The sequence below is a fragment of the Monodelphis domestica genome, chromosome 4, assembly GCF_027887165.1.
Source record: "Monodelphis domestica isolate mMonDom1 chromosome 4, mMonDom1.pri, whole genome shotgun sequence".
In the NCBI taxonomy this organism is placed as follows: Eukaryota; Metazoa; Chordata; class Mammalia; order Didelphimorphia; family Didelphidae; genus Monodelphis; species Monodelphis domestica.
Genome location: NC_077230.1, coordinates 447662768 through 447800076, shown reverse-complemented (window position 1 = coordinate 447800076; position 137309 = coordinate 447662768). Strand labels below are relative to the sequence as shown.

Genomic DNA, 137309 nt, shown 5'->3' with positions numbered 1-137309 from the left:
GAAGAAAACTGGGACAAAAAGGGAGGAAAAGTGAGCAACCCTACTATCTGAAAACTTGCAGATTAACTTTAATTGCTTCTAATGTTTGAAGCAGATTAGACTGCAGACAGACTTTATTGAACCACCCAAATCAATGAGCTACTGATATGTTTTGGAATACAGAGATCAATTGAGTCATTGGGTAGAGGCTTTCTCAGATCCTGTTGGCCAATCATACTCCCACCAAGGTTGCCAAATGGACTCTCTGGATACCTCCTGCCCATGTGAAGCTTGAGAAGTGATTTGACCCCTACCATATTTTAGTAGACCCGTAGCCATTTCAAATCAATATTTTAATTTTATTTATGTTCTGGTCAGCATTATTTGGCTTGATGTGATATCATAGGGATAGTAATTAGTTACTTATTAACAAAGAGTAATAAAAAGTTGTTATAGTTCATGGCTTAATGATTATCAGCATAACTTGAAGGGGCCTCAGTGGAAAGCAGGCTGAACTATGTAAACAAGAGACTTGAATAATTGGGGTTGAGGGGGAACAGAAGGGGTGACCAATGAGATCACTCATTGATGCCTGGGACACATAAGGACAGGGCCAGGTGCTGAAGGGAATAAAAGCAGTACTTTGGAGAAGGTAAGAGTCCCAGACCATGAAAAAGGCCTGGAAACCTATTTCTTTCAGGGGGCCAAGCCCCTCTAATGAACAGTCATTGGTGCAGAGCTCTGACTCAGTTGTTTTATTTGTATGTAGGTGAGTAGGACTTTTTTTTTTGGTAATTTTTGAGGCTTTTCCTAACTCTTCTTGTTGGTAATGGTCACTCTCATCACTGAAATTATTATGTATTGTCTGTTTATCTTTTGTTATTAATTTAACCATGCTTATATTGCCCTCTCCTCCAAACAGAATTCTTTTATGTTTGTTTTGTAAGTTTGCTGAGATCAGATTCTCTACTCAGCTCTTGTCTTTGTATTTTCGGTTCTAAGCACATAGAAAGCACTTAATAAATGCTTGTTGAAATGAAATAAAATAAAATAAATTTAAAATGATGTCCTTCTCTGACAATGTTCAGATATATCAAGGTTGAAAGACTTACTGATTTCTCTAAAACAGCCATCAACAATCCTAGATTTGGTTCAATTGATTGAGTTTTTATTGAGGACGGATTATGTACAAGGCATCACAGCAGAGGCTAGCAAAATAAAGACAAAACTAACCTATGTTCAGGAACTTGGAATGCAGAGCTATAAAATCATAGAATTTGTGAGCTGGATCCCAATGACTATCTTTCCCAACCTAAACACCAATGGAATCTTCATGCCAACAAGTCAGTCTCTTTGAGGATATACGTTGAGGTAGAATTTCCTGAGGTGACCCATTCCACTCATGCTAGCTCTAACTGTTAGGAAGATTTTTCCCTAAATCAGGAAAGACTTACATGAACTGATATGGAGTGAAATGAGCAGAACCAGAGGAACATTGTACACAGTGAAACAATACAACTGTGAATGACCTAGTTATTCTCGGTAGCACAGTGATTCAAAACCATACCAGACATTCATGGAAAAACACCTTCTGCCTACTGAGAAAGAAGTTATGGAGACTGAAGGCAAACTGAAATAAACTTTCTAATTTTCTTACTTTTTCTTCTTTTTTTCTTTGGAGATCTCTTCCACAAAAATCATTAATATGGAAAGAAGTTTTCCATAATTTTTGCATGTAAAATCTATACTAGGTTGCCTACCATTTCAGGGAGGAGGGCAGGCAGGGAGGGATTGAGGAAGAAGGGAGAAAATTTGGAACACAAAACTTTTTTCCCCACTGTTTTCTAATGTTTTTTATTTTTATTTTTAAATTTTTATTTATTTATTTAATTTAGAATATTTTCCCATGGTTATATGATTCATGTTCTTTCCCTCCCCTCCTACCTCCCCCCTCCAGTAGACAATGAGCAATTCCACTGGGTTTTACATGTGTCATTGATCAAGACATATTTCCATATTACTGATATTTGCATTAGAGTGATCATGTAGAGTCTACATCCCCAATCATATCCCCATCAACCCATGTGATCAAGCACTTGTTTTTCTTCTGTGTTTCTGCTCCCACAGTTCTTTCTCTGGATGTGGACAGCATTCTTTCTCATAAGTCCCTCTGAATTGTCCTGGATCACTGCATTGCCACTAATAGAGAAGTCCATTACATTTGATTGTGCCACAGTGTATCAATCTCTGTGTACAATGTTCTCCTGGTTCTGCTCCTTTCACACTACATCAATTCCTGGAGGTCGTTCCAGTTCATATGGCATTCCTCCACTTTATTATTCCTTTTAGCACAATAGTATTTCATCACCAACATATACCCCAATTTGTTTAGCCATTCCCCAATTGATGGACACCCCCTCATTTTTCAGTTTTTTTGCCAACACAAAGAGTGCGGCTATGAATATTTTTGTAAAAATCTTTTTCCTTATTATCTCTTTGGGGTACAAACCCAGCAGTGGTATGACTGAATCAAAGGACAGGAAGTCTTTTAAAGCCCTTTCGACATAATTCCAAATTGCCTTCCAAAATGGTTGGATTAATTCACAATTCTACCAGCAATGCATTAGTGTCCCAATCTTGCCACATCCCCTCCAACATTTATTACCTTCCTTTGCTGTCATATTAGTCAACCTACTAGGTGGAACATAAAACTTTTCAAAAGTGATGGTTAAAAAATTATTTTTGCATGTAATAGGGGGAAAATAAAATAATATATTTTTTAAAAGATTCCCCCCCACCCCCAACATTGGGCCTAGATTCATGTCTTTGGAATGTCTAAGAATTGCTTCTAGTTCTACCTTCTGTGGCCAAATTGAACATGTTGCTTAGATATCATAGGATCATAGATCTAGAGCAGGAGGGGTCCTTATTAGAGGTTATATAATTCAACTACCTAATTTTAGAGATGAGGAAACTGAGGTTCATAGAAGTCAATGATTTGTCTAGAGTCACAGATATAGAAACCATAAGAATTAGAATTTGAACTTAGCTTCTCTGAATCAAGAGCCTGAGAGCCTGTTTCTTTCCACTGTTACCACACAATCTAATCCCTCTTCTGCAAGTCAACTTTTCAAATACTCAGACTATTTTCATGCCTCTATGAGTTTTCTCTTGCTTATAGCACTCCAGTTTCTTGAGTTGTTTCTTATATGAGATGAATTCAAAGCCTGGTTGACCTTATCAGGCAGTATCTATCCTATTAATGTCTTTTAAAACAGTGAGACATGGAACTGTAAGTAATTTTCCTGTTGAGGTTCCATGAAGGTAGAGGACAGTGGGACATCACCTTATTCCTGGAAGTTGTGCTTCCATGTGTGTTCATTTGGGTCAAAACTACTCCCTTCCTCCCCCCCTTTTTTTTTTCAAGTCAAAAAAAAGGACACCGTGACCTTTATTATATGTAACATATACTAGGATAGTAAAACGAGCTTTAGAATAGATGACTTTTAAAGTTTTTCCAACAACAATGTTCTATGGTTCTATGACTTGAACTCAGCTGCTTCTTCTTCTCCTTTCTTTCTTTCTTTCTTTCTTTCTTTCTTTCTTTCTTTCTTTCTTTCTTTCTTTCTTTCTTTCTTTCTTTCTTTCTTTCTTTCTTTCTTTCTTTCTTTCTTTCTTTCTTTCTTTCTTTCTTTCTTTCTTTCTTTTCTTTCTTTCTTTTTCTTTCTTTCTTTCTTTTTCTTTCTTTCTTTCTTTCTTTCTTTCTTTCTTTCTTTCTTTCTTTCTTTCTTTCTTTCTTTCTTTCTTTCTTTCTTTCTTTCTTTCTTTCTTTCTTTCTTTCTTTCTTTCTTTCTTTCTTTCTTTCTTTCTTTCTTCTTCTCCTCCTCCTCCTCCTTCTTCTTTTTTTTATTTTATTTGATCATTCCTCCCCTTTTTTTTGGCCATCACATCACTCTACTAATATTTAGTGTCAGCTAGGAATGGCAATACTTTATGCATTCTATATATGATTATTTCAAAAACTAGCATATGCCATCTGATATGGGAAGGGAACATAAGAGTTTTATGATAAATATAACTTGAAAGTTTCCCAAAAAATCACTGCCAATTAAAAAATGGCAGATGTATTTCAACTTGCATAAATGAGGGCTTCCCTGTGAACAGACATCCAGTAGACAAGTACCATAACACCAATAGAAAATTTGCTTCTTTTCAAGGACGGATGCCACATCCGTGGCCTTCCCAATGGCCACCTTTTTCAAATACTTCATTTAAACATAGGGATAATACATGTGAAGAGGAGGAAAGTAGGGTCACATGTACATAATACTACAAGGAATATTTGTGGATGATGATGTTTAGATGGAAAGACATTAAGCTGAAATAAAAAGGCTGGGCTTGACTTGTCCAAGTTTGGGAGACAGAACTGAATTTTCCATTCAAGTCTTTCTTTGCCAACTCATACAAGAATTTATGGTGACTCACTCACTGACTCCCACAAAGGATCTAGACAAAACTGTTTAGTGGTTGACGCTTTTTCCATCATTTCCTTCTAAGATCCTTCTGTCTCCTCACTCTTCTTCAGCCTCTTTTCTAGCAACATTAACAGCAGCCACAAATTCTTTATGTTACCTTTTTTTTTATGAGTATGGTTGACTGCCAGAAAGTTCAATGAATTTATGGCCTCAGGTTGACTTGAAGTCCATTATCTCCCCCACCCATCAGACTGATCACTCCCCAGTAACCCCTCCTTCATGCATATGCCAAGTATCACAATTCCTTAAGTACTTGGGTAGGTGCCAAAATGATTAGAATAATAACTAGAAATGCGACCAACTTCCAGGAATTGTTGAATCATTAACAATTAAAAAAGAGGACACAATCTATGAGAAATTTGGAGATTTTATCTTGGAAATGTAAACTTAAAGATGTTTTGGAGCAATTCATTTTTGGAGCAAGAATCCAGATACAAGCTGACTCCCTCACCATCTTTCATCCCCTAATGCAATTTCATTGTTTTACTTATTCTCTCAAGGAGAGAATCATTTAAGAAGATCAAACCTGCAATGAACAGAGATTACAGGAAAAGGGAAAATGTACCCCATTGTTTTCTAATCATTGTTATAGCTAGTTCCACAATGGCAATTTTATTCTAAGTAATTTTAAGGTAAACCTTAAGGAGGCAGAAATAATTTATTTCCTCACTGATGAACCACAGAATCCTAGAGTTGGAAAGAACCATAGGCCATCCATTTCCACTCAGCAAAGTTGAATCCCTTCAAAGGATCACTAGCTAGGAAACTTTCCCCATCTGACAGGATTCCAAAGGTGAATCCATAGTCATTTGACTCCTCTGATTTTATTAGATACAGTTGGTCTGACCTTTAATATTGAAACTTATCACTTTACTTTTCATTTAATTATTTACTGAACTCTATTAGCCTCCCCCTACATGCACCATTGGGTTACTGGACTGGACTGGACTTTATCTTTTTTTTTTTTTAAGCCCTGACTTTCCATCTTGGAATCAATACTGTGTATTGGCTCCAAGGCAGAAGAGTGGTAAGGGCTAGGCAATGGGGGTCAAGTGACTTGCCCAGGGTCACACAGCTAGGAAGTGGCTGAGGTCAGATTTGAACCTAGGACCTCCTATCTCTAGACCTGGCTCTCAATCCACTGAGCTACCCAGCTTCCCCCTGGACTTTATCTTTTTAAAAAGTTTTATGATTTTAATTACATCTTGAAGTCTGTTAGTATAATTCAAGACTCACAACTGCAGCTCTGGGTCTACACAGACTAGTTATAACTCTGGAGGGGGGTCTCTCTAATAATCAATCAATCATTGAGACATAGTGGAAAATATTCTTATTTGGAATTCTCTGACTTATAAAAACCTATACATTTCATTACTCTTTGTTTGAAATTGGTTTCCTGCTACAGCTGCCAGAACAACAAAAAGATGATCTTGATAAATAATTGACAAAGCATTTTGGGTAGGAGGGCCATCAAACACTATGTTTTCAGAAACTTGGCATCCCAACACAAGCCCACCCAACACATTTAATGCTATTATGATAGTCATTTTCATGTTATAAATACCTCTGCATGTTATATACATTTGTTTAATTGGTCTGTATGGTATTACAATTAAACTAAGAAATTTTAAATTTTATTTGAGTAAAATGAGTGAAGAATATTATTTCCACAGATCATTTTGAAAAATATGGGGAAAGATTATCTTTTTTTAAACTCTTACCTTTTGTCAGAATTAATACTAAGCATTGGTTCCAAGGCAGAAGAATGGCAAAGGCTAGGCAATTGGCAGTAAGTGACTTACCCAGGGTCACACAGCTAGGAAGTATCTCATGTCAGATGGATGAGCCCAGAACCTTCCATCTGCAGGCCTGGTACTCTATCTACTTAGTCACTTAGCCATAATAATCTTTTTTTTTTAATTAAAAAAGAGGTAAAAAAATAGTGGTATTAGTTTTGAAAACACTAACTTTAGGCTAAGGCTGAAAGAGTTTATAGTAGGAAGAGAATAAGATTTGGAGCTGGATGAACTACAATCATATCTTGGCTATGCCACTCATCACATCTGCTATTGTTATGTTGGGCTTTTTTTTTTTTAAACCCTCACCTTCCATCTTGGAGTCAATACTGTGTATTGGCTCCAAGGCAGAAGAGTGGTAAGGGCTAGGCAATGGGGGTCAAGTGACTTGCCCAGGGTCACACAGCTAGGAAGTGGCTGAGGTCAGATTTGAACCTAGGACCTCCAGTCTCTAGGTATGGTTCTCAATCCACTGATCTACCCAGCTGCCCCCTGGGGGTTTTTTCTTAAAAATCCTTTACCTTTTGTCTTAGAATGAATACTCTGTATTGTTGTTGTTGTTTTTTAAACCCTTACCTTCTATCTTGGAGTCAATACTGTGTATTGGCTCCAAGGCAGAAGAGTGTTAAGGGCTAGGCAATGGGGGTCAAGTGACTTGCCCAGGGTCACACAGCTGGGAAGTGTCTGAGGCCAGATTTGAACCTAGGACCTCCCATCTCTAGGACTGGCTCTCAATCCACTGAACTACCCATCTGCCCCCTCTCTGTATTGGTTTTAAGGCAGAAGAGCAGTAAAGGGTAGGCAATTGGGGGTTAAGTGACTTGCGTAGGGTCACACAGCTAGAAAGTGTCTGAGGCCAGATTGCCCTGAGATGATATATAATCTCCATGAGCCACACAGAACTGACTTACTGGGTTTCCCTCCAGACTCCAGAAAGAGAGGCACTTAAATAATCTTTTGAAAACGGGGAAGGAAAAAAGTCAGATTACATGAATTTACTGAAATTGGGAAATATGCTATTACCAGAGTCACAAATACAATAGTCATTGGCTAGAGTGATTGGAAAGATATTTAAGGTTTGATAGTCTTTTTTTTTTTTACGCAGTACTGGGAAAGAGGCAAAACCAATTTACAATTGATTCCAATTTTGTCTTTTGAATTCTTTATTTGAACACTAAAGGAAAAAGTCAATCTGTATATTCCTTGGAGACAATGTTCTCAGATAGAAAAATGACTCACTGGTTTTTTTCTTGGATTTCCTTTTCAGGATTCAACCTGCTGCATTTTCTAGATCGATTTAGTAGAGTCCTGGGTAGACTTCAGCTGTATTTTTTCCTGCTGTTCCACTATCTTGTTTCTGCCTCGTTGGCATTTGTTTTTCCATTTTAGTTGGAAGAGATTGCACACAGATATCCAGGAGCCTGATCAAGGTTTACTTGCCAGTCCTATCTTGAGGTCTTTCTAGATCTAGACTGCCAATGGCTGAGACAAGGGGGCATTCGTTAATTCGTTATCAGTGTGTCATCTGAATATGAACTTGTTGGGTATCAATACCATGTAGAAACTGTTCAGTCTGCGTCCATTCTCCTCAGAGGTGATGTAGAGAAAAGTGAGCCCCTGAAGTGTTGCGGGGGAAAGAGAATGTCTATACTCTTGTCCTTGTTCTTACTTTGAAGAAGCTATCTATAATTGATTTTAATTGGTTAAATGGAACTGGCGTGTTCATCTCTTGTGTTTAACAGTGGATAGAGCCATACCAGAATGGAGGCTTGAGCTAATGGCATTAGAGATAAGGCCCTCCAATCCCTTAATGATGCCCTTAGGAGCAGGTGGACACTGTAGCTGACCCACAGATCTCTCTGTCTGTTTATCTGTCTCAGACCCAAGACAGCAATATTTTCCCCTCGGGGAGCTAAGGCTACTGGCCCACTATAGTACTATAATGAACACTCTCTCTCTTTACACACACACATATGTATGTGTATAAATAATGTCCTTATCTCTGTAAAAATTGTACATCCCCATCAGAAGAATATTAGCTCCTTCATGGTATAGTCCATTTTCTCTTTTTGCTATGAATTCCCCAAAGCTTTTTTTTTTTTTACAAAATAAGTGTTTGATAAATTTTTGTTGTGTTTAATAGAGAAAGGAAGTTACATCATTCTCAAAATCCATGAAAAAGAAACAAAAGAATCCTTATGGATAACCAATTTCTCATTATAATTTGCTAATTTCTCACTAAGTCTATGCTGGGTATTGTGCTTAGTGCTATGGATAAAAAGTCAAACAGAAACAGAACCCCCAAAATGAAACAAAAACCAAATTATTCATTCCCACTAGTTGCTTACATACTGTCAGTAACTGGAAGAATACAAAGAGATTTTCATGGAAGACTGTTCTGCCAGAAGAGGAATTGGAAGATCATAAAGCTGCAATGGAGAAATGACTCAGAAATGATGGAACACTTCTAATATTTGTAATAGCTAAAATTAAATTATGAGATTGCTAGTAGTTTTGGCACATCGAAGTAGTGATAGTAAAGAGAGGGAAATGTAGGGAAGAGGTAGAGTGTTGCTTAGAAATATTAGGATGATATTAGAAATTGGGTCTTGTTATATTAGTTTAAAGATAAGAAGTAGAGAAGCTGACTTGAGAAAGAATTGGAGTTTCAAACAGAACTTGAGTCAGAGTGTCAATTTCAAGTCTAACAGTTTTTCTGTGACAATTGCTCTCTAGGCGCTGTTGTTGGGCTCTGGCAGTTGGCAGGGTCAGACTCTCTCTCTCTGAGGGTTTGGAGGGGAGAGAGAGGTTAACCCTAACCCTAACCCTAACCCTAATCCAGTTCCTTGCAAATATGACCTCATCGCTGTCTTGAACCACTACGGGGACCTGCGAGATGGAAATTATACAACATTTACTTGGAACAAGGACAGTGGTTAGTGGCATTACTTTGATGACAGCAGCGTCTCCCCTGTGTCTGAGAGCCAGATTGAGCCCAAGGTGGCCTATGTTCTATCAGTGGCAGGACAGGGTGCAGCGGTCCCCAACCTGTCCTGGACTGGCCAGCACGGTCTCCATATTCCCTAGTGATGGCCCAGGCCCTTGTTCTCAGGTGTTGCCCATGGACATGAACTGAAGGGGGGTGGAATCTGGGGATGAGGGGGGTAACCCATCCTGTCCCCCCCATTCCCACAGACCACCAGCACCTACTGCCCTGGACCATCTCAGGTACTGCTCCCCAGGGCTTCCCCCCAGCCCTCCTTCCTTGGCCCCAGTGACCCCTAGCCATGGCCGCTGCCCCATCCTGTCCCTGGGCTCACCCCTTCCTCCATGGGCAGCCATTCAAGTGCCTGCCCTACTCCTTGTCAGAGCACTAAGTCTTGGCCTCCCTCTACTGTCCTCTCCCCCCCACTCCCCTTTGAGGTGTTTCTCTTTTTTGTAATTTATGGTTCACTGCCCACTGGGGGCAGTCAGGGCTGGGACTTTGGGGTGGGGGAGAAGGTCTAAGCCAGTTTATACAGATTGTATTTAATTATTGAAACCCTCCCCCTGCTGTCTGGTACCCGTTGTACATAAAAGCCCATGTTTCACCTGGGGGGGAAAAAGGTTGAAGGAAAGGAGGAAAAGATCTGAAGGAGCTTAGTGTTTTCTTTTTCAAACTTGGGAAACACTGTTGACTATCTTTTTTTTTTTTTGAAAATTTTATTTAGTCAGTTTATAACATTATTCCTTGATTACAAGAATCATATTATTTCCCTCCCTCCCCTTTTCCCACCCCTTCCTGTAGCCAATCCACAATTCCATTGGGTTTTACATGTGTCCTTGATCAGAACCTATTTCCATGTTGTTGATGTTGGCACTAGGGTGATCATTTAGTGTCTAAATCCCCAATAATATCCCCCTTGACCCATATAATCAAGCACTTGTTTTTCTTCTGTGTTTCTACTCCCATAGTTTTTCCTCTGAATGTAGATAGTGTTCTTTCTCGTAAATCCCTCTGAGTTGTTCAGGATCACTGCTGCATTGCCACTAATGGAGAAGTCCATTACATTCGATTGTAACACAGTGTATCAGCCTCTGTGTGTAATGTTCTCCTTTCTTTTCCTCTCTTTTCACTTTGCATCAATTCCTAGAGGTCATTCCAGTTCACATGGAATTCCTCCAGTTTATTATTCCTTTGAGCACAATAGTATTCCATCACCAACATATGCCACAATTTGTTCATCCATTCCCCAATTGAAGGACATCCCCTCATTTTCCAATTTTTTGCCACTACAAAGCACAGCTATGAATATCTTGTACAGGTCTTTTTCCTTATTATCTCTTTGGGGTATAAACTTAGGAGTGCTATGACTGTATCAAAGAGCAGACAATCTTTTAGAGCCCTTTGGGCATGTTGACTATCTATTATTGCTTTTATAGATTGTTTTAACTCTGAGAAGACCAAAGAAAACCCTGGTCTTTGGTTTGGACTCTAAATCTACTAAGGACTCTGACTCAGAGTCCTAACTTGGTTCTTGCTGAGACTCAGCCATCTAGCCTTTGTTATTTTTATAATTTGGAGACAAAGTTAAAAATTATCAGGATAATAGTGTTAGTTTATTTGGAATAGTAAAAATTTGGGTTAGTCAGTTCAGGAAGGATCAGTGTAGCCTGTGGAAACAGGAGAAGCAGTTCTTTGCAGAACCAGGGAGTTTTATTTGGGTGGAATTAGAATTCCTTAGAGTTAGAAATCCTTTTTTATTCTTATATTTTCAATAAATATTCTATTTTTTATAACAAGAGTTTTTTTTAGCATCCTTGTGCCTAGCTCTGTTGAGAAATTTACTTGTGACCTTCACTTCACTTATAGAAACTGAATATACTGTGATAAGGAAATCACCTTAAAATACTGATATATATTAATTTAAGGTCGCCAAGGAATTCAGCTATGTAATTCCTTAATGAAAACTCAAGTCAGCAGTCAGCCTTTTATGGAGTTTAATTACAAACAGGAGGAAGAAAGGTATGAGAGAGAGAGAGAGAGAGAGAGAGAGAGAGAGAGAGAGAGAGAGAGAGAGAGAGAGAGAGAGAGAAGGGAATAGGGCTTAAATATCCCCTCTGTTTAGGCTGGGCCAAAAGGCCCAAGCCCTTAGATAGCTGAGGCAAAGAAAAGAGATCAGTCCCTATCACTCACGTGCCCAAAATGGAGAAACAGTCTCAGGGGCCTCCACCTCCAGCTTCCTTCAGAGCAAGCTTCTCTGAGCACCACCTCTCAGAGCAAAACCTCTCCAACCTCCTCAGTCCTCAGACCCCGCTATCTTTAAGGAAACCATCCAAGTTCCCTCCCCTCAGTTCTCACATCTACCAATCACTGTCCATGTCTTCCCTGTGCCAATGGTGGCTCTAGCTTAACCCAGGACCGCCCAGAGGTCTGTGGCTTTGCACATGTCTGTTGAAGGTCATATTCTCAAATAATTAAATCTTGATCCTTTGCTGCAGCCCTTCCTAAATCCTGTTACCCTGAGTAGGGTGGAGATTGGAAGTTCCAAGACCTGGTTCTGTCATTCCAAGTATCTCTATTGTATCAATTCTAAATCAATCATGACTCAAAGAAATTCCTGTTCTATGCTTAAGCATAGGTCAAAGCCTTTTCCATTGTTTAGCAAAAGGTTTCTGTCCTAAAGTAGTCTTAGGTAGGGAGGAGAAGGACCCTTCCTACCTAATGTTGGAAATGGGGAAATTTCCAACATTCATAAGTCTAAGAAATTTTAAGGTTTACAATACTTTGTAAGCACAGCAAAAAGAGTATCTAAAGCCATTTATAATCAATAATCGATTCATTACTTATTATTTTTACAGTTCACCTATTATTTTTACAGCTAAATATCCTAGTTGCTGTTTGATGGACTGAAGCTCAGCACTGACATGAAGGGAACTCTTCCCCCCATTCTGTTGCTTTGTTTTGCTGTAATCAATCAGCAACCTTTGATTTCATCAATCAGTGTTTACCATTGAGATGTGCAGGGATAGACAGGCTCTCAGAGAAAGGAAGTTGAAACCAACAAGATGAGAAACTGATCCCATAGGCACTACCCTTCCTAGGCAGTGCCAGGCAAATTAAGAAACTATGATTGGTTCCTGAGATGTGATGTGAAAGAGCTAGTGGGTGGAGAAAACTGCTTATAAAGGTAAGACTGAGGCTCTGGAGGCTCTCTTGCTCTCTTCTGGCTGGAGTTTGGGACCTGTATAAACCTCTGTTGGTGGTGAGCTTCAATCCATCAAAAGGCAACTAGGGTATTTAGCTAAGCAACTCTTTACCTCTTTCCTACATTTCCCTCGCTTTACTATCACTACTTTGATATAGTAAAGCTACTAGCAGCCTCATAATTTAATTTTAACTATTACATATTCATGGATGGGGAAGGGTCTCAGATTGATTCCATTTGAGGATCCCCAAGGAATTGCCCTGGAGAAAAGCAGACTCTGTAAGAGTGGCCCACTGGGTTCCCTATTCTAAGTTCTCTCTTTTTCCCTTTTCAATTCAATTTGGTAAATATTTATTAAATACCTGCTATGTGTCAGGCACTGTGACAAGCACTGGGGATACTCTTAGAAAAAGGAAGACTAACCTTGCCCTCGAGGAACTTATAATTTAATGGAGGAAGACAACCCACAAAAGGGACCTAGAAAGGGAGTGACACCAGGGTGTACCTAGTGAAGGGGTATCTCATTCCATTAAAGTGAAATAGCAGAGCTGCAGATAGAGAGTGGAATGAGTTGGGAAGACCAGGGTCTACCTTCTATAAGGGAAAGTTTTGGGTGGAATTTAATATTCTACCCTCCAAGCCATTAATTGTAGGGGAGAGAAGGCTGTGGGAGGTGGAAAGGTATTGAATATCCAAGGCTGAATTATTGGTATGGTGAGGAAATGATCAGTTTATTCTGGGAGGGGTATCTTGTTCTCTGAAGTTGAAACCCAGCACAGAGAATGGAGAGAGCTAGTGGACTGGGCCAGGAGGGATGGTATTTTTCTCTGCATTGCTCTTTTGAAGGAATGTTTTCTTGAAAGATTCTGAGAACTCATTTTATCTCTCTCAAAAGGTACTGTATGGGGGGCAGCTGGGTAGCTCAGTGGATTGAGAGCCAGGCCTAGAGATCGGAGGTCCTAGATTCAAATCTGGCCTCAGCCACTTCCTAGTTGTGTGACCCTGGGCAAGTCACTTGACCCCCATTGCCTAGCCCTTACCACTCTTCTGCCTTGGAGCCAATACACAGTATTGACTCCAAGATGGAAGGTAAGGGTTTAAAAAAAAAGGTACTGTATTCCTTGAGAGTAGAGGAAATTCCATGAGAGTAGAGGAAAGAGCAATGACTTACAGTTAGAAGACCTGAAGGCTCTGCCTCTTCTTACTAACTTTTTGATCTTGGGCAAATCATAGTCAAGAGTTTAAAGGGGCCTCAGAGGCCATCTGATTGAACACATAGCTGCCCAAGAATCTCCCTTTAAAAAACCCAACGCCAGAACTGACCGATTAATCCTTGGTTAAAGACTGAAAGCAACTAAAGAGGCCCAACTGCTTTTAGACAGCTCAATCTTTGGAAGTTTTTCTTGGATTTGGCTTGCAAATTCTATTGCTTCTTCCTTTGTACTCATGGGGCAAACAGATTAAATTCAATCTCATTTCCATATGACAGTTGTGTAACTAGAATTTTGTACCCTTGGACTTCATCTCCCAGAATCCCTTTCCTTTTGTCCCTACATTACATCCTTACATGTACATAAAAATTTCTGTAACTCTGCCTTCTGCCCTTTCTTCTCCCACGAACAAAGAACAGGTAAACTACTCTTTATTCAGGCTATCAAGTTCCTCTACTTCGAGTGATTATTAATAATTCTTATAAAAAACAATACTCGGAATATTGGATATTAATTTTTAATCTTACACAAATATGAAATATTTCAAGTATGGAAAAAATGCTGTTTTTCTCTCCAAAATCTTTTTTTTGCATGCTAAATACCCAGAACTCCTTCAATCAATTCTTCTAGGGAATTGTTCCCAATCCTCTCACCATCCAACTCCTATGCCAGCTCATCTCTGTCCTCTGAAAATTGACTTCAGCTATGACTGTCAGGAAATAGTGTTGGGGCAATATTAAGCAATCTTGGCATTCGAAGGGAGATGATGAAGCCAGTGGTCAGAGCCCATAAAATCCACTTCAAACTCGAACAGGAATTTTCTCTACCATATTCCTAGCAAGTGGAAATGTAGTCTTTGTTTAAAGTGACAAGAAGCGGGGGCAGCTGGGTAGCTTAGTGGATTGAGAGCTAGCCCTAGAGATGGGAGGTCCTAGGTTCAAATCTGGCCTCAGACACTTCCCAGCTGTGTGACCCTGGGCAAGTCACTTGACCCCCATTGCTTAGCCCTTACCACTCTTCTGCCTTGGAGCCAATACACAGTACTGACTCCAAGACGGAAGGTAAGGGTTTAAAAAAAAAATAAAGTGACAAGAAGCCCATTATTTCTTAAAATGGCTCTAAATTTTTTGAACTACTCATTGTTTTTATTTTCTCTTGTATAAAGTCTAAATATACAACTTACAGGCATCTGAAATCCTGGGTTTTATTACTGGCCCTCTTTTTATTTTATTTTATTTTATTTTATTTTATTTTATTTTATTTTTTTAAACCCTTACCTTCCATCTTGGAGTCAATACTGTGTATTGGCTCCAAGTCAGAAGAGTAGTAAGGGCTAGGCAATGGGGGTCAAGTGACTTGCCCAGGGTCACACAGCTGGGAAGTGGCTGAGGCCGGATTTTGAACCTAGGACCTCCCGTCTCTAGGCCTGGCTCTCAATCCACTGAGCTACCCAGCTGCCCCCTACTGGCCCTCTTTTTAAAGAAATATTCTTTCCCATAATTAATTAGACGTCTCTTTTGTTATTCCATTTTCCTATGTTGGGCCCAGTATTCTTGACATACCTGTCATGTCTTTGTGATCATTTTTCTCTCCTCTCCTCTCTTTTTCTTTTAATGATTCTTGAATTATAGAATTCGCATTCCTTGAGAGCAGGCACATTTTTTTTTAACTTTTATCCCCTTTTTCATATACCTAGTACTTAGCACAATATATGACTCATAGAAAATGCCTGAGAAATTAATTGAATGAAACTTGCTAGGTTTAAGCACACCTGTTTTTATTGATCTTCATGTAGTATATCTTACCTCTGGGCAAAGGTCCATATTTTTTTTCTTTTTTTTTTAACCCTTACCTTCCGTCTTGGAATCAATACTGTGTATTGGCTCCAAGGCAGAAGAGTGGTAAGGGCTAGGCAATGGGGGTGAAGTGACTTGCCCAGGGTCACACAGCTGGGAAGTGTCTAAGGCCAGATTTGAACCCAGGACCTCCCATCTCTAGGTCTGGCTCTCAATCCACTGAGCTAACCCAGCTGCCCCCAAGGGACCATATTTTTAACCATGTTCCAGAAACAAGAATCCCATGCTCAGATACCATCTTCTCGGCAAGCCAATTACCTCCCAAATGAGTCTTTCTTTCCTAAACCCCTTACCTTCAATTGGTATTAGTAACAAAGATACAAGCCATGTCCTTAAAGCCTTCATTTGTTGTTGTCAAGGCGCCATAATTCTTGGGAAGACTTCTCAGATTCCTTTAGGTGATAGAGCTGTCTCTCCTTGAGTCAACAGAAGTAGTCAGTTACCCTCATTTGATAAACCTTGGAAGATTCTCTACTAGGTCCCAGATCCAAAGCCCAGAAATTTCTTCTTTATACTGGGCCAGCACAGCTTCCTTAGTAACCCTGGGCAGACTCATTAACACTCCATATTGATTTTGTCTTGGTCTAGCCATGGTGGTATGGCCTCCACATCTGATGAACCAACCCTGTGGTTCTATATCTTTGCTTTGGTACAAAAGCTGCTTCTTCCAGAGATGATCTCCCACCCCACCCTTTTTTTTTTTGCAAGAATACAGTAAATAGGGGGCAGCTGGGTGACTCAGTGGATGAAGAGCCAGGCCTAGAGATAGGAAGTTTTCTGGGTTCAAATCTGGCCTCAGACACTTCCCAGCTGTGTGACCCTGGGCAAGTCACTTGACCCCCATTGCCTAGCCCTTACCACTTTTCTGCCTTGGAGCCAATACACAGTATTGACTCCAAGATGGAAGGTAAGGGTTTAAGAAAAAAAAAAACATAGCACAGTACTTGGTACATTATTTTTTAAAAATTACCTTCTGTATTAGAATTGATACAAGTTTCAGTTCCAAGATAGAAGAGAGGCAACTGGGATTAAGTGATTTGCCCAGGGTCACATAGCTAACATAGCTACGAAGTATCAGAGGTTCAAATTTAAGCCCAGGGCCTCTGCCTCCAGGCTTAGCTCTCACTCCATTGAGCCACCTAGCTGCTCCTTACCTGGTACATTGTAGTCTTTATGTCATTTCAGTCATGTCTGACTCTTTTCCACCCTATTTGGGGTTTTCTTGGCAAAGATACTAGAGTGGGTCACCATTTCTTTTTCCACCTCATTTTACAGATGAAGAACTGAGGCAACAGAGGTAAATGACTTGTCCAGGGTAACATAGCTAGTATCTGAGGCCAGATTTGAACTCCTGAAGACATCTTTCTGACTTCGGACCCAGAATTCTATCCACTGCCCGATCTGGTACACAGGAGATGGTTAATAAATGTTTTTTTCATTAATCCATACAATTAACCAATGAGATTTAGCCACCTTGTTTCACTTTGCAGTGGATATCCAGTTACCTTCCCTATATTCCTAGCCACTAGGTTCTCTTAAGGTGTCCTCAGTGTCCTCCTCATCAGAACGATTGGATTGTTCTATATGGTCTCACAATTCCTTCTAACTTGTTTACATTTCCAGCTTGTCCTCGGTATCCTCTAATTATTATTTATCAGTATGATGCCGTAGACCTGACATGATGCATTCCTGATGGAGCTATCCCAGGAGTGGCCGTCTCCACACTACCCATAGGCATGTGGTCAGCATTTCTAACAAAAAGAGCAAAAATACACTCACAGATTTCTTCTATGACACACGAGTAATTGCAATCAACTTGGTCAAGAAGAAATTGAACCTATGATAAAAGACACCAATGCAGAAGTTACCAAGGCTTCCCAATGAGTAATTTTCATGATCTGGGTATAGAGAGCTATATCTTAGGGACAAATTCAGTGCTTTTAAGGAAATAGCAATTCTTCCATCAGTTGCTGTAAGATTGCCTCCTTCCTAGATCAATGAACTCTCCCAAGGCATTCGTATAGCTCTGCCTTACAGAAGAGGCACCCAAAGTTCAGTCAAGCACTTAGGACATCTGGAGAGACTGTCTATAAAACCCAAATTAGCAGTCGGACAGCAGAGAAATTCTTTAGAAAGCTTGTTTAGCAGACACAGTTTGCATCTCAGAATAATATCTGAGAAGAGAGGTAAAAAGCAATCCAGAAACCAAACGAGCAGTTCAAGTGACTGAAAAAACAAAATGGCAGAGAATGAAAATACTTTAGCAATGTCTAGATAAGTTTTGACTTCGGTTCTCCACTCGTGACCACTCAGAAGCGAGTGAGCGTTTTCTCCTTAGCCCAGTCCTGGATGTCCGCACGGCCAAAGATTACATAGATGATCATCCCTACGAGATTTATGGCAGCCGACAGCAAGAAGACGTTCTTCCAGCCCGATATAGAGTCCTGTGGATAGAAAACGTAGACAGGTATCATTCCAAAACTTTTCTAAGTCCCAAAATTCATCCTTCAGTTAAAATGTAGAGGAGTCCCAAAGTAAAGAACCTACTATGGGCTTTTAATTTTGCATCATGGTGAAAGGGACTTTTAGTGAATGGTTGGTCACAAGAAAAAGCTTTAAAATGTGGATGGGGCAGAAGGCATCTACACTGGAATTATGGCTTGTTCTGTTTGATTTAGGTGTTTACACATTAGCTCTTGGTTATTGATGGGGAATGTAAATTATGGCTTAAATAAAAGTTGTTTATAAAAAAAATAAGTTCTGATGTGATTGCTGTTTAAAAAATCTCTAGCACTTGAGAATTGCCTTTTGGGTCATTAAATCCATTCTTAGATGAATATCTAAAAATATGCCTATGATGCCCGTGGATGCTATGATTAGAGCAGAATTCATTACAGTTTGGACCTAGCCAAAGAAATCATTATATGTACTGGTCCTAGAGCTATTTGGTTGCACAGTGGGCAGAGCTGTGGGCCTGGAATCAGGAAGGTCAGGTTCAAATTCAGCCACAGGCATGTATTAGCTGTGTGACCTTAGAAAAACCATTTAAGGCATAATTTCTCAAATACATGGAGAAATGAGTCAATTATATAAGAATACAAGTCATTCCCCACTTGATAAATGGTCAAAGGATATGAATAGGCATTCTCAAACAAAGTAATTAAAGCTCTCTATAGTCATGTGGGAAAAATGTCATTTAACTTCTATTTGCCTCAGTTTCCTTAACTGTAATTTTTTTAAACCCTTACCTTCTGTCTTGGAATCAACACAGTGTATTGGTTCCAAGGCAGAAGAGTGGTAAGGGCTAGGCAATGGGGGTTAAGTGACTTGCCCAGGATCACACAGCTGGGAAGTGTCTGAGGCCAGATTTGAACCTAGGACCTCCCATCTCTAGGCTTGGCCCTCAATCCACTGAGCCACCCAGCTACCCCACTGTATTTCTCTTTTAAAAAGATATTTGGCTAATGAAGAGTCTGAATGATTTTTTTTTAATAGATGAGATTCTGTTTTACCTTATTTATGAGGTATCCAGTAACAATGGGTGAAATGATTCCTGGTAATATAGTAAAAACTCCTCCAAGTCCCATGAGAAAGCTAGTATATCTGGAAGAAGAAAAATTTCCCATATTAAACTCATTTTTCATTTAGTCAGCCATTTAGCCATGACTCCATTATTTGAACAGCAACACATATCCCACATATTTTTAGAGAACATGGGCATTTGGCCTTTACAAAAATCTTACTCTGATGCCTCATTGTAGTATGGAGGTGACTGTGGGTCCTTCGGGGCTATGTCAACATCTGATAGGCTTTGGTAGGTTTCTACCATCTTGGGAAAACTTTTAGGACAACCATGGCAAGAACCAGCTCTGCTAAGTATGGGAAAACTCTTCATCAAGACTTGGCCATTTGGTGAAATAATTTTAGCTATGGCGACCCATGAAACAAAGAAAAAAAAAATGTATCTCAAGCTCTGTGTGACCACTTCTGTGGTAATAGAGTGACAGAAAGAGATAAGAAAAAATGCAAGAATCAAACTAGTTTGGGAACACGTATAAACTTGAATTTGAATGTTGGTACTCTAAATGTTTGACCAATGAACGACAAAGCGGCATATTGCAAGAGGAACTAAATCCCATGAATCTTGACATTTTTCTGATAAATGAAATCCAAAGAAAGAAGGGGCTGTGCAGCTAAATGGAAGGATGCCACAAGTACTCCATGGAAAGGCAAAGAAAGAACTTGGTAGAGTAAATTTAGTGTAGATCAAATAGGCATAAGAAAGTCATCTCAGTCCAATCATCTCAAATCACAGTACTCATTAATGTTTGCCAAAAGACCATCCTGTAAATAACTACAGCTTATGGATCATCACGGGTTCCTGAGAATGAAGAGGGAAGGAAATTCTATGAAGGACCCGGTAAGACCCTTTCAATTAAATCAGCCCATATTTTGATACTATGTGGCTCCAGGACAAAAAATAGAAAAAGATGAGGATGATGAAAAATATATGAGAAATCATGGTTCACAAAGGAGGAATGAGAAAGGTTAAAAGTTGCAGAATTCATAGAAATGGCATCTCTCATAAAAATCATGAGCACTATTTTTTACAAAAAAAACAACTGGGAAACCAAGTCCTCTATCCTGAATAAGGCACATGATGTTCAAACAGCAGGCAACTAAGCTGTAAGATCTCCTATTTCTATAGATGGTTGCCCTTTGGGTCTTTGGCCCTCAAAGGCAATAGATATGGAACTTCAATCTGGGATCAATTCAATTAAACAAATATTTATCAAGTACCTACTCCAGGCTGTGAGTGGAAAATCCCCTACTCATTTGTATGAGGATTAGGTTTTAATGTTCACTATAATTTTGAGTTAATCATAATTGTAATTCCAGAGTAGTTAAATAATGTTAGCACAAGTGATGATTTTAGTAGGCCTTTTGTGATTATTTTAATGTAAGTGTTAAGGTTTTGAATTAAATAAATAACTGCTTTAGCATAGGTAATCATTGTTAGTACAGACCTCAGTTCTGAGCCTCACCCTTCAAAATGGCTATATCATGCTCCTCCAGCAATTATGGTCTTAAACTTGTGATCCAGTCTATGTCACCTGGCCTGACCCTGGGTTCAAAGCCTGGTACCACCCAACACCACCCACTCTTATCATTTGTAGGCTACCTCACTCCTCCCTTGTCTATCAAGTGACTTTTGAGTCATCATCAAGTAACTTCTTCTACCAATGAAAAATACGTCCTGCTCTATTTTTACATGATCTTGGATTGTTTTTAACTTGTTATATAAGTTGGGATATTCCTTGGGGTATGTAGGAAGGCCTCTCACAGTGGTCGGGGTCTTTCAGTCTTGACCAGAAGTCCGACTTTATGGTGGGACCAGACCTCTTTCAATAAGCCTATTTCTTTATGACTTGGAGACTTTGTATGTCTTATCTGCATTCCAGGACTTAGAAATTATGCAACGAGGCAAAGCATTGTGCTACATCCTAGGCAAACAAGGAAAAAAAATGCAAAATAATTTCTTCCCTCAAAGAGCTTATATTCTATTAGAGGGATATACAGGCATTCATATATACATGTATATGTAATACATACATAACCCTTACAAACTCTTTAGATACATATAAATTAGATAGGTACACATGTACATATACACATATTTACTATATGCTATATACACATATCCAAAGGCATCAGCTGTTCCTTTAGTCCTTATTCAAGTGGTTGGTGTTTTGTTAAAGCAGCAGCTACAAGGTATTTAGCATCTTCCAAGGACATCAACAATATCATTCCTTTTATTGAAATCCTCATCTCCAATTAATTATAGCTTATCAGTAAAGGAATCTTGAATCTTTGTCAATGATTTCTGCCCCTTTATCATATCTGTGGAGATTGATACTGGTTGGTTGCACAGCATTGGCAAGAACCAATGCCAATATACCAATTAACCTTGGCAAATTGTGGGTGGTGACAGATGCCATCTACTGGTTCAATTGATCCATTTCTGGAAAAGGTTGAGTAGACACCCGCCATTTAGACTCAACTGAAAGACAGTTGGCAGTTCTGTCTTCATATCTCTTATCCCTTTAAATTTCAACTTGTTGGGTGGTCTGCTCCTAATCACAGTGAAGTGATTGACAGAGCACTCACTCAAAGAGTAGTAGCTGATCATCCAGGCACCTACCTCAGGGTATATGATACATATAGCACAGAATTATTATAATATGGGGCAGTGTTTGGTTTCATGAGTTTTGAGGAGCTTGCTAATTTATGACTTTAAACACTTGGTATTCATTCTCTCCACATGTGTAGCTCCTATAGCTCTTTAGATCATCTTTGAGAATAGCTATAGCCAAAAAAAAAAAAAGAAGAAGAAGAATCGTTGCCCCTTTATGTACTGGGTGACAAACTCTGCATTTGACAAGGCTGGTCCTTGAGTAATGGACACAGGCTTCATCACCAGTCCTGCACTTAAAGGGTTTCTAAATTGGTAGAAAGAGTTAGAAGGTCAAGCATGTTCTGCTTCCATTATAGATGAGAACTATATGTCACCTCCACCTGACTATGTAGCATCAGAACACGACTTTAGTGGGAGATTCCTTTAGAAAAAGGATAGTAGTAACAGTAAGCCATATTTACTTATCAATTTCCAGTTTACAACAGAGGTGTCAAACACAGCCCTCAACACTCCCAAGTATGGTAGAAACCGGATTAAAAGGCAATTGGGAAATATTGAACAAAATAAATAAAATGTAATGAAACAAAAAGTGAATGTGATTTTCTGAGTCACTATGCAGTCCACAGGAGTCCTTAAGTACAGTTCAGTGGCCCCTGTTTCTTTTTGAGCTTGACACCACTGTTTTACAAAGTCTTTTCTTTATAACAATTCTGTGATCTGGGTACCATTTGCCCCATTCCACAGATTTGGAAACTAAAACTTAAAGAAATTTGGACTTTTTCAAGGTTATATGCCTAATGTAGTAGCTTGGACTTGACCCAAGCTTTCTAGCTCCAAGGCCAGTGCTCTTTCCACTATCCCACATAGCATAAGGAAGAGGGGAAGAGGCTGGGAGCCCTACCTGGGAGCGATATCTAGGGAATTAATCATGAATCCAGAGTAACACAGGCAGCTTATTCCCATAGAGAGCATCAGTAAGGTAACAGCAGTGATGGAACTGACGTATGGCACAGCTGTGATGAATACTGATGGGAGAAGCATTCCTGGGGAGCAAGGACACAAAAAACCATGCACATGTTGTTGGGCAAATTTTGAGGTGTACTGTGAGAAATGCACTAGGATTAACAGCTTAGACAGAAATGTCCTCACCCAGAACTGTGAAGAGTTTCCGGACCACCACTAGACTCAGAATCTTCTTGGACAAGAGGAAATCTGCCATTTGACTTCCTAGGGTAATACAGATCCATGCAGCTATAGAAGGCAGTGCACTGAGAATCCCATTCTGTGAGACAAAAAAATGTGCCAAAGACAACATGGGTCCCAGAAATAAGATGCTCAACCACCTAGACCAGTGATAGTGAACCTTTTAGAGACCATGTGCCCAAATGGCAACTCTCATGCCACATATGAGCTACCCCCTCCCCTTAACCCAGACAGGGGAGGGAAGAAGTGCTCCCATTGGGCTGATGGGCAGAAGGGTGGATGATGTGAAAATTTGTTTTTAAGCACAGTGAAGAGGGGGACGGGACAGTTCCCTCTGGCACACATTCCATAGGTTTGCCAACACAGGTCTAGACTAATCTCAAGGACTGTCTTGGGTGAAGTTGACAAGTCTTATATTTGACTCACCCAGTCTCATCTTTCTGTACCCATCTTTATCTTTTTGATTAAATACCCCAATATCTCACAAGCTTCCATATCACCTATGCTTAGCTGCCTCAATTTCCTCATATTTCAAATGGGAGTGCTGGATTATATGATGTCTAAGGTCCCTTCACATTCTGTAATTCTAGGGTTATGATGTCGGCTTCAGAGAAGGTGCCTGAAAATTGACTAAAAAGGCATTCAGAAAGATAAAAGAAATCAGAGATTATGTACTCACGTTTCTGATGTCAAAATCAAACATAATGTTTATCAATAGTGGCAGTGATATCGTCAGATTGGTGACTAACCAGAATCGACAGAAGCCAGTGATGATAATGGCCCAAAGTGGGAGGGATCTGATCATGGCCTTGATGGGCAAGGACCAACTGGGATTGCTGTTCTAAAAGGAAATACAGTAGTCAGCATGGAGAACAAAGCCTGATGGGGGAAGTTTTGTTTGAAACAAGGTACCGGTACTCATGCCACCCCTCACCACTTCTGACCAGAACTGTGACTAAGAATATTTGTATCAAGGGAAAATGCAATGAGAGATGAGAAGAGAAAGGTATTGGGAAAGTCCCATTGAAGTGTAGTTATATAGGAAAAGGTGCAGCCTGTCTTTCACAGAGGCTAACTCTCACACTAAGGAGCTAAGTGCTATAATAGGGTTTGAAGTGGGCAAGCCCACGGCCAGTTGTGCCAAGGGTGCGGAGGACTCTAAGGCAAAGTACATGGATAGTAGTCACTGCTAGAAGGAAGAATTCCCTCTTCCCTTTCCCACCCATTTTGGCATCCTAGGTTAAAGCTCCATTTGCTCTCTTTTATTTAGTGCCCTGCTTCTGAGAAATCAAAACCCAGATGCAAGGTAAAAGCAACAATCTGGAAAATTAGTGGCATCCTCTTTTGAAAAGGCTCTAAGCCAAGAAATAGCATGTCTACTCTTGAGTCTCAACTCTACCATTTATTTATTTATTTTTAAACCCTTACCTTCCATCTTGGAATCAATACTGGGTATTGGTTCCAAGACAGAAGAGCGGTAAGGGCTAGGCAATGGGGGTTAAGTGACTAGTCCAGGGTCACACAGCTGGGAAGTGTCTGAGGTCATATTTGAACCTACCATTTCTAGGTCTGGCTCTCAATCCACTGAGCCACCCAGCTGTCCCCTCAACTCTACCATTTATTAACTTTGTGACCTGGAGTGAGTCTATTTCTGGGTCGAAGTGCTTTGGTTTTTTGTTCTGGTATGATAGTGGGGATAACAATGACTATACTCTCTAAGTCACAGGTTAAGGAATCAAGTGAGATCATTTCTATTTTAGGACGGTTATATCTCTGGCATCAGCTGATGAGCATGGCACCATATTTGAGGTTAGAAATACATAAAGCTGAGATCCAAAAGAAAGCGTTTTATGGCCAAGGAGGAGAGGTTGGAATGTTGAGAAAGACACTCTGTGCTGGCAGTTCTGAAGTGACAGCTGAGATGATGGTTTTCAACATTCCACTTGGCTCTTCAAGGCATGGCCATAGTTTCTTTTTTTTTTTTTTAAACCCTTACCTTCCGTCTTGGAGTCAATACTGTGTATTGGCTCCAAGGCAGAAGAGTGGTAAGGGTAGGCAATGGGGGTCAAGTGACTTGCCCAGGGTCACACAGCTGGGAAGTGTCTGAGGCCAGATTTGAACCTAGGACCTCCCGTCTGTAGGGCTAGCTCTCAATTCACTGAGCTACCCAGCTGCCCCCCATGGCCATAGTTTCTGAGAGAGAACCAACAGAAATTACATAAGATTTGAAAAAAGAGGGAGAGAGAAGAGTTTAAGGACCGAGAAATCAATATTATGTTAGGGACAGAGATAGACTGCTTTGGCTCAGCCAGCAAGATTTCCCTAAGAGGACTACAGTGCTGCTGGACAAGGCTCAGCTGATGAGATGAGCTGTAAAGCAGAAGAGCTAGAAGACATGGCCCCAGTGGAGCATGTTGGCAGGAACAAAAGAGACAGAAGCAGATTCTTTCTGCACCAGGGTCTTTCCTGGGTGTACGCCAAAGGTCCTAGGTAGGCAACGAGTCATTTAAACCTGAGATCTGTCAACTGACTGTGGCCCTCTTGGGGATCATGAGCATTTGGAAGATCTGGTTCATTGCATGATCCAGTTTTGTCACTTTGGCTTTGGATGAGGACAGCGAATCAGGCTTAACCCTTTGCTTTAGGAATCCTGGTTTGTGCCATGTCTGTAGACTGAATCTGGGAAAAATTGTGCCTGAGTAGCCTATACATTAGTAGTGTGAGTGTACTTGGGATTCTATTCCTTTTGTTGACACTATACTTATGAGTAAATATGCGGTATACTGTATAAGTATGGTGGACTTTATTTTACGTTCCTAGGAATGAGAGTTGAGATGTAGGAGATTTAAGGAGGAAAAAAAGAAGTTTTCCTGATAGAATCAGAAGACTCAATAGTGGTTCTGATTGGGTAAATCCACACTGGAAACACCTGTTGATGGAAGGCAGAACTAGAGAGTGGAATTCTGCTTCCACATAGAGAATCAGAGTGATCTTGGCACTGGCACAGCACTTGAATGGAGTTCACCATCACTAGGTGAACCTGGAATTACTCAAGTTTTCAGGCTTCTCATGGTGAAGGAGAGCGGATTAAGACTAGCCATGCCACCTGGTGGTTTACTATCTAAAGCACTTTGTAAACAATTAAACACAGTATAAATGTTAGCTGCTTTTATTCACATACCTCTCCAGCCAATGAAAAAGTGATGTATTCCTTTTCACTCTCACTTATATAGGGGTGGTTTATGGGGTCATCATAAACCAGAGAAAACCAGATAACACAGCACACACAGCCAATTCCTCCTAAGAAAAACAGTACCAAATTCATGTCAATGGACTTCTCCCTTTGGTAGGATTTTGTCCTATGTTGGCATCTCTCTCTCCCCCCGTCTCTCCTCTCTGTCTCTCTCCATCTTCTTCTCCCTTTCTAGCTTTATAAATATGTATATTCCAAATATATATCCATATATAATCCATATCAACATATTTGTCTCTATATGTATATCTAGATCCATATTTATATGTGTAATATCCATATCTGCATTTTTGTTATATTCATATTTATAAACATCATCCCTCTCACCAATATCTGCCTCTATATTTTATGTATAGCCCTAATGTTCAGAACTCGCTCCCCTCCTCATGGGTCCATCTCAAAGTCTTTCACTATTCATTTCTCTTCCAAACCCACTCTGTCATCTCAACTCTGTAACCAAAACATTTCTTCCTTCTCTGAATCTAGTTTTGCTTCTTTAAGATTGGGACTTGTGGAATCCCATAGAACCAGAGGTGGAGAATTTCTGAGTCTGAAGGGACCTCAGGGTCAAGGTGGTCCAACTCATATCTGAAAAAGAATTCTATCTACAACATGCTGGATCTCCCATTTGCTAGAAGAACTGTAGTGCTTGGGACCCCACTACTATATGAGTTAGTCCATTTGGTTTTCTACAGTGATGCACATTAAAAAGTCACTGTCAAATGCATACAAAATAATTCCAAGAGGGGACACTAACAACTGATGGAATCAGAAATGATCTTGTCTAGAAAGAGTCACATGAACTGAAGAAAGTGAAGGATTAGAAGAAACTGATGTGAGGAAGAAGTTCATTGTAGGGGGATAAACCACACTTGGAGAACAAAAAGTTGGCCAGTTTGGCTACAATATTGAATTATGAGGGTCAATAATATGTAAAATCTGGTTCTTTGCCTTCTAGTCCAATCACCAACAATATCTACTGCCATTGATGGACAGGTAAGTCCCAAAACTCTTGGAATAGCAAAGTCCCCCAAACTACCAGCTCTGCTACCAGCTGTCCCCTTCAGACATTATCCAAGAAAGCAAAATGGATCTCTAATTCCAGTTACTGTCACTGTCAATGCTAACCCAAAGCTACCAGTGGGGCAGGCAATCCTAATTGGTTGCCTGCAGTGCTAGGCAGTGCAGACACCAATAAGATCCCCTGAAGGAGAAAAAGAGAGGGGCATATGTTAAACAATTCAACTTTGACTACTACCTCCCATCAGACCTAAGTTTTTCTGGGATGGGAGGCAGAAGTTAGCCTGGAAGCCCATCCTCAAGAGCTCTGGAAATAGCAATCACTTGGACTACTGATAGCTATCATCAAAGGAGAAATCATTGCAGAGAAGTGGCCAGCATCCTAGCTCCCAGCACCACTGCTTGCTGGCCAACTGACAAATGAAGGTCAATAAACTCGAAAGCTCTAGGAATAGCAGCACCTCCTTCCCTTGGTCTTGTTCCAGACCACCAGCTCTTCTTCCAATCCATTCTCTGCAGACATCATCCAAGGGAACCATCCTTGTGAACTCTCAGTAACCTCTGCAGGTGCTATAGTCCCAGTCCCAGTCACCATACTATCCACAGCTACTGGAGACCCAAAGAAGAAAGTTCTCACCTTAAGAACATCCCTGGCACTGTCAAATGGCTCAAGGTCAGAAAAAATATATAGTTCCATTAGTGGAAATGATACTAAAGAAGATATGTTGTCTGGTATTTATCATATGCCTTGTATAAGACCAACTCTTCTACAAGGGAACTTGATTCTAATCCTTCCCATCTTTTCCAGTAGATTCCTCTCTCTCATGACTTCTTCCTTCCCTGATACCTTCAAATTTGCCCATCTCTCCTATCTTTAAGAAACTTTTACTAAAGCCTACTATTTGCTCAAGCCATAATCTCCTCCCTTTCTCAGTCAAATGCCTTGAAAACATTCTCTATACTCATTTGTATTATCATCCTCCTCCTCCAAATGATACTATCCTCTAAAGTGTGAATCTTGAAATTTCTCAGACTTATGAATGTTAAAAAAAATTCCCCATTGGGGAATTCTCCATTGGGACAATTCCCTACTTCATAAGGTTGGGTCAAGACCATTCCCCATTTTAAACAGTGAAGCTACTTAGATCTAAAATGTGAGAACTCTACTTAGATCAGAAATGTGAAGACCTCTACTCCACCCATACTTAAGCCATGCCTATTTTTAGAATTAATACAATGGGATGCTAAGTACCTATAAAGGTCAGGCAACTTGTGAACTTACAAGGAGCAAAGAGGAAAAAACTTACTCAGAGATTCTAGCCTACTCAGGTGTGGATTACTAAAAGGATTAGTCTATTCAGGTGTGAATTCAGAATGGGCTGTCCTTTGGAAAGTGTCTACTGTGATTAGTAGATGGAAGAACTTCGGGGAGGTTACATAGGAGAAAACCCCCTATATAAGAAAAGGACAGGCTGTTGAGATAAAGAAAGGCTCTAAAACAGTCTCTAAGGAGGCTGTTAGAAGGAGAGTGCTCTAAGGATACACAGGCTCTTGACAAAGAGTCTCTAAGGAGGTTGTTGAGAGAAGGACAATCTCTAAGGAGGTCTCTCAAGGGAGGTTGACTCTGGCTGGAACTCCCTCTGGGGAGACTCTGTCCCCCTGAATCCTTGCTTGAACAGATCTTATGGTGAGTGATTAAGGACTGACTGATCTTTTCTTTTAGGGCTTAGGCCTGGGTTGGCCAGGACTGCCTGGGCCGCCTGGGCCGGCCTATTCTTTTCTCATTTATTTCCTTTCTCTCTCTCTCTCTCTCTCTCTCTCTCTCTCTCTCTCTCTCTCTCTCTCTCTCTCTCTCTCTCTCTCTCTCTCTCTCTTTCTTTGATTCCTCATTGTATTATTAATTAAATTCTCTATAAAACCCAGTTGACTTGGGTATATTCATAATTGGGAATATTTCCCTGGCGACCACCTTATATTTGATTTAAAACAAGACACTGTAATGAAAACATATTTTCTGCGGTCACAATTTACTCACCCACTCTTATATCTACTACAATTTATATCTGCCACTATTTTAACTCTTACAGTTTATGACCTCAACCATTTTAATTATTACAAAAGTTACCAATGATCCTTGGAAAAAATCCACAAACATTTTACTTGCCAAATCTGTTGGTCTTTTATTATTCCTCATTCTTGTGTCTATCTGCTGAGTTTGACACTATTGCTTACCCTCTCCCTGTGGATACTCTCTCTGGGTTTTTGTGACACAATTTTCTCCTGTTTCTCTTTCAACCTATCTTACTGCTTTTTCTTGGTCATCTTTGATGATTCAAATAACTCCAGTGGCTTACCATGGTGTAATGGAATCATGTGGCTAGATCAGCACTCAAGAAACTACTTCAGCAAATGGTCTCCCTCTACACAGTTTCACTTGCTAATCATATCAGTTCCCATTATTTTAACTATCATCTCAATAGTTGATTATAGTCCCAGTTCCAGTCTCTTTTTAGGACTTAGTACCCTGTCATCAACTACATTTTGGACATTTCAAATTGGATGCCCAAGAGGGTAACATTTACAAAATGTAATTATTATCTCCTCCTTCCTGAACTTTTCTGCTTTGTAGAAACTATCACCGTTCTTCCAATCTCTCATGGCATTCTCCTGAGCTCCTCATTCTCTCTCTCCACACATACAGTTGTCAAATTTTGAGATTTTTACCTTCAAAACATTTCTTTTATCTGACCCCTTTCTCCACTCAAAAAGATGCCACTTGAGTTTAGGCTTTCATAATCTCTATTATTGCAATAATCTCCTATGTAGTCTTCCTTCTGTGAGTCTTTCATTGCTCCAGGCCACCCTACACACTGCGACCTAAATAATTTTCTTTAAGTTCAGATCTCATCACATGAACCCGCATACTCAGTCCATTACATTGGCTTCTGATTGCCTCTAGAACCAAATATGAATTATTTTGTTTAGCACTCAATGTCCTATACAACCTGTCCTTTGACATTACTCCCCTTTCTCCACTCTGTGATCCAGCCAGCTTGGCCTTCTTTCTCTTCCTCACACAAAGCAATGTTCCTCATAGAGTTCCTATTTTCCTTAGCATACAACTCAAGTGCAATAAATACTCTGCATAAAATCTCTCCTCATCCCCCAACTAGTGTTTTCCTTTCAATACAATCTTACATTTATCTATTTTGTGTAGATTTCTATTTATTCACTTTGTACTGATGCTTCTAGCTCTTTCTCCATTAGAATGAAAGATCACTGTGAAATTATTTCTCCTTATATTTGCAGCATTTAGAATGCTGGCACTTAATAAATAATTGGTTAACAATAAACAAAATTCAAATGCTTTTTTTATTCACTCATTCAAGCCTGGATGCTTTCTTTCATTTAATCTGGAAAGACAAGTGGGAGGAAACAATGGAAATAAATCCAGAAACCTGACCAATAAGTAAGACAAATGATCAGAAAAATAATAAAGATAAATTTTGTGATTATTTCAGTAGATTCAGAAAAATCCTGTGATGAAATGCAACACTGTTGTGTTAAAAAAAAAAAAAACCGAATATGTAGGTGTGGTCAAGCCCCTTTTTAATAAAATTTTAAAATATATTAAAAACCAAGAGCTAGCACTGTGTAATAGTTAAAATTAAACCATGAGGCTGCTAGGAGCTTTAGTAGCTTTACATCAAAGTAGTAATAGTAAAGAGAGGGAAATGTAGGAAAGTGGTAGAGTTGATTAACTGACTACCCTATTTACCATTTGGTGGATTGAAGCTCACCACCAACAGGGGTTCCTTCAGGTTCCAAGCTCCAGCCAGAAGAGAGTGAGAGAGAATGAGCAGCACCTTGGTCTCCCCTTATAAGCAATTTTCTCCACCCACTAGCTCTCCCCCCATCACATCTAAGGAACCAATCATAGTTCCTCAGTTTGCCTGGCAATTTGCCCAGGGGGGAAAGTGCCTGTGGGATCAGTTTCCCATCTCAGTTGGTTTCAACTTCCTTTCTCTGAGGACCTCTCTATACCTGCACATCTCAATGGTAAAGGATCTTCAGGTACCTGGTTGATGACATCAAACAAAGTGACATAATGGGGAGGGAAAATCCCTTCCCACAACTGTTTGTAGTGAAGAAACTTTATAAACTTTCTGAGTACAACCAGAGAGTAGAGTAAAGATACCCCTTTTCCCACTCATATTTTATATAATTCTAGAAATGTTTTATTAGGTCTCTTTTTCATCTCTAGTGATATATAGACTTTTTATGTATGATTATTCTGGATGTTAGCTAGGTGGCACAGTGACTAGAGTGCCAGGCTTGGAGTCAGGAAGACTGGAAATCAAATCTGGTCTGATTTATTATAATTATATATAACATATAAATATAATACATAAAATAAACTATCATGATATTATATTATGTGTTACATAAAATATGATAGTATAATATATATTATAATATTTAGGTAAATTAATTATATAATTTTATCATTATAAAATATAAACATAGCAATTATATTAAATTAAGTATATCCTATTAAATGTATTAAATTAAATAATTACATTAAATTAAAGAATGGATAAATATTAAATATATTTTTTATTTAAAAATTAAATTGATAAAAATTAAATGTAAAATAAATTAAATAATAAAATAAATGAATTAATAATATTTATATATTAATGAATTAATAATATAAATATACATAAATTATATATAAATATATACATGTAAATATATATAAATGAATTGTTAATATTTATATATTAATGAATTAATAATATAAATATACATAAATTATATATAAATATATACATGTAAATATATATAAATGAATTACTAATATTTATTAATTAGTGTGTTTACTAGTTATATCACCATGGGAAAGTCACTTAACCTTTGTTTGCCTCAGTTTCCTTATATATATAAAATGGAGATAATAATAGCACCTACCTCTCAGGGTTATTGTGCAGATCAAATAAGATACTACTTGTAGGGGGCAGCTGGGTGGTTCAGTGGATTGAGAGGCAGGCCTAGAGATGGGAGGTCCTAGGTTCAAATCTGGCCTCAGACACTTCCCAGCTATGTGACCCTGGCCAAGTCACTTGACCCCCATATCAAATACAAAGTGGTGATTCTAAGATGGAAGGTAAGGGTTTAAAAAAAAAAGATACTAATTGCAAAGTGCTTAACACAGTGCCTGGCACATAGTAAGTGCTATTAGGGTTTTATTTTTTCAATCACTAAGGGCATCAGATATCCAGGTATACTTCCTTTGAAAATAGAAGCATTGTGAGAGAAAATCACTTACCAAAGATATAGAAGATGTATGGCCAACCTAGGGATTGACAGATGAATCCACCCACCAGGAGGACAATGAAGCCTCCCAAAATTGCACCTGAGTAGAAGATAGCAAGTAAGTTCTGAGTATTGGACGCCAAAGATTATTAAGATGACAATAAGGCCATTGGACAGAAGGAAAGTGAATAATGGGCAAATTGAGGGAAAAGAACACAAATAACAGTTTCCAGAATTCTCCTTCCATTTATATTCCTATTTTTAAGAGTATCTTTTTCAGCAAATAAAACCCAGAAGAGATAGTGATAAAGAGGCACGGGAATGCCACAATTTTAACTTCTTACCAGATGATGTAATGCTACTTATTCGACTCCGTTCCAGTGGTGGAGCCCATTTCACCCAGAAAGATGGCGAAGTTCCAAGTTCCATTCCCTGAAAAGAAGAAAATAAGATTGTTTATTTATTTATTTGCTTTTTTTAATCTCCAAAGAAAGTTGAGGCAAGCTACTCAAATTTAGCACATCTCTTAGTACCTGAGCCATGCCCTGGGCTGTCCTTGTGAGAATGATGTAAACCACTCCTTGAGCGGCTGCTAATGGTAGTAAGAGGCTGAGAACTGAGGAGATGAACAATCCAATCATGAATATTTTCCTTGCTCCAAGCACTCCAGCGAAATACCCACTGGGGGTTAATGTGATGATTTGACCATAGGTGATAGAACTGAGTATTATTCCCTGAATTTCTGGGCTCCAGTCATATGTAGGGACCTGTAAGGCAGGGAGATATAATTTCCAAATGGCCCACGTAGAATAAATAACCATTTTTATCAGTGCTCGAGTCTTCCTACTAGAACTATAATTGTGGAATGCGAAGCATCTTTGCATAGTGGAAAGAATGCTTGAGTTAGAGAAGTTGGGTTTGCTAGTCCCCACCAATGTAATCTTCCTATTCTTCCACTTCACATTTCTTTTTTTTTTTTTAATTAAAACCCTTACCTTCCGTCTTGGAGTCAATACTGTGTATTGGCTCCAAGGCAGAAGAGTGGTAAGGGCTAGGCAATGGGGGTCAAGTGACTTGCCCAGGGTCACACAGCTGGGAAGTGGCTGAGGCCGGATTTGAACCTAGGACCTCCCGTCTCTAGGCCTGGTTCTCAATCCACTGAGCTACCCAGCTGCCCCCCCACTTCACATTTCTTGACCTCTGTTTCCACATTTGTGAAATATGGAGTTGCATTTGATCATATCTAAGGCCACTGTTGGCTTTAAATTCTATATTCCCTCCCACTTCCATCCAACAAGGGAACTCTATTTTTATTTTCCACTCTTAATAAGTAATTTTTTAAAATGTAATTTCATTAATTTAATAAAATAATTTAATTTTTAAATTATTTTAATTTATTAATTCATTAATTATATATTATTTTATATATTATATACATAATATAAATTAAATTAATTTAAAATTAATTAATTAGTGAATTAATTATAGATAAATAAAAATAATTTCTACAGGAAGATGAAGTGAGTTGTATAGAGGAAATAGGAAAGAAGACGAGGTTAGAGGAAGAGAGGGAGAGAAAGTGGAATTATAAAGAGTACTCTGGAAAATCTGGCACACTTGGGGAAAAGAAGGACATTTTAAGGAAAAAGGTCAGTCTCCTCAGTTATCCCATCCCACTTAGAGCCAGTGACAAGATGTTACCTTCCAATATCATAACCAGGTAAGAACACTTCTCCATTGAATCAAAAGAATTGCTGGCTCTCGATTAGATTAAAAAAATAAAAGCCCTATTGACCCAGATGCCGTTGAAAGCCATTGGGTAACCTGAGGTAATGCTGAATGGAATATATGTTCGGATTACTTGAGACAACTTTGTCATGTCCTGTAGATGACCATAAAATAGCAGAATACTTTGGGAGCCACAAGTGTCTAGCAGCTTAGTGGCTAAGTTACCGTGAAGGAATTGTTGGGTAGAAGAGAGCTCCCCTGCCCCAATCCTCTTGGCCAGAATACTACTTCATGAACTTTAGAGAATTTGAAGTTTTGGAGTTTTTCAGCAGGGTCTGCATTAGAAGCTAAGAATCAATCATTAATAAACATTTAATAAGCATCTACTAAGCAACAGGCACCATGCTAAGTGCTGGGGATACAAAAAAAGGCAAAAGGCAGTCCCTGCCTTCAAAGAGCTTCCAATCAATGGGGGAGATAACATGTAAATAAATATATAAAAAGCAAGCTATAGGTAGGATAAATAGAAATAATTAATAGAGCAAGGGCACTGGAAATAAGAGGAGTTGGAGAAGGCTTTCTTTAGAAGATAGGATTTTAATTGGTATTTAAAGGAAGCCAAGGAGATCAGTCATTGTAGCTGAGGAGGAAGAATATTCCAGCCCTGGGAGACAGCCAGAGAGAATGTGAGGAGCTGAGAAATGGAGTATGTTGTTTGTGGAGCATTCAGGAGGCCAGTATTGCTGGATCAAATAATATGTATTGGGGAGTATGGTGAAAGAAGGCCAAAGAAAGTAGAGGGGGGGGGGTCTAGGTTATGAAGGGCTTTGAATGCCACCATGCGTTTTGTATTTGCTCCTGAAGACAAGAAGCCCCCGGAGTTTATTGAGTAGGAGGACAACGTGATGAAACCTTAGTGGCTGAATGGAGAATGGATTGGAGTTGGAAGAGACCTAAGGCAGATAGTCTCATCAGCAGGCTATTTGTAGTCATCAAGACATGAGGTGATGAGAGTCTTCACTATGGTGGTGGCAATGTCAGAGGAGAGAAAGGAGCATATATAAGCAATGATGATAAGGTGAAATAGACAGTCTGTGGCAATAGCTGGGGTATGGGGAGTGAGAGATGGGGAGGGATCTATGGCTCCTAAGTTATAAGTTTGAAAGCCTGGGAGGATGGAAAGGAGGTTGGAGGCTTAAGGAGGAAAGATAAGGAGTTCAAACTAGCCAGGGAAGAGCAGATTTGAAGCTCTATGAAAAGCTTGAGAGTTAAGCTACACCATGTTTAAGGGGAATAGAGGACTCCAGTAAAAGGAATCCTAGCAGTCTTGAGTTCTTCCTTTGCTTTCCCTTGGAGTCTCTATGCTGATGAGAGAATATGTCACAGTCTTTTGGGGGCGGGGTAAAGATAAAGTAGTAGTGGAAAGTTTCTTACCAATTATTTTTAATTAATTAATTAGAATATTTTTCCGTGGTTACATGATTCATGATCTTTCCCACCCCTCTTCCCTCCCTGATCCCAGAGCTGACAAGCAATTCCACTGGGTTATACATGTATCATTGTTCAAAACCTATTTAGATATTATTCATATTTGCAGTAGAGTAAACATTTAATGCCAAACCCCCAATCATCTACCCATAGAACCACATGATCAAGCAGTTGTTTTTCTTCTGCGTTTCTACTCCCACAGTTCTTTCTCTGGATGTGGATGGCGTTCTTTCTCATAAGTCCCTCAGAATTGTCTTAGATCACTGCTTTGCTGCTATAGAGGACTCCATTATGTTTGATTGTTCCATAGTGTATCCATCTCTGTGTACAATGTTCTCCAGGTTCTGCTCCTCTCACTCTGCATCACTTCCTGGAGGTTGTTCCAGTTCACATGGAATTCCTCCAGTTTATTATTCCATCACCATCAGATACCACAATTTGTTCAGCCATTCCCCAATCCAAAGGCATCCCCTCATTTTCCACCACAAAGAATGCAGCTATGAATATTCTTGTACAAGTCTTTTTCCTTATTATCTCTTTGGGGTACAAACCCAGCAATGCTATGGCTGGATCAAAGGGCAGACAGTCTTTTAGTGCCCTTTAGGCATAGTTCCAAATTGCCTGCCAGAATGGTTGGATTAATTCACAACTCTACCGGCAATGCATTAGTGTCCCAATTTTGCCACATCCCTTCTAACATTTATCACTGTCCTTTGCTGCCATATTGGTCAATCTGCTAGGTGTGAGGTGGTACCTCAGAGTTGTTTCTATTGCCTATCTCAAGGCTCTCTATCTACTGAGCCACCAAATTGCTTCCAACAATCCATAGTGCTTAAATTTCTTCACTTTGTCTCAATGTCTGAGAAAAGTCACAATGTTCTACAGAACTTTAATGTATACCAAGCACTATAGCTATATATGAGTTGTTTCTATTTACATTTCTCTAACCAGGAGGGATTTAGACCACTTTTTCACCTGATTATTGATCACATGATGGTCTAGTACAAGACCAAGGGAAGGAGGTGCTGCTATTCCTAGAGCTTTCGAGTTTATTGACCTTCATTTGTCAGTTGGCCAGCAAGCAGTGGTGCTGGGAGCTAGGATGCTGGCCACTTCTCTGCAATGATTTCTCCTTTGATGATAGCTATCAGTAGTCCAAGTGATTGCTATTTCCAGAGCTCTTGAGGATAGGCTTCCAGGCTAACTTCTGCCTCCCATCTCTATAGCTATATAATTTCATTCGATACTCAAAACTACTTTGTCATGTAGGTGCTGTAATCATCACCATCTTATAGGCCAGGAACTTGAGTATGAGAGTAATTAAATAATTAGTCCACAGTCATAAAGTGAACAAGTAGATGAGAAAGGGTTTGCACTCTGGGCTTCCTGACTCTTAAGTCTAGTGCTTGCTTTATCATCTCAAATCACCTGTGACTCCGAATTACCTAAGCCGATAACCTTATTTGCTCTCAATTCAATTTTGTTTCATTTTCAGTCCAGAATTCTCTTCCTCCTTATTCCCCATTCTCCATCCACTGAGAAGGCAAGAAAAAATTACACTGTGTATAGTCGTGCAAAACAAATTCCTGCATTAGCGATGTCCACGAAAACCAGAAAGAAAGGGAAGAAAATATGCTTCAGTCTGTTCACTGCAGTTGGTTAGCTCTGAATCCGAAGGTAGATAACTGGAGGTTTCATCATGAGCCTCCTGGAATTGTGGTTGGTATTTGTGATGATCAGAGTTACTATCTTTCAAAGTTGATTATCTTTACCATATTGTTATTATTATATACATTGTTCTCCTGGTTTGGCTTATTTCACTTTGCATCAGTTCATACAAGTCTTTACAGGCTTTTCTGAAATCACTCCCTTCCACATTTCTGACAATCTAACAGTATCCCCTTGTATTGGTATACCAGAAATTGTTCAGGCACTGCCCAGTTGATGGGCATCCCCTCAAGTTTCTAATTCTTTGCTACAGAAAAAGAGCTGCTATAAATATTTTTGTACATATGGGTCATTTTCCCATTTCTCTGATGTCTTTGGGGTAGAGAGCTAGCCTCAGTCTCACTGAATCACTGGGCATACACAGTTTAACAGCTCTGGGGGCACAATTCTGAATTTCTGTCCAGAATGACTGGACTAGTTCACAGCCCTACAACAGTGCATTAAAGTACCTGTTCCCCCATATTCTCTCATCATTTATCATTACTTTTTTGTCATCTTAGCAAATCTGGTAGCTATGAAGTGATCCCTTAGAGTTTTAATTTTTATTTCTCTAATTATTAGTGGTTTAGAGCATTTGTCATATAGAAATTGATAGTTTTAATTTCTTCCTTTGAAAACTGCCTATTTACATCATTTAACTATTTTTCAATTGGAGAGTAGATATTATTCTTGTAAATTTGATTCAGCTCCCTATACATCTTAGAAAGAAGACCTTTATCAGAGAAACTTATACCAAGATGCCCCCTGCCAAGTTTCTTGATTCATGCATTAGTTTTGTTTGTGCCAAAAAAAATTAGTTCTATGTAACCCAAAGTATCTATTTTACCTTCTAGGAATCTCTTATCTCATTTGTCATGAATTCTTCCCTTTTCCATAGGTCTGACAGGTAATTTCTTCCATATTCCACCAATTTCCTTGAGGTGGGAACCCTTTTCTCCAAATCACAGACTTGTTTTGAGCTAATCTTGGGATATGGTGTGTACATTGGTCTATATCTAGTTTTTGCAAGACTCTTTTCCAGTTGAAAGTTTTTGTTAAATAGTGAGTTTTTACACAAATATCTAGGATTTGGTGGTTTGTCTAAATGTGGGTGCTCATTTGCTTCTGCATATTGTGTATCTAATCTGTTCCACTGATCAGCCTCTACATTTCTTGCTCACCATCAAATAATTTTGACAATTTAGTTTTGTAGTATAGTTTGAGATCTGGTACTGCTAGTCCTATTTCCTTCTCTTTTTACATTGGTACCCTTGATAGTCTTGTGCTTTTGTTCCCCTACTTGATTTTTTTCCCTAGCCCTATAAAGTGGTAGATTGATTAAATGAGTAAATTACCAAAAATTTACTGGATAAGTAAATTAATTAAAGTAGTATTATCATTTTTATTTTAGGGGCATGGCCCACTCATCAGCCATCAATATTTTCCCAATCTTTAGATCTGTCTTTATTTGTGTAGTGTATTTTTAAATTACATTTACATAGATTCTATGTATATGTTGGAAGTTAGACTAAAATATTTTATACTGTAAATAATTTTTTTTCATTTTTTTAAAAATGAATTTATTTATTTGCAGGTTACATCAAATTCCCAGGCATCTCCCTCCCCAGGCCAACAAGAGAAGGCTTCATTTGACAAAAACAAACACATATATATAAAACTATGCCTTGCATATTTCTATTTATCAGTTCTTTCTTTAGAAGTGGACATTCGCAAGTTAATCTTCAAACATTATTTCTGTTACTGTATGTTTTGTTTATTTTATTTTTCATAATTTCATATATTTTCTCATGTTTTAAAAAATGAACCTGTTTATCGTTTCTTACAATACAACAGAATTCCATCACATTTATATACAGCCTGTTCACCCATTTCAAACTTGATGGGCATCCTCTCAATTTCCAGTTTTGCCACCACAAAGGGAGCTGCTAAAAATATTTTAAAACATGGGTTCTGAGGCAATTAGGTTCTGCCAGAGTGGAAGAGTGCCAGGCCTTGAATCAGGAGAACCAGGGGTCAAAACTGGCCTCAGAAACGTCCTATATGTGTGACCCTGAGCAAGTCACTTAATTCCAATTTCTAAGAGAGAAAGTAAGAGTTTATATATATATACATACATATATATATATATATATATATATATATATATATGCTTTTTCCTTTTTCCCTGATCACCTTGGGAAACAGACCTAAAGTGGTATTGCTGGGTCAAAAAGAATAGTTTTATTACTCTTTGTTCACAATTCCAGATTGTTCTTCATAATAGTTAAATCAGTTCACAGCTCCACCAAAATGTTCAATAGTTATTCAAAAACAAAATTTCTCTTCATAATTCTTCCTACTGGATTTTGTTGGCAACATACAAAAATGCTGATTTGTTAGAGTTTATTTTTATTTTGAAAAAAGTTTTTAATTATTTCAATGACTTTTTGTTTACTCCTTAAAGTTTTCTAAATAAACCATCATATTGTTTGCAAAAAAAGTAATAGTTCTATTTCCTCTTTACCTACACTTATTCATTCAATTTCTTTTTATTTTCTTATTCCTCTTTGTCTTGTCTTGCTATATCTAGCATTTTTAATACAATATTAAATAGCAATGATGATAATATATATCCATGGTTCACCAATGACCTTATTGGGAAGACTTCTAAATTATCTCCATTTCATCTAATGCTTTCTCTCAGTTTTAGATAGATACTACTCATTATTTCAAGGAAATTTCCATTTATTCTTATGCTTTCCAGTGATTTTTAGCAGAAGTGGGTGTTAGCAAATAGATTTTTCTGCATCTATTCACATATATAAATATATATGTATTTGTTTTGTTATTTATATGATTAATTATGTTTATAGTTTTCTTTATATTGAACCACTCTGCATTCTTGGTGTAAATTCAGCTTGGTTATAGTGTATGATCTTCGTGATTTATTCATGTAGTCTCCTTGATAATATTTAATTCTCTTTCATCAACATGTCTTAGGGAATTGATCTATAATTTTCTTTCTCAGTTTTCACTCTGATTTATCCACTGAGATCATATTTGAGGCATACAATGAATTTGGTAGGACCCTTTCTTTAACTATTAAAAAAAAACACTTTGTAGAATATCAGAGGTAATTGTTCTTCAAATGTTTGGTAGAATTCACTTGCAAATCCATCTGGACCAGGGTTATTTTCTATTGGGAACTAATTTGTAGTTTATTCAATTTCTTTTTCTAAGGTAAAGTTATTTAAGGCCCTATTTCTGGTTGTGTTGTTCTGTATCATTTATATTTTTTAAAATATTGATACATTGCATTTAGTTTGTTAGTTTCATTTTATTTAGTTGGGCAAAATATCTCCAGATAATTGTTTTTATTTCTTTGTGATTGGTTGTGAATTCACCTTTTTTACTTTTGATACTGACAAGTTTGTTTTCTTCTTTTTAATTGGAAAACGAGGGGATGCCCTTCAATTGGGAAATGCCTGAATAAACTGTGGCATATGTTGGTGATGGAATACTATTGTGCTCAAAGGAATAATGAACTGGAGTGATTCCATGTGAACTGGAAAGACCTCCAGGAATTGATGCAGAGTGAAAGGAGCAGAGCCAGGAGAACCTTATACACAGAGATGGATACACTGTGGTATAATCTAATGTAATGGACTTCTCTACTAGCAGCAATGCAATGATCCAAGACAATTCTGAGAGACTTATGAGAAAGAAGCTATCCACACCCAGAGAAAGAACTGTGGGAGCGGAAATACAGAAGAAAAACATCAGCTTGATCACATGGATTGATGGGGATATGATTGGGGATGTAGACTCTAAATGATCACCCTAGTGCAAATATCAATAATATAGAAATAGGTCTTGATCAGTGACAAATGTAAAACCCAGTGAAATTGCTTGTTAGCTATAGAAAGGGGGTAGGAGGAGGGGAGGGAAAGAACATGAATCACATAACTATGGAAATTTTTTCTTAATCCATAAAATAAAATTAATATTGAAAAAAATTTAATTTTTTTAAAAAGAAGATATTTACAACACAATACTTTGCATAGATGGGAGGTTCATAAGTGTGATACATTGCACATACTGGATATACTGATCAATTATGCTGTTTCCCCTACCTTTTGTTTTAAAAAATACTGTAAATTTTATATTATAAACATATATTATATTACATATATGAAATGTATATATTGCATACATAATGTATATAATATAATGTATGTTATTTGTGTTGGATGTCTCTCTGAGAGAAGAGGGGAATTGGAATGATGTAAAAATAAAAAAAAATTTTCTTAAAAAAGCAAAAAAATAAAATAAAAATGTCTTAATTTTATTTCTTAATTCAATTTTTTACTATACTTTAAATTTTGTTCATCTTCTTGATTTTCAGGATTTCCATTTTGGCATTTAATTAAGAGTTTTAAATTATTTTTTTTTCTTTTAGTTGCATACACAGTTTTTTGACCTGCCCTTTTTCTCTTTTATGGATGATGACTGGGTAATCTATACCCAAGAAACAGATATTTCCTTTTTATTCCTAATCATTATAATATCCCAATAACATTCTCTAGAAGTTTATTATACCTAATTTTTCTAAAGTTCTATTCAGATCCTCAATTTCTGAAGTTTTGATTTGCTTACTCCAACAAGGGTAAATTGAGGTTATCCCAATATTATAGTTTTAGTCTGTTTCTTCTTATAAACTCATTTAGCTATTTAAGAATTTAGACACTATGCCATTTAGTGCATATGTATTTAATGCCAATATTAATTCATTGAGTATGGTGCATTCTAACAAAACATAGTTTCCTCACCTATCTCTTTTTTTATTTTTAACCCTTACCTTCCATCTTGGAATCAATACTGTTTATTGGTTCCAAGGCAGAAGAGTGGTAAGGGCTAGGAAATGGGGGTTAAGTGACCTGCCCAGGGTCACACAGCTGAGAAGTGTCTGAGACTAGATTTGAACCCAGAACCTCCCATTTCTGGGCTTGGCTCTCAATCCACTGAGCCACCCAGCTGCCCCTCCCTCACCTACCTCTTAATTAGATCTATTTTTGCTTTTGGTTTGTCTGAGAGCACAATTGCTCCCTCTGCTTTTTTACTTCAGTTGAAGCCTAATACATTCTGCTCCATCCGATTATTTTAACTCTTTTCTTTTTTAAGTATGTTTATTCTAAACAAGATATTGTTGAATTCTGGTTTCTAATTCATTCTACTCTCCTATTGTGTTTTATTTTTTATTCCAATCACATTCAAAGTTATGATGATTAACTACCTTTTTTCCCTCCATTCTATTCTCTTATATTTATGACCCCTCTTTAACAATCAATTTTAGGTAACTAGATAGTGGATAGAGTGGCCGACCCAGAGTCAGAAGGACCTGGATTTAAATCTGGCCTCAGACACTACCTTGCTGTGTGACCCTGGGCAGGTCACTTAATCTCAATTGCCTAGCTCCTATTGGCTTCTGTCTTAGAATTGATATTAAGAACAAGGTAAAGGTTTTGTTTTCTTTTGTTTTATTTAAAAAGGCTATTTTGCTTCTAATGCCTCCCTTAACACACTCTTGCTTTTATTTTTATTTTTATTCATCTTCCCCCATTTGCCTTTACCCTTTCTTTCTCATTTTCTTGGTGGAAAAGATATATGTGTATTCTTCCCTCCTTTGATCAATTCAGATGAGAATGCGGTTCATCATTCATTTCCTGCCCACATCCCCTTTTTTTGCTATATAAACTCTTCTTTGCTCACCCTTTTAATGTGAAATGATTTTTCCAATTCTTTCTCTCTTTTCCCCCTCCTCATGCCTTTCTTTCCCTGCCCTGAGGTCTACCAAACACAATAAAATTATACCTAGACTCTCTGTTTAATTAGACTCTTTCTATGACCCTGGTGATGATAAAGTTCCTAGAAGCTTCATGTGTCATCTCCCTAATCCAATCCAATAAACATCTCTTTTATAGTACAATAAACATACCACTTACTATGTTCCAGGAATTATGCAAAGTGCTGGGGCTACAAATAGGAAAAAGGAAAACAAACTGTTTTGAAGGAGTTTGTACTCTAATGGGGATAAGATAACACACAAAGGGAGCTGAAAAGTATGGGTGGAGACAGAGTATTCATCATTGGGCAGAATGATAATGCAGTTGAAATCAATCAGGGCATCTGGTAAGAACTTGAGGCTTTGTTGAGCTTCTGGGCACCATTAATGGGAGACTAGGAAGAGATTTTTGCTTCTCTCTTTAGCCCTCCAATTAGAAGGACAGAGAAAATTGAGGGTTCTGATGAGTGTGAGTACCAAAGTTTAAGCAATTAGATGGTGATGAAAATGAGGATGATGGTGGAGCTGAAACCAAGCAATGAAGTTGGAGGGGAATGAAATCTTGCCTGAGCTTCTGGACCCTCATTAAAGAGAGGCTTTGGGAGAAGTTTTTTTGCTTTGCTCTTCATCCTTCTAATGAGAGGGACAAGGGGTGCTAATAAGGTGTAAGTGTCCATATAAAAATATAACCAGTTTAACTTTGTTTAGTCCCTTATGATATCTCACTTATTATAGATTATAGATTATATTATATATTATATTATAATATTATATATATATATTATAATATTATAGATTATAGATCACATTAGCCAATAGGATAGTTATTCGTTTTGAGAATAAGATTTAGAAATTTCCCTTCTCCTTGTTACCCTCATCCTATCCCATTTCCCCATTAATAAGCTCAAAATATTTAGATGCTTACCTCTTTTTTCTTCCACTTAAACATCCCTTAATAACATCACTCATGTTTAATTTGTTATGCTTCTCTTTGCTCCTGGATCTGTATGGTCTATTTCCTCCTTATTTTTAGTGTTTTTATCAGGAATGCTTAGAAGTCCTCTATTTCATTAAAAATCCATTTTTCCTCCTGTAGAATTACACTCAATTTTACTAGTAAGTAAATCTTAGTTGATTAACTGTTGCCTTCTGGACTATCATATTCCAAGTTTTTCACTCCTTTATAGTGGTGGCAACTAAACTGTCAGTTTATTGACTGTTACCCCTTGGTATTTAAAATCTTTTTTCCCCCCTAGCTACTGGCATCAATTCCCTTGACCTCAGAGCTCTGGGTTTTGGTTACAAAATTCCTGGGAGTTTTCATTTTAGAGTTTCTTTCAGGAAGTGACCAGTAGATTCTTTTAATTTCTCCTTTTCTCCTTGATCTAAGGCATCTGGATAGTTTTATGATTTCTTGAAATATGGGTAGGCTTTTTTTTTGAGGTTACTTTCATGTAGCCCCAATAATTACCAAATTATTTCTTACTAAACTGTTTTGACTTTGTTTTGCTATTTCTCTGTATTTCAGGGATTCTTTTGCTTCCATTTGACCAATTCTATTTTTTGAGGAGTTTCCTTCAGTAAAGTTTTTTCCTCTTTATCCAAGCTATTAGTTCTCTTTTTATATTTTTCTTCCCTCATTCTCATCTCTTTTTCCATCATCTCCTCTTTTGCTCTTATTTGGTTTTTAAAATATTTTTAGCTCCCTCTTTAACTCTTGATTTTAACTCCTTTAGGAATTTTTGTTAGCCTTGGGTTCAAGCTACAGTTTTATTTGAGACTTTGCTTGTAGAGTTTTTCCAAGTAATTCTCTTCTTATGGGTTTGTTTTGAACTCCTCTGCCACTATAAAAGCTTGTTATGGTGGAATTCTTTTTTGTTCACCCATTCTTCCAGCATGCTTCTTGACTTTGGACCTTATGTTGGTTCTGAATTCTGCATACTGTAGGAACTTCTGGACTGAATTTTGTTTATGAGTCCATTTATGTTCTGATGTTTCTTTGACAGCTCTGGTTTTGAACCTGCAAGCTTTCAGTGCCTTCTAGGGTGATATGATGAATGTTCTATTGCTTTTAGTTGTGCAAGTTCTTGATCCAGATTTGGATGTATTGGTGTTTGTTTTTTTTCCTGGTTGAGAGTTTCAGAAGATTGCTATTTGCTTCAACCACTAATGACCCAATGGAAAGTTTTGTAGGTTCAGAGCTCCCCTTTGACCTGTGATTCTGTGCTCTGCTCTTGGGATAAGTGCCAGATATCCATTGTTTGTTTCTCAGAACTTGATCCATGCTCAATACATAGATGGTGCCCAATATTTACAGTTGCACCTCTGCTCTGGATCCATGACCCAGAAATGGTTGAGTGACAGAGCTACCAAATGACTCCTACTCCTACTCCTGTAACCAGTGCTTGCTCAGGGATATCCTGGGATATCTTTTCCCCCATTTGCTTCCTGTTCTTGTCTTCTGCTTTAGCCTTCTTTTCATCTCTGGCTCCCTGATGACACCATTAGCCCAATCCTGTCCTGATCTCTGCCCAGCATTCACAAATTTTTGTCTCCCAGAACCACCTTGGGCTGGAAAGAATGACTTACTGAGACTTCTCCTTAGCTTTTCCCATCACAATTCAGTTTGGTGGCTTCTCTACATCTTTGTTGAGGAGGTATAGGCGGTGAGCTGGGATATGATTCTTCCTCCCACTCCACCATATTGGCTCTCCCTCCAAATGACCTTTTATCAATTCTTCTCTTCTAATTTATACTTCATGTATTCACTGTAGCAATATACATTGTGTTCCCCAAAATTATGCCTAGAGTCCTCTTTTCTCTCAACTTTCTCCTCTAATGATCTCATCTCAGCATGAATCCAGCTGTCATTGTTACTCCCAAATCTACATGCCCAACATCAACATCTTTCCTAAGCATCAATAGAACTCATTATATCTCATCCCTGCAAAGTAACTCCTCTTCCTCCCTATTAATGTTGAATGAACTGCCCTTCTCCTATTAGCCTAAGTTCATACAGTTGGAGTCTTTATTGATTCTTCTCTTTCCTTTACTCCTAACATCAAGTCAGTTTGTCAGCATTATGGATTCTATGTCCAAATTATCTCTCAAATCCATCAATTTCTTCCTGGTATTCTCTCCAAATCCTTGTTTATTTTTCAAGGCTTAGATCAGAATTAATAGAATCCTGTTGATATTTTAATTTTAAATAATCAAATGTAATATTTAATATCATAATTAATATAATAATAATAACAACAAACAGCATATCATAGCATTTACTGAGTGCCAGGCACTGTGTTAATCACTTTACATGTGCAATCTCATTTGATCCTTAAACAACATTGACAGGTATAGCTAACCACTATGATTCCAAGAAGCTGTAGCATGTACAGCAGTCACACTCTGGTAAACCACCTTAGAAGGAGGGCTAAGCCAAGTTGATGATAACCAACATGCCTCAGATCTGTCAATGAGCTGGGGGGAGGGGGTCTCCCCTAGGGGTGTCAAAATGGCCCTCGTGAAAGAAGGGGCAGATGAGAATAATTTGTTCCAATAGCCTTGAAGGTGGTGGAAGTAGATGTTGTGGAGTGCTTAGAGCATTGTTTGACATCAAAGAAGCCAAGGCCAATCAGTACATCCCAAGCTGTCATCAGTTATCTTGACTTTTGTCTTGCCCCTGGATTTCAATGACTCTGGAAGAGAGAACGAGGCTCACGATTTTGCACAATTCTGCCTCACTTAAATGCAATTTATGTATGAGTCAAAAGATAGCACTAGTGATGTCATTTTGGTTCTCTTTGAGTATGAAGAACAACTGACCAATTATTATCCTTGTCTTAAAGATGAGGCAACTGAGGCAAATGAAGATTAAGTGACTTTCCCAGAATCACACAACACCCTTTCTGTGAACCTTACCTGTTGTTGTACCTTCTCCTTATTCAAATTACCTCGAAAAACTTCAATTTCTTATTACCAATATAAATAAAATATATTTTATTTTAATATACACTTCTACAAAGTATCAGATTATTCTTAGAGGTAAATGGAAGATATAAGAATTATAGATCCATCCAACAGTTGGATGGCTGTAGAACTGGTTGGATGACTGGGCTCAAAGAATGATTCAGTATCAACATGCCAGGAGATTTCCACTGGAGCAATCCAGGGTTCTGTGCTTGGCCATGTGCTGCCCCAAATCCTTGCCCATAAAGGCACATCGATGTGGGGAGCATAGCTAACACACTGGGAGTGGCCTGAGTCAGGATCTCAAGGAAGTGGGCAGTTTAGAACATTATGCTGAATCTAATGAGATGTCTGTCATACAATAGGGATACATGTAGAGTTTTGCCCAGGTATAAAAATCATCTCTTCAATGACAAGCTAGGGAGTCATTGTTTCAAAGAGGATTTGCTTTTGGTAGACTGCAAGCTCAAAAGGAATCAGAAGTGTGATATGGAGGCCAAAAAAGTTCATGAAAGAAGAGAAGGGATTAAGCATTTCTCTAGTGCCTACCACGTTCCAGATATATTACTAAGCACTTTTTTACAAACAGTATCTCATTTGATCCTCATAACAACCCTGAAATATAGATGCTATAACTGAGGCGAACAATAGTTAAGTGATTTCCTCATAGTCACACATCAAGGCTGGATTTGAACTCAGATCTTCCTGACTCCAGACCTTTAAGAAGATTAAGAGAAAGTTCACTTCCAGGGAAAAGGGGGTGATAATCTCATTGTATTTTTCCATTGTGCTCCATTTAAGGACACTGATATGCTGGAGAGAGACTAGAGCAGGGCAAACAGGACAGTGAAGGGTCTTAAATTCAAGATATATGAGTCTGTGTAGTGGGGTTCATCCTTCCACTCCATCTCTATGACTGCCAGGGTTCATCACAGTTTATTACATCTGGTAGACAAAATACATATTTTGGGAGTGAATCAATGAATGAAAGAAGTTGGATCTGCCATCAACTTACCCCTGCTTCTGGGGTGACATCAGGCTGCCCCTTCGTGGAGACATTGGTCTGATTAGACTGGCCTGTACTGTTCACCATGGCAACAATGGCAATGCTCAGACTCAAATTTTGTGAGGTAGTTACAAATAGACAGAAGTGTATGATGATAGCCAGGCCATATCTTACTGACCAGAACCCTGGAACTGAGAACAAATAAACAGTCATTATGCTCATTCTATTGGACTAAAATATGTCAGTGAGTCCTACACGGGATCATTGCCTTTCTACTGAAGTTATCGTTTGTCAAAGGCTTTTAGACAGAATAGTGCAAAAGGAATAAAAATGGTCCTGGTTGGAAGGTCAAGCATTGGACTGAAATTCACCCTAAGGTAGGACTCTCAACAACCTCACACAACCCAACCAACCCAACCCTGCTGGTTCTTCCTCTATATACTTTTTCACCTTGTAGCTATGAATCTCATTCCTTTTCACTCTCTTTTATTCCCAGACTATTCTGTTTTCTGTCTGGGAAACTGTGTCCACTCTCCTCCCAGAGCTGTTCACCGATCATTATTCCCATAACTCCTACCAAAATACCTTCCTATACACTAGCTCTGGAGTTGGCACACATATACACACACCATAAAGAGAGACAATGCATAGATGCCTCATCTGAAAGTGAATTTGAGTCTGGATACAAAACAGACATCCCTCACCTTCCCCTCATACTCACAAAATTCTTTTCTTGGTTGCCAGTCCTAGAAGTGTTCCAAGTTTTCTCCCATTACATTTATGGTTATATATTTAGAGCACCTGGAGCATCTTCCTCCACTTCCCAGGGAGTAAATATCTTAGGGAATGGTTACTCCAATTTTAGAGAACCCCATGTATGCTGTGAGTCCACAACCCTAAAACTATAGCTTATTAGTCCTTACTAATGTACATTTTCTTTAAGAGTCAGACAGAGTACACAATTCACGTAAAACCAAAGGAATTGGTGGAATGGCATGGTAGAATTAGAAAAGTAGCGACAAAATATTCTCCCATAAACATGGAGTTTGATGTCCCTAAAATAAACACAAGAAAAATAATGGACACGTATAGATAAAACAATGGAGAGGCATACAAATGGGGGGGATATTTGACTAGCATGTACACATGAAGGAATGTACATATGCCTAAAATATGTGGTCAAAAACATGTGTGTCCAGGGCATACACATAGAACACCAACTCATATATCCAATGAGATACTAATGTCTTTTTTAAAAAAAAACCTTTACTGTCCATCTTAGATTCAATATTGTGTATTGGTTCCAAGGCAGAAGAGTGATAAGGGATAGTCAATGGGGGTTAATTGACTTGCCCAGGATAACACAACTAGGGAATATCTGAGGCCAGATTTGAACCCCAAACCTTCAGTCTCTGAGCCTGGCTTGCAATCCACCAAGCCACCTAGCTTCCCCCAACAATATCTTTTCACATTGGTGTGCAGCTCCTACTGACACTAGTTTCACCATCTTTGTTCTTTTAGTCACTGCTGGACACATCCTGATGTTCTTGTAGTCTCCAAGGGACACTGTTGCCCTCTCTCAAGAGGATATTGTTTTTTTGTTTGTTTGTTTGTTTTGTTTTGTTTTGTTTTTTTAAACCCTTACCTTCCATCTTGGAGTCAATACTGTGTATTGGCTCCAAGGCAGAAGAGTGGTAAGGGCTAGGCAATGGGGGTCAAGTGACTTGCCCAGGGTCACACAGCTAGGAAGTGGCTGAGGCCAGACTTGAACCTAGGACCTCCTGTCTCTAGGCCTGACTCTCAATCCACTGAGCCACCCAGCTGCTCCCTTCAACAGGATATTGTTTTGCCAAATGTTATTCTATTATTGGATTCTGGCTGCTCTCTATTGGACATTTAGTCTATACTACCTACAGCTTCTGGATCAGCTGAAATCCTTGCCAGAGATGCTGCCATGCTCTTTATCTAGATCACGTAGGGGGGGGAAACCTACCATGAAATGCTTTGCCTTGAGACTGTCAGAAATTTCCATTGTCTTACCCTTTAGAGTCTAGATTTGGAGCCTTCTCTTTTCTCAAGCAAGAGATGCTTCAACACCAACATAATGGCCTTTTCTTTAGAAAACTCTTCCTGGTAACACCTCTGGTCCTCCTAGGTTAGAGACTTTATCTTAGCTTATGGTGATTGTCCAAAACACTTCTAGTGAATAAATGACTGGATTTGGAAACAAGAAGATCTTAATTTCAACCCTAACTTAGACACCTGCTAGCTCTGAGATTGGGGCAGTTACTCAATATCTCATATTTGTACAGTGCTTTGGGATTTGCAAAGTACTTTCTATTTGCTTCCATCATCATCATCATCATCATCATCATCATCATCATCATCATCATCATCATCATCATCGCATTCACTGTTACTGTGAATGGCCCAAGAGCTCAGGAGATTTAGAAATCTCGAGTTCTGAAACTGGAAATCGTTCCCTTTCACACATACAGATGAGTGAGTGGGTATCAAAAATGTGTAGGAGTGTAGCCTTTAAGATTAATAATCAATAGCTAAATATTATATTTTATAAAGTTGCATTAATAATAATTAACACACAAGAACTGTCTGACTTCAGTCCAGTCGCAGGTCCAAGAGAGGACAAGGAAGGAGTTACAGCCACTTAAATGCAATCACACAAAATGCAGGGATGCAGGAAAAGGGAATTTTGGGAAATACTAAGGGACTTCTGGGGGACGAAGTCCAAAGGCTCAAAATCTCCATTTATACAGGATCAAGCTTCTTCGATGACTGAAGGGAGAGGAAGATTCTGGAAAGGAGCCATCATGTAGAGAAGCGGACATTTCCTTCCTATTCTTATCCTCAACCTATTACATTAGATTCTTCAGGAAACTTCCACTTGGATGAGATCTGGAACTCTCTCTTGGCTGGGCTGGGTTATCTCATTTGCTCTATGCATTGTCTCATACATATTCTCATATATATACTTCCTCTGATTGCTGTTTTACTATCAATGTGGATAATTTTTTCCCTAATTGCTGTGTATGTTCATTATAGTCTTGGAATTTGTGGGAACGAGGTCAGACTTTGAATATAAAGCTTGGGATTGTTCTTCTCCATTAAGAAATGACAAAGAATTTAGCTTGAACCTGAAAATTGTGTGACTAGCAAAATAGCTTGAGTATTTGGGTATTTCGTATCTCTTTATCTTTGCCTTTAGAATCACTTTTTTAGTTTACTTTCTCCTAATGTCTTGTTAGATTATATAATAATAATAATTAGCATTAACCCATATTTTAAAGATGAAGAAACTGAGGCTAAGGTTAAATGACTTGGCCAGGATCACTTAGCCAGTGAGTGTCTGAGGTGAAATAAGTGGATAGAATAATAAGCACATAGATAAATAAATATAATTAACCAATTGTTTATTTAAGCTAAGGGAAGGAAGGGAAGGGAATTGGGAAAGTCTAATTTTAAACCCCAAAGTCAGAGTACTAAACCCCACTACTTACTATAGCTATTCTAATTAACTCCTTAATTACCACTTGAGATTGGGGAGGGCTTGTAGGTACAGGAACAAGGGCCAAAGGAAGTCTCGCAAACTGATGTCCTCTTGAGTCAGGCAGAAGCCCCGGTAGAGATGAGCAGCACACAGGACCACACAGGATCAGAAGGGGAGGAATGGTTTAACACACACTGTCCACCCTGGTGTAATGTTAGCCACTTCCTTTTTTTTTTTTAAACCCTTACCTTCCATCTTGGAGTCAATACTGTGTATTGGCTCCAAGGCAGAAGAGTGGTAAGGGCTAGGCAATGGGGGTCAAGTGACTTGCCCAGGGTCACACAGCTAGGAAGTGGCTGAGGCCAGATTTGAACCTAGGACCTCCCGTCTCTAGGACTGGCTCTTAATCCACTGAGCTACCCAGCTGCCCCCTAGCCACTTCCTTAAGATGAATTGATTGAAGGAAGATCTCAGTCTCCAAAGATCAACTCCACCAACTGCCTGTCTCCTCCAGAGAAGAAAAATTGCCTGTCTCTTTTCAGAGTTCTGGAATCTTTCTGCTTTGAAGGATTTCCTGCTTTTAGCAAAAGGCTAATCCTATATTCCTACAACAGAGTCATGATTTGAACTCAGCTCTTCTTGACTCTAAGTCCAGCATTATATTCATTGTGCCACCAAGTTGCCATATTCATGGCTCCTAACTTTACCCAGAATGTATTTCAAGGACTATGTCTTACTGTCCTTTATGCTGCCCCACAGTGCCCATTCTTTTTTCTTTGCCTTAATAGGCATTCTATTAAAAATTACTTTTTTTTAAACCCTTATCTTCCATCTTGAAGTCAATACTGTGTATTGGCTCCAAGGCAGAAGGCAAGGGCTAGGCAATGGGGGTCAAGTGACTTGACCAGGGTCACACAGCTGGGAAGTGTCTGAGATCAGATTTGAACCTAGAACCTCCCGTCTCTAGGCTTGGCTCTCAATCCACTGAGCTACCCAGCTGCCCCCCAAAATTACTTTTTTTGAGAATGAGGAACATAGATTCAAACAATTTCAGAAATTAAAGGCATTTTTGGACTTGGCGGTCTATGGACTTTAGTCAAGCATGTAGCTTGACCAGGAACTCCTTGGACAATACCCAGGACCAGTGATCATCCAAGTGTTTCTTGAACATTTCAAATGATAAGGGACCCATTTTCTTCAGCAAATATATAGAATTTTAGATTTAGAGATGGAAGAGACTGTGAAGTTCAGCACCCTCATTTTATATGAGAAAACTGAAGATTAGAGAGTAGATGTGGATTGCCCAGTTACCCAGCTAGTAAATGTCTGAAGTGGTATTTGAACCCAGATCTTCCTGATCCTAGATGTGCACTACCTGATGGTTTATCTCCTATAATCCTTTATCCTCCACTAATTTAATTCTTTCTTTCCTTGTGATATGATCAAGTTGCCTGAAAAACTCTAGTACCTGAGGAAGGTGCTTGTATTTAGAGAGTACACAGGACTGTGAGATTTATTCACTCATCCTACCAAAACAAGGTGAAAAACAATAGTTCAACAGTCTGTAACTTGGAAAAGGGCATTTTGAAATAGTGAAACAGGAATTCAAACACAGAAAAGATCAAATTTCAAAAGGGACAAAGAATTACAGTAATAGTAGTTCACACTTATATAGTATATTCGAGTTTATCCTGTACTATCTTCACATTAACCTTGTGGGATAGGTAGGTCAATATTTGCCCATGATCACACAGTAAGTAAGTGGTCGCCTGGACCTTGAACTCGGGTCTTCTGATGCCAAGTGGAGTGCGGTGTCCATGCTACCCTACCGACTCACAAAAATAGAGCATATTCTCATGAATCACTTAATTTTAGGATTGCAACAGACTTTAGGGAACAAATAAAGCATGGAGGAGAATCCCCTCACATCTCCATCAGGTTATCCTGGTTCAGAGAACTTCAAAGGGGAGGATACCTCTAACGCACACTGTCCCTCAGTTTGCTAGCTCAAATAGTATAAAAGTTTTCATTATTACTGTAATGGAGAAGGAGTGAGGAATCTTTTCTAGTTTGTTCAATAAAATTTTTATGTTCCTGAGGCATTAAAAGTTTAGTTAAAAGAATTTCAACATCCTCAAAATCTGATTTATAGAGGCAAAATGCTCTTTTCAGATCTTTGATCACAAGATGAGGCTCTGTTAGGAATTTAGGCATACGTTTGCGTAAAGAATCCAAGTCATGAGTGGTAAATGACTTATGTACCTTTGCATATAAGATGCCAAAGTTATCAGTGACCTTGGCTATATCACACAAAGACATGATCTTTTGAGCCCTTGATGCATTTGCAAGATTGTTAGCAGATGCATTAGTCAGTGCCTTGTTGCTTTGTGCTGTTGTATCATTAGCAATGTCATTTCCCCCTACTGCCCCTAATGGTATCCAATATTACTGCTAGCAGTCCCAGAGACCTGGTTAGTATTTCCAGTCACATCTTTTGTGGTCACTTCCCCAGTCACCATGTCCTTCCCCTTTCCCCTGTTTTCTTGTTTATTACTCATATACTCTGGACAAATTTCAGTCAAAATGGGTATTTGTTCAAATAAGACTTCTAATCCATGATCAATCACCAAAGTGTGCACAGGTCTTTTCTGGAAAATCAGGTTGGCTCCAGCTTTAATGAGCTTTAGGATATTAGTCATTACCACAAACACAACATGGAATTGGGGTATGATTTTCCAGAGGTAATTCATATCTAGGTAATTCATTGGTATCTGTGTTATTGGTTAATGTCCCCAGAACATTATCCAGCATCCCTGCCACTGTATTATATATTATACAGTAACTCTAATAAATGGAAATTACTCCCACCACAGCAGACCACAGTATTAATTGGAACATGCTTCCCATTAGATCTTTCCCCCTTTCTATAGCTCTTTTGATTATGTGGATCTTATTTCTAGAAGTCTAATCTTTCCTAGGCTCTAACTGCCAGGAGATAACCGTTAGAAATAGTTGTTGTCCCCACAAGCTTTGCTTCTAAACAGGATCCAAGATGGCTAGATCCTATACTTTGACAGCCCTGATATAGCCTCCCTTTTACAATGGTCTCACTTCCTCAGTATTCCAACTGACCAGAGTGGCAATTGGTGAAACTCTTCTACTTCTCTCCACCAGGAAATTAATTCCTGGTGGAGAGAAGTAGAAGAGTGGAAACCCCTGTGTGGAAACCCCTAGGCAGAGTCAATGACAATGGCTGCTAGCATGAGTCAGTTGGTAACAGTTGGTAACTAGGAACTGTCAGTTGGTAACACTTGATCACTAAAGCTTTTCTTAAAATGGGGGTTCTTTTAAATCCTGGGGTGCCAGATGTAATGGAGAAGGTTTGTAGGTGGTAAAAGAAACAGGATCTAGGAGAGACAGCTGATGTTTAGGTTGGCTCGGAGAGAGAAGAAGGGGTTTGATTAGTTTCCCTCTTCAGCCTTCCCTCCTCAAGTATGGTTGCTCTCACAGATTAGCTCTTGTCCCTCTTGTCCTCCACTGCTACTAGAGTCAAAATGTTTCCCTCCCTCTTTAAGCTGTTCCACTCCTTTGATTCAAATTTGGGAAAAGATAACCACTTTAATGTAAATTAATTCAATTAGGATAATACAAAGGAATGGCTGGCAGGGAAAAGAATGGAAAGGAAAATGGGGGAAAAGGGATCCCTTTCTCTAACTAACCCCTTTTCCCTCCCTCATCAAGTTTGGAGAGGAACTCAGGCTATGGCAGCCTGAACCCCCTGAGAGATAGTCAAGTTGACTGACCCTGGGTTTGGCCCCTTAGTCACTCAGACCCAGGGCAACAGGAGCTGAGGTAAAGACTGACAGAAACACAAAATGTCTTTTCTCAGGTTTCTCTTCAGTAGTCTTTTCAATTGGGAAATGTTAGGGGGAAGGATTTCCAGGCACTAGTGGGAAAAAGGTGGGTAACCCTCAGGACAAAGTCTTAACCAGCTCTCTCTCTTCAGCTTCTCAAAACTGAGAGACCAACTGCTCTTCAGAAGGAACCTTCTGGCTTCTCAAGATTCCAGCCTCCTGGGGTCCCACCCCCAATGAGGATAAAGAGTCAGTCTGGCACTTTTTCTTATGTGTAAACCTTCTGTCACATTACCCTGAGCCAAAATTAATCTCTCTGCAATCTCTACCTAGGCTAATAATTCTCTTCTCTGGGGCAAAATGGAATTCAGCTAATCCTTTCAAATATATGGGGGCATCTATCACACACCCAAAATGCAGATTCTCTTATTTAGCATGAGATCCTTTTTTCTTTGACTGAATTCCATATGGAATGGTCCCTAGCCCTTTTATTATATTGGTTGCCTTCCTCTTCATGTTCTTAGGTTCATTAAGGTAATTCCTAAAATGGCATTCCCATAACTGAACCCAACACTCAAATTTTACTAGGGCAGAGTAAATCAAGACTATAAGCTGCTGGGAGCCATCAGACCACGACGCCTTGACAGAGTTACGTGTGGTAGCTGGGGAGACCACAGAGTGGTCCTTGGCGAGATATGACTGCCCACCCAACCCCCTTTTACATGACCTCTTTCATCGATGCCCCTCACCTATTAATTGACATGATTATTATTCCCCCTAGTCTCAAAAGGAATAATGCAAGAGCAAAGCACCTGTACCCTAATTCTCCTAAACACCACCAAAAGAGCAGACCCTCAAACCCAATCCCAAAAGACTATCATGGGTTAACTTTAACTTAGGTACATAATTCCCAGCAAAATTGCAGCTACAGGCAAAGCCAAAAACTTTCCCACATACAGAAGCCTTTTCTCATGAAGGCAGCACACAAATCAGTCATAGAGGTCCAAGCGATAAGTAGAAGTACAACAAGCTTCAATATGCCTCAGTGACTCGATCATACAAATCAGTAACTCCCTAGAGGCCACCAGTCTAAATTTGAATTGTGTTCCCAGACCCCTCAGCCTCCATGATATGATTGTTGAATTGTCTTCTAAGAACTGCTGATTAATGATTCCATTTTATTAAAAGCAGTACGTCATTTTCCTTGATTGTTTGTAAGCTCAAAACTTCTCACAAGGTAATGAGAAAATTAAGCCACCTGTGACAAAATCATTGATCTTGTGCGCAACCTTTATTCTGTCTGTAATCACAATACAACAATATAGAATGTTAATCAAGTGATTTGTTAAAAGTTGGTGTATCACTTTTCCAATTATCTCTATTTGATTTTGTGTATTTGCATGCCAAGAGAATGGGTACTAAAATAAAGACCAGACATCGGGAAAGCGGAGCAGCTGTCAGATGCAAAGCAATCCCATTGCTGTTATGATTAAGCTGTCTTCTGTTTGTTATTTTTGTTGACTGATCATTCGCCACCAGTTGGGATACCCTGGAGTCTCGGGCAAGGGTGGACTTTGCCCGTGACAATAAGCCTCCCAGATGCTTGACTGCTCATTGCTAATAGCCAACAGGGTTGGCAATTATATATATATATATATATATATATATATATATATGAAAGCAACAGAGCTTTGGCCCAGGATCCTGCAAACACCTTCAGCCCACATCCAGTTAGGTCATTGTCCTAGAAGTGATTCAACAAATTCTGGCAGGTAGGATTTGTTTTCTCTGTAGAAAAAAACAAACAAACAACCAGGCTGGGCTGCCCCAGAGTGAATAGGACCAATGAACAAAATGTAAGCATCTGTCCTGTTCTGGTTAATTTTTTTATGTCTAAAAGCCCTTAGAAAATATTGTTGTAAGGGGCAGCTATGTGACTCAGTGAATAGAGAGCCGGACCTGGACATGAGGGATCCTGGGTTCAAATTTGACCTCAGACACTCCCTAGCAGTGTGACCCTGGGCAAATCACTTAACTCCAAATGTCTAGCTTTTTCAGCTTTTCTGCCTTAGAATTGATTCTAAACAGAAAGTAAGAGTTTATTTAAAAAAGAAAAGAAAACATTGTTGTAAGCCAACCCTCGATTTTTTCAGAAATGAATGGGCAAATTTATATAAGGACTTCATATAATCTTACTCAAAAAGAGAATACTGAAAGTTAAAAATTTGTTTAAATGTCAAACACTCTCTAGGATCACAGAGTAGGGAGGGACTTAGATAGAGGTATCATCTGTCCTGTGCCCCACTTTGAGAAAAGATTATATATTCTCTGAGGCTATAGCAAATCTCTGTCCCACACTGCTAAGTTAAGAAAGACCCATAAATTAAGAAACCCAAAAAGGGTTGGTCAACAAAAAGAAGAAAAATGTAAAAGATCTGCAAAGATATCTATAGCAAAGTGCTTTCAGCCTCTCCCACTAAATATAGTAATCATTCTGGATGTTCTTATAGGAGAAGTAGGAATAGTACTAAAGAGAAAATGAGGCTAAAAAGCAACTGAATTAGACAAAGTATGTATAGAAAAAAATATATGCTAGAGGACAGTTATGAGAGCACTGAGGGATCACTAAAAAGGAAGAGAAGATACCAAAGATGAGAGGAAATCATAGGTTGTTGGTTTTTTTTTAACACTAAAGACAAAAATGGACTGAGAAGTCATTAATAACCACCTATTTGTTTACGCTTATTTAGAAAATCTTTGTGAATAGCATTAAGAGTATTCTGAATAAGGGTATTAGTAGGGAATTAAACATGCTTCTGGAAATACTATTCAATAATGCATCATATCTTTATCACTTTGAAATTGACTAAAAATGTAGAAATATAAAATACAATTGTACTTATTGCTAGACAATTATGCAAAAAATTAAGTGGAGCAAAACCTCACCTTATGGCTCTTTTCCAACATGGCATCTATTACACACACACACACAAACATATGTGTCATATTCAAGATTCCTCAATATCTAATCAAGGATCCGATCAAAGACCCTTTAATCAAGAACATCATGGGGGCAGATAGATGGCTCATTAAATTGAGAGCCAGTCCTAGAGATAGGAGGTTCTGGATTCAAGTCTGGCCTAGGACACTTCCTACCTGTGAGACCCTGGGCAAGTCACTTAACCCCAGTGGCCTCACCATTACCACTCTTCAGCCTTAGAACCAATTTATAGTATTGATTCCAAGACAGAAGGTTTTTTGTTTTTTTTAAATCATGAACATTAGGTGAGGCACCAAACAAGTAGTGGTACTTGCTACTATAATGGAGGAGATCCAGGACAAAGTAAATCAACAAAGGTTTCTCTTGGGAGGTTTGTGAAATCCTCTGGATATTCTTGGTGGCAGATGGCATTGTTCTGATTGCATTAGACAGTGGAATATTTGCAGAACCTCTTGATGGAGATCTGTAGCCTCTTAAGAGGATCTGACCCAGTTGTGCATATGGGAAATACCAAGCAGGAATGTCTTTCCCCCAAATTATGATATGCATTGATATGGAAAATCTATTGACCTTGGCCATCAGTATTGCTTATAAGAAGAGAAGATGGACTGATCACATGGTGAGGATGAAGAATAAGAGGTGAATTGCCCAGGTGCTCCCTTGGCACCCTTACAATGCCAGGAGAATTTGAAGAAAGTCTCTAGAATATTCAGTGACTTCCTTATAGTGAATTTAAAGAAGTACATTGGAAGGAACAACACCAGTTGGACAGCCGTCGATGGGTTATAATACTCAAAGTTCACGTTCCCTTCGGAGCATTCATTATTTTGAGAATCTTTAGAGCTTGGCATAGTGCCTGTCAAATAGTAGCCATTCACTAAATGGTTTTTGATTAGTTTCATTGATGTCAGATGATTATCATTTGTTAAGTGAATTCAGTGTTCCTTGTGCTATTCCTGGCCAATGTGATTTTTTTAATCTCAGAAAACTTTTGTTAATTACTTCTGACTTTACTCTTTGAGCATTTAAAGAAGATTCTTTCTGTTATTTAAAACAATATTAAACCCCCCCTCTGGTTAATAAAAAAAAATTTTTTTTTAAACCCTTACCTTCCGTCTTGGAGTCAATACTGTGTATTGGCTCCAAGGCAGAAGAGTGGTAACGGCTAGGCAATGGGGGTCAAGTGACTTGCCCAGGGTCACACAGCTAGGAAGTGGCTGAAGCCAGATTTGAACCTAGGACCTCCCGTCTCTAGGACTGGTTCTCAATCCACTGTGCTACCCAGCTGCCCCCTAATAAAAATTTTAATAGATTATTTTAGTGGTAAAAAGAACCCTAGAAAATGTTTCGGAACTTTGTCACCAATGGATAGGAATTTTGTTTCTTCTGTGCTAGAGGTTATCGTCGTGGATGAGTTTTTTTGTTTAGGACAAAGTTCCATTGAAACACCTACTGGGATCACAGCCAATCTCTTCCTATTATCCCATCCCCTCAAAATCCTTTGCTTTTATTTTCTATTTTTTTCTCCTGTTCTACCCAGGATTCTATATAGTGAATAGCCAGATGAAGTAGGCTGACTATTTAAGGAGCTCTTTCTGCCTCAAAATATATGAGGCTTAGTCTGAGTTGAGAAGGGGAGATATGGATCAAAAGCTTTACCTCGGCTCCTGTTGCTGGTTGGAAAAGGTTTTTCTCATTCAGATGATTTTTTGATGTACTGACAGTAGAGGAGAGTAACATTTTATATATTTTTTAAACTCTGGAATTTTTTGCTTTTATTCCTCTGTTTGTATATAGGATTTTAAATTAGATTTCATAGTTCATGAATGTTTATTCCATTTTAAACCGTGCAGCTATTAAACTGGCCTGAATTATATTTGGATTAGAATATGAACTTTGTTCTCTAGGTTATTATTTTTTTTAAACCCTTACCTTCCGTCTTGGAGTCAATACTGTGTATTGGATCCAAGGCAGAAGAGTGGTAAGGGCTAGGCAATGGGGGTCAAGTGACTTGCCCAGGGTCACACAGCTAGGAAGTGGCTGAGGCCGGATTTGAACCTAGGACCTCCCATCTCTAGGACTGGCTCTCAATTCACTGAGCTACCCAGCTGCCCCTCTCTAGGTTATTTTTAACAATGTCTTATGCTGTTCTTGCTCATCCTTCATTTTTGAAGAGGACCAACGACATCATGGAGTAATGTCTTAACTTGCATTGAATTCAATTTCAGTGAGGCAGAATTGCACACAGTCATCAGCCTTACTCCTAGAGTCATTGAAATCCAAGGCAAATATCCGGATAATTGGTGATGACTCAAAATGACCTCAGCATCTTCAATGTTTGACCAAGCTCTAGGTGCTCTTCAGCACTCCCCAACTCCCCAACAAACTGTTCTGATTCACTCATTCCACCAGGAAAAGCCTTCATATTCTTGAGATAGCCATTCCCCTAACTCCCTCTGACAGGTTTGAGGCCCATCAGTTCCCCTTAATGTGATTTGGCTCATCTGCCAAGACAGTTTTTCCCAGAGTGTGGCTGCTGTACATGCTACAGCTTCTTGGAGTCACAGATGAGAGTTAGGTGAAAAGTGGACACCAAAGTGGATCCACCAAAAAAGTGGATATGCAACCCTGAAAAGGGTTTGCACACCAGAGTGCTAGTTCTGCCTAAACACCCCCCCCAAACTGAAACTAGACTAGTTGGGAATGTATCTACCACTAGTAAACAATGGATGAAGAATGATGATCTGCCTCCTGGATATAATGATGAGTATTTTGGTAATAGTCATGTATAAAAACCTAGCAATATCTTTCATAAAACATTCCATTATTCTATAGATAATAAGAGTGTAGATGTTAACTTCCAGTCCCAAATACCTCTAACCGTTTGTCCCTAATGACTATATTATAGAAGTACAAATGCTGGCAATTTCTAACATCTGAAAATGTTCAGAGCATCAGAATGTGCCTGCTTTTCCAAGAGCTTACTACAAAGAAACTCACAAGTAGGCTGGTCACTTGGTGATGAATTCTTTAGCCATGAAAACCTATGAAGCAATGAAAAAAATTAAAATGACTCTCAGTCTTATCTGTCTCCCTTTGCTTATAACATGAAAGTAGTAGAGTCGCAGAAAAATGGATCAGGCTACTAATAATCACATAATTTTTAGAATATCCATAAACACAGTCTATTCTATTCATACTTTAAATGTGAGAGTCTTTTCCAGTAATAAAAGAGTATAGATAACAAACTACCAGGGAAACAGAAGCATGCCAATCTTGCCATTCTTACTGAAAAGATATGATGTTTGTTGACTAGATCTTCAAGAGATTCTACTCCACTTAAATCAAGTGATAAGAGACAGAGCCCTTAACCAAGTGGAAACAATCAGTTAATCAAGCTCCATCATAGGCTTATAAATGTGGCAGAAGACAAAGAAGAACAATTCTATAAGGGACTTGATTAAAAAAAAAATCCTCCAAAGTAAATATACACATTCTGTCTGCCTTGGTGAACTTAACACAAAAGTGGGCATAGGGGACATTGTTGAAAAATATTTTGGAAACTATCATTCAGGAGTCAGAATGAAAGTAAATTATTGTAGACTATATAAACCCTCATACCCACATACCAGGAATAATTTCTTTAAGACTGGTATGAAGTACTGGTCATGACAAGTACCAAATTACATTATGAAAACAAAATTAATTATATTTTAGGTAATAAAAGACATTACTAATGTGACCTTCACCCCCAAATCAATTGTCTGTCTATCAATTTGTTAGAAGATCAGACTCAATATCAAATTAGAGGAAAGAATAGAAGCAAAAATAGGTCAAGATAATCAAGAACCTGATATATTCAAACAAGTTGTTTTTGTCCCAAAGTGGGAAATGGATGAATAAACAAACATTGACACTGATTGTCATAATTTCTTAAAAATTTCAGCCAATACCAATAAAATAATTTACCACAAGATGAAAAAACCTTAAGCACCTCAATCAGAAAATAGTTCATATCTTTGCCAAATAAGATTTATTTGAATGTAAACTCATTTATAAAAAATTTTAGAGGATGATGATAGAAGATATTATGAGTAGACTACCTCATAAGTCATAGAAGGAAGAAGATAAATATGCAGAAAGCTTGATGAGAGATCCAACTAAGCTAAATCATTCAATTGTGTCAGACACTATATCGCTTTCAGGAAACTTTCAGATGATCTTAATTTTCTAATTATTAATAATTCAAATTCAGTCAGACATGAAATTCTGACAGGGGTTTATGCTCCAGACTTTTGCTTAAATCATTTTAAAAACCTTTTCTTAGGGGGAAGCTGGGTGGTTCAGTGGATTGAGAATCAGGCCCAGAGACTAGAGAGAGGAGGAGATCCTGGGTTCAAATTTGCCCTCAGACACTTCCTAGCTGTGTGACCCTGGGCAAATCACTTGACGTCTGACGTCAGGCATTGCCTGGCCCTTACTATTCTTCTTTCTTAGAACCAACGCACAGCATTGATTTAAAAATGGAAGGTAAGGTTTTTTTTTTTAATCTTTTATTTTAAGAAAATAAGAATTATTAATACCTCCCAGAAAGAAATTAACCATAGAAAATAGATGTACAGGAAAACAGAAGATGAAAGAAACCTGTGTTCAGGCATACATTTGCCAACATCCTTGAGTTTTCTCATTTCTTACTCTTGAAAAGAATTATAATTTCCAATTCTAAGCCATTCCTTTCATGCAATTGGGAATAGCAAGGTCTCTGAGAATGAGATCTTTTATTGAGAAAAGGGAACACTGCTGTTTGTTGCTTGAAGCTTCAGACCCTCTTCTTCCAACTGGTTTAGACCAAGTTGGGAATGGCTACACACAAGCTCGGATTGATCCTGGAGACCTGTATTGGTAGTAATAACAGGAATGTAGAGAGCTAGAGTGGTGTATGACTGGCAGGATGGGAAGGGGCATGATAGTGAAGACCAGACCAGAATAAGACTGAACTGGAGAAATACTTGATGTGAAACCCTGAATCAAGGACTGACCATGAGGCTGTTTTAATACTTGACATTTCCCTTATATTTTCTTACTGAGCTAAAACTTGGTGAGCTCTGAACCTACAATGCGTCCTCTTATTCTTTCTCTCATTTACCAGTTGGGAGGCTGTATAGGGAAAGGAGAGGTAGTTGGATGAATCATTCTTTTTACCATCTAGCTACTCAACAGCTCCTGTATAGTTTAAAAATATTTTTGCCATGCCACATATCCATTATAATTAATTTTGTCTGTGTGTGTGTTTACAGATCATATGACTACTAAAGTAGGTCTTATGAATATATAAAGTCTTCCGAATAAGACTGGTCAAGTTGAGAGATTTCTTATTTGTGTATTTCTAGAGTAGATGTTAGAGATGCTACTCTTAATAATTTTGAAATACTCTACAGAATACTAAATCTGTATCCACTCAGAATCAAAGTTCACATACAGAAAGCTGAGTGAGATTGGAACTTTTGGGGTGGGGGATAGGTAGTAGTATAAAAATGGAAAGGTTTTATGCATTCTGGTGAGCAGAGGGAATACCATGCACTTTTGGAAAGCCAAACATATGCACCAAATATCCTTCATTCAAGCTACTTGGCTGGTATCTTGTGGGGGCACTACCTGGTGGCCAAATATGCAACATCCTCACTGGTTAGTTAATTGACTGACAATCTGCTTTTATGTAGGTTGCAGAAAACAGGAATGAGCAGGTGTGAATTGCTATTGTTATACCAACTGTATACATAACCCATTTCTTCTGTTATATTTTTCAAGTCTTGTTTTTTGCATCATAATATTTTCCTGATATAGCCTCTCCTATTAACCCAGTTTTTTTTTAAACCCTTACCTTCTGTCTTGGAGTCAATACTGTGTATTGGCTCCAAGGCAGAAGAGTGGTAAGGGCTAGGCAATGGGGGTTAAGTGACTTGCCCAGGGTCACACAGCTAGGAAGTGGCTGAGGCCAGATTTGAACCTAGGACCTCCCATCTCTAGGCCTGGTTCTCAATCCACTGAGCTACCCAGCTACCCCCAACCCAGTTTTATAATGAAGAAAAGAAGTTATTCAGAAGTGACCATCTAAATAACTGAATCTTAGTACATGCAACATTTTGTTCCTAGGGTCTGTTCTCTACTTTCCTCCAAAGAAAAGGCAAGCATGCTTCATCATTTGTTCCTTGGGACTGAGATAGATTATTGCATTGGTTATCAAACTTTCTACTTTCTAAATATCTCCTAAATATGGTTGAGGACCACAAAAGGATTTTGTGGTTTCTTTCTTTCTTTCTTTCTTTCTTTCTTTTTTTCTTTCTTTCTTTCTTTCTTTCTTTCTTCCTTCCTTCCTTCCTTCCTTCCTTCCTTCCTTCCTTCCTTCCTTCCTTCCTTCCTTCCTTCCTTCCTTCCTTTCTTTCTTTCTTTCTTTCTTTCTTTCTTTCTTTCTTTCTTTCTTTCTTTCTTTCTTTCTTTCTTTCTTTCTTTCTTTCTTTCTTTCTTTCTTTCTTTCTTTCTCTCTTCCCTTACCTTCCATCTTAGAGTCAAAACTGTGTATTGGCTCCAAGGCAGAAAAGCAGTAAGGGCTAGGTGATGGGGGTCAAGTACCCAGGGTCACACAGCTGGAAAGTGTCTGAGGCTAGATTTGAACTTAGGACCTCCCATCTCTGGGCCTGACTCTCAATTCACTGAGCCACCCAGCTGCCCCCAAGGCTATTTCTATAAATAAAAACTCTGTTAGAAACTAAAACATACAATTTAAAAATATTTATTAATTCATTTAAATAAGAATATAAATACATTAAATGTTAACATCAAGAACATTTTAAAGAAAATTACTGTGTTTTCTAAAACAAAAATTTTTTCAAATCTCTTTATTGTCTGGATTAATAGAAAACAGATTCTCATACCAACTTCTGCCTTGAACTTGTTGTCATAAATTGTTTTGGTTGAAGTACTTGGTTGAAGGATCTGTATCTTTCAACCAGACATATATCCTACCATATATCAACCAGACATATCCTAACACAGACATATAATTAGAAAAAGGAAGAGTACTTTTAGTCTTTTCAGATTATTGTAGTTATTCTTCTTTAATATTCTACCCAGCCTTAACAAATAGCAGTTTTTTAAAGTTTAGTTGCAATGTGGAACTTGAAACTATATCAATAAACCTTTTGCATTCTGTTACATTAAAATCCATTCCTACTTCAGCTTTCTGGGGTCAAACAGAAGACAACATCTCTCTTTTAGGAGTCCTTCAAATATTTAAAGAGAGATATCTTATCTTCTTTTTTCTAGGCTAAATAATGCCAGATCTTTCAATTTCTCCTTATGTGACATGGCCTAAAGGCTCTTCCTTAACATCTGGGTCCCCCTCTGGATGGTCAAGTTGCTTAGAGCACCATCAAGTTAAATGACTTTCCCAGAGTCAAATAAACAGCATGTGTCAGTCACAGTGAGGCCTTGGATGTAGGACTTCCTGGCTCCAAGCCAAATATCTATGCACCATGCCTCTCATTTAAATAAAAATATCAAATTTAATTGTAATAGCTAATATTTATATCATTAATATTGTTTGCAAACTCAGAGGAATAATAAAGTGGAGGAATTCCATGGGGACTGGAAGGACCTCCAGGAAGTGATGCAGAGTGAGAGGAGCAGAACCAGGAGAACATTGTACACAGAGACAGATACACTGTGGCACAATCGAATGTAATGGACTTCTCCATTAGTGGCAATGCAGTAATCATGAACAACTTGGATGGATCTATGAGAAAGAACACTATCCACATCCAGAGGAAAAACTGTGGGAGTAGAAGCATAGAAGAAAAACAACTGCTTGACTACCTGAGTCAAGGGGGATATGATTGAGGATGTAGACTCTAAAGGATCATCCTAGTGCAAACATCAACATCATGGAAATAGGTCCTGATCAAGGACACATGTAATACCCAGTGGAATTGTGTGTCAGCTATGGGAGGGGTGGGGAGAGGGGAGGGAGGGATAGAATATGATTTTTGTAACCAAGGAATCTTGAAATTCACCAAATAAAAATAATGTTAAAAATATTGTTTGCAAAGCTTGCAATGTTCTTATTTCTCTTCACAAGAACCATGTAAAATAGGTGGTATCATTATCCCCATTTTACAGGTGTAGAAACTGAGACTGAGGAAACTCAGGTCACTGAGGCCCTTCTCAGTTTTCAAATTTTGTCAGTGCACTTTTCTTAAACCTATTTTTTATCCTCATTGTAATCTGTAGTCCCTCCATCAATCACTATTCTGCCTTTCCATCACTCATTTTGGTGTCACTTTCCCTCCTTTGCCATCATGGCTCCATGATTGATGTGTTTAAATGTGTATTTTCAGATACTCATGGATCAATTGCCCTCTAGTCATCACCAGTCATGACAAGCCTTGACAAACATCAACCATGGGTCACCCTCATTACTGCTTATTCTGCTGCACTTGCTGTTGAAAGAAGCCCTAAAATCATGCCAATGAGGTCCACCACCTATCTGTGTTAATCGTAGCCCATCTGGGCTTTCACCTGAATATGGTCATCCTTTGATTTCTCTCTGATTATGTGAGGAGCAATCATACTTCCCAAAGTGATTGTTAAGCCCCCTATATTTCTCAGAGCCCTCCCTCTTATTAAAGGACCTTATCTCTTAATGGCAATAGCTTCGACAGGCCGGCTAAATCTTGTAAGGGTAACCATTGGGTCATAGACCACTGAAGACTGCTTTGGCTGAACAGACGGAAGAAACCAATAAGAAGGTTCAACAGCTGAGATGGCAACGCAGCAAAGCACTGTGGAGTGCTTAGGGCATGTTGGAGCACAAAGGACAACACGGCCATCCAATGCAGCTGAGGAAGTCTCCAGGTGTAATGACTTTTCATACCACTGGACCCAGGCTTCCAACACCGAGAGAGTGGGACTGTCTCCGTGCAATGACTTTTCCATTTAAATCTCCTTCACGCACAAGCAAACTCATCTATACACCATAGATGAAAACGCACAAAGATAATCGTCATCCTCGGTTACCAAGAGACTACTACCACATCTCTTAAAGAGTCAAAGGCATCTGTCATGATCTCTTATCTCCCTTACTTCTTAAAATTCTTCTTTGCCATCTTGCATTTTCTACTTCTTTATTCTAATTATAGAGAAAGAGGATGTCCACTCTCAGACCAAAGTCTAATCCTTTATTTATTCCCATGATCCTACTCAGTTGCAACTTCTCTGGGAACTTGTACCTTTATTCATTCCCTATCTCTTGCTTATACTTATATTATTTTACTGTGTACTAGCTTCCATTGCCTACAAATATGTCTCCTATTTAAAACAACAATAACTACAAAAATCCCTTTGTTTAACCCTGCTATCCCCTCAAGATGACATCCTATATTTTTCCCTTTCACAGACAAACTTGTAGAAGTTATCTATATCCCCTGCCTTCATTTCTCAACTCCTTACAAGCTGACTTCCACCTCTATCACACAACTGAAAGCGATCTGCCAAATCCAAAGATCAATTGGTCCTGAATCTGTTTGAACTTCAATGGCACCTGGGGGATTAGATAAAATCACCTTTTGAATTGCTAAAGATGGGAAAGGATCAGTTTGTCCAAATTCTCAAGTATAACACACAAACCTTTCAAGAAATGCTGAGATAATGTCTTTTGGGAGTATTGAGAACAGAGTTGTTTTTTTTTCTTCCTTTAACAATCACTGTAGGAAAGACTAAGCCTTTGGTATCTAAATTCAGAGAGTGTAAGACTGAACTTTTGTACAAATGAGTTTCTTTACTCAAAGACTCCACTCAAAGAGAAGAGGCTTTAGGTTTGGTTAGAGGATAAAATTTCTTACAAAGTAAAAACAAATACAAGATCAATATTAAATTTCAAGAAATTAGATGAGGATGTAGGGAAGGAAACTGAGAAATGACCCTAAAGGTAGGAGGAGAACCAATAGAGAGCAGTTTCAGGAAAATCCATGGAGGAAAGAATGTAGAAGAGCTAGAGGTAGTCAATATTATTAAATGCCCCTTCCTCTGAGAATGATTGTTCTCTACAGCTCATTTCTAATACCTTTTCTCTCTCTTTACAATCTCTCTCTAAGTGATCTCAAGAGACCCACCCCTTTGATTCAATTATTAGCTCCATGCAAATGATTCCAAGCTCTATAAATCTCACCTAGCTGTCTCCTTTCCTTCAGATTAACATCACCACCTGCCAACTGGATATTTCTCTTGTATATCTCACAGACATTCCAAATTCAACATGGTCAAAGTCTTCATAATCCCACCACCACTCCAAACATCTGTTGAGGGCATCACTATCCTTCTAGTTACCCAGGTTCATGAAATCAGTCATCCTTGACTTCCTTCATCCTCAACCTTCTTCCCCATATCCATTTGCCAAATCTTGTCAACTATTCCTTTAGTTCATAGAAGGTTGAACCTACTATCCCTGCTAGCTTGTATCCCATATCTCTCATACCCTTCTGGATTAAAATCCTTGAGAAAATAATTTACCATTGATGCCACCACTTCCTCTCATCTCTCTCTCTTCTAAACCTTCTACTTTCCAATTTCTAACCAAATCAATGAAGAGAAAGCATGAGGATGTAGATGGGTGGAAAGCAATCATTACCCTCTGCCTCAAGGAATTGGAATCCTTAGAATTCCAGCATCTGGGATAGTCAGTCACATATTGAGCCAAAATAATCTAATGCCTATTCCTCAGACTAAGCATCTCATCTCCCGTCTTTATGCCGTTGAACTAGCTATCACCCATGCCTAGACTATCTCCTCTCTCCTCATCTCTACCTCTTAGAACTCATAGTTTCCTCCAAGGGAGCTCAGGTGCCATCTTCCACATATAGATTTCCTTAAGCTCTTCCACCAGTTTTGGTGTGTTCTCCATTGTTTCATTATCTATTTTTGTCTTGTAACCTGCAGTACAAGATAAGCTTTTTGAGGACAGGAAATATTTCTTGGATCACCAGGATCTCAAGAATTTCCTGGCACATAGAAAAGATTCAATGGAGGCAGCAGGGTAGCTCAGTGGATTGAAAGTCAGGCCCAGAGACAGGAGGTCTTGGGTTCAAATTTGGCCTTAGACACTTCCTAGCTGTGTGACCCTGGGCAAGTCATTTAACCTCCATTGCCTAGCCCTTACCACTCTTCTATCTTGGAATCAACACCCAGTATTGATTCCAAGACAGAAGATAAGGGTTTTTTAAAAGTTCAATAAATATTTGTTGAATTGATGCTGAAAATATGACATGGTTCCCTGCATTAAGTAGGTGTCTAATAAATTTACTGAATTGAATTCATGAACTTTAAACAGAGAGAGAGAGAGAATCTTTGCTAGACATCACTTTCATGGCTTTACCTTTTTTGGGGGGCTTCTTTTCATCAAGTTGCATGTCCTGTAGATTAATACTCTCTTTGACAGTAGCATTTTCATCTTCTAAGGGAGACATTATGTTTTTTCTTTTTCCAAGAATTGGCTTTTACCTACTGAAAAAAGGCCACCATTTATTATCAATGTAATTAATAGAACTTTCTAATAATTGCATTCTACATTCCCAGATCTGTCTTTAAGAATCCACATCAACCGGCACCCTTCCCCATAACTTGGTACCATTTCTGGAATATTTTGTTAACTCAATTTACTAATAATAAATCATATGCATTTTACATCAGTCTATAAACAGTAAAGCTTTTCACTAGAAGAATTCTGTTCAGAAGAAAGGAAAAAATAAATCCAGTGGTTATTTTAGAAAGCCTCTTGCATGCAGGAGAATTGAAATTCAGTATTGAAATATACTCAAAGCAAAAGGATGCTATATTGGGTTATGCTTTTTTTTCTTAGTATGTCTGAGAAGACAAGGAATTTGAAAGCTAGGAAATATGTGGCATACTTCAGTGTAAAGAATATGGCTGAGACAACAGCGGCAGATGGATATATGGGAAAGGAATAAGCATTTCCCCCCAAGTGCCAGGCACTGTACTAAACACATGATGAAGATTAGCTCATTTGATCCTTATAGCAACATTGCTGGGTAGGTGCTATTATTATCTCCATATTGTAGTCAAAGAAACTGAGACAAAGAAAGTTTAAGTGACTTGCCCAAGGTCACATACCTAGTAAGCATCTGTGGTTATATTTATTTATTTATTTTTAAACCCTTACCTTCCATCTTGGAGTCAATACTGTATATTGGCTCCAAGGCAGAAGAGTGGTAAGGGCCAGGCAATGGGGGTTAAGTGACTTGCCCAGGGTCACATACTTAGTAAGCATCTGTGGTTATATTTATTTATTTATTTTTAAACCCCCACCTTCCATCTTGGAGTCAATATTGTATATTGGCTCCAAGGCAGAAGAGTGGTAAGGGCTAGGCAATGGGGGTTAAGTGACTTGCCCAGGGTCACACAGCTGGGAAGTGTCTGAGGCCACTTGGGTTATATTTAAACCCAGAGCTTCCTGACTCCAGGTCAAGTGTTTGATCCATTGTGCCACTTAAATTCTTGGCAAAAATGTGGAGATCTCTTCATTTCATCTTTGAGAAATATTCCTTTGTTTGGTTCTGGGCATTTTCTTTCCCATTTCTGGAATGCTCTCTCTCCTCATCTCTGCCTATTGGCTTATCTGGTTTTCTTTATTTCTCAACAAAAATTGCACTTTCTAGAGAAAGCCATTACCAACCTCCCTCAATTCTAGAGCCTTTCTGGTCTGCTCTTCCCTGTTTCCCACTTATCCTCTTTATAGCATCTTTGTACATATGAGTTTTCTTGTCTCCCTCATTAGTCCCTTGAGAGCAGGGACTGTCATTTGTCCCTTTAGCATCCACAGCCCTTAGCACAATACCTAGGATATAGTAAATGTTTCTTGATGGATTGACTGCCTACAGAAAGAACATGAGATCTTACTGACCAAATATAAAGTCAGCAAGCCTACCATAAGCTTATTTCCACCAGTTCATGGAGAAGACAAAGAAAGTAGCCTTTAAGGGTAATAAATCTGCCAAATGTGAAAGATGTGCAACTGATGAGTACCTGACATTGCCACATGCTTTCAGGGAGGTTTGTTGACATTGAATTATAGAGCAGATGTGTAAGTAAGACTAAAAATCCTGGAATTTCTAAGTAGAGTCCAAATTTTTTTAAATTGACATTTACATAGGACTTTAAGTTTTGGGACGTCCTTCATATTACTTTATTTTATCCTCACAACAACCCTATGAGGTAGGTGCTATTATAACCCCCATTTTATAGATGAGGAAACTGAGTCAGTAGGGTTAAGTGACTTGTCCTGAGCTCACACATCTAGGAAATTTCCAAAACCAGATTTGAGTTCAGGATTTCCTGACACCTTGTCCAGTCCTCTATCCACTGGCTTGCCTAGCTGCTTGTTAGAAATATGGAGATAACTATTTTCATCTTATTCTGCCATGGCCAGATCATACATGGGGCATCGTATTCATCTGGGAGTCCCACTGTTCAAGCGAGATGATGACAATTTAGGGAACGTCCACAGCACAGTGGCCATTGTTGTGATCATCACAACAATGTGGGTGTGGATGTGGAAACATCACACAGGGAAAGTCTGAGGAAAAGCATATTTCATCTTGAGAGGAAAAGACTTAGGAAAGAAAAATGTGTTGACTCCAGATATTTGAAGGGTTGTCATCTGATGGAGAAGACATATTTTGCGTTGATCCAGAATACAGAGATTGCAATGATGGGTAGAAACTACAATGGCACAGATTAGGCCTTAGTATACGGAACAAATTTTTTTCTTAGTTCCTTATTGGCCATTGTTGTAAGAGAATATTCATATAAAACCAAAATCCCAAAATATAAATATATAGAGAAACAGATAGATAGATAGATAGATAGATACATAGATAGATAGATACATAGATACATAGATAGATACATAGATAGATGAATAGATGGATGGATGGAGAGATAGATAGATAGATGAATAGATAGATAGATAGATAGATAGATAGATAGATAGATAGATAGATAGATAGATAGATAGACAGACAGACGGATGGACGGACAGACAGGAAGATAGATAGATAGATAGATAGATAGATAGATAGATAGATAGATAGATAGATAGATAGATAGATAGATAGATAGATAGATAGATGGACGGACGGACGGACAGACAGGCAGATAGATAGATAGATAGATAGATAGATAGATAGATAGATAGATAGATAGATAGATAGATAGACAGACGGACGAACGAACAGACAGGCAGATAGATGATAGATAGATAGATAGATAGATAGATAGATAGATAGATAGATAGATAGATAGATAGATAGATAGATAGACGGACAAACGGATGGACGGACAGACAGGCAGATAGATAGATAGATAGATAGATAGATAGATAGATAGATAGATAGATAGATAGATAGATAGATAGATGGATAGATGGACAGATAGACAGACAGACAGACAGACAGACAGACAGATGGACGGACCAACAGATAGATGGATGTATGGATGGATAGACAGATAGATACATACATACACACACATATGCATACTAATGTGAAAAATAGTATGCTTTGATCTGCATTCTGACCCCAATAATTCTTTCTCTGGAGGTGGACATTATTCTTTGTCATAAGAAGAAGAAACTTTTTTTTTTAAACCCTTACCTTCCATCTTGGAGTCAATATTGTGTATTGGCTCCAAGGCAGAAGAGTGGTAAGGGCTAGGCAATGGGGGTCAAGTGACTTACCCAGGGTCACACAGCTAGGAAGCGTCTAAGGCCAGATTTGAACCTAGAACCTCCTGTCTCTAGGCCTGCCTCTCAATCCACTGAGCCACCCAGCTGCCCCCAAAGGAGGAACTTCTTAATAAAGTGATGTCCAAATGTTGAGCTGGTTGCATTTTGATCTTGTTAGTTCCCTACCATTGGAAGAGTTCACACAGAGGTGGGAAAGCCATCTATAGGAATGGTGTAGGAAGGAATGTCTAAGAGGTTAGAATCGCTGGTGTCTTTTCCATCTCTTAGGTTAAAATATTATGTGATCATGTCATAAATATATATCTTTTTTGTTTTTAGAGTTATTCCAAATTTATCATTTTGGGCTCATTTACAATTTGTCTTAATTTACCTGTTTAAATAAAGGTATTTATTTTTCTATAAAATCATATGAAAATCAGTGGGTATAAATCTGGGTTTGAGCAGAGAAATCACATCTTGGATCTTGAAGGAAATGGCTTGTAGTTCCAGAACACACAACCATAATAAAACCATCCCCTGGCATCAGAGTGAAATCATAATTAAAGTCTAAACAGGGAATGAATCTGGTTTGTTGTCAGCATAGCAAACAAAAAATCACTCAGGGACAAAGATATGAAGCACACAACCTTAACACTGAATCCCCTTTGAAAGAACAATTCCTTCATCCTCAAATATTGGAGCAAGAAGAGGTAGCCAGGTGCTTTGGAAAGAATGCTTGTATCAGGAGAGACCTTAGCTCAATTCCCACCTCTGGAAGTTAGTATCTATATGAATGATGATGAATGTAATTGCCACCTCACTGCTAGGGTTGACTGAACTTCAAATGAGATGAAATGTAAAGTGCTTTATAAATCTTAGTGTGCAATTTAAATTCTAAATATTATTACCATTATTTGACCACATGAAAGTAATTCTGAGCCTCAGTTTTCTTATTTATAAACTGGGGTACTAGTTGAATATTTATGTCACAAAGTTATTTGGAGGATCAAATAATATGATGTGCTTTGTAAGCATCCCTAGTTAATGACATTCATGGTATTAGAACTACTATTAATGGGGGCAGTTTGATGTGGCAATTAGAGAGCTAGCCTCAAAGGCGGGAAGATGTGGTTTCAATTACTGTCCCTAAAATATAGTTACTGAATGACCCAAGGTAAGTCACTCAACCTCTCGGTGTCCTAGGCAAATCTCTGAGAGCAAATGTTGAAAAGAGAAGAGGAAAGAAGAGAGGAAAGGAGAAGAGAGGAGAGGAGAAGAGAAGAAAGGAGAGGAGAGAAGAGGAGAGAAAAGGAGAAGAGAGGAGAGGAGAAGAGAAAAAAGGAGAGGAGAGGAGAGGAAAGGAAAGGAGAAGAGAGGAGAGGAGAAGAGAAGAAAGGAGAGGAGAGAAGAGGAGAGAAAAGGAGAAGAGAGGAGAGGAGAAGAGAAAAAAGGAGAGGAGAGGAGAGGAAAGGAAAGGAGAAGAGAGGAGAGGAGAAGAGAAGAAAGGAGAGGAGAGAAGAGGAGAGAAAAGGAGAAGAGAGGAGAGGAGAAGAGAAAAAAGGAGAGGAGAGGAGAGGAAAGGAAAGGAGAAGAGAGGAGAGGAGAAGAGAAAAAAGGAGAGGAGAGGAGAGGAAAGGAAAGGAGAAGAGAGGAGAGGAGAAGAGAAGAAAGGAGAGGAGAGAAGAGGAGAGAAAAGGAGAAGAGAGGAGAGGAGAAGAGAAGGAGAGGAGAGGAGAGGAAAGGAAAGGAGAAGAGAGGAGAGGAGAAGAGAAAAAAGGAGAGGAGAGGAGAGGAAAGGAAAGGAGAAGAGAGGAGAGGAGAAGAGAAGAAAGGAGAGGAGAGAAGAGGAGAGAAAAGGAGAAGAGAGGAGAGGAGAAGAGAAAAAAGGAGAGGAGAGGAGAGGAAAGGAAAGGAGAAGAGAGGAGAGGAGAAGAGAAGAAAGGAGAGGAGAGGAGAAGAAAGGAAAGGAGAAGAGAGGAGAGGAGAAGAGGAGAAAGAAGAGGAGAGAAGAGGAGAGGAAAGGAGAAGAGAGGAGAGGAGAAGAGAAGAAAGGAGAGGAGAGAAGAGGAGAGAAAAGGAGAAGAGAGGAGAGGAGAAGAGAAAAAAGGAGAGGAGAGGAGAGGAAAGGAAAGGAGAAGAGAGGAGAGGAGAAGAGAAGAAAGGAGAGGAGAGGAGAGGAAAGGAAAGGAGAAGAGAGGAGAGGAGAAGAGAAGAAAGGAGAGGAGAGAAGAGGAGAGGAAAGGAGAAGAGAGGAGAGGAGAAGAGAAGAAAGGAGAGGAGAGAAGAGGAGAGGAAAGGAGAAGAGAGGAGAGACTGATGTGAATAGGTAAAAAGGAGTTTCCTTACCTGGAAGTTTTTTATACCAATAAAATCACAAGTTCAGGACTTCTCCCTATCTCTGGGTGTTACAAATGACTCAAATATGGCCATAAGATTTGCAGATAATACATTGGATGCCATTGGATTCAAAACAACCCTGACAGTGTAGACAGTTGGATCAAATAGAATAATATATCTTTTTAATGAAGACAAGGTGGTCAGTTACATGAAAAGAAAACCATTCCCAAGTACAAGATCAAAGAGAGAAGATTACTCATAGTTCATTTGAAAAATGGTTTTAATGGAATGTAAAAACAACTGGAGTCAATAGGGTGCCGTGGTATAGCTAGATAGCACAGTCGAGAGCCAGGCCTGCATTCAAGAGGACCTCAGTTCAAATCTGGCCTCACCCCTTGATTGGAATAAGAACAATACGCAAGGCTCTTTGGCATAAGGAGAACACCCCAAGGCTTACTGGCATCTAGGAAGACACTTGCCTCTTGTCCCATGTGACTCTATGGCTTCCAGAAGACTGGCCTCTGACCTGGACTGAGGTCAAGTCTGTCCAACCAGAGAGACCCAGAAAAAGTGATGTCACCAGGGGAATAAGTTAGAGATCAAGGAAGCAGCATGTGCTTTCTTTTTGTCTTTTCTGGTGGTCCTTTTCCTAGGAACAGAGACACAAGGTGAGCGCAAAGCTCAGATTAGCTAGGCACCCAGCCATGTGATTATGTGTATTTTCTTGAACTCTCCAACCTGCTTTCACTATTTAATAAATAATAATAAATCAGCATAGACTCTCCAAAGAATTTTCATCTTAACAAGTGATTTCATCAGGTAGGAAGCTCCTAATGAGAAAAGTCTTTGCAGAAATGCAGATTGCCAGCTGTTACACAATTTCCAGTCTTTTTTCTTTTAAACCCTCACCTTCTGTCTTGGAGTCAATACTGTGTATGGGTTCCAAGGAAGAAGAGTGGTCAGGGCTAGGCAATGGGGGTGAAGTGACTTGCCCAGGGTCACACAGCTGGGAAGTGTTACAGGTCAGATTTGAACCCAGGACCTCCCGTCTCTAGGCCTGGCTCTCCATCCACTAAGATACCCAGCTGCCCCCATACAATTTCCAGTCTTTAGAGAGTTGTCTACAGGGTTATGTTACTTTCCCAAATCACCCAGCCAATTTCTGTCAGAGGCAGTATTTGAACCTAGAGTATCCTGACTCCAATGCAAGCTTTCCAAAATCAACATCATTTTACATGCAGTACAGAGTCATTACATTTGGTGGGTGCTTGGCAAGCTTTCCAATAGAAACAACATCATGTAATCACGGATTCAGAATAATAAGCAGCCTTGGGAGTTAGCTAGTCCAATTCACTTGTTTTATAGATGAGAAATTTTGAACCCGTATAAGGTTAAGTGACTTGCTCAAAATCACACAGGTGACAATGCAAACTCCAGCCTTTAGATTTCAAAATAATAACTAACTAATAATAACTAATAGATAACATCTATATAGTACCTACTGTGTGCCAGGCACTGTACTAAGTACTTTACAATTAAAAACTCTGATCTTCAGAACAATTCTGGGAACTGAGACAGAGGAAAAGTGACTTGCCCAAGGTAACACAGATAGTAACTGTCTGAGATCATATTTGAATTCAGTTTTATTCCTAGCTCCAGGTCTGGTGCTTTATTCTTTGTACTATCTAGTTGCTTCTTCTAATTTATGATTCTGTCTTCAAATAGTATGTTTTGGTAAAGGAGGAAGAGGGCAAGGTTACCTCAATTATGATGCACAGCTCCCCAAATGGTTGGAAGTCATGATTTGAAGTCTGAAAATCTCTCTCTCTCTCCAAGACCATTCATTTAAAAAGGGGAATCTTGGGAACAGCTGGGTGGCTCAGTGGACTGAGAGTCAGGCCTAGAGACGGGAGGTCCTAGGTTCAAATCTGGCCTCAGACACTTCCAGCTGTGTGACCCTGGGCAAGTCACTTGACCCCCATTGCCTAGCCCTTACCACTCTTCTGCCTTGGAGCCAATGCACAGTCTTGACACTAAGATGGAAGGTGAGGGTTTAAAAACAAACAAATAAATAAATGAAAATAAAAAGGGGAATCTATTTGTTTCAGAGTAAAAAAATGGAGACCCTTAAGCGGATCAACAACAGAAGGCTGCCTCATCACCAAATGCAAGTGAGCGTCTTCTCAGAAAGATGCTGTGGCATCTGAAGGAACACACAGCGAAAGTCTCTCCAATTCTCAACTCTCAATTCCTTTCACAGTAGCCTAGTGCCAAGAAATGAAGAGAAAGTAGGTGCTGGGCACATATGCCCCCTTTCCCCCATCTCTTATTTGCAGGTGGGGTGGGGGCTCGATTCCTTACATGCATTTGTTTGTTGCTAATGCTGATGATGGAGGAGGAGACAGATAGACAGGCAGATGGACAGATGGACAGGCGGAAGGATGGATGGACAGACACTGGATTGAATTAGAGGGACTGGCTGGACTTGCAAGGTTGAGTGGACCAGGTCAAGCTGAGTATCCAACGTTTCAAATAGGTCTTGCTACTTGGGCTCAGGAACTGACCATCCATTCTAACATAAAAGTCTTCGGTTCCTACCTGGGCAATCATAAAGTAGGCAGGGTTGTTCTTTGTCGCCTTCCCAATTCCCTTCCTGAACGTCCTCTTATCTCCTCATTTCCTGCCCTCTGCACGGAGATTGAATGAATGCCCACTACACCTCAGGCCCACTTCTAGGCATTCAGTGCCTCTCTTCATAATTCCTCCTGGCTGCCAGATGTCTCCCTCAGTCTCCTCACCAACCAACTGTATCCTCCCCAATTCCTTTTCCTCCTTTCCCCACGCCAATCAGAATTCTAGTTTCTAGTGCATTCACTTAGGTTTTGATCTGATTAAAGTAATCCACAGTTGGGACAAATGGCGGTAATTCTCCCAAGAGGCCTTGGCCATTTGGGAAGAGAATACGTGGATAATAGGATGGTTGTGTTTAGAGCTCAGAGAGACCTTAGCAATCAACTAGTTCCATCCCCTCATTTTACAAATGGGGAAACTGAGGTACTGGTTGTTTAAGCTGGTTGCTCAAGGTCACAGAGATAATAAGTATCAGAGCCAGAATTCTAAGTCAAATTCTCTGACTCTAAATCCCAGGCTCTTTTGACTACACCTCAATCTCACAAAGGAGCCAATTCACAAAGCAAAATGTTTATGCTTTGGAATGTTTGTTGGTTTTTTTAACCCTTACCTGCCATCTTGGATTCAATACTGTGTACTGGTTGCAAGGCAGACGAGAAATAAGGGCTAGCCAACGAGGGTTAAGTGACTTGCCCACCCAGGGTCTAGGAAGTGTCTGGGACTCAATTTGAACACAGGAACCTCCCCCCCCCCCATCTCTAGGACTGACCCTCAACCCATCGAGTCACCTAGCAGATCTGGATATGTTTTTAATCAAGTCATTTTAGGTTATTCCAGATGATTATCTCTTCTGTCAAACAAGTTCACCCAATTCTCTTCACCTTTTCCCCAAGGAAGGAAAATACAAGGAACCAGCATGGCACTACTGATCTGCCCCTCATCTTTAGGAGAGGGCCTGTCCAATCCAGGGCTTAGTAAATCTGTCATTACTTTGGAGAGAATATGGGGATGGGAGAACTAAGTTCAACCATAAAAGATTAAGGACAAACCCCAAAAGACAAAAATAAAAAACAAACCTGAAGGAGAATAAAATGTTGATTCTTGTTCCTTCCACACTGAAGACCTTCTCACCATTATACAGGATTCTGGAGGCAAACAGATAATCATGTGATACCCCAGATTTCATCAGAGATACTTTGGCCTTAATTCTTGAAAGTTAAAACTTTTCATTTTGCTTTGTAGTTAATTTTTAACTTCACTCCAATTTTTTTTTGACTGATCAACTGAGCTTTCATATTGATGCTTGGATTTTGCTTTGATGGCAATCATATTTCTAAATCATATAATATTTATGAAAATAAATCAATAAATGTCTAAAATTGAGCATTTTCCGTGTGGTACTATAATAATAATAAGTAATATTTCTATAGCACTTTCAAGTTTGCAAAGTGCTTATACATTTGCTATCTCAATTTATATTTACAACCTTGTGAAATAGGGGCTATCATAATGTCCAATTTACAGATGAGAAAACTAAGACTGAAAGAAGTTGAAATGGGTTGCCTGGGATTACCCTACTGATAAGAGTCTGATACAGGATTTGAACTCAGGACTCCTAACTCCAAGTCCCCTACTCTATCCACTGTACTATCTCAATGCACAGGGGAGCAGCTGGGTAACTCAGTGGATTGAGAGTCAGGCCTGGAAACAGGAGATCCTTGTTTCAAATCTGGTCTCAAATACTTCCTAGCTTTGTGACCCTGGGCCAGTCACTTAACCCTCATTGCCTAGACCACTATTCTGCATTAGTACCAATGCACAGTGTTGATTCGAAGACAGAAGGTAAGGGTTTAATTTTTTTTAATTAAAAAAAATTAAAAACAAAACAAAAACTAATTCAATGTACTCATTTGCAGTGGTGGTAAAGTCATCCTGGTTTGTCAGAAGCCAATCAAACTTTCATCAGGCCCTTAAACTTGAGATAAGACCAGAACAAATTACAAGAGATTGAGGAGGGCATTGGGAGAAAGACCCATCCATGTGTTAGAAGCCATCCTTTTGGGAACTAGGGATCAGTGATAAGGGAGAAGGGATTATAGCTGCTGAAGCAGATTGTAAAATGGAGATTTGAACCCCAGACTTCAATTCCCAGACGTCCTTTGTAGTTCCCAGAATTCCCTATAATATCATCCTGAGTCCTCACCTGAGTGTGAGAACACAATTTGTATTTAAACTGGCTCTCCATCTACTTCGTCTCTCTCTGCTTCCGCTTCTAAGCACACGAGTCTCTCAAGATGTAGAGTAAATGGCTGTGAATGGGCTTCTCAGCCCTCCTAGACACGTGCTTTTCTTATTTTGTATTTTCTTTATTTCTTAATCATTAATAAACCTCATAAAAATACAATACTAATTTTAGAGGAACTAATTTTAACTGTTACAGATATCTAAAGTCCTGAGAAAAAGAATTCTCAGTTATATTTGCAACAGACTGAAATAAAATTTCTACAATGACCCAGTAGAAGTGGTCAGAGACAATTCTTATTCTATGGCTTTCTGAATAAAGATCCTGTTTGTTCCCACCATTTCTAGACCTTCAAAGGAAGGTGCATGTGCACCTGGCTGATGCTCTTATGAGTTCTGAGGAATTTAATCTTGGGCTTTCCTGAGTCCAAATTCTACACTTTATCCTCTGTCCCACCTAGCTGACTAGCATGCAATATTTGTGATCAGCTGCAGCCTCATCATTCTCCTAGACCCCCAGAGCCTTCTTCTAGGATTGATGGGCACATAATAGTAATAGTAGTAGTAGTGATAGTCTCTCGGTGACCGAGAATGACGATTGTCTTTGTGCAGTTTCATCTACGGTGTACCCTCATGTGGCTTTGGAGTCCAAAGGCTGAGGCGCACAGTGTGTGGCACATGGGGCCTGGGACGCCAGTTGTTACGGGAGGTGCGGTTGTGGCCTGCTGTCGGCGTTCACGCGCAGCGGCAAGACGTCGACGTTGCTCATCTTCAAAGGTGGCGGCATAATGAATGTGGGTTTGCCAGCTGCTTCTGTCAGAGGCAGTGAGTTCTAGTTGCTTTGGTGTCATGCCAGCCCACTTCAAGCTTGACTTTAGCTGATCCTGGAATCTTTTCTTTGGTCAGCTTTGTTTCCTGAGTTCAGCTGACAGTTCACCATAGAATACCTGTCTTGGTATTCGTTGTGGGTCCATGCGGATGATGTGTCCAGACCATCGTACCTGGGTGTTGAGGACCAGGACTTCGATGCTGGTGGAGTTGGCTCTGTCGAGGACTTCCTGGTTGGTGATTCGGTCCTGCCATCGGATCCTCATGATTGACCGGAGGGAGCGTTGGTGGAATTGCTCCAACTGCTTCATGTGCTTCCGGTACAGTGTCCATGTCTCACACTGTACAGGAGCGAGCTGAGGACCGCTGCGTTGTACACTTTGAGCTTCGTCGCAGTGCTTACACCTCTGTGTTGGAGGACTTTGCAGAGCAGCCGCCCGAGTGCCTGGCTGGCCTTTTGGATACTGGCATTAATCTCGTGGTCTAGGGACCCGTCGTTGGCGATGGTGCTGCCCAGGTACTTGAAAGTGTTGATGTTAGAAAGCTGCGTGCCGTTGATTGTAATGCACGGCTGGTTCGTTGGCCTCCCTGGTGCAGGTTGGAACAGCACCTCTGTTTTGCTGAGGCTGATAGACAGGCCAAACAGTTTTGCTGCGGTGGAGAACCTGTCCACAATGGTTTGGAGATGATTTTCTTGGTGGGCCATGAGAGCACAGTCATCTGCAAAGAGAGCTTCCAGGATGAGTCTCTCTGTTGTCTTTGTTTTTGCAGTCAGGCAGTGAAGGTCGAATAGTGAGCCATCCAGTCGGTATTTGATGTAGACGCTCAGGTCTAGATCCATCACAGCATGTCATAATACTTGGGTGAAAAATAGGTTGAATAGTACCAGAGTGAGGACACAGCCTTGTTTCATGCCATTGGAGATGTTGAAGTGATCGGAAGTCTCTCCACCAGATAGGACTTCCCCTGTCATGTCAACATGAAAGAGCTGGATCAGTTTGACAAATTTTGCTGGGCAACCGAGCTTGCTGAGTATCACCCACAATGCGTCCCTCTTCACTGTGTCAAATGCCTTTGTCAGGTCTGTGAAGACAATGTAGAGACTCAGGTTCTGCTCAAGGCATTTTTTCTGCATTTGCCTCACCATGAAGACCATGTTGATGGTGCTGCGATCTGGTCAGAAGCCACATTGTGATTCTGGCAGATTCTGCTCTGAAACAGATGACAGGAGTCTGTTGAGTATAACACGGGCAAGGATCTTTCCAGCAGTGGAGAGTAGTGAGATGCCTCTGTAGTTGTCACAGGCTGCTCGTGAGCCTTTGTTCTTTGTACGATAGAGGCATCTCTGAGTTCTGGGGGCATGTCTTCCTCTTCCCATATGCTGGTCAGCACTATGTGGAATGCCTGGAGCGCCTTTCCATTTAAGGCCTTGTACACCTCGGTTGGGATCCCGTCTTTACCGGGTGCCTTGCCTGCACTCATTTGTTGAATGGCTTTTTGGACTTCCTCTATTGAAGGAGGGACGTCAAGTTGTTCAATGGAGCAGTTTTGGGGGATCTGGTCAAGGGGGCTTTGGTTGACTGAAGAGGGTTGGTTGAGAAGCTGACTGAAGTGTTCTTTTCACCTGTCGCTGATGCCTTTTTTATCTTTTATGAGAGTGTCACCGTCTGAGGATAGCAAGGGAGTGGTGGTGGGTTTTGATGGCCCATAGACAGTCTTGAGGGCTCTGAAAAATTGTTGGCACATAATAGTTGTAGGACATATAAACTATTTTCTTGAGCTGGCAAAGGAATGCAAGCTCAATTCCCTCATGCTTGATATGGGTTAGGTCTAGGAATTCTATGGTTCAGGTACTGGAACATGGAATCTGGTGAAAAATGGAACTCAGAGGCAAATTTAGATTTGATGTCAAGATGAAGTTTCCTACTATTTAGATTCATTCACAAGTTCCCAAATTATCTTTCTTCCAAGGTGGCCCATCTCCCCACTTTAAGCACAAACTAGATGACTCTTTGCCACATATATTATAATTGCAATTCCTTGTTTGGATGGATGGGATCACATGACTGCTAAGATACACTGTTAAGTCTACCTCCTGATTAAGACTTATGGGGCCAACACAAATCTGATCACCCTTCCATTGGAAAGCCTATCAAAATACTCATTGCTATCATGTTCTCTTGGAGTCTTGGGTAAGCATCTGATTCTTTTAACTGATTCAAATAGGCCCTCTCTGACTCTCTGCATATTTCTCCATCTCTCTCTTTATGTCTTCTCCTTCTTTCCTTTCCCTTCCCTTCTCTCCCCAATTTTTTCAGGTTATAGACTTTGGCTTTTACATCATCATCAGTTTGCGATAGAGTCCTCCCTTCTTCATTATTCTATAGTAGCCAATATTTAGAAAGCATTTATTACATGCCAGATACTTTTTGAAGTGCTTTACAAATATTATTGTATTTGATCCTCACAACAACACTGGGAAAGAGCTGTTTTTATTATCCCCATTACAAATGAGGAAACTGAGGCAAACAGGTTATGTGACTTGCCCAGGGTCACATAGCCAGTAAGTGTCTGAGGCTGGATTTGAACTCAGGAAGATGAGTCTCCTTGATCCCAGGTTACACCAGGCTCCTGTTTCTGGTAAGAATAAAAAAGAACTGCGACACGTCATCTGAACTTGACAGGATGGGCAATGTTCCAGACTCATTGTCCCTCATTTCTTCAGAGGAGAAGGCGTGTTTCCCATTGTGTCCTTGGGGACAAGTCTTGTCTGACCCACTATATGTGAGCTTCTGTGAACATACTGTATGTGTCTATGTATGTATATGTATGTGTGTGTCTATGTGTGTATGTGTGTCCCTGTCTGTCTATATATGTGTGTTGCTTGTGTGTCTATATGTCTGTGTCTACATGTATGTGTGTCTATATATGTATATGTGCCTGTGTGTCTGTAGGTCTATGTATGTATGTGTGTGCATGTGCATGTACATGTGTGTGTGTGTGTGTGTGAGGTTTCTGGATCCCTTTATCTGCTGCCTATGAAGGTCTACTATAAAAATCCCAACTTTGAGTAGTGGTTAGCTACTGCTGCAGTTGCTCATAGACTGAATCTTCAAATTAAGAGGGGAATTGAAGGAGTATTATCTTTCCATTCGCCCAATCAGTGATGAAGAAAATGATTAGCAAACTGTGTTTCAAAAGATATTAAATTTAATTTAATTTTTAAATTACCTTAATTTAAAATTAAAATTAAATTTTAAATTTAAATTTAAAATTAAATTAAAAGAGAGGAAAGGATATGTATTGGCACTTGATTGTAGTTCCTTCAGCAGGAAATCACTTTCTTCAAAACTGGGAAAGTCAAAATGGATTAACTCAAAGCATGCTACTGTATCTACTATGCTAAAAAGTTAGTTTTTGTTGCTGTCTCTGTGTCTAGGTAAACACCAGTGGCTACACAAAGATAGGAATGTTGCATCATACTGATTAGGTGGAAAAGATAGATCAGTCTTGTGTAACAATGTTTTTAAAAATCCAGTTTAAGAAAGCATATTTGACTACCGAGTTCTCCTTAGTCTAAATTGGCCAAATATATTAAGGTAACTAAGTATAACCTGAGGGGTTACAATGTAGGTCCCTTACCAGAAAGACTGTTGCAGAAGGAAAGTAGGTTAAAGGATTATGTGCAAAACAGATTCCAAAATATTGATGCCATTTTCCTAGCTGTGTGTGTCCTCAGATGATTGCTAGCTCTGTGACCTTGGACACTTAAAATCTTCTAATCAGTCAATCAGGGATTAGCACCTACTTCACAGAGCTGCTGTGAATATCAAATGAGAGAGCATATGTAGAATCTTTTGCGAATTTTAAGTGCTACATGAATGCTAATTATTATTGTTGAATCACAGTTTTAAAATAAAACTGAGTAGTTGATTGAGCAACTGTTTTAGGAAGGACCAAAGGGACTGCCATCCATGAATGATCACTATGTTTTGTAGTGTAAACTAGCACAAAAAGAAAACACATTTCAATGTTAATTGGATTATTCACACACACACACCAAAAGGATAAAGGTGAGGACTTTTTTTTTTAATGAGAAATGGATAGAATAAAGAAGGGAAAACTAATAAGAAGACAGAATAATCCAGGTTGATGAGAATTAGAGTCTATACTAGAATGGTGCCTAGAAAGGAATAAAATGGAAGCTCCAACTCCAATATATGGCAGACAGGTAGGTGATGTGAGAAATATCCTCAGACAGTGGAGGGAGGCAGGAGAGCAGCCCCTTCTGGCACCCATGCCACAGGTTCACCAACATGGTTCTAGGGAGTTGATCAGAACTAAGAGGGGGGAAATCTGAGCATATTCAAGTAACAGAAAAAAAGATGGGCAGTGGGAAATCATGTCTGGAGTCCAAGTGGAGAATAAGGCAAATAGTCTTTGGGGGTCTACACAGTCCTGCTTTGGACATAGATCTGAGTTTTTGGAAAGACCTGAGAAATAGTCCCGGATTATCAGTATTTGGAGGATCCATGTTTCTTGAGGAAAGGGAGGCATTTACCAGTTTTCATCATAGAATGTTTATGTGAATTCATGATCATTATAACCATTCATTTCTATTTGGTTTTTGCTATAAAATAAAAGGATGGAGAAGGGCTAGGTGGAAATGTTTCTTGATATGAAGGCCCTTGTGCCAAACCAAAGAGAAGTCATGGTGAATATGTAGGTGTGGATGTGTGTTTATGGCAGGAGAGTGGGAAGAGACTCTATCAGTGGTGCTCTGTTCTATGTGAGTGTGTGGGTGCACATACTTTGTGTATTTGCAAAGGAACATCATGCTGTTTCTTTGCATATATTTGTGTGTAGTGTCCATGCAAATTTTCAAGGATGTATCCAAGTGTTTCTCCTTACTATTATACCTCTCTCCCCAACATATCATGTTCATTGCCTTCCCCTTTCTATTATTACTTCTTCTTTGGTTAAATGGGCAGCTGGGTGGTACAGTAGAGTACCAGGTCTGAAGTCAGGAAGATCTGATTTCAAAATCTGACATGAGACACTAGCTGAGTGACCCTGAGCAAGTCACTTAACCCCTATTTGCCTTAGTTCCTCATCTGCAAGAAAGGGGGATATTGGAGAAGAAAATGGCTAACTATTCTAGTATCTTTGCAAAAAAACCTCTTGGACTGGTCCATGGGGTCACAGTTGGATGTGATTGGCTGAATGAACAACAACAGATGCAGTATTAAAATGGAACAATGAAAAAGAGAGACCTTGCCCTCCAGTGGCTCATTGGTTCTTTTGTGGGATATGTTGTGGTAATGGTGTATGTAACAATAACTATGATAGAAGGCAGGATGCCATAAATGGTTTTTTAAATTGAATTTTATTTTTTTCAGTTACATCTAGAAACAACCTTTGACAATTGCTTTCTGACACCTTTTGATTCAGGCTCTCTCCCTCCCTCCTTCTTCCCCAATGTGGCAAACAGTCCAACACAGACAATGCCAGTACCTTTATACAATGCATATTTCTTTTTTTTTTTTAATTAAAACCTTTACCTTCTGCCTTGGAATCAATACTGTATATTGGTTCCAAGGCAGAAGAGTAGTTAGGGCTGCAAGGAGGAAAGGGGTTATTCTTTTTTTTTTTAATATTATTTTATTTGGTCGTTTTCATTAAAGGGGTTATTCTTAAAGGGGTTGAACTTTATATTTTAAGAGTGTGGTCACCAGGAATTTAATTAATTCCAAAGAGGTTTATTTACAATTTCATTACAAAATGTAGAAAGAGTGAAGTAAGAAATCAGAGAGAAGATAAGGTAAGATATCTAGCCCGAGCACTAAGTAATTCATCTCTAAAACCTGGCTCAAAACCAGGCAGGGGAGTTTAGTCCTCAATTGGATAGGCCTTGGCCCTTGTAGTCTAGGACCTAGGGAAGTCTCTGCAGAAGAATCCAGCAGTTAAGTCAGCTTTTCACTCACCATGTGTCAGTCTAATAGCAGATCCTCCTGCCCCTCTTCACCAGTCACAACTCAAAAGCATGAAGGATTGAACTCCAGCAGAAGTAGAAGTCCTAGTTGAACTCTGCTCCAAGAATCAAAAACTCTGTGTAGCACTCTCTTTTAAAGACAATTTCTTTTGTGTCACTTCCTGTGCCTTCCCCTAATTCTATGTCTACCAAACACAGTTGAAGTCCTGCTCTAGGACTGCCCAGGAGGAAGTCAGTTGATTCTGATTCATCACCCACTATCGCACATGTGTGTCACAGACCTCCCATTTCATGATTAAGTGCACTTTTGGATATTAGATCTAAAGATGGGCAGATTTCCACACTTAACTTTAAGTAGGGTATTTATGCTTATGGGGATTAAATCTAAAAATAGGCAAATCTCCTACTCAACTTTAAGTACTGTGTTCTAAAAATAGGCAAGAATTATGATTTAATCTTCACAATCAGGGGAAAGTTAAGTACTTACATTGTTATAATCAGGGGAGAGTTAATTTTAATCTTCACAGGGCTAGGTAATGGGGGTTAAGTGACTTGCCCAGGGTCACACAGATGGGAAGTGTCTGAGGCCAGATTTGAACCCAGGACCTCCCATCTCTAGGATTGGCTCTCAATTCACCAAGCCACCCAATTGCCCCCTACACAATACAGATTTCCATATCCCCCATGTTATGACTGCAAAACATACTTTTAAACTGATTCCATAATTATCTGAATATAAGTCCTTCAGCAGAATGGAGGCAGGGATCTGGAAAGCAGAAAAAAAAACTTCACCATCATATTGGCTAAATTACTAAATTTGGGGTGATAGAAACAAAGAAAAAGAATTTTTTGAAGGTCCGAAGGTACAGGGGTTGACTAGGATGGTATAAATGTTGAGAATAGTTCCAGAAAGAATAAAAGGGTAATATGATATAAATTGAAGAATAAGCGCTCAGCTCCTGTTAATGATAGCACTTGGAATGGATGATGAATTTCAAAAGATGGAGGTGGGTGTGGAGATCACTTACAGACCAGGAGAAGAACATGGGTAAATCCAAAAGGACTATAGAGAAGAAATAAGAATGAGGGGTAGGACATAATCTAGTTTTTCTGAAATGGAAAGTATATGAAAGAATCTCGTTAGAAGTGGACCTAGAAAGTTGAGTCGAATATTGGCCCTGAATGATCTTAAATGCCAGTTTAGGAATGTATCATTTAATCTATGGGCAATAGGGAGCCAAAGATGATTTTTATCATGAAGCTTATGAAATGTCATGTATTTTAACTTTGCTGAAACTAGCTTTTCGTTTTCATCAACAAAAGACACAATGATCAGAATTGTTGTGTAGAGCATGAATAGACTCCTGCCAGATGCAACTCCTACCCCACTTACTTAGAAGGATCACAGGAAGAGAACTTTGAGGCATACACAGGTTCTTCAGGCTGAAGAAGAGTCTCTGAGGGTTCTAGACTCCTTTCTCCTGGGACATTGATAGGAAAAGGGAAAGAGGCACTCAAAAATACTCTCCTATTTTTGTTTTTCACTTGTACTCAGAGTCACAGGTGCAGAAGCCTCAGGCAAAGACAACACCCAGAGGTCCTCAGTGGACAATATCTATGGGCATTGAGAGCTAAAGGGATGATTCCCCAGAGACTCGCTTTTGAGATCGTTTTAAATATCCGTTTGATCCACTAAGACTGTCCTTGTCTCTGACATGGACCTCATTCATATTCTCCTGAATTTTCTCAGGTATCACAGATAGACCAGACATTGGGCACCTGCTCTGGGATCACATTCTTTCTTTTTCTATTACAGAGAGCATTTCTTCTGGCATTTGATTAAAATTATTATTATCTTCTAGGCCCTGGTAGTTTTCTCAGCTCTCTGCTGATTCGGGATTTACAACACGCCTGCCTGTTACCTTTCAGGTTCCATTACCATGAGACATTCTCTTCTTTCCACATTTTTCCTTCTGCTTCTGCATCTGCCATTCTCTTTGTTGCAAGGAAAAAAGCTTTCCTGCTTCCAACAAGTCATCCACGATGTCTTCAGAGATGGGGACCTGATCATTGGGGGCTTTTTCCCCCTGTATTCAGTTGAGGCAAACATTTTCACAGGCTTAGAACATCCTCAAAAGGCTTGTAATAGTTTTCAGTAAGTGAATATTCTTATTGTCTTACTTTAAGGAATTGCTTTTTTCTGGTAACTCTGAAAGATGTTGATAGAAAACATGAGCACCACCATGGTCTGGGGATACCACACTTTGTCTATGATTTTCACTCGTTCTAGTTTACTTCATTTCACAGTTGCTCGAGCATTTGCACAAAAGAAAGACAAACAGAGAAGTAAATGATATTTAAAGAAAGACAGCTAAACGGAAAGAGAAAAAGAAGACACACAGAGTGAAAGAGGAAGAGAGAGGACGACATGGAGGGAGGGATGGAAGGAGAGAAGAGAAGAGAGAGAGAGAGAGAGAGAGAGAGAGAGAGAGAGAGAGAGAGAGAGAGAGAGAGAGAGAGAGAGAGAGAGAGAGAGAGAGAGAGAGGGAGGGAGGGAGGGAGGGAGGGAGGGAGAGAGGGAGAGAGGAAAGGAGACTCTCTCCTCAGACCAATACCATCTCTGTAGCTATAAAGGTAGCTACAGAGTATTGATGGAGGGTGGAATTTAGGAGACTCTGCCACCACGTCTTCTGCCTTGCCATCTACCATATTAAAATGGGCTAATTAAGATCATGAAGATTAGAGGCCACAGGAATGAGGTGAGTACAATGAGGTGGTATAACCTATTTCTCAACTTCTAAGCAATGTGCCTTCCTTTTACTCATCCCTCTTTGAAGTTAACACAGCTATCTGCACTGATGCTAATTTGGGCACTTCCATGAGACACAAATAGAAACTAAAGCCTTATCGTATATTTCACATTTCTATATTTATTAAGGGTGTCTAGCACAATTAACATGATTTCTCAAGCATTCAGACAATCATCTAGTAGTTATTAGGTATTACTCTATGCCAATCACTGTGCCCAGTCCTGGAGGTACATAGAAAGAAACACTAAAAAAAACCATGGTCCTTCCTCTTGAACTCGCAATCCAATGGGAGAGAAGGCACACAGACACCTAAGTGCACACAAGATGTATACAGGACAAATTGAGACTCATTCTAGAGGGAAGTACTGAGATTAAAGAGGATTGGGAAAGACCTCTTCCAGAAAACGAAACTTGAAGGAAGCCAGACAAGCCAGAAGGTAGAGCCGAGGAGCCAGAAAGTCACAGGCATGGGACACAGCCAGTGGATGTCCTTGGATTGAAGAGATGGAGTCTTATGTGGGGAAACCAAGGATGTCAGTGTCACTCGATCCCAGAGTATGTGGAGCAAATTAATGTGTAAGATGCTTGGAGAGGTAGGAAAGGGCCAGGCTACAGAAGTCTCAAAAACCAAAGACAGGATTTCAGACTTCATTTTAGAAATAGGAGGGAGCCACTGGAGTCTATTAAGCAGAGAAAAGTGCCTAGAGTTGTCACTAGGAAGGAAAGTAAGGGTTTAAAAAATATGTATGCATAAAACTGGGTACAGAGTCCTGAGTTTGACATTGGAAATACAAAAGCAATGAAAACAAAATACTGTAATCCCTTTCCCCAAAGGGCTTACATTCTACCAGAGTATTGGATATTCTACCAAGTGTGGAAGAGTTTTGGAATGGAAATCAGGAGGAATGTGGGTTCAAATCCTGCCTCTGATAGGAAGTACTGAGTGACCAAGAACAAGCAAATAACTGTTCTTCTTTGAGTCCCAGTGCCACACTGGTAAAATGGGAATGATACTACGTGTAGCACCTGTCTCGTGGGATTGTTTTAAGGTTCATATTAGACCTTTTGTCTGAGCTGTCCCATAAATTACTATGGTTATTATCTTTCTCTGACATTGCTAGAATTGCATTATGAAGGGAAACGGAGACTACCTAAATTTGTGTGTGTGTGTGTGAATTCTTAATAACCATCACCACCACCATTTAACTAAATAAGTGCATTTCAAAAATGATGTGCAAAACCACATACTCCCATTGCTTACAATTCATTAAAATATGTAAATGACCTATGTGTGATAATATGAGCATCTCCTGCTTAAAAAACAAAATAAACTAAACTAAACAGGGACATGACATAGTCATACTTTAGGAAAATACATTTGAAAACTGAATAGCGTGTGGATTGGAGTGAGAAGAGAGAAGGGATGAGCAGACCAATAGAAGACCCTTGTAACAGCCCAGGTGGGAGGTAATGAGGGCCAGAATAGTAGAAAAGGCTATGACAATGTCAGAAGAAAGAAGGAGGTATAGAGGAGAGATTTTTTGTGGATGGAGACAACAGGAATTGACAACTAATTAGATATGGGAGTGAAAGAGAATGAGGAGTTGATGACTTCTAAATTGTGAGACTGTGACTGAGAGGATGGGAGCACCATCAAAAGGAATAAGGAAATTATGAAGAGGGTAGAGTTTTTTTTTTTAACCCTTACCTTCCATCTTAGAATCAATACTGTGTGTTTGTTCTAAGGCAGAAGAGTGGTAAGGGCTAGGCAATGGGGGTCAAGTGACTTGCCCAGGGTCACACAGCTAGGAAGTGTCTAAGGTCAGATTTGAACTCAGGACCTCCTGTCTCTGGGCCTGGCTGTCAATATACTGAGCCAAGGTAGAATTTTAGGGAAAAGATATCCAGCTATGTTTTGAGTTTCTAATATGTCACATGTGAACTAAACTAATCTAGCCCCTGTACTCTTGACCTTTTAATGCCGGTGCTAGGACCTCCATCTGAAACTCATTGTCCTTGGACGATTTTCCCTTGTTTTTCTAACCCTCTCTCCTTTTCTTCACTGCAGATGGATGCACAAAAATTACCAACAGGTGTTGGCCCTGGTGTTTGCTGTGGAAAATATCAACCAAGATCTCAACCTGTTACCCAACATTACCTTGGGGTACCAGCTCTTTACCACCTACCACAGTGATAAGAAGACCTTGGAGAGCTCCCTGAAGTGGCTAACAGGCCAACAGCAAGCCATACCTAATTATAGCTGTTGGGCTCAAGATAAGTCTGTGGCTGTCATTGGAGGGGCAACATCTCCATTAGCTGTCCAGATGGGATCTCTACTAGAGCTCTACAAGTATCCACAGGTGCAAACTATTGAACCCAACATCCCAAATCTCTATCCTTCTCAACTTCTTCAAGGAACTGAGTGACCACTAGGGAAGTATAATAATTGTGCAGATTTCTTTTATATGTGTGTATAGTAGATAACTTCAGAGGGCTCATCCTACTTTTAATGCTGTCCTTCTGTAATGCTCACACAATTACTTCATAGTAGAGTTATTCCTGAATATTTCCAAGATCTTATAATCAGGATAAAATAAGAATTATTCAATTTTATAAATTATGAAGAATGGTAGAGATAATTTAGACTAGATCTTCTTAATATTTTCTATATTGTGGGCCCTTCTGACAATTTTATATAGCCTCTGGACACTTGAGAATATTTTAATGCATAAAATAAGACTCACATAATTGCACTGGTAATCATTCATATTAAAATTTGGATTTAGTCAATTAAAAATTCATTGACCCCAGATTTTTTAAAAATCCCGATCTAAACCAATCTAATGAGATTTTTAAAGTTTTATATATTTTATATATATTTATATTTTTAATAATATATATTATATATATTATATATATAAATAAAAATATATATTTATATATTTTTAAAGAGTTTTATATGAGTGGGATGTGATTCAGGCAGAGTAAATCAACTGAGAAGAACAGGAGAGACCATCTAGTTCAACTCTGTCATTTGACAAATGAGGAATCAGGTGCAGAAATTTAAGTGAACTGTTCAAATTCCTGGAGAAAATAATTTACGGTGTTTGGATTCAGATCCAGCTCCTCTGTGTTCAAATCCCACAGTGTTTCCATTTGCCCATCTAAATTACTTATTCAGTCTCCTAATAGGTGGGTTTTAGCAGAAGCAAGGTCGGGATTCAAGTCCCATGAGCCCAAGTCTATTACTCTTCTCATCATATAGATATATTAATTCTGCTTTGTTTTTCAGCCTCTACTCTGAAATGAGTTTGTTCTCATCGCTGTTGTTGTTGTTTGGTAGAAAAATCCATCATTTTACTTGAAAGAAATATTATGCATAAAATGACAACTTAGCCCTGAAGCAATAGGTGAAGAGTCTATGTAGCCATGGCAAAAATGTATGTGCATGGGGGCAGCTGGATAGCTCAGTGGATTGAGAGCCAATCCTAGAGATGGGAGGTCCTGGGTTCAAATCTGGCATCAGACACTTCCCAGCTGTGTGACCCTGGGCAAGTCACTTGACCCCCATTGCCTAGCCCTTACCACTCTTCTGCCTTGGAGCCAATACACAGTATTGACTCCAAGATGGAAGGTAAGGGTTTAAAAAAAAGTATGTGCATAAAAGAAGTATAGAAGGGTAAGACCAAGGAATTGTGGCTTGGAGGAAACCTTCACTTCTCAAATGATTTGGTCTTGAAACATTAGCCCTGAAAAATATTATGCTGCTGGCAAAACATTGAGCATAGGACCAATAATATTGAAGCACTAATTTAGAATAAATTGCAAATAGTCAGAACAGGGGCCATAGAGTCATGAAATTTGCAGAGAAAACAACTTCTAAAGACTACGTACAAGTCAAAGAGGATTGTGAAATGTGTATAACCTGACAACTATAAAACCTTGAAATAACTGAAATCAAATGGTAAAAAGCATCCATTTTATCATTAGCAATGAAAGTTACAGTCGGATTACAGTTTTGTTTTCTCCTGCTCTGTTATGGAAAATTACAGGGATGCATGAAATCAAAGGTGATTGTCGTTTTCTTGGGCATTTGAGTCAATAAATTATTACATTATTAATTCCTAAAAGCATTCCAAATACCATTTCTGTGAGAAGTTAGGCTATCAACTTCTAACCTAAAGACAGGCAGGGATTGTCTTTTGCATTTCCTTGTATCCTCAGTGGTACAGTGACCGGCACATAATAGGGACAACTAGATGGTGCAGAGGAGAGATTGTTGGACTCAGAGTCAGGAAGAACTGAGTTCAAATCCAGGGTCAGACACTAACTAACTGTGTGGTGCTGGACAAATCATTTAACTGTATTTGCTTCAATTTCTTCATCTCTGGAGAAAGAAATGATAAGCCATCCAATATCTTTGCCCATAAAGGCTCACAAAGAGTTGGACATGCCTGATAATAACTAAACAACCAAAGGACACTTAAATATTCATTGTTGATTGAATGATTTTAAATGGGATTATGAGGTGTTTTCACTTGCTTCCTTGGTAATGTCTTTGCTTACATACAACATAGTAAAACTTTGTAACAAGGCATGAAATATTCTTCCTAACCCATAGCGAGTAAAGGCATGAGTAGAGGGATACTCTCCAAAAGGGATCATGTAATTTAAAGTTTGCTTTTCCACAGTTAAATGGGGAAGAATTTCAGCAATCCAGAATTATATTACTCAAGGAATCATTTCAGCTAGATTGATTAAGGTAGCCTTTGACTAAATTCAATAAGCAGTTTGTTGTTTAAAATTTGTCTTTTTTAAAAACAATACCTTTATTTTCCAACAACTCTCCTGCTTAGAAAGCCATCCTTTGTAAAAAGTATTCCAAATAAAAAAAAAAGAAATCATTTCATCAAAGTTAAGTAATACATTTACTGAGTCTCAAGCAATGAGTGACATTTCATGTCCTTAGTCTTTCATCACTGCAAAGAACAGAGGAAATTTTATTTAGGTAGATAGTGTTGGACCTGGAGTCAGGAAGACATCAGTTCAGCTCCTACCTCACATGCTAGCTTTGTGACCCTGGACAAGTCACTTAACCTTTCTTGACATGAATTTCCTCACATGTAAAATGAGGATAATAATATCACCTACTTCCCTGGGTTGTTTTGAGGACCAACTAAGTTCATACATGCAAAAGACTTTGTAAATCTTAAACTGCTATAAAAATTCTAGGTATTAGTTATTATCTATATATACATTCAAAATACATTCAAGAAATTTTTTAAGTATTCATTTTGGCAATAGAAGAAGTTCTAACAATTGGAACAACAAGAAAAGATGTCATGTAGGGATGATAGAAGTTACATCTGCCTAAGTAGAGCCAACAGACAGAGGTGAAGAGGAAGAACATCAGAGGCATGGAGGAAAGCTTGTGAAATTGCCCAGATATGGGAATCAGAATGTTAATTAGTATTTTTTTTTAAGGGAAATGTTTGGAAGAAGTACCTCAAATATAAACATTTATTCTTGATCCCATTCTATTAGAGAATAATATTCTCATTCTTTTTTTTGTGTTCTTTTTTTTAAAATATATTTTATTTGATCATTTCCAAGCATTATTCGTTAAAGACATAGATCATTTTCTTTTCCTCCCCCCCACCCCCCATAGCCGACGCATAAGTCCACTGGGCATTAGATGTTTTCTTGATTTGAACCCATTGCTTTGTTGATAGTATTTGCATTAGAGTGTTCATTTAGAGTCTATCCTCTGTCATGTCCCCTCAACCTCTGTATTCAGGCAGTTGCTTTTTCTCGGTGTTTCCACTCTAATATTCTCATTCTTTAAAACTCCACCTCGTAGTCGGCAGGATTAATTAGTATTTTTTAATTTTAATTTTTCCCTAATTACATATAAAAATGGTTTCCAACATTTTAGAAAGAATTTAGGTTCCCAAATTCGCTCCCTCTTTCCCCTCCACCCCAACAGCCATGCTGAGGAGGTAAGCAAACTGATATCAATTTTATGTGTGCAATCATAGAAAACATTTTTCCATATTAATCTTTTTGTGGAAGAAAACTGGAACAAAAAAATTAAGAAAGAAAGAGAAAAAAATTTGCTTTGATCTGAATTCAGACTCCACCAATTCTTTCTCTGGAAGCCAATGGTATTTTTTATCATGAGTCTTTTGGGATTGTTTTGCTAAGAATAGCTTAGTTATTCACATTTTATACAGTTAATCATACAGTATTACCTTCATTGTGTACAATGGTCTCCTACTTCTTCTTATTTCACTCTGCTTCAGTTCATATAAGTCTTCCCAGGTTTTTCTGAGTTTCTCTTGCTTGCCATTTCTAATGGTATCCCATTATAGTCATATGCCACAACTTACTCGGCCATTCCTCATTTGAAGGGAATCCCTTCATCCAATTCTTTGCTCCCACAAAAAGAACTCCCTTAAATATATTTGTACATATAAGTCCCTCTCCACTTTTTTTGTTTTTTATCTTTTTGGGATAGAAACCTAGTAATTATATTGCTTGGTCAAAGGGTATGCACTGTTTTATAGCCCTTTGGGAATAGGTCCAAATTGCTTTCCAGAATGGTTCAATCAATTCACAACTCTCCAAACAATGCATCAGTGTCTCAATTCTCCCATGTTCCATCCTAGTTTTGTCATTTTTCCTTTTCTGTCATATAGCCAATCGAATCATTATAAGGTGGCATCTCAGAATTGTTTTAATTTGCTTCTCTCTGATAATGATTTGAAGGATTTTTTCACATGACTAAAGATAGTTTTTAATTTCTCCTTCTGAAAATTACCTGTTCATATCATTTGACCTTTTGTCAAATGGGGAATACTTTGTATTCTTATAAATTTGACTTCATTCTCTATAGATATTTGCAAAATGAGAGCTTTGCCAGAGATACTTGCTTTCCCAGCTTATCAGTTTCCTTTCAACCTTGATTGCTTTACTTTATTTTGTGTGCAAAATCTTTCTAATTTAATGTAGTCAAAGTTATCTATTTTACATCTTATGATGTTCTCTAAGTCTTATTTTGACCTAAATTCTTCCCTTATCTATAAGTCTGGCAGGTAAGCTATTTTGTGCTCCCCCGATTTGTTTATGGTATCACCCTTCATTTCTAAATCATGTATCTATTTTGTCTTTATCTTGGTAGAAGGCATGAGGTATTGGTCTGGACTTGGTTTCTGCCATACCATTTTATAGTTTTCCCATCAGATTTTGTTAAATAGTGACTTCTTCCATAACCTTAGATCTATGAATTTGTCAAACACTAGATTATTATGGTCATTTAACATTGCTAATCTATTCAATTGTTCTACCACCCTATTTCTTAGCCTCTACCAGGTTGTTTTGGTGGTTGCCACTTTATAACATAGTTTAAGATCTAGTATATCTAAGCCACCTCTTTCATATTTTTTTTTTAAAACCCTTACCTTCCATCTTGGAGTCAATACTGTTTATTGGCTCCAAGGCAGAAGAGTGGTAAGGGCTAGGCAATGGGGGTCAAGTGACTTGCCCAGGGTCACACAGCTGGGAAGTATCTGAGGCCAGATTTGAACCTAGGACCTCCCATCTCCAGGCCTGACTCTCAATCCACTGAGCCACCCAGCTGCCCCCTTTCATATTTTTTTATTAATTCCCTTGATTTTTTAGGTCTTTTGATCTTCCACATAAATTTTGTTATTATTTTTTCTAGATCTATGAAATAATTTTTGAGTAGGTTGATTGGTGTGGCACTGAGTAAGTAAATTAATTCAAGTAGAATTGTCATTTTTATTATATTGGCTTGGCCTCCCCAAGAGTAATTAATGTTTTTCCAATTGCTTAGATTAGATTCGATTTGTTTGAAAAGGGTTTTGGAGTTGACTAGTCATTGTTTTTGTGGTAGCCATGGAAAATGAGTACTCTTTAATAATAATAGCTAACATCTATATGCCAGACAGACATTGTGCTACACACTTTGTCAATGTTATCTCATTTGATCCTTATAATAGCCATGAGAATAAGTAGGCAATACTTTTATTCGTATTTTACATATGATGAAGTTAAGGCAACACAGGATAAGTGGTTTTCCCTAGATCACAAAACTAAGCTTTTTAAACCAAATTTGAATACTCATCTTCTCAATTTCAGGACCAGTGCTCTATCCATTCTACCACCTAGCTTCTCCTCTGACTCTCTTATTTTGGATAAGACTCAGATATGATTTTTTAAATCCCTGTTTCATTTGTTGAAGAAAATTATTATTCTTATTTAGTGATTTTCTGATTTTTGGCTCACCATCTAAAAATTACATATGTATGTAATATATATATATGTATATATATATATATGTATATATATCTCCATAGCACATTCCTCTAATACACTGCTGGGATCTCACCAGCACCACTTTGATAGAACACAAAATGACTCCCATTCCTTTACCATTTAGATGACCTATGGCCCATTTGATCCCATCCTGAGTGACAAGATCCAGTTTCCTTCTCTCTATCAGATGGCTCCCAGGGACTCCTTTCTACACGTGGGTATTGTCCACCTACTGTTACATTTTAGATGGACTTGGGTGGGGCTGATTTCCACAGATGACATGAGAGGAGAAAAATTCCTTTGGGACATTACAAAAAAGATGTCCAGGAACGATGTCTGTGTGGCTTTCATAGAAAAGATCCCTGTCAGTGAGAGACGTCACGCTGAATCCCTTGTGCCTTTCATGCCCAGGATTATGGCATCATCGGCCAAAGTAATCATCGTTCACGGGGATGCAGATTCACTTATGAGCCTGAGACATTCGCAACCACTTTTTTTAATACCTTTGAAATTGTGGATCATCACATCTGATTGGGATGTTACTCTGAGACCCCATCCTTATGGTAGTCACGCTTTTCATGGTGCTCTTCTATTTAAACACCAGACTAGTGAAGTTTCTGGGTTTTCTCATTTTCTCAAGAGTGTTAACTCTGCTAAATACCCAGCAGATATTTTCCTGAAGAGCTTTTGGCATTCAGCTTTCAAGTGCTCTGATGAAAACCTGGAGGAAGGAGAATGTTCCCCAAATGCTTCATTGGAAGATCTGCCTTTAGAATATTTTGACATGGCCATGTCTGGCTTGAGTTACTCTATCTACAATTCTGTGTACGCTGTGGCATGGGCCCTCCAGCAAATGCTCCTGATCAAAACAGAAATGGGATTTGGAGGAGACGGAGAGAGTATCACACTTCTACCCTGGCAGGTGATGTTCTTTCCAAAAGGGTGGATATCCTTTGTAATCCTTTTGTCTAGCACAGTGCTTTAAGACAATTGGTTCCTCGTGTACACAGAAAGTAAAACACTGGAAAAATCCAATGTAATGGACTTTGCTACTAGTAGCAACACAACAAGCCAGGACACTCCTGAAGGACTTATGTAAAACAATGCTATTTACCCTGAGAGAAAGAACTGGGGAGTAAAAATGCAAAAGCAAAACATATGACATCATTTATCACATGTATATATGGGAATAGGATTTGGGGTTTAGGCCTTAAAAAAACTGCTCTGTAGCAAAAATGAACAATATGGAAATGGGTATCAAGTGACAACATATGTACAACCCAGTGGAATTGCTTGTTGGTTCTGGGAAGGGAGAGAGAAGAGGAGAGGGAAAGAAAATGAATCATGGAAACATGGAAAATTTTTTCCAAAATTAATTAACTAATTAAAAATAAAATAAAATAAAACATTAGGTTCCTAAAAGTGTATTCAATTGGTAACCAGTTGGCAGAGTGGATAAAGTGCTGTGTTTGGAATCAGGAAGACTGAATTCAAATCCAGCCTGAGACACATCCTAGCTGTGTGAACCTGGGGAAGTCATTTAAGCTCTGTTTGTCTCAGTTTCCTTCTTTGTAAAATGAGAATAATAACGCCTACCTCTCAGAGTTTTTTGTAAGGCTCAAATGAGAATTGTAAAGCATCTACAAGACACCTGCCACATAATGTACTATATAAATTGTTATTATAAGTATTATGGAATAATGAAGAATGGCAAAGAAAATTTAAAGAAGAGATGGATATAGAGTAGGAAAAGGAAAGCTTCAGTTTGGGACAATTTGAGTTTAAGATGCTAGGATCCAGGAACATGGGCTTTACCATCCATTGTGGCTAATATTTCCTTTTAGAATTGTCAGAATAATATTTTACCATGAAGCTCTAATAAAAGTCTTATTCCTTGCTAGTACACACCCAATAGAGGAATTCAGACACCCACAATTATTTGGTGGTGCTAGGTTGCTTTCAATGAGTAGCACACAGTAGGTGTTCAGAAATAAAAAAAATCTTTTGAGGTCAATTGAATTGATCCCTATTCAAGAGGGGCTCAATCAACCAAATGGTGACGTCAGGGATGTCCTTTGCTCCAGATATTCTTGCAAATCGACCAAAGTAAACCTGAAGGAACATTTTTTTTTCCATTCAGTTCTGGGTGACCCTCAATGTCTACAGCCAATGACTGTTATAACTAAGAATCAAAAATGTCTAGTTGAAATGTACCTTTGAAATGTGGACATCCTCATTTCCAGCCTTCCAGTTCCTTTCACCAAACATGTAATAAACGTCTATAGAGAATAAAGCCTAACTGAAAACACTCCTACTCCCAAGAAGCTCATTTGCTTCTTTCATGTTTGTGGGATCAACCTGAAGTAGCTGATGTATATTCAAGGCCATAAGGATAAAGTGGTCAGAAAGGCAGAGTAATTGATTAGCTTTTTGTTACTAAGGAGACGAGCTTCCTCTTTTGTTGCAGTCTACATCTGCTAAAATCCTAGAGCAATGGAGGATGCCAGATTCAGTTTAGGATCAATTTCAATACATTTATTAAGAAATAGTGGCCATTTAGAGGGAGTCTTAACAGGTCTCAATCCATGCCTTTCTTTTGTCCTCGATTCACCCCAGAAATGACAAGTTGCACTTTCTTCATCTGATAGTCCTTTTCCCAGGCAATAAACTTCAAAGAGTGGCCTTACTGATCAGAATAAAAACCTCGCTGATGACTGGACCAGAGCAGGAAATGAAACTTTACATTAACCTTTTTTTTCCCAAAATTAATGACAAATACAATCACCCACAGAGCTTTTTTTCTTGCAAATCTTATCACGTATTACTTTGTCAACATCAGACCATCATTTTAGTGGTAATAATATCATTGCAATTGTTCTCCAGTAACCATCATCACTCAACTTCTAGCTCTCTCAGGAACTGGATCTAATCTCTGGGGCTCCCTCAAAGGTTTATGTTCTCTTGGGATTGCTATACCCCCTCTCAAGAATATATTGAGAGGGGGCAGATCGGTAGCTCAGTAGATTGAGAGCCAGGCCTAAAGATGGGAGATCCTAGGTTGAAATCTGGCCTCAGACACTTCCCAGCTGTGTGACCTTGGGCAAGTCACTTGATCCCCCTTGCCTAGCCCTTACCACTCTACTGCCTTGGAATCAATACACAGTATTGATTTTAAGGTGGAAGGTGAGAGTTTAAAATTTTTTTTAATTAAAAAATTTTAAAAAGAATATATTGAGAAATCTCCAAATATGATTATGTCTAGTGAGCCATGAAGTTAACAAGATTCCCAGTTCCCATACAACTAAACAAGGTAACAAATGTGTATTATGCAGAGGACGGCTTTTATTTCATCCCTCAGAAATGCAAAAGCTACAGATGATTCACAAGCTCCTTGGATTTTTTTTTATGGTACAAAATGCAGAGTTTGTACTATTTTTGTCACTATCTATTTCTGCAAAGGGAATAATATTAATATAATATATAACACAAAAGTATTTCATCTAGAATTCATTTTTGTTGATTTATGTAAAAATAACTTCTTATCTAAAAAGGAAGGGAGGGAGGGAACAATTTTATTTATTTATTTTTAAACCCTTACCTTCCATTAGAATCAATACTGGATATATTGGTTCTAAGACAGAAGAGTAGTAAGGTCTGGCAATGGGGGTTAAGTGACTTGCCCAGGGTCACACAGCTAGGAAATGTCTGAGGTCAAATTTGAATCCAGAGCCTCTCATCTCTGTGTCTTACTCTCAATTCACTGAGCCACCCAGCTGCCCCCTATTTTTTTAAATACAATTTTATTTTTTAAAGTATTTTTCCATGGTTACATGATTCATGTTCTCTCCCTCCCATCTTCCCTGCCCCCTCCTGGAGCTTGCAAGCAATTCCACTGTTTTATACATATAATATCACTCAAAACCCATTTCCATATTGTTTATTTTTGTAATCGAGTAATCTTTTAAAACCAACCCCCCAAGTCCAATACCCATATAAATAAGTGACAAATCTTGTTTTTCTTCTGCATTTCTACTCCCATGGTTCTTTCTCTTAATGTGGATACCATTGTTTCTCATAAGTCCCTCAGAATTGTCCTGGATCATTGCATGGCTATTAGTAACAAAGTCTATTACACTTGATCATCCCTCAATGTTTCAGCTACTGTTTACAATGTTCTCCTGGTTCTGCTCATTTCACATCAGTTCTTGTAGGCCCTTCCAATTCTTACAGAAATCAAGCAATTCACCATTCCTTGTAATACAACAGTATTCCATCACCATCACATATCACAATTTGTTCAGCCAGGGGAAACAACTGATTTAATATAATTCCAGAAACTACAAAAAACCAGTTGGTCTACTGTTGACTCCAAATTTAATCAGAGACCCCTAGTTGATTTACAGAGATCTGTTCATAATAAGAAGGAAGAATAATGCTAAGTGATGGTTTTTATATAAAAATAAAGAAGTTGAGGATTTGCAAATCAGATTTTTAAACAAAAACAATTTTGTCCAATAACCATAGTTCATAATACACCAAATCTGGATTGGGTGAGCTTTGTTATAAAGTCATAAAATATTGTAGGTGTTGGCAACAGCAAGAGATAAAGTCTTTTCTTAAGGTTTTTGTGGTTACAGGAACTAAGCAAGAAGACAGTTTCTAACTTAACTTACTCTTATTATAACAAAATGTATTTCTTGCTTCAAAGTTTATCAAATGACTAGCTAGGTTCTGATTCTATAGCTTACTTAATTTCTAAAAAAAATACCTAGTGTTTGGATTGATAACCATGTGATAACTAACACCTGAAAAATGGTTATGAATCCTTGAATTTTCCTCCTAGAAGTAGCTTATCAGAAACCAGATATATATAAAATATCCTATCTTAAAAGAATATCCTAAATCTCAGCTCATTAGGTTCTGGCAACTTAAAAAATATCCATAATTTAGTGAACACATTATACATAAGATGGAATTTGGTACATTTGTTAAATTAATGAATACACCAGTTATTATTTTTTTTATTTTCTGCACAATTTTGAGATCTTGATATTTAGACACCCTCACAACCCCACTCTCAGGCAAGGGTGAGTGACTAAAATTTCTCTTCTGATTTAGGTCCACTCCTCTCTTAGGAACCTGCAATTTAACAACAGTGCTGGAGAAGAGATAGTTTTGAATGAGCAAAGAAACATAGAGGCTAAGTATGATATCATGAATTACTTGGTTTTCTACAAAAAACCTGAACTTTTGGTAAAAGTTGGGCAGTTTATTCCCAAGACTCTGCTGGAACATGATTTCACCATATCCAGGAATTCAATAGTATGGGGTGATTCACAGGTCAGTAAAACTTGAGTACCAATTTCTAATTTCCAATGGCATGAATTACTCTTACCCATTTGGGTTCCTCCACAAGTCACATTAAGTAATATGAATTTCCCCTTGAATTTAATTCCTTTCAGTTTACAGAAAACTCTTAATAAGAAAGGGAAAAAAACAATCTTCTAGATGTTTGCAAATATTTTACATCACTTAAAAGCCAAAGTATCCAACTTAATAGAGACATATACTCATTTGCATATATATATACACACATTATATGCATAATGTGTGTATATATATATATATGTATATATATAATGTGTGTATATATAAACATGAACACATTTCTCTTTGGAATCAAAAACATGAGTCAACTGCTTTGATTACTGACCTGAGGAAATTCCCAAATAAATTCCATGAGAGTAGTTTCCAAATGTATTTATTACACAGTTATTTTCACTCACATTATCAAATTTTCTTTTTTTTTTTAACCCTCACCTTCCGTCTTGGAGTCAATACTGTGTATTGGCTCCAAGGCAGAAGAGTGGTAAGGGCTAGGCAATGGGGGTCAAGTGACTTGCCCAGGGTCACACAGCTAGGAAGTGGCTGAGGCCAGATTTGAACCTAGGACCTCCCGTCTCTAGGGCTGACTCATAATCCACTGAGCTACCCAGCTGCCCCCCATTATCAAATTTTCTAAAACTTCCCTTTTATGTGAGTATTGATTGGATGCTTTTTAGGTGTCTCACCTGGTTTTATTTCATCATCATGAGAAATTATTATTTATATTATATACAGTCTCATATCATTTAAGATCTGGAGATCACCTTAGAATTGTGTTGGAGGGGGCAGCTGGGTGGCTCAGTGGATTGAGAGTCAGGCCTAGAGATGGGAGGTCCTAGGTTCAAATCTGGCCTCAGACACTTCCCAGCTGTGTGACCCTGGGCAAGTCACTTGACCCCCATTGCCTAGCCCTTACCACTCTTCTGCCTTGGAGCCAATATACAGTATTTGACTCCAAGACAGAAGGTAAGGGTTTAAAAAAAAAAGAACTCTATTGGTGAAGGCATGGCATGGGTACTGGGGTGGCACAAAGAGGGTTGTTCCATTCCCTCTCTCCACAATATCCAAGGACAATTTTTGCATGCCCTGCCCCTCTGTCTAGCCACCCGATGTCCACCCTTCCTGTTTTTCCTGTCTGGGGTAATGCAGGGGCCTCATAGGCATCTTGAAGTTGCACTGTGGACATGTGATCTCAAAAAATAGTTGCTAGCACTGCCTTAGAATGTCTCAAGTTTGTCACCTCATTTTTTTCCCCTTTCAGTCAAGGAACTCACTTAAAATGCTCAAAGAGATGAAAAAGTGTGGTTCCAATCTAAGGCTCCAGGTTTTCAAATCAACTGATATTCTACTATTTCATGTAGCCCCTGTAGCACTCACTTTTATGAATATGTAGAGGAGGTATAATTCCATTAGCTCGTCTTCAATATACTTTCTTAGTCTTTAACAAATCCACATTGTTAATTCTCATAGGACAATATAACTTCCCCTCTACAATGACAAATTCCATTCCTGATGCCCGCTTTTTCCTTATCACTCAGATTCCTCCAAAGTCTGTGTGTACTGAGAGCTGTAGTTGTGGCTTTAAGAAGATTGCTCAGGAAGGGGTGCCTATCTGCTGCTTTAACTGTGTCCGGTGTCCAGAAGGGGAAATTTCCGATCAGAGAGGTCAGTGTCTGCAGATAAGTCTGCTTTCTAATCCCTCTAATCTAATCCAGGCAACCCTTCTTCACAAGGATGAAGGAAGAGAATATACCTTTGCCAAACACTTGGGGTTACAAGTAATTCATGGGCACATTCCTCTAGGATGTATACTTTTTATATGCAAATGAATAATGAATGAGAAAAAAACAGTAATGGAAACTGGGGTAAAGGTGACCCATATCAGCATAGTTTGGTAAATATGAAGGACAGACCAGTGAAAAACACTTTTTTGGGATATTTCTATGTTTGTCCACATCAATCAACATTTATTAAATACCTATGATTGTTGGTACTAGTCATCTGTTTTTAAACTCTTTTACCTTCTGTTTTAGTATCAATTCTAACAAAGAAGAGCAGGAAAGGCTAGGTAATCAGGATTAAGTGAACTGCCCAGGGTCACACAATTAAGGAGTATCTGGCCAGTTTTGAACCCAGGTCCTCAGTGCTAGTTACTTGTGAAACTTTTCTCATGTTAGATATTGGTCAGTATGGGTGCCCAGGTTTGGGAGAAGCCTGTAAATAGATTGGTTCATGGCTATGCTTGGATAAATGCTAGCTGGGTGGGGAACTTGGGAACTGTCCTAGAAGGATGTTAGATGTTACAACCCACCTAGGAACTCCCCAAGACCAGTTAGGCACAAAACCCTTGCCTTATGGAAAACAAAGTTTGTTTTAATAAAGAGAATAATGGAAACTGGTAGGCAGGCCCCTAGCACTCTTAAAACTAACTCCACCCAACTTCTGAGTCCCCTGCTTAAGGGGAGCCTTCTGTTTCTTCTCTGGGTCCTACCTACAGCTCCCTGTGCTACCTAAAACCCTTTCCCCGCTATCCGGTTTATCCTAATCTTCCCACTAGTGATTAATAAAGAAAAGGAAAAAGCCTGGGTTTGGCTACTAACCCAAAGTACAGCTGGAAATCTTTGGATTACCTTAGTCCAAGAGGAATTCTGGCAGATGAACCACTGGCAGATGATCTTTGGACTCAGGGAAATTGGTTTCCTTTACCTAGAAGTCAAAGATTTCTCCACGAAATATTGACTATCCAGGGAGAATCAATCAGAGCAAAACCCCTCCTTCAGCTTGATGAAAATTCAGGCAGAGAGTCAAAAACCTTCGAGCTCAGAGGAAAATTCAAGAAGGAAAGAAGTTCAGTTATTTTCAGTTCAGACTCCCACAATTCCTTTCTTACTCAGAATCGTCTCCCAGGACTTATCTCAAAATTCCCTTCTTTTGCCTAACCCTAGAAACCAATCTATCCCTAACTATATTCCTACACATTGGACAGCTCTACTCACTAACCTACTCTACCACTGCTACAGACAATATTTACTTCAGTTCTGGGCAATGAATTTAGTCAGTCAGCAACCTTCATTGGGCATCTGTCATATGCTAGGGACTCTGCTTTATTCTGCTGATGTAAATTCAGGTATGGCAGGTAACTCCAACATTGCCAAGTCTTAGATTTTAAAAAATAATGCAAAGTGCTTATCAACTATCAGCTGGAATTCTTGAAACTAGACCACTGGTTTCATTGTGAAATGCTCCCAAATTCTCCATAAGCGATTGTGACTTGTTTGACCCCATTACAAAGACTATTTAGGGGAAAATACAGAATATGGGACATGATTTCACCTCTGAATCATCTTCAATTATTGGCAACTTCTCTTACTGCTGCATGATATTGAGATACTGAAAAGAGACATTAAAGTGGTTCTCAAGGAGTATTTTTTCATTCTGGAAAGATGTATATTTTGAGAAGAAAGGGGTTCTAAGTCTACCCAATGGGGATACAGTTGAGAAATGAAAACATTTATTCTTTACGGTGCATACTAGTAGCACTATATTTCGGTATTGCAGGAAAGGTATTTTGTACTTTGTGGAACCAGTAGGATTGTTTTGACATGATGTTACTATTTTCCTGATATGAGACCACAGAGATGTTATTAACCACAAAATATTGAACCATTATTCCTTGCAGATATGGACCACTGCACAAAATGCCCAGAAGATGAGTATCCAAATAAAAACAGAGATCATTGTTTCCCAAAGACTGTAACCTTTCTCTCTTTTAAAGAGCCCTTGGGATTGACTTTGACTTGTATAGCCCTTTCCTTTTCTTTCCTCACAGTTATAATTCTTGTGATATTTGTGAAATGTCAAGACACTCCAATAGTCAAAGCCAATAATAGGATTCTCAGTTACATACTCCTCATATCCCTCACTTTGTGTTTTCTCTGCTCCATCCTCTTCATTGGCCCTCCCACATCAGCAAAATGTCTCCTACAACAAACTGTATTTGGAATTGTGTTCACTGTAGCTATCTCTTCTATTTTGGCCAAAACCATCACCGTGGTTCTGGCCTTCAAAGCCACAAAACCAGGAAGCAAGATGAAAAGGTGGATGCTACCTAGAGTTTCTAGTTTTGTTGTCTTCATCTGCTCCATGATCCAACTGGCTCTCTGTTGCATCTGGCTGGGAACATCTCCACCTTTTCCAGGACTAGATACCCACTCTGAACCCGATCAGATAATCATTATTTGTGAGATGGGCTCTGCCATCACCTTCTATAGTGTCTTGGGCTATATGGGCTTCCTAGCACTGGGGAGTTTTACAGTGGCTTTTCTGGCCAGGAATCTTCCTGACACTTTCAATGAAGCCAGGTTTATCACATTCAGTATGCTGATCTTTTGTAGCGTATGGATGTCTTTCATTCCTGCCTATCAGAATCCCAAAGGACAGGCTATGGTGACTGTAGAGATCTTCTGTATTTTGGCATCCAGTGCTGGGTTATTAGGTTGCATCTTTATTCCCAAGTGTTATGTCATCCTTCTGAGGCCAGAGAGGAATACCCTGGAATGGTTAAGGCAGAAAGCAGATTCTGGAAGGTGTTAGTCTAAAATTCTGATCCATCTGATCCTTGGAAAAATTAATTCTCATTATTCTTAAAAATCTGTAGTTGGTGATAGCTGAATCTTTATTTAGTTCTTCACTGAACACATCAATCTTTTCCTATTAATTGTTGTCAATGAACATCAATGTTTTAAAACTTTTATGATAAGAGAAGGAAATTGCAGTTATTTTGAAGGCTTCACAATCATGATTCTAATCTTATTCCCCATCCTTCATTGCCTAATCCCTTATTCCCATTCTCCTCTACCCAACCAAAAGCCCTAGGTGCTATATAAATGTTCACTTTTTCTTCCTTCTTTTTCTCCCTCCCTTTCTCCCTTCCTTCCTTCCCATTCTGAAGATACCCCCACTGTGCTCTCTGTTATGCTCTATAAAATGGAAATAAAGTTGCTTTCATGTTAAATCTTGTCCTTTCCCATTACTTCCATTTTCTGCCTCCCATGGAGATCTGTCTTTCTGATGAGACAAGACCCCATGTCACCATTTTCAGAGATGACTGGACTTTCACTGATTCTTCCCAAGTCACTGGTTGAGCCACTTCTAGGTCCTACTTCTATTATCACCATTAAGTAACATCTCCTCCTTTGAAGTACATTCAATCTATATCTACCAACTAGTCAAACTTTGTTAGGTATTTCCTATTAACCTTTAAAACACTTTCTTTCCTCAATGAATTCAAGACTGAGATCCAAATATTCCTTTCCTCCTCAACTCCTACTATTAGGAGCTTTCATGATCCATAATGACATTCCCTCAAATTCTCTAATGACTCAGTTCTGTAGTTTACTTCCCATGACCTACTCCTCTACTCCATCTCAGTCATACACCAAGATGGTCATGCCTCTATCTTGTCATCAGTATTACTCTGCACTGAGCCCCCTCCCTTTGACCTCAGACATTTATTAATGGTATGACCCTAAGCTTGTCACTTAACCCTGTTTGCCTCAACTTTCTTATTTGTAAAATGAGCTGGAGAAGGAAATGGCAACCACACCAGTATCTTTGCCAAGAAAATCCAAAATCAGGTCATGAGAAGTTGGACATTATTGAACAATAACAAATCAAGAATAACTGAAAGATGGGCAGAGTCAAGGTGGCGGCCTAGAAGGAGCAGAAGTTCAGACCTCTGGATACCCTTCCTACCCTGGATACCCACAAAATGAATGCTCCCAGGGGACTGAAAACCAAACTTAACAACAAGACAGAGCCAAGGAATCCTCCGGCTGGACTTAATTCAAAAGGTACGCCCCCTGAAAAGCCAGAATCCAAGAATACTCAGGTTTAAGGGGAAGACAAAAGGAAGGTCCTAGGATCCATCTCCCCTCACACCCAGAGCACTGAGATTCCAGTGGCAGTGGGAACTTCTGGGCGGGCAAAGGTGCTGGTCTGAAGGGCATACTTTGCAAACACGGCTGGCCAAGTTCAGAGCATTCAACACAGATGGCAGGGAAGGAGCTAGAGAGGGAGCATAGACCTGGCAGCCTCACCAGAGCTGTGGAGATCCTTCATATTTGCTCCAGCCTTCCAGGAAGTTTTGGACTCAGAGCACACCCAGCCCAACTAAGCTGAACTTAATCCCATCAAAAGTCTCCAGAACTCAGGGAAGCCCAGGCTCTACATTCATCCTCATTGACTGCTGGACTTTAATCCAATCAAAAGCCTCCAGAGGACAGGGAAGCTCAAACCCCAATAACCCCCCACCAGAGACTACACCAAGAGATCTCCTGTTAAAGCTCCAAGAGGGGAGACTGACAGAAGCCCCCAAAACCAAAAAAATAAGAGGAGCAAGAGCACAGACAAATATGGGGAGTAAAGAAGGGGTGAATTTGAGCAAACAACAGAAAAAGAAGAAAGAAATTACAATAGACAGCTTCTACTCAGCAAATGGAACAGAGGGGAAGAGATCAGCAAATGCTAAATCAGAAATCCCAGCGAATTGGATACAGGCTGTGGAAGAACTCAAAACACAATTAAGAGAGTCTGAAGATAATTGGGAGAAGAACTTAAAAATTAAGGTAAGTCATCTGGAAACAGAAGCACTTGAACTAAAACAAGAAAATGGTGTCTTGAAAGCCAAAATCAACCAGCTGGAAAATGAGGCAAAGGAGATGAAAGATGAGCCAAAGGAAATGAAAGATGAGGTAAAGAGGATGAAAGATGACCTTCAAAGAAAATCAGACCAGAAGGAAAAGGATGACCAAAAATCCAGGGATGGAATCCAGTCTTTAAGAACAAGAATACAACAACTGGAATTAAGTGACCTCACAAGGCAGCAGGACACTATAAAACAAAATGAAAAGAATGAAAAAAATGAGGAAAGTATTAACCATTTCATTTATAAGATTTAGAAAATCGTTCAAGAAGAGACAATTTAAGAATCATTGGTCTACCAGAAGGCCATGACAAAAGAAAAAGCCTGGACATAATATTACAAGAAATTATTCAGGAAAACTGTCCTGATATCCTAGAACAAGAGGGGAAAGTGGAGATTGAAAGAATCCACAGATCACCTCCTGTATTTAATCCCCAACTGACAACACCCAGGAATGTTATAGCCAAATTCAAAAACTATCAGACCAAAGAAAAGATATTACAAGTTGCCAAGAAGAAGCCATTCAGATACCACGGAAACACAGTGAGGATAACACAGGATCTGGCTGCATCCACACTGAAGAACCGAAAGGCATGGAATATAATATTTCAGAAAGCAAGGGAACTAGGTCTACAACCAAGAATCAAATACCCATCAAAACTGACTATATTCTTACAGGGGAAAGTATGGTCATTCAACACAGTAGAAGAATTCCAAGCATTCGTAAAGAAAAGACCAGACCTGAACAGAAAATTTAATGTCCAAGCACAGAACTCAAGAGAAGCATCAAAATGTAATTAAAAAAGAGGGGGAAAAGAAAAACAAAACAACAACAAAAAATTTTTTAAGAGACTCAATAAGTTAAAATGATATGTATCCCTATAAGAAAAGAGGTCATTGGTAACTCTTAAAAAATGTTGCTATCACATCGGTAACTCTTAAAAAATGTTGCTATCACCTGGGCAGCTAGAAGAATTACACTTAGAGGGAACAGTGACAAACTGGATAGGATGAAAAGACAAGACATAAATAGGTATATAGATATATGCATGCATAAATACATATACATGTGTGTGTGTATATATATATACACACACACACACAAAATCAGAGCTAAAAAAAAGGTTAATATTAAAAGAAATGGGAAAAGAAACAAATGGGGGGAAATTTATATGTCACAAAGAAGGTCATGGTGGGAGGGGGGAGAACATCGATACACTGGAAGGGTAAAGAGGTTGGAGATAGGAAATACTCAACTCTTACATACTTTGAAACTTACCCAAAGAGGGAAGAACAATCCAATCCATTGGGGCAGAGAATAGATTTGCATCCTATAGGGGAGCAGAAGGGTAAAAAATGGACTGGTGGGGAGGGAAGCAGTACAAGGGAGGGAGAGGGTGGGGGGCAATTTTAAAAAGACTACAGGGGAAAATAAAGGGGGAATAAGAAGGGAGGGAGATAGAAAGGGAAGTAAAATAAGGGTGGGAACTAGGGGGACTGATTATAAACAAACATTGGTGTAGAAGGAAATAGTGAAAGAAGAAAAGGCAGGACCAAGAGTAGAAATCAAAATGCTGGGAAATACACAGCTAGTAATCATAGCTCTGAATGTGAATGGAATGAATTCACCCATACAATGCAAGCAAATAGCAGAGTGGATTAGAATCCAAAACCCTACCATATGCTGTCTGCAAGAAACACACACGAGGAAGGTAGATACGCATAGGGTGAAAGTAAGAGGATGGAGCCAAATCTATTGGGCATCAACTGATAAAAAGAAAGCAGGAGTTGTAATCATGATATCTGACAAAGCCAAAGTAAAAATAAATCTAGTTAAAAGAGATAGGGAAGGTAATTACATCCTGATAAAAGGCAGTATAGACAATGAGGAAATATCTGTACTCAATATGTATGCACCAAATGGCATAGCATCCAAATTGCTAAAAGAGAAACTAGAGGAGCTCAAGGATGAAATAGATAGAAAAACTATACTAGTGAGAGATCTGAACCTTCCTCTTTCCAAACTAGATAAATCAAACTAAAAAATAAATAAGAAAGAAGTGAGAGAAGTGAATGAAATCTTAGAAAAATTAGAGTTAGTAGACAGGTGGAGAAAAATAAATAGGAGAAAAACAAAAAGGAGTACACCTTCTTTTCAGCAGCACATGGTACATTCACAAAAATTGACCATGTATTAGGGCACAAAAATATTGCAAACAAGTGCAAAAAGACAGACATAATAAATGCAACCTTCTCAGACCACAATGCAATGAAAATAATAATTAGTAAGGATACATGGAGAGATAAATAAAAAATTAATTGGAAATTAAACAATATGATTCTTCAGAACTGACTAGTTAAAGAACAAATCATAGAAACAATTAATAACTTCATTAAAGAAAATGACAATGGTGAGACATCCTTTCAAAACCTATGGGATGTAGCCAAAGCAGTACTTGGGGGAAATTTATATCCTTAAGTTCATATATAAACAAATTAAGAAGAGCAGAGGTCAATGAATTGGGCATGCAAATTAAAAAACTAGAAAGTGAACAAATTAAAAGTCCTCAGATGAAGACTAAATTAGAGATCCTAAAAATCAAAGGAGAAATCAATAAAATTGAAAGTCAAAGAACTATTGATTTAATAAATGAGACTAAAAGCTGGTACTTTGAAAAAACAAATAAAATAGTCAAAGTACCAGTCAGTCTAATTAAAAAAAGGAAAGAAAAAAAAACCAAATGGACAGTATCCAAGATGAAAAGGGAGACCTCACCTCTAATGAAGAGGAAATTAAGGCAATCATTAAAAACTACTATGCCCAATTATATGGCAATCTAGGTGATATGGATGAATACTTACAAAAATATAAATTGCCTAGACTAACAGAGGAATAAATAAATTACCTTAACAACCCCATATCAGAAAAAGAAATTGAACAAGCCATCAAAGAAATCCCTAAGAAAAAATCCCCAGGTCCAGATGGATTCACAAATGAATTCTAGCAAACATTCAAAGAACAACTAATCCCAATATTATACAAACTATTTGACAGAATAAGCCAAGAAGGGGTTCTACCAAATTCTTTTTAAGACACAAACATGGTACTGATCCCAAAGCCAGGCAGGTTAAAAAACAGAGAAAGAAAACTATAGGCCAATCTCCTAATGAATATAGATGCAAAAATCTTAAATAGGATACTAGCAAAAAAAACTCCAGCAAGTCATCACAAGGGTCATCCACTATGACCAGGCAGGATTCATACCAGGAATGCAAGGATGGTTCAATATTAGGAAAACCATCCACATAATTGACCATATTAACAAGCAAACTGACAAAAATCACATGATTATCTTAATAGATGCAGAAAAAACCTTTGATAAAATACAATACCCATTCCTATTGAAAACACTAGAAAATATAGGAATAGAAGGGCCTTTCCTAAAAATAATAAACAGTATATATCTTAAACCACCAGCAAACATCATTTGCAATGGGGATAAACTCAAAGCCTTCTCAATAAGAGAAGGAGTAAAACAAGGATGCCCATTATCACCTTTATTATTTAATATTGTACTAGAAACACTAGCAGTAGCAATTAGAGAAGAAAAAGAAATTGAAGGTATTAAAATTGGCAATGAGGAGACCAGGCTGTCACTCTTTGTGGATGATATGATGATTTACTTAAAGAATCCTAGAGAATCAACTAAAAAGCTAGTCAAAATAATCAACAACTTTAGCAAAGTTGCAGGATATAAAATAAACCTGCATAAGTCATCAGCATTTCTATGTATCTCTAACCTATTTCAGCAGCAAGAATTAGAAAGAGAAATACCATTTAAAATCACCCTAGACAATATAAAATACTTAGGAATCTATCTGCCGAGATAAACACAGGAACTATCATAACACAACTACAAAACACTCTCCATACAATTAAAACTAGATCTAAACAATTGGAAAAACATTGATTGGTCATGGGTGGGATGAGCTAACATAATAAAAATGACAATCCTACCCAAATTAATTTACTTCTTTAGTGCCATACCCATTGAACTTCCAAAAAACTTTTTTACTGAATTAGAGAAAACCATAACAAAGTTCATTTGGAAGAACAAAGGATCAAGGATATCCAGGGAAATAATGAAAAAAAAATACAAAGGAAGGTGGCCTTGCAGTCCCAGATCTCAGACTATATTACAAAGCAGCGGTCATCAAAACAATTTGGTACTGGCTAAGAGACAGAAAGGAGGATCAGTGGAATAGACTTGGGGTAAATGATCTCAGAAAGACAGTCTATGACAAATCCAAAGATCCCAGCTTTTGTGACAAAAATCCACTATTTGATAAAAACTTCTGGGGAAATTGGAAGACAGTGTAGGAGAGATTAGGTTTGGAACAACACCTCACACCCTACACCAAGATAAAATCAGAATGGGTGAAATACTTGAATATAAAGAAGGAACTGTAAATAAATTAGGTGAACACAGAATAGTATATATGTCAGACCTTTGGGAAGGGAAAGATTTTAAAACCAAGCAAGTCTTGGTTTTAAGAGTCACAAAATGTACAATAAATAATTTTGACTACATCAAATTAAAAAGTTTTTGTACAAACAAAGCCAATGTAACTAAAATTAGAAGGGAAGCAACAAATTGGGAAACCATCTTCATAACAAAAACCTCGGACAAAGGTCTAATTACTCAAATTTATAAAGAGCTAAATCTATTGTACAAAAAATCAAGCCATTCTCCAATTGAAAAATGGGCAAGGGACATGAATAGGCAGTTTTCAGCCAAAGAAATCAAAACTATTAATAAGCACATTAAAAAGTGTTCTAAATCTCTTATAATCAGAGACATGCAAATCAAAACAACTCTGAGGTATCACCTCACATAGCAGATTGGCCAACATAACAGCAAAGGAAAGTAATGAATGCTGGGGGTGATGTGGCAAAGTGGGGACACTAATTCATTGCTGGTGGAGTTGTGAATTGATCCAACCATTCTGGAGGGCAATTTGGAACTATGCCCAAAGGGTGATAAAAGACTGTCTGCCCTTTGATCCAGCCATAGCACTGCTGGGTTTGTACCCCAAAGAGACAATAAGTAAAAAGATTTGTACAAGAATATTCATAGCTGTGTTCTTTGTGGTGGCCAAAAATTGGAAAACGAGGGGATGCCCTTCAATTGGGGAATGGCTGAACAAATTGTGGTATATGTTGGTGATGGAATACTCTTGTGCTCAAAGGAATAATAAAGTGGAGGAATTCCATGGAGACTGGAACAACCTCCAGGAAGTGATGCAGAGCAAGAGGAGCAGAACCAGGAAAACATTATATACAGAGACTGATGCACTGTGGTACAATCGAACGTAATGGACTTCTCCATTAATGGCAATGCAGTGATTCTGAACAATCTGCAGGGATCTATGAGAAAAAACACTATCCTTAAGCAGAGGACAAACTGTAGGAGTAAAAACACCGAGGAAAGGCAACTGATTGACTACAGGGGTGGAAGGGACATGATTGAGGAGAGATGCTAAATGAGCACCCTAATGTAAATACCAACAACAAGGAAATGGGTTCAGAGCAAGGACACATGTGATACCCAGTGGAATCACATGTTGGCTAGGGGAGGAGTGGCGGGAGGGGGGGAGGCAAAGAAAATGATCTTCTATGTTTCCAAGGAATTACGTATGACCAAATAAAATAATGTTTAAAAACTAAAAAAAAAAAGAGTAACACAAAGACTTACAATTTACAATAACTATAATATTTTAACTGGGAGAAAAATCCCAGCAAGAGTAATTTCTATCCTGTAATGCAACTACAAATGATTTTGCATTACTTCTAGAAATGCATTTCCACCATTTATTTTGCTCTGCATACCCCCCCCCCCAAATATGTCCTTTCAGGAATTCTCTTCATCTTCATAATATAATAATTTAAAAGTTCCCATCGAGAAATAAACTTCACCTTTTTTTCTCTTTGTCTTTTCTAGATTCTATAAAATTCAAGCCACCCATAAATCTAGATCACAGTCTCCCCCTAAAGGAGTGTTTGTGAGAAAGAATTGAAACACACTGATAGAAAGAAATCTAGCAGGAAAGTACGTGACTGAAGAAACTCAAAGTACAAGGTTACCTAAAACTCTGCAATGAATATCTTGATATCTTTAGTTACTTCAGGAACAATAAAATAAGTTCCTTTCTAATTGCCCCCTTTCCCCTGCATCTGGCTTTCATTACTCTCCTGCTGGGGAAAAAAATGGCTCATTTTGTACTTAGATAGACAGACAAATAGCCAGAAACAGAGAATTTTTAAGTACTTGGTTTCTGTTAGAGAATATGTTTTGTGACTAGTGTCCTTAAGCCAGAGAACTGCAAAGTTTCTCAGGTTAAATCTTTATGAAGTATGAACAACTCATCCCACTCACTCCACCACTTGGTCCAATCATCTTTCAGCCTGCCAAGCCTCTTCCTGAAGGAAAGTATATGTTAAACTTCTCTTTTCACTTCTGTTTCCCCTCCAAAAACAGAGGGCAGTACAAAAATATTTATAGTCTTGCTCTTTGTAGTGGCAAAAAATTAGCATATGAAGGAATGCCCTTCAATTGGGGAATGGCTGAACAAATTGTGGTATATGTTGGTGATGGAATACTATTGTGCTAAAAGGAATAATGAACTGGAGGGATTCCATGTGAACTGGAACAACCTTTAGGAATTGATGTAGAGTGAAAGGAGCAGAGCCAGGAGAACATTACAAAGACTGATACACTGTGGCACAATTGAATGTAATGGATTTCTCTACTAGCAGCAATGCAATGATCCAGGACAATCCAGAGGGACTTATGAGAAAGAGCACTCTCCACATCCAGAGAAATAACTGTGGAAGTAGAAACACAGAAGAAAAACAACTGCTTGATCACCTGGGTTAATGGGGATATGATTGGGGATGTAGACTCTAAACAATCATTCTAGTCCAAATATTAATAATATGGAAATAGATCTTGATCGATGACACATATAAAACTCAGTATAATTGCTCGTTGGATATGGGAAGGGGGTGGGAGGAGGGAAGGGATAGAACATGAATCATGGAAACATGGAAAAATATTCTAAATTAATTATTTAAATAAAATGTTTCAGATCACAAAAACAGAGGGCAGTAGAGAGCAACCACAGGACAGCTAGGTGGCATATTGAATAGAGAGGGCTAAACCTATATTCAGAAAAACCTGATTTCCAAGCCAGTCTTAGACACTTGAAATTTACTAGCTGTGTAACTCTGGGCAACTCACTCAATCCTTTTGGCCTCAGTTTCCTCATTTATAAAATGACGATAATAATAGCACCCATTGTCCAGGATTGTTGTAAGGAAATAAAGGTAGCTAAAGGCTCCAGAGGATAGTGAACTGGACCTATAGAAAGGGATACTTGAGTTCAATTCTGGCCTTATAGAGTTACCTCCTGGGTGACTTTGGGTGAATCTCTTCATCTCTGCCTTAATCCAATGGAGAAGGAAATGGAAAAATACTCCACTATCTCTGTCAATTTTTTTGTTAATTTTCTTTTCCATGAAAAGTATAGCCCATGATGTCAGGAAGAGTCACACAGGACTAAACAATGGAACAACAAGAGAGTAACCATGCACCTTTGAAAGTTTACTCCTGTCTTAAACTATAGAGAACAATGGAGGGCAAGATATTCAAATAGCAGCAGAATTTATCTCTCTTCCACTGAATTGTCTATTTTTAAAAAATCAACAAAATTTGTCAATAGTACCTTTCTTCCGATCATCAGCCTTCCCAAAAAGCAGGAGATACATGTCTTTCCAGTTAGTCACATGCCTGTTTCATCATAGCTTCTTCACTTTTAACCTTCACATTGCCTCAGAATAGCACCTCCTACAGGTCAGTGATAGCAGCTTTTCCTTATCAGTTGAACTCCAAAGTGTGTATGGGGTATTCAGGGACGACAAGCATCTCTGGCTTGAGGGCTTTCCAAGCTCACCCACCTCTGCTGTCCACCTTACACCAAAGTTTCCCCTGTGGCTCTAAGAAACTACAGCAAACCCAGAAATCACACCCCACGAGAACCATCTTGGCAGGGAGCTAAACCAAATTGAGGCTAATCAAAAGGGGTTTCCATCCCTTCAGTGGGTTAGAGGGATGTCTACTCCGAGCATGTGAGGATTTCCCCAGAAGAATGGGCAAATTAGTACCATTGGTTCCAACAGCCATGAGACAACTAAACTGAGCCATGGATATAAAATAAATATAAACTAAAATAAATGTGAAGCCCTTGTAACGTGGTCAGACATAAAAAATGCCAAGCTTCTAGATATCACCAACAAAGTATTTCAAGAAGAGATCACAAGAGATAACCCATTTAAAATAATCATAGATAAAATCAAATACCCAGGAGGGTATACAATTGTCCTGCAACCAGATTTAGATGACTAGAAGAGAGATTGAAACGCAAAACTTTGTGCAACTCTACCTCACTTAAATTTAGCTGATATGCAAATCAAGACATCGTACTGTGATATCATTGGTCCTCTTCAAAAATGAAAAACAAGAAATCTAACCTTCTGTCAAAGAACCCCAAAGTCTCTATTTAATCTTCCCATAGCATCCAGTGATTTCACTTAAAATTCTGTTAATTATTACCTTTAAGCCACTAGAAAAAAGACACATGCAAGTGAATTGATGCACTGGCGTTCAGCAACATCTTTACCTTAGCCACTTCTCTACCTTCAAAAGGGATCTCTTAACACTTTCATTTAAGAGGAAGATCTCTGGCCCTGCCATAGTATATGTATATGTATATGTATATGTATATGTATATGTATATGTATATGTATATGTATATGTATATGTATATGTATATGTATATGTATATGTATGTGTATGTGTATGTGTATGTGTATGTGTATATGTATGTGTATATGTATATGTATGTGTATATGTATGTGTATGTGTATGTGTATGTGTATATGCATGTGTATGTGTATGTGTATGTGTATGTGTATGTGTATATGTATATGTATGTGTATGTGTATGTGTATATGTATATGTATGTGTATATGTATGTGTATGTGTATGTGTATGTGTATATGCATGTGTATGTGTATGTGTATGTGTATGTGTATATGTATATGTATGTGTATGTGTATGTGTATATGTATATGTATATGTATGTGTATGTGTATGTGTATATGTATATGTATATGTATATGTATGTGTATATGTATATGTATGTGTATGTGTATATGTATATGTATATGTATGTGTATGTGTATGTGTATGTGTATGTGTATGTGTATATGTGTATATGTCCTTGACATTTTGTTTCAGAAACTGAACTTTTGACTGGTGTATTTTGTCATTTTGGAGGGATGCACTTTTCTTTTACTCTTTTACTCTTTCTTTCAGCAACCAAATTGTTTACATTTGAAAAAAGTACCCTTTTCTGGTTGTGTGACCCTGGGCAAGTCACTTTGCCCTTATCATTCTTCTGCCTTAGAATCAGTAAATAGTATTGATTCTAAGATGAAAAGGAAGGAAGGAAGGAAGGAACAAACGAACGAATGAACGAGCGAACAAAGGAAGGAAGGAACGAAGGAAGGAAGGAAGGAACGAAGGAAGGAACGAAGAAACGAAGGAAGGAACGAAGAAACGAAGGAAGGAACGAAGGAAGGAAGGAAAGAAGGAAGGCAGGAAGGAAGGAAGAAAGGAAGGAAGGAAGGAAGGAAGGAAGGAAGGAAGGAAGGAAGGAAGGAAGGAAGGAAGGAAGGAAGGAAGGAAGGAAGGAAGGAAGGAAGGAAGGAAGGAAGGAAGGAAGGAAAGAAGGAAGGAAGGAAGGAAGGAAGGAAGGAAGGAAGGAAGGAAGGAAGGAAGGAAGGAAGGAAGGAAGGAAGGAAGGAAGGAAGGAAGGAAGGAAGGAAGGAAGGAAGGAAGATTTCCTTTATGTATCTGTTCCTAAACTTGTTGTTGACTTACTATATTTAAGCCTAATGGATTATTCTTTTTTCCTAAAAGACTTCAAATTAGGTTTTAAGAAGAAAGGCCACTGCCTCTGAGTTCATTTGTCACTACCTCTATGAAATAACATTCTCCTCAATCCTAGGCAAGGTTGTTGGATCTCTATACATGGTATCTTTTTTTTTAACCCTTACCTTCTGTCTTGGAATCAATACTATGTATTGATACTGTTCCAAGGCAGAAGAGTAGTAAAGACTAGGCAACGGGGCTTAAGTGACTTGCCCAGGGTCACACCGCTAGGAAGTGTCGGAGACCAGATTTTAACCTAGGAGCTCCCATCTTTAGACCTGACTCTCAAATCCATTGAGCTACCCATCTGCCCCCCTACATGCTATCTTCTTACTAGAATTGATTTCTGATCTCTTAATAAGAACAGCTAGTACCAGGATCAGCTGCGAATGGCTTGGCTCTTCTCAGCAATCCAAGGTCATGTGGAGGATTTATGATGAAAAATGCTGCCCACCTCCAGAGAAAGAAATGATGGAGTTCGACTGCAGATCGAAGCATCCCCCTTCTTTTAAACAACTTTCTTTGTTATTCGTTTTTTTCTTTTTGGTCAGCATTTCCTTGTGCAACAGCTAACATGGAAATGTTTTTCATCCCCGCATATGTAGAATTTATATCAAGTTGCTTATCTTCTCAAGGAGCAGGGAGAGGAGGAAGAGAATTTGATAACGGTTCCATTAGGCAACCCCCCCCCCAATATTTATTAAGAAATGAGGTTTTGTGCAGAAGAATGTGAAATTGCTTTAGGGCATGTTGAGGAATGTTTGCTGCACGCTCATGTGGAAATAACCTCCAAATAATTTACAGCTCATCACCAACAGATGTAAAGAAGTCAGTTCAAGAGATTTCAATTTGGAGAGTCAGGTATACATTGAAACTCTGGGAGTGGAAATCTTTTTCTGCCATATTTCAATTCTCGGGAATACTACATCATCATCCTGTAAGAGTCACCTGATTGCTAATCAAAGCACGCCATGTTTCACTTTATTTCCTTCATGAGTTTTTTGTTGCATGTGTGATATGGGTCTTCTGTCATGGCACGAGGAGTATGGAAAAATACGTATTGCATGAAAATACTGGCCTAACCTATAGCAGACTATTTACTGCCTTGGGGTGGGGGAAAGGGAGAGAGGGAGAGAAGCTGAGAAGGAAGGGTCACTCCTTCCAAACTTTTGTTATTGTTTCATTGTTCAACCACGTCCAACTCTTTGAGATCCCTTATAAAGGTTCTTGGCAAAGCCGCTGGTGTAGTTTGCCATTTTCTTCTCCAATGGATTAAGGTAAAAGGAGGTTAAGTGACTTTCACAAGGTCATAAAGCTAGTAAGTGACCAAGGCCAGATTTATTCAATTGTGGGAACTAGGAGAAAACTTTATTGCATTGTTTCAACCTAGACCACATGGCAGGGAAACTGAACCATCTCTCCTTGCTCTTTAGAGAGCCCGAACTAAGGACTCAAGTTACATTGAACAGAAATCCAGTCAAATCCTAAGATAGAAGCAAGGAATTTTTGACAATTGCACATGTCAAGCAGCCCATGTGCCTTACCTGAAAGCACCCCGTACTGATCAATTAATAATTGTGTCCATGTTCCTCTGATTGCTAAGAGACTTGGGAAGAGCAAAACAATCATTTTTTTCTGAATTCAGAGAATCTCTTCATCTCTTTCCTCTCTCTTCCAACTTGGAAAATCTCTAATCTTTTATCCCATCAGAAATCAGATTACCTAATGTATTATTTTCTCATAGTTATTTGATCTTATTTGATTGAATGTTTTTAACATATAAAAGTCTTATCTCCTCCTGCATTCAGGGTCCAGCCTTGAGCTGATGAAAGGTTGTGGTCCTGACTTGTTGGACAAATGGCATGCATTGCTTAATAAATCAATATACTTGAACATTATGGAAATATGTTTTGTGTGATAAGTCATGTATAACCCAGATTGAATTGCCAATTCAATAAGGGGGGAAAGAAGAGGAGAGAGAGACAATTTGGAACAGAAAACTGTATGGAGGGGGCAGCTGGATGACTCAGTGGATTGAGAGCCAGGTCTAGAGATGGGAGGTCCTGGGTTCAAATCTGACCTCAGACACTTCCCAACTGTGTGACCCTGGACAAGTCACTTAACCCCCATTGTCTAACCCTTACTGCTCTTCTGCCTTAGAACCAATACCCAGTATTGATTCCAAGATGGAAGGTGAGGGTTTAAAAATGTCATATAGAAATTTGTTATGACATGTAATTGGTATAAATAAATAAGTGAATAAATATTCTTAGAGGATAGAACTTTTTATTTCCTCAGGCATTTCATCTTTCACTCACCACAATCCCTGCAGTACTTGTTATTTTCCTTTTCTGTCATTTTACCTAATCTGATGTGTGGAAGGTGGTACCTCACAGTTTTAATTTGCTTTTCTCTAATTGTTAATGAATTAGAGAGGTGTTTATTTTTTTCCATGACTATTGACAGTTTTGATTTCTTCCTCTGAAAACTGTGAGTAACTTTTGACCTTTTGTCAGCTGGGGAATGGTTCTTGCCATTGTAAATTTGGCTAAATTCCCTTATATGTTTTAGAAATGAGATTTTTATCAGGGAAATTTACCGCAGAATTTTCCTCCACTTTCCTACCTTTTTTTCTCATTTTAGTTGCTGTGGTTTTGTTTGTGAAAAAAATCAACTTTAACTTTCTCTCCTGTGAACCTCTTCATCTCTTTTTTGGTCATGAACTCTTCCGTTATCCAAAGATCTGACAGGTAATTTCTTCCTATTTGCTTTTATCACCCTTTATGTCTAAATCAAGTACTGATTTTGAATTAATTCTGGTCTAAGCCTACTTTCTGCCAGACTACTTTCAATTTTTCCCAACAGTTTTTGTCTTGCCCCACTAGCTGGGATCTTTGGGTTTAATCAAATATTAGGTTACTGTGTTCAGTTGCTCCTGTGTATTATTTGCTAATCTGGTCCATTATTCAGCTACTGTATTTCTGACCCAGAACCAAATGAAATAATGCCTGCTAAAAAAAAAGCAGCTTGTATTATAATGGGAGAAACAAGAACATATTTAAAATTCAGCGTAATTATCAAGTGAATAAATACAAACGTGTATGAAGTAGTAAACACAAGCTAGTTTAGGAAGGAGAATGCTAGTAGTAAGGGGTATTGGGAAAGGATTCACATGGGAAATAGTATTGAGCTATATTTTTTTTAACCCTTACCTTCCATCTTGGAGTCAATACTGTGTATTGGCTCCAAGGGAGAAGAGTGGTAAGGGCTAGGCAGTGGGGGTTAAGTGACTTGCCTAGGGTCACACAGCTAGGAAATGTCTGAGGCCAGATTTGAACCCAGGACCTCCCGTCTCTGGGCCTGGCTCTCAATTCACTGAGCTACCCAGCTGCCCCCTGAGCTATATTTTAAAGGTAGAGATGCACTATAAAAAGCAGAGGTCAGGAGAAATTGCATTCCAGGCATATGGGACCAGCATGGACATGGGATATAAAATGTCATGTGTTAGGATCAGAGGAAAGTCTATTTGGCTGAACCACAAAATTCATGAAAGGAAACTTGGAAAACAAGTTTGGGTCATTCTGAATTATTTTAAAAGCTGAACAGAGAAGTTTCATACTAGAGTCCATAGAAAGCAATTTGAGTTTGAGTAGAGAAAAACATGGTCAGACATGCACAAAAGGGACATTATTCTGGCAGCAGTGGGCAGAATAGATTGCAACAGTGTGAAACTTGAGAAGGGAGAAAAATTAGGAGACTGTATTAGTGCAGTAACCAAGGGGAGAGTTTAGAAAGTTTTGAGCTAGGGGGCAGCTGGGTGGCTCAGTGGATTGAGAGCCAGGCCTAGAGATGGGAGGTCCTGGGTTCAAATCTGGCCTCAGACACTTCCCAGCTGTATGACCCTGGGCAAGTCACTTGACCCCCATTGCCTACCCTTACCACTCTTCTGCCTTGGAGCCAATACACAGTATTGATTTGAAGGTGGAAGGTGAGAGTTTAAAATTTTTTTTAATTAAAAATTTTAAAAAAGAATATATTGAGAAATCTCCACTTAACCAAGTCACTTAACCCCCAATTGCCTACCCTTTACTGCTCTTCTGCCTTAAAACCAATACAGAGAGGGGGCAGCTGGGTAGTTCAGTGGATTAAGAGCCAGACCTAGAGATGGGAGGTCCTGGGTTCAAATCTGGCCTCAGACACTTCCCAGCTGTATGACCCTGGGCAAGTCACTTGACCCCCATTGCCTAGCCCTTACCACTCTTCTGCCTTGGAGCCAATACACAGTATTGACTCCAAGAAGGAAGGTAAGGGTTTAAAAAAAAAAAAGAAAGTTTTGAGCTAAAATAACAGCTGTGTGCTATTCTTAGAGGTGGAGTCAAACGTTAGATGTGTTGTGAAATTATGAATGGATATTTGATCACATTTAAAGTGGTCCTTTAATGTCCTAGTGTTTAGTTTGCAATCACTATACTTTACCAAAGTCTCTTTTCTGTATTTATTGGGTGGTCTGGGATTTTTTTTTTATCAATTATAGTCATAGTTTTCCATAGTTTCCCTCTTCTTTCAAAAAGCTGGATTAGTCTTTTGTTCACTACATAAAGGCCAATCAATTCTTTTATCCTGTCAACCAATCCTGAAAAGCTTTCTGACTTGTAGCAAACTCAGTCGCCTTTCCTCTTTCTCCTTCCTTAGCTTCCCTCACAGACACACACACACACCAACCAAGTTGTCCAAAATTGTGACTAACCTGATAGACTTCACTGGCTTCTCGAGACTTTTCTTGAGAGCTAAACCTCGCACAGAGATGCCCACATGGCTTTATTCACTCCGCTCGGGGGGTTCAAGGCATGCTGGCCACTTCCAGCTTCTTGACGGCTCCACACTTCGCAAGGACCTGTTTTTCTTGAAAAGCTAAATCTTGCACAAAGACTTCAACATAGAACTCCAGTTAAAAACCCATCACTTCAACCAACTACTTCCTCCGGTAATCTTCTCCATCCACTTCTCTCTTACTCTTGGTTAGTCGATCCTAGAGTTCTCAGTGCTAACATACTTCCTTTATATGCAAGAGGTAGGACTTACTTGCTCTCTTTTCACTAGAAGGCATACAGTGCTAACATACAAGACATGCAAACATAGAAAATGATATATTTCACCTGCAATCACAAAAGACGTATGTTTAACACACATACACACAAAAAGCATAATTCTTCCTCATAGAAGATCTCATGATCAGGAACCCAAAAAACCTTCCTACTGCCTTTTCCTCATCAGAAAAGTGATCATTCTGGAAGAAAACTTGCCATGGGGGCCCAGTGTTGGAGTGAAACTTTTTCTGGCAAGAAAAAGGATTCTGTAGTCTTTTCATGGTCAGCCCAAACTGTTACAACTAAAATTATTTTGAGAAACTTATTTTGGGGTAAGAATATAAGTTTATTGATTATATCGAGTTTATTAGTTAGGCCAGCATTAGAGCCAATAAAATAATATAAGTTTCCATGGCTCTCTCACAACCAGGGACATCTCAAGGTGAGTGAGGCAGCTTAAAAAGTAGATTTTTGGGGAACTTATTCTTCAGTCCATCCCTTGAATATACCAAGACATCTTTTTAGCTAATTAAGAAATGGTCCATCAACCTATCTACACTTCCCCATCCCCACAGGTCATGCAAGCCAGGACCCTTCTCCCCTTCAAATTCTGTTAAAAAGGAAGCTATTCCTTGGGATTCCTAAAGTCAAAGAAAAAGCTTGTGTTGTCACCTTCCTTGGGAGACCTACCTCTCTCCTTCATTTATGTAATGAGGGAGGAGTTAAGGTCTCTGTGTCCACCTTCTCTCTCATAATATCCAACAATGGGGACTAGCAGGAGAGGTCCTAAGGTTGAGCTGTCAGACCAATCGAAAAGAGGACACAGCTTCCTTTATATGCAAGAGGCAGGACTTACTTGCTCTCTTTTCACTAGAAGACCAGGGAGAGCCATTCTTTGTTAACAGAGAGCATGTATCTGGAAATAAAGAGTCATTCCTGGATAAATGACCTTGTGTCCTTTATTGATTTAAAATCCAAACACTACAGTTGTGAATTTTAGTTTTACTCCACCCTGCTTAGTCTTTAGAATTCTAGCAACCAGGAATGTATACACCCCTACTTAAGGATTAACTGTAGGGGAGGATGGTCTGTGACCTGCGTGTGCTAGCAAGTGACAAATCAGAAACAACTGACTGACCCCTTGTGCTGTCCTAAGCCAAGTTTAAGCCACCATTGGTACATGAAAGACACAGGAAGTGATGTAAAGAACTGCCTATATATTTCACATCACTTCCTGTTGGGGGGGGGGTTGGCATCTTTTGCGGCTTTGGCAGACTTGAGCAGTGGAAGTTTGAATTGGAGGAGATCTGAAGAGTGGGTTTAGATGAGACAGTTTCCCTGAATGGCCATGTGGTGAGTGATAAGGTGACTCCCTTTTTCCTTTGACCCTTCTGAAGGTTCCAGCTCCAAGGAGGCCCCTCATCTTGGAAGAGGCCTCCTAGCTGGAAGCCGAGTTAGATTTAATCTTCTGGGAAGGCCCCTTGGCTGAGGCCTCTGAACTCTCCTTGACTCAGGCCAGACTGGAACAGATCTACCCCTTGAACTCTTTCTCCTTTTTAATTTCTTCCTTCTATTGTAAATAAACCACCATAAAATCCCATTCTGACTTGAGTATTTCATTGGGATTTAGAATTTAAATCCCTGGTGACCACTAAATAATATATTCAGTTCCAATCCTAAATTTTTACCCTTAAAACAGTTTAATTTGCAATCCTTTTTTTTATATGTTATAGATTCATGGAAATGTTCATTTGGGTTTGAGTGTGTGGAAGACTGGGATTTTTTTTTAATATTAAAAATAAATACAAATGACTCAAATAGTTGGGGTTTCTTGTTCCTTTGATGTTCTTCCTAGCCTCTCCCTTGCAGCTAGATGGTGCAGTGGGTAGAGTGCTGGACCTAGAGTCCAAAAGACCACAGTTCAAATAGTTTTTTAAACAACCTGTATGACCCTGGACAAGTCACTTAACTCGTTTGCCTCAGTTTCCTCATTCATAAAATGAGGATAACAATAGCATCTACCTCCCAAGGTTCTTGTGAGGATCAAATGAGATATTTGTAAAACACTTAGCCCAGTGCCTGTCGTGGAATAGTAGATGTTTAATAAATGCTCATTTCCTTCAGGACTCTGGTCCTTGAGAAAGGCAGGAAAATGAGACTCTCCCACCACTGATGGTATTGCCAAAGAGACAGATTCCCTTCGGAAATGATGGGCAGAGACTTTTCTAAGTGATCCTCCCTGCTCCTCCAAACCCAAAAAGCTTTTCTGGGCTGGGGCTTCAAAGTTTGTGAGTGCAGGGTAAAGAAAGCCAGAACACAAGCTCCCCAACATGTTGGTAAGTGATGAAAAGGCCATGCACGAGGCTTCAGAACTTCATCTCCATTTTGTCATTGTTCACCCAGTTGGGTTACAGTCATCTTCCTGTCACCTGTGACTTCCCAGACCACACATAGCCCGGGGCCTGGGAGAGGAGGGGGATGATCACTGTTATATGCTTTTTCCTTACTAAAAGTTCAAACTCAAAGGGAAGAAGAGTGTGGAGAGGCAAAACATTTGTTGGAGAACCGAGAAGAATAGCACTAGATCGGAGAACATGTGGAGCACATGTGGAGCACACAGCCCTCTGGGAATTTTAGTCCAGTCCATGACCACACTCAAGGACCAAATAGCAGGTTGTGACTGACCCTGAGAGGCTGCACTAAATGACTTGTCTAGGATCACATACTCCAGGACCTTCTGCCTCCAAGACCAGCTCTGTCCACAATACCCCTGCTTCTTTTTACTCAAATAATTTATTATATTGTAATTATTTGTCTGGTCTATCTCTAAGAGTTCCCTCTAACCTCAGAACAATGGACTATGAAAGTCATCCATAAGTTCTTGTGGGACAGTTAGGAGGCCCAGTGGATAAAGCACCAGGCCTAGAGATGAGAGGTCTTGGGTTCAAATGTGACCGCAGACACTTCCTAGTTGTCACTTCACCCCTATTGCCTGGCCCTTGGTGGCTCTTCTGCCTTGAAACCAACACCTGGCATTGTTTCTAAAGGAAGGTAAGAGCTTAAAAAAATTTTTTTTGAAGAATGTAACCTCTTTGAGGGCAGGATAGTTTTCATTTTTACTTATATCTATAATCCCATCTTTTAACACAATGCCTAGTCACAGTAAGGGTTTAATAGGGTAGCTAGGTGGCACAGTGGATAGGACGCCAGACCTGGAATCAGAAAAACCCAAGTTCAGATCTGGCTTAGACATTTACTAGCTATGTGACCAAGGGCAAATCACTTTACTTTGCCTCAGTTTCCTTATCTGTCAAATGAACTGGAGAAGGGAATGGCAAACTCCTCCAGGATCCTAGCCAAGAAAACACTAAATGGGGTCACAAAGAGTCAGATATGACTGATGTACAACAAAAGGAATTAATAAATACTTATTGCTTCTTTGGCTGCCACAGGCTCAGATTCAATATAGTTCCTATGCCAGGGAACCAATTTGTCAAAGCAGTTGACAAAACTTCTCATTGAGTTGGTATTACTGCTGATCTTGCTCTCTAACCTTGGTACCCAAGGTCCTGGACACATATTTCTTTCATGATCCCCTATAAATGGTTTTCTATCCTTTAACTGAAATTTTTCTAGAATCCAATGTCTCATTACTCAACACAGGTAGAGCCTTGAAAGTCATTAGATTTTAAGATGCTTCATGGGTGTTAAATAAATGAACCTTAGGGGAATGTGAGGATATGCCATACAATAGCAACAATTCCTATGAGGAATACTCTGGAACATTCTAGAAAGTGGGTGTGGTGAAGGACAGAAAAATTGAATAAAAGAGATCTTTCTCAAGATATTCATGAAGACCTTCTGGATTTGTTACAGCAGAAGGGCTATCCCAATACATTCCTTCAGTGAGATCTCATCCACTGAGTCATCTGTGCTGAAGGCTTACAGACCATCACAATTCCTAAGGCTACTTTTACCCAGAATTCTCCAACTTTGTTTGAATAAGAGAAAAAGATTTCTAATTTCCTCTTTATTCGATCCCTCAACTTCTGTCTTCTGGTTAGTCATCTGATTGGATGATTTTTTAAAAGGTTATTTCCAAGCCTAACCAATCATTATCTTTTTTTTTTAACCCTTACCTTCTGTCTTGGAGTCAATACTGTGTATTGGCTCCAAGGCAGAAGAGTGGTAAGGGCTAGGCAATGGGGGTCAAGTGACTTGCCCAGGGTCACACAGCTGGGAAGTGGCTGAAGCCAGATTTGAACCTAGGACCTCCCATCTCTAGGACTGGTTCTCAATCCACTGTGCTAACCAGCTGCCCCCCAATCATTATCTTAATAGATTAAATAGGTGGAAAATTGCTTTCTCCAAGCTCAGTTAGAGTTTGCTTCCATTGGAAATACCACCCTACCTTTAAAACACCTACCATCAAAGCCAGCATTTATATAGTTTTAAGATTTAAGAATTGCTTTCCAAATGCTAGCCCATTATATCCTCATAAACAACCTGTATGTTAGATGCTATTGTTATCCTCATCGTATTGTAAGAATATGTATGAGGAGGTAAAAGGGAGAATCCTGGAGTCGATGTTAGAGAGGGTCAATGAACAAACCCCCCCCCCCAACCAGGGAACTTTCCTCCCTGACAAGGCACATGGCTGGTAGTTGCTCTTTCTCAGCTAGGTTTCCAGTAGAGAGTGGGATAGTAATCAGGTTAACAGGGGGTTCCCCAAGATAAAGTTGTTTAGCCACTAGTCTTGATGGATTGACTAGTTGACTTGTAGGGAAACCTCCCTCCTGATAGAGAGACAATGTCTGCCCTGACAGTATTGAGGGTAATGGCTGTGGAGAACCAAACAGGAGTCTGACCAAGAAATGACACTGAAGGGAAATAGGGAATTGACTTTTATGCCTGACTTTTCCTCAATGTCCCCCTTGGTCAACTCCAGCTAGGTGAGAATCAATGGCTGCCACCCGAAGGTTTGATGAAAATTGGAGTTAAATTCTCACCCTTTAGTAAACCCCTTCACCCTAAGAGCCTCCCCCACCCCCCTTTAATGATATCTGACTGCATTGTCTAAAGCAAAATGGTTTAATGGACAGGTTTGAGGTTGGGAATGGAGAGTGAGAGCAGGAAGCCTTAACCTAATATAAAGGTATTATGGAGTCTCTTCGGTCCAGCCAAAGGTTGAACCTCCAGTCACAACAGTTTTGATTCCTCTCTTCTTTCTGTATGCTAATATAATCTAAATGAAATGGTTGCCCAGTCTTTCTTCCGTTGTCACAGGGAGAGTAAATTGTGTCAGACTGCCTCAGCAGGCTTTCAGGGCTCAGCCCTTCCAGCCACTGTAAATGTTCAGCTAGCCCCATAGTTTGTTTCAGGAGAGAGCTATAATCCTAGTCTTCAAGATTCAAGGAAATATTGGGAAAATCCTCAGGCAATCAGGATTCAAATCCCGAGACAAGGAATCAGCCTCTTCTCCCTCAGAGTTCAGAAACCAATCCCCCCTCTTCAGTTCTTGAGTTTTTTTCTCTTTCTTCCAACTGCCTCTCCTGTCCATCAAAGTCTCTCTCCCTAACATTCCAAAGCTTCTCCCTATGCAAGGTTTACCTTACAGTACAGATAAGGAAACTGATGCAAACAGAAATTAAGTAGCTTTCCAGGGTCTGAGGCTGGATTTGAACTCAGGACTTACTGCCTCCAGGTCCAACACTCTATCTATTGTGCAACCTAGCTGCTGCTTAGTAATCTTAGTTCAGTGGTCCTTCTTTTATTACTTTGCTCTAAAAAGTTAATAAAATCAAACTATTTTGCTAAGTAATATCATAATGGCTTTATTAAAAAGAACATTTTGAAGCCTGAAATCTCAGCTCTTTTAATTCTACACTGATTAATACAGTTCTCCAAAGAACATATAGGAAAGAGGGCTATAAAGGAATTAGATTCATTTCATTCAAAAACATTAATAAGCAACAATATAACAGATGACACTAACATCTTGACATTCCAGCATTTAATAAGTGGCAAGTCTAATGGAAATTTATCCTATGTTTTTATATATCTAGAATTAATTTCCTATATGAAGTCAGTAAGGTCTGATAAGGAATGAACTAGATGTGAAAGGTTTCCACTGCGGTCATTACATTCATAGGATTTTGCCTAGTATGAATTATCTGCTTTGTTCTACTAGATGAATGGCTTTTACAGGTTTTCCCACACTAATTACATTCAAAGGGTTTTCTTCCCTTACAAATTCCCTGATATATGTTCCCTCTGGCTGAACTCTTTTCTACATTAAATATATTGAAAGGTTTTCTCTCATATATGAACTCTCTGGTGTTTCTTAAGTGATGAGTTTTTGCTGAAGGCTTTCCCACATTTATTACATTGGAAGTATTTCTCTCCAGTATGAGTTCTATGATGTTTCCTAAGGGAAGAACTCTTGTTGAAGGCTTTTCCACATTCATTACATTCAAAGGGTTTCTCTCCTGTATGAATTATCTTGTGTTCAGTAAGATACCCTTTGTGGCTGAAGGCTTTCCCACATTCATCACATTCAAAGGGTTTCTCTCCTGTATGAATCCCTTGATGTTTCATAAGGGATGAACTGTTGGTGAATGCTTTCTTACATTCATTACATTCATATGGTTTCTCTCCAGTGTGAATTCTCTGATGCCTTAGAAGAGATGAGCTGTTAGTGAAGGCTTTCCCACATTCGTTGCACTCATATGGTTTCTCTCCAGTATGAATCCTCCAGTGCTTCATAAGGGATGAGCTGTTGTTGAAAGCTTTCCCACATTCCTTACATTCATATGGTCTCTCTCCAGTATGAATCCTCTGATGTTTTAGGAGGCATGAGTTGTTGCCAAAGGCCTTTCCACATTCATTACATTTAAATGGTTTCTCACCTGTGTGAATTCTCTGGTGTTCAGTAAGATTTCCTCTCTGGCTAAAGGCTTTTCCACATTCATTACATTTAAAGGGTTTCTCTCCAGTGTGAACTCTCTGGTGTTCAGTAAGGTTTCCCCTCTGTATGAAGCCTTTCCCACACTCGTTACACACAAAAGGTTTCTCTCCAGTGTGAATCCTCTGATGTTTCATAAGAGATGAACTGTTGCTGAAGGATTTCTCACATTCACTACACTCAAATTGTTTTTCTCCAGAATGAAGTCTCAAATGTTTCTTAAAAGATGAGCTGCTTCTGAAGGCTTTCCCACATTCATTACACTCATATGGTTTCTCTCCAGTGTGAATTCTCTGATGCTTCCTGAATGAAGAGCTGTTGCTAAAAGCTTTCTCACATTTGTTACATTCAAAGGGCTTCTCTCCTGTATGAATTCTCTTATGTTCAGTAAGATATCCCCCATGACTGAAAGCTTTTCCACATTCATTGCATTCATATGGTTTCTCTCCAGTATGAATTCTCTGATGTTTCTTAAGAGATGAGTTGTTGATGAAGGCTTTCCCACATTCATTACACTCATATGGTTTCTCTCCAGTGTGAATTCTTTGGTGCTTCCTAAGGGATGAGTTGCTACCAAAAGCTTTTCCACATTTATTACATTTAAAAGGTTTCTCTCCTGTATGAATCCTCTTATGTTCAATAAGATATCCCTTATAACTGAAGGCTTTTTTACATTCATTACACTCATGTTGTTTCTTTCCACTACATTTTCTATGATTCTGAGTAAGGCCTGAGTCATAAGAGGTCTTCTTGCATTTATTATACTCATAAGGCTTCTTACCTGAGGATATTCCATTCCATTTCACTAAGTCAGAAAATGGTCTAAGGCACTCATCATGCATACCATCTCTATGGAGAGTTTTCCTAGCAGCATTCATCTGTTGGGCAAAAGAGTCCAATCCCAGACTCAAACTTGAAAACATCTGACACTTATGAGTGACTATTGTTCGTCTATATTTTTCCTCCTGGCTGTCCTTTTGCCTCCCCGATCTGACATTACATTCCCATTCTTCTCCCAACTTGGAATCCCAGGCGTCATTGTTTGTGAATCTTTCCTTGGATGACTCTCCCACAAAAATGTCTTGCTTTAGAGTGAATCCCTTTATTTTACATATTGTTTCCTGATTAATTGAACCTGAAAGAAATGAAATCATGTGAATATACACTGCTATTTATGCTGGGAGAAAGGATAGTTCCTCCTGCAGGACATGGACAGTTAACACAGAAAGTGAAGAACAATGGCAAAGCACTTAATGCCCAAGAGAGGTGCAAAGATAGTAATGGGACATCTGGCTTCTCCAAATGAGTTGAAAATTCTAGGACTAAATGAGTAATTATCATTTGCCTCAATTATCTTTCTCTCTTGATCTCTTACTTTTTATTTCTCATTCCTAATCATCCTCAAATTTGGGATTATTGTGCCTAATCTTTGGGTAAATATAAACATTTCCCTCAAGGGGAAACAGACTGAATCTTAAAACTATAGATTGGTAAACCTTGATGTCAGTCTCCAGCAAAATTCAAGCGTCTATGTATTAAGCAAATTTGTTTATCCAAACTCAGAAATCTTAGCTTAATAAGATGCAACAGGAGGTCAATAAGAAGAGATTATGTATTACAAATTCTGTTTCCAAAGGGACCTAATGAAAGTTTAATCAGGTAATATTATAAACATCTTTACATTTCACTAGGCACATGCAAAATCTCTTTAAAAAACGTTTGTGGACAAGGCAGAGAAATGTGGATTGGATGACAGTATAGCTATGTACACTTGCAACTTGTTGAAAAACGTGACACCAAATAGTTACAACTAAGAGATTTACATGAATCTGGAGGGAAATCTGAAGTGTTATGCCCCAGTTTTGTACCTGGTCCTATTCTGGTTCTATATTTTCAGACAACTTGGGTAATAACATAGAATCCATAACAATTTTTCAGATTACATTAAACAGTGTGGGACAGTAAATTCACTGGATGACTAAATCAAGATAAAAAAATGTGTGTAAAGAATTTAATGATTTAGTTATTAATAAACAATTTATCATCTGTTGTATAATATGCACTATAATTAGCAAATTAATGGGAATCAATTAATTTATAGCAATTGAGATTAATTAACAAAATGTGCATGTTATTTCTTTTGTATTTCAATAGTCTACAACGACAAGAAAAAATATTTTGTTCAAATAATCAATTGTACAAATATATGCTAACAGACCCTGTTTAACAGCAGATGAGGTCTTAACTGACTATCAGCATCAGCTCCACACGAACCAACAGTGACACAATATTAAGTGTCATCATTACTATTAAAAGGAATGCACAAGGAATTCACCAACCAACTCGGACTTTTAAGACATACAAATAAAATGACAGGGAGGGCGGTCAACGGAATGGAGCATAACATGGTCCTGTTAGACATGGGTCAGAAGTGCTAAGGGCTGGGATGAAATGGAGCTTGTAAAGAAAGACAGAGATAACAAAAAGGGGCATTTTTGCCAAAAGTGGGGAAGAAAGGAGAAGCAGAGAAGGAAGACAATTACTGCTGGGAGGAAAGGAAGCAGCGATCACAGAGAACCTACATAGCTTCCTACAGAGCAGATGAGACTAGATTCACCTCATTTTCTTTTTTAAAGAAGGGTTAGTAGAGTAAGGGCAGCTGGGTGGCACAATAGACAGTGAGCTGGGCTGAGAGTCAGGAAGATTCACTTTCATTGGTTCAGATCTGGCTTTAGACACTTCCTAGCTGTGGGACCTTGGGCAAGTCACTTAGCCCTGTTGGCATCAGTTTCATCTGGAAAATGGGTTGGAGAAGGAAACAGCAAGCTCCTCCGGTATCTTTGCCCAGAAAACCTCAAATGGGATCATGGAGAGTCAGACATGACTGAAAAGAGTGAACAACAACCAGAGTGGTAGACCAATGAATGGGTCAGACATGGTGTACCTTGATTGTGAAAGGCAATCATGTCTTGATGGGTCAGAATGGTGGTGCTTAGCTCCAGAGGTTAGAGCCAGAAGCAGTGAGAGGAAGTTGTCAAGAAGACATGTTAGGCTTGATGCCAGGAAAAATATTCTACAAGCTGGAGCTATACAAAGTACAGTGGGCTGCCTGGAGAGGAGAGGTGGCCTCCTCCCTGGACCACCGTGGGGTATGGGGGCTTGGTTCAGTCCTGGTTTTACCCAGAAAAACACTGACATTGCTTCCCACCGAGGCAGTCGTTCCTTGTAGCCTTCCTGGAATTATAAAGTTTAATGATGACTTTAAAGAGTATTTTCTATGGCACAATGCAAGTAGACGTCAAATTGGAGTTCTACTTGAAGAAGGACAAAGGTTTAAGGAAAACAGAGACAGTGGGTATGGACAGCTCTGGGATTCGGAGTAGGAGAAAAATCTGAAAGTAAAAGGTAACAGAGGTATCTTGCTTTTTAACAAATAGGGGCAGCCAGGTGGTTCAGTGGATACAAAGCCAAGCCTGGAAACGAGAGGTTTGGGGTTCAAATCCGGCCTCAGATGCTTCCATGCTATGTGACCCTGGGCAAGTCACTTAACCCCAACTGCCTTGCCCTTCCTTCTCTTCTGCCCTAGAACCAATACCAAGTATCTTCTTTTTTTTTTTTTTAAACCCTTACCTTCCGTCTTGGAGTCAATACTGTGTATTGGCTCCAAGGCAGAAGAGTGGTAAGGGTAGGCAATGGGGGTCAAGTGACTTGCCCAGGGTCACACAGCTGGGAAGTGTCTGAGGCCAGATTTGAACCTAGGACCTCCCGTCTCTAGGGCTAGCTCTCAATTCACTGAGCTACCCAGCTGCCCCCCCCAAGTATCTTCTAAGACAGAAGCTAAGGGTTTAAAAAAATGTGTGTGTGTGTGTGTATAATGTATACATATATAAAATGTATATGTGTATATATATGTGGCAGACAAGCATATTTGAGAGCAGAAACAAAGACCCTGTGAATAGGAAGAGAGGAAGTTGGCAAGGAGAGGAAGAAATAGCTATGTGAGGAGGCCAAAAAAGGATGGAATTCAGAGGGCAGGTGGGAAGGGTTTAGTATTAGGAAAGGGGACACATTTCTACTCTGAGAGTGGAAGGAAATCCAAAAGGAGAGACATTAAAAAAGTGAAAAGTGGACATGAAAAGTGAGTCTCTATGAGCATGCCTGTGGGACGGTCTCTAGCCTTCTCCCCAGGCCCCTGAGACTCTGAAAATGGCATTCAAACTGTCATTTTCAAGGCGGTAAACCCCCTTGTGCAGGTGAACTCATTTCTGTTCCTCTGACATTTACTCACCTGGGCAGGGGCCTCTAAAGGTTTCTCCCTCCGGGATCCATGGGACTTCTCCTCTTTCCAACTGGGAAATCAAATCTGATTGAAAAACTGGCAGTCCTGCTCACAGGGAAAGAAATGGGAAAATGCTAAGAAAGTCAGTCAAACAGTGTTTTTTAAGCATCTACTATGTGCCAGGCAATGTGCTGAGCCCTGGTGGTACAAAGAGAC

General features: G+C 38.9%; 3 protein-coding genes across 10 annotated transcripts in view; 1 reads left to right on the top strand and 2 right to left on the bottom strand.

Annotated features, from left to right (window-relative positions):
* Window positions 1–17687: 17687 nt before the first annotated feature.
* On the bottom strand, window positions 17688–79597 carry LOC100028858 (probable small intestine urate exporter). 8 transcript variants are annotated; one of them, XM_007492566.2, is made up of 13 exons: window positions 79489–79593; window positions 76261–76430; window positions 70079–70206; window positions 48300–48481; window positions 33087–33320; window positions 32898–32985; window positions 32567–32653; window positions 26146–26264; window positions 23644–23805; window positions 22911–23043; window positions 22663–22804; window positions 19078–19168; window positions 17688–18009 (listed from the first exon to the last, which is right to left on the bottom strand). In XM_007492566.2, the coding sequence occupies exons 3-13, from the start codon at window positions 70167–70169 to the stop codon at window positions 17875–17877; spliced, it is 1464 nt and encodes a 487-aa protein (XP_007492628.1). In that variant the 5' UTR covers window positions 70170–70206; window positions 76261–76430; window positions 79489–79593; the 3' UTR covers window positions 17688–17874. The 8 variants fall into 8 exon arrangements, with proteins under 8 accessions (XP_007492628.1, XP_007492629.1, XP_007492630.1 ...); XM_007492567.2 differs by having other exon boundaries at window positions 70079–70203; XM_007492568.2 differs by lacking the exon at window positions 76261–76430 and having other exon boundaries at window positions 79489–79597.
* A 9816-nt stretch (window positions 79598–89413) lies between these two features.
* VN2R597 (vomeronasal 2 receptor 597) lies at window positions 89414–108598 on the top strand. The gene is given in 6 exon segments (NM_001099577.1): window positions 89414–89628; window positions 92352–92643; window positions 98745–99542; window positions 103739–103960; window positions 105544–105670; window positions 107685–108598. Coding segments are annotated over 6 exon segments (2568 nt in total).
* Window positions 108599–131664: 23066 nt separating this feature from the next.
* LOC100028888 (zinc finger protein 883-like) overlaps window positions 131665–137309 on the bottom strand; it is a 13376-nt gene continuing 7731 nt past the window's right edge. Inside the window, exons 4-5 of the mRNA XM_016422406.2 lie at window positions 137103–137198; window positions 131665–133949 (exon numbers count right to left, since the gene is read on the bottom strand). Coding sequence (XP_016277892.1) covers window positions 132169–133949; window positions 137103–137198 — 1877 coding nt within the window. The 3' untranslated portion in view covers window positions 131665–132168. The remainder of the gene's footprint in view (window positions 133950–137102; window positions 137199–137309) is intronic.

Bases quoted from the DNA above. Each gene is read 5' to 3' on its own strand.
- LOC100028858 (XM_007492568.2), bottom strand. From the start codon at position 70,169: ATGTCTCCCTTAGAAGATGAAAATGCTACTGTCAAAGAGAGTATTAAT. The intron at 33,321-48,299 runs GTAAGTTGATGG...CCTGCCTTACAG, and splicing joins ATGTCACCCCAGAAGCAGGG to GTCCCTACATATGACTGGAG. The intron at 19,169-22,662 runs GTAGGGCTCCCA...TTCTTCTTCCAG, and splicing joins TCCCTAGATATCGCTCCCAG to ATATACTAGCTTTCTCATGG.